This window comes from Thermobia domestica, chromosome 1 (assembly GCF_964235325.1).
Source record: "Thermobia domestica chromosome 1, izTheDome1.hap1.1, whole genome shotgun sequence".
Lineage (NCBI taxonomy): Eukaryota > Metazoa > Arthropoda > Insecta > Zygentoma > Lepismatidae > Thermobia > Thermobia domestica.
Genome location: NC_137454.1, coordinates 226,190,073 through 226,334,251, shown reverse-complemented (window position 1 = coordinate 226,334,251; position 144,179 = coordinate 226,190,073). Strand labels below are relative to the sequence as shown.

General features: G+C 37.3%; 1 protein-coding gene across 1 annotated transcript; it reads left to right on the top strand.

The window, feature by feature from the left end:
- The first annotated feature begins 49,534 nt into the window (after positions 1-49,534).
- On the top strand, positions 49,535-110,563 carry LOC145667107 (phospholipase B1, membrane-associated-like). The gene is made up of 7 exons (XM_081734851.1): positions 49,535-49,746; positions 83,433-83,640; positions 91,953-92,176; positions 100,812-100,974; positions 102,088-102,245; positions 106,098-106,254; positions 110,281-110,563. Exons 1-7 carry the CDS (start codon positions 49,552-49,554, stop codon positions 110,481-110,483), a joined length of 1,308 nt encoding a protein of 435 aa, XP_081590977.1. The 5' UTR covers positions 49,535-49,551; the 3' UTR covers positions 110,484-110,563.
- The last annotated feature ends 33,616 nt before the right edge of the window (positions 110,564-144,179 follow it).

Sequence of the window (144,179 nt, the reverse complement as noted above, 5' to 3'; positions counted from 1 at the left end):
TAGTTTATTATCTTCTTTTAATGGTGCAACTGCAATTTTTTTTTTTTTTTTTTTTTTTTTTTTTTTTTTTTTTTTTACCAAACCCGAATACGTACGAAGATACAATCTTTATCAGACTTGTATCCACTACACGAAGTCTCTGGGAATGTCCGGAGCAAGAATTGTGTCCCTGTGTGTATTCGTCTTTGCTCCGTCGTAGCAGTCAGCACTAACTGGCTGATAGAGACAGGTCTGGTGTGCAGCTGGTTGTCTCTGAGTTTATCGGAGTCCATTGGTGTGGATAAAGAATCAAGGTACTTTTTTTCTTTCTTTGAAACTAATTGAACAGCAGAGTAAATGGAAGTTATATGAATAATGACATAATTATTTAGGGATATGCCTTAATTGATTTGAGAAAGTGTTGTCATTACTCACGCAAATGGCATTTACTCTAGTGAGTAATCTTAAATATTACGTAGCGGTTAAATAAAATATTACGAAGAAAAGTATTCTCATCGCCAAAAGTGCCTTTACTTCACCGTGACGGATATGTGACCGAACAATACTCCAAGAAAAGAATGGTCGCACAAGAATTTGTGATTTATTTTGAAGAGTTTTATTTTGACTAGGGAAATAACGTAGGTATAGGGACTAAAGGCTCAGATTTGAAGCATCTCAGTTTTTTAATTTATTGTCTTATATGTTGAGTTAAACACAATAACATCAATTACTGATATCATAGATCGTCTTGCCTTTTAAAATAGCTTCTGTAACTTATTTGTCAAAACATTAATCTCCAGACTTGATGTAGAGAGACGAGAAAAAAAGAGACACAACATCTGTAAGATTTATGTGATACACTAAGAGACAATAAAGACCGACTGAGCTAATAACTGCTACTAGCGCTTTTCACTCTTCAGGAATTTACTTCTAAATGTGTGCGTGAATTATTTCATTCGCCTCACTGTCTTTATTTGAGAATAGAAACTGATTACGCTGAACGTGAATATGTTTCGCTGTCGTAAAGCAAGGGTTGTAATAAATGTAAATAATGTTATTATTATGTAAAATACAGAAGTATTTATTCCGTATATACCACGATGCAATACAGTAACTAAGAAACATGAAAATCACTAACGCCACAGGATTATTTCCAAAGGGGGGGGGGCGGAGACCGATATAGAGTTTTTCGATTTATTACTCTATGTCCATTAAGTTAAAAGTCATAACATTTATCATTGATAGCGTCTATCGTCTTACTTTTTAAAGAGAGAAGTGAAAGAAAGATATATGACCAGTGGCGTAACTAATTTTACTGCGTCCTGGACTGATCGATCATAGATTTACTCTTACATGCCCCCTGCCCCACGCATTTCAGCCGCTAGGTTATATACATACATATACTGTAGTATATATATATATATATATATATTTGTGTGTGTGTGTGTGTGTCGTTCAAGGTCAGAAGTGCCCCGCTACGAAACAGCCCGAATCAAAACGGTCCTACATCAAAAGAGCAAGGTCTAAAGGGGCCCCGGGGCAAATGGGCCCGAGTCATACTGGACCCGCGTCAAGAGAGCCCAAGTAAAAAGGACCCCACCTCATAGTGGCTCGGGTCAAAACGCACGAGTTCACAGGGCCTCGTGACAAAAAAGCCCGAGTCAAAAGAGCTCCTCGTCAAAAAGGCCCAAGTAGTGCTTTCAACGGGTCGGGTCAGGTTGAAGACCGACTCGATTAATCCGACGCGACAACCCGTCCTTAATAACCCGACCCGACCTCACCCGATTGACCCGACCCGCCAACACGAGCCGAGCTGACTCGAGTGATCAGACCTGACATTCCGATCCGAGGAGACCTGACCCAGGCTGACCCGAGTGACCTGACCTGACAATCTAACCCGTTTGAGAGAACTAGAACGTTACAAAGCTGCCACCAGAAAAAAATACTGGTCAATTCGTATGCATAAACCATTGTGTCCGCTTTTTTATTTATAGTATAATTATCCTCCTCATCCTTCTCAATGTTCTGCCATTAATGACAGGCCAGTTTCCGTGAACTAGGTAAGAAGCTTCCATTTTTGCGATTTCCCGCTAATATCTTCCTCGCAACCCAATATAATGTGTTACTCTCCTTATTACAATCTATCAATTGCAACCTTCTTACACACTCTCGCTGTCCTGATATCACCCCCGTTATTACATCTCTCAGAATGCAATCCCTTAGCAAGATCGAAACTTGTGACCCGTCCATTTTTTCGCTTCCTTATATCGTAAAATATTGCTGTCGTCTTTTCCATTTTTCCAGCAATTCCTAATTCGTTTTATTCTCTACAATGCTAACTTTCTCTATTTCCCTCCACATCCAAATTTCCAAGGTTAAAATTGAGGCAATTATCTTCGTAAGTCAAAATAAAATTTGAAGTGCTGAAGACATGATTTTTTTAGTAAGGAATGTATTTAAAATTTTTAAAATAATTTTTGCTGTGTAATAAAGATAGAATCATAAGAAATTAATTGCACTGAAATGTGATATTTTATAGGGAATTACTGTTTATTTTTTTCTTGATTACTTTATCTAGAAGATATTTCCAACGTTATATAAAATCAGCGAGTAATTTAGTGCCGAGAAAGTCAAAACACTACCGCCGTAATAATAATAATAATAATAATAATAATAATAATAATAATAATAATAATAATAATAATAATAATAATAATAATAATATGAAGGTGACCAAGAAAGTTCTGTCTCTTCTTGTGGAGGTCCGTGTTCAATTTGCCCTCACACCACGAGTTGAATGCGAATGGAGATAAGGCAAAGGTAAGTTGTTGCACGAGACGAGACGGGACAGAGCACTTTCAATAGAAACATATGTGCTTTTCGATACGAGACTAGCTTCACGACACATTTACAAGACGAGACAACCTTCACGACACATTTTCAAGACGAGAATGCCTCAAACCCGGTCTCGTGTGCAACACTAGTGGGTATATCCAACGTACTGGTTGTGGCTGTTCAGTTACACCGTGAAAGTGCGTAAGGACAGAGTGTAAGAAAATTTATTTTCTTTTCTATATTTATATGTGTAAGTGTATGTTCGTGTCTACTGTTGTTCTCAGATGTTCGCTTTCTCGAGACCAAGGTGCGTTTGAGCATATCACCAGTTTAACCAGCTACAAGTCTATGTGGCCATCACAGAAGAATAGCTCGCAACCAGGGATGCACTCACTCGCTCCATAGTCATGGGAGAAAGAACCGGAACTCAGAAGACCTACCCTACAAGTGTATTATCTAAATGAAGTTTTGCGCAACGAAAAAAAAATATAAATAAAGAAACTCGAAAATTTTGGAAAAGTAAATTTAAAAAATCTCAGGATTCGTGAAATTCACTGATGGGTTCCCCGTAACGTTTCTCTCATATCATTTTCCCTTCGATGATTCGTTTATCAGATTGGTAGGAAGACGCACTATTTTGATCTTGACCAAATCATGTTTTACTATTCAAAATATTTCTACTCTACTGTATCCTTTCTATATGAAATAAAACATAATTGTCAACCAGAAGCTTTTACTTGTTTTACCGAAGCTCTTCGTTGTACAAACTGTTTACATTCAGTTTAGGGGGCACAACGATACATCGCATTATGTTTTAAAGAATTATTTTACCGTGCATGTCACAATTCGTGACCAGACATTTTAAAATATTACACGCACACAAACTCTCATAACATTCAATTTATTAAATATTCCCAATATTTAATAATTTTTTATTAATATTCACTTATTCTCAACTATATCAAGGAACGTGCCTCTTTTTCTGGCATTCATATCTTTCATTAAAAAAAAAAACATCATAAATCCTATGTTTGGCTGTTCACAGCAGCTACTATTACCAGACACCCTTTTCACATATTTATTTATTTCTTGCCTACACATACTATTAAAAATACACATGAAATTACTAAATCCTTAACCTACACTAACCTAAAACACATTCACACTACACACTCACACCAACAAATTTGTTTATATACCGTAAAAACGTTTTGGTAGGCAGTCCAGGCCAAGTTTCTTTTAATGGGAATCGAATTTGTTACTTTTAAAAAATGAATATTCGCACGGTGTAGGAAAACCAATTGCCCCTATCGAAAAACTTGTGACAAAACGACCTATCGTGCTTCTTTTATCAAAGTACAGCTTCGGTTTATTTTCTAATACTTTACGGATACGTTATAGGTTTTTTTAAAAAAAAACTTTAATATATATATTGTATATATGTTCTATACCGGAGAACGTCATTCCTACCTTATTTGTCTAGCTTGGTTACAATAGACAGCCAAACGATGCATAGCCAAATAAAAAAAATAACAATAATAAAGAATACTGCTATAACCTTACACAAGATTTAGGCTTTCTTTGAATTACAGGAATTTAGATGGTCACTCTAAACGAAAATTTTACACTCGCATGTATATATTCCGTCAGTAGTTCGTTCTACCTTTTATTTCCCCCCTTTCTAGATAAGCTTAAGCCGTCACATATTGTCTCAATAATTGTATAGATCCTACGGGAAAGGAATTTACGAAGACATGCTTATATTATTAGAATTCACTGAATACCATATTTGCAACTATATAACTTGGTGAATTTCGAGGTCAAAAAAAAAGTATGTCCAAATCCAGGTTAGTTTGGATGATTTTATATGCAAGAAGAATCCAATGGTTGTCCTTACGAGTACCAGTTCATATTGACGAAAAATGGAGCTTTCTTGAATATTTCAGTTTCCAGAAGAACTAAACATCACACACACACACACACACACCTCTTATATTATTAACTTGACATGGAACCGGTTAATATTCATTAACATCACGGTTCTTCAAAAAATTCAGAGTTCTACTTATGTCGTAATCAGCTTTCGTCCATGGTTCATACAGACGACAATTCACAACATTGGGCTGCTTCGCTTCACTAATTCTCCTCGCTACTCGCTACGTTCCGTCCAAACAAATAACACAAAAATATCGCAAATTTTGCAATTGAACGCTTTTAGATCTTTTAGTAGAAAAATCCGTTCTGGAGTGGCTTTCTTTACCACTTTATTCTGATAAAATCTGACGGGCAGTAACTGCGGACTGCTCTCTTGAGGCTGACGCCATTACAGTACAACAACAATGTGACGTAATTGTACGAGGAATGAAGATGAGCTAATTATCAGAGACTTCAAAGGAAAGCGACCAATTATAGATAATTCTGTAAATCTGTGCTACTGACGTCACACAAGACAAGATTGAAGATGATGCACCAAAACCGAGTGAATTTTGATGATTTTCTATCAAGATGGCTGAAAATCTAAAGAATTTTATGAAGGATAAATTTTGAATAAAATTTTAAAGAAATTTCTGGGAGAGTTTTCAGAATGTTTGGAGATAGGAAAAGCGTTCTACAGATAAAAAATAAAGAAATAAGCAGAATTTTTTAAAGAAATATAGGAAATTAAGATAGAAATGAACAAAACATAGACATTAAACACGAAATAAAATCCTAAACCTATTTTAATGCACTTCCTAGCTTAATCCTACCTTCTAATATTACAAGAAAATTAAATGACAACCTTACATCCTTACATATCCTACATTATATATTATTCCACACTATTATACAGGGCGTTCGAAAATTTTCAACATGATAACTCCATGTTGGGAGGTATCATCTTCCGGGGTCCTTGGAAGAAAAAATATTTTTTCTCTTACATCATAAATACACTAACATCATTTATCTACACTAAAAGAAAAATAAACAACATTTATACTCATCTAAATCCCTTAACCTAATCAAAATCCTAAAATGTTTTATATACGTCTTTGATCTTTCATGGATTCTCTGCCTCGCCAAGAAGTTGTCGTCGTTTCAGATCTGAACATCGAAAAAGTTTTAGATTGTCGTAGCTTTTCACTCCAATATTCTCTCCTGATAATGTTTGAAGTTGAGCTGAATTCCTGGATAGTTTGGTCACCAAATATGGTCCCAGATATGTGAGCATGAATTTTGAGAATACCTTCTTTGGTACCGATGATAAGTAATGGGTTTTTAACATGACCAGAGAACCTTCTTTTCTTCTTCTTCTTCGTCTTCTTCTTCTTGAGTCAGGAAATCCATCTCGCAGTTCGCAATCTTCCCTACTGACAAGTAAATCTTACGTTTGGGTGAATCGAGTGGCTGACTGAGACACATATGAGAAAGTAGTACTAAATGTGGTCAGTATTTCAGTGAAGTTGTAGGTGCGAAGCTCCAGGGATTTAGGAGATACAGCTACCAGAACATCACATGGAAGTACAGAATAGTCTTCATACAGTTGGAGGTAAAAGCCCTGTAAGACCTCTTGTAACGACAAAAGGTGAATAACAAGCATATGGGTACATATTAGTACTAGGGGGAAGTCATATAGTAAGGGTATACCTGACGGCGGCCATCTTAAAATCCGCCATTTTGAATTAAGGTTAAGTTTTTAAAATTGGAATAGAGTCATGTGATATATGATCTAAGGCACAAATTTAATCAGAAGAACAATGGTGACATTAATTTTGACTTACGCGCAATCGGTAAAAAGTTACAGGGAAATTAAATATTGTTGCAGCATATGTATTAATCCTTTACCCCACCTTGTAAATTTTGTGTTAATGATAATAATTAAATAAAAAGCAGGTGGATAAATATTAGGTCTATGGTAAGAGTTGCCTTGATGACGGTCATGTTCAAATCCGCCATTTTGAATCAGACAAAAGTTTTAAACAAAACGCATAACATTGACACCTTATTAATAGCAAATTTTACCATAAATCCAACGGTATAACCATTTTTGCTTTATCATCAACCAGCATTTGTTATCGCATAAACAAGTTGCTAATTTAAGGAAAAATGACCAAAGTGGAATTGAGTCATAATTGAACTTGGGTCTTTCTTCCAGAAAAGTCCTCAATTAGTACAATCAATATGTAGTTCAGAAAAGAGTGCATAAGGGGTAAAGGACTAATACATATGCTGCAACAATATTTAATTTCCCTGTAACTTTTTACCAATTGCGCGTAAATCAAAATTAACGTCACCATTGTTCTTCTGATTAAATTTGTGCCTTAGATCATGTATCACATGACCCTATTCCAACTTTAAAAAATTAACCTTAATTCAAAATGGCTTATTTCAAGATGGCCGCCGTCAGGTATACCCTTACTATATGACTTCCCCCTAGTCCTAATATGTACCCATATGCTTGTTATTCACCTTTTGTCGTTACAAGAGGTCTTACAGGGCTTTTACCTCCAACTGTATGAAGACTATTCTGTACTTCCATGTGATGTTCTGGTAGCTGTATCTCCTAAATCCCTGGAGCTTCGCACCTACAACTTCACTGAAATACTGACCACATTTAGTACTACTTTCTCATGTGTGTCTCAGTCAGCAACTCGATTCACCCAAACGTAAGGTTTACTTGTGAGAACTGTGATATGCATTTCCCGTCCAGTTTTCATTCGTTTGACTTCCGACTGACGTTGATGCGAACGTCGGGTAAGATGGGCACGATCCCGCCACAGTCATTATGTTCAACCCTGGGGAAGGCGTTGTATGGGGTACACTACCCCCTCCAGGTCGTGGTACACCCCGATGCATATGGCGCACCCTCACCCATCCCACCAGAAGTTCCATTTCCATTTGGAAAAACCTGGGATCCACTTGGGTAATTCCCGTATTCTCCACTATTTCAATAGCCATAGGCTACTCCTGGGCCCCCTCTGTATGGGTCATACCGCGGTCTTCCCTGGCCACGACTTCTCATATTTCTGTTGTAGGAATTTCCGTTCCTCCATCGATTCCTGCAAGGATATCATGATTTCCACTCTTCCGTACTGGAGGAATCTCGTGAATCACTCATCGGAGGTTTTTCCTTAGTCTCTTCCGTTTGTGAGGACGACTCCTTGGTTTGTTTCCCTCCTTTTTCAAACTTCTTTTGGACCTTTACTTGTCGTACAAAAGGTTTTCTCCATTTTTTCTCAGTCACAGCTCCAGTGTGTTCTGGATAACCCTCTAATTCGGTTAATTTTAAAATTAACTGTTGGGTGGACTTGGGTTCCACAGCTCTTAATAGCTTAGACTCATTCGGAGGCAAACAGTCAAGCAGAATTTCGATCAGTTCCCCTTCATCCGGATGATGCACGACCGCATAATACTCCGCTATCACCTTCCAGGCGAAGTCTCTCAAACGAGGGTATTTCGACCGGTCATATCGCATGTTTTGTACGAATTTCTTCTGTAGGCGCTCCATCCGTAATGAGAGAAAACTGTCCCTGAATAATCGAACAAAATCATCGTAGGTTCGTATGTGTTCTTCGACCGTTTTATACCAAGCTCTAGCCCCCTCTGCCAAGCAACGTGGCAATAATAATAATTTTTCTCGGTCAGAAGTCTCTAGTAATTGGAAAGTCTGTTCCAAGTTTTCGAGGAATAAACTAGCTTGTCCGAATTCCCAGTAAACATGGGTAAGTTCCGAATTTCTGACAATCGGATACTGATATGTTTGTTGCAGTTTGCTGTGCCCGCACGTCCAATGGTGTTCTGAGGAGTGCCACACTCTAATACGGGGCCCCTTTCCGTCGGTGAATTTTGTCCAAAAGTTACAATATTATTTAAATTTTGACCTAATGAAGGTTTCTCGGAGCTGGTAGTACGATTGTGCCCCTCCTCCAGAACTCCAACGCTCGTACGCACCCCACTAGGAATAACCTGAGCTGACATTAGTGGAACATGCGTGAGTTGGCAACACTGATGTGGGAAACAGGTCATACTTGTCAAAGGAACGCGACTAATTACCCCTTCATTTCTCTTTCCATCAATTCTTTCATCCATCCGTCTCACCACCTCATTTGGCATATGCATGTGACTGGAATGTTGGATGACATTTCCACAAATTGCATCCCTGGCCGTTGACAGGCACCCAGACACCGTCACTGTAGTGATGGTTCCAGTTTCCCCAACCGAAGATACTGGAACCTCTACTAAAGCATCAGAATCCGAGCCGTCTGAATCAACTGATCCAGTATACAAACGTTTCCTACTTCCCTTAGGTACTCTATTCATGACGCTGGTTCGTGAGTGTCTGTACTTTGATCTCAAGTTGCCGATTGTCGTATTTTTGTTATGACTCGAGACGTGAAATTTCGTTAGCTAGAGAGTCACATCTACGATTCACGGTGCCTTCCGACAGACGCAACTCCTTTTCCACAGCCGTTACGCGCTCATCCATTGTTTCGCGGTAATTTGTGAAAGTGGACTGAAGGTCCTGGACGTCTTGACTTACCTCCTCCACGTCTTTACTCACACGTTCAAACTTCTCTGTGATAATGGTATTTGTCTCTAGCTTAAATTGTTCAAACCGATTATTGAGATCCTGAATACTATCAGTCACTTTAAAAAATCTGTCATTTATCTGCCCTAACGCACAGTTTACATGTTCAAATCTAGTATTCACATTAGCATTAACCTGCTCTAACTGATTATTCATATTAGCATTAACTTGTTCTAACTGATTACTAACATGAGCATTCATATTAGTATTCACCTGTTCTAATTCTGTATTGACATTGGCAAACTTTTGATCAAAATTTTGACTTAATGTTTGTGCAAATTGCTGTAAAAGTTCAGCTAGGTTAGACGTGGACTGTGACTTTACCAATTACTGCACTACAATATCATTTCCTGCCTCGGTCACCTGCGGAAGAACTACAAGTGAACCCCTCTCCGTGTCATTTTCTCCATTGGAGCCGGCAAGTCTACCTGTGCCGCGCGTTTTACAGTGCAGTATTTACAATACCACGGTTCCGTACTTTGTTGCAGTTCGGTGACTTCCATTTCCGATAATCCCTGGCATTGGGAATGAATCCAAAATTGACAATCGTCACAAAACACGCTTATTCCTTCTATTAGTTCGTCACAACAACTATACTTGTCCACAGACTAATTGGTCTCACTTAATTTTTACACGACATATTTTCTCGTCCCTTTTTACAAACTTTCATAAAATTCCCCCGGATCTACCAATTACTCAGACAATATGCAACTATTCCCGCTCATCTAGAAAGATTTACCACTTTCTTCAACTCGCTTTTTTTTGTGACCATCCTTCCTTGAGAATGATATAATCGAAACATTACAAGTTCCATCACCGAATATCATCCTGGCTGGCGTAGCCAAATTTGTAAGAAAATTTATTTTCTTTTCTATATTTATATGTGTAAGTGTATGTTCGTGTCTACTGTTGTTCTCAGATGTTCGCTTTCTGGGGACCAAGGTGCGTTTGAGTATATCACCAGTTTAACCAGCTACAAGTCTATGTGGCCATCATAGAAGAATAGCTCACAACCAGGGATGCACTAACTCGCTCCATAGTCATGGGAGAAAGAATCGGAACTCAGAAGACCTACCCTACAAGTGTATTATCTAAATGAAATTTTGCGCAACGAAAAAAAAATATATAAATAAAGAAACTCGAAAATTTTGGAAAAGTAAATAAAAAAAATCTCAGGATTCGTGACATTCACTGATGGGTTCCCCGTAACGTTTCTCTCATATCATTTTCCCTTCGATGATTCGTTTATCAGATTGGTAGGAAGACGCACTATTTTGATCTTGACCAAATCATGTTTTACTATCCAAAATATTTCTACTCTACTGTATCCTTTCTATATGAAATAAAACATAATTGTCAACCAGAAGCTTTTACTTGTTTTACCGAAGCTCTTCGTTATACAAACTGTTTACATTCAGTTTAGGGGGCACAACGATACATCGCATTATGCTTTAAAGAACTATTTTACCGTGCATGTCACAATTCGTGACCAGACATTTTAAAATATTACACGCACACAAACTCTCATAACATTCAATTTATTACATATTCCCAATATTCAATATTTTTTATTAATATTCAGTTATTCTCAACTATATCAAGGAACGTGCCTCTTATTCTGGCATTCATATCTTTCATTAAAAAAACATCATAAATCCTATGTTTGGCTGTTCACAGCAGCTACTATTACCAGACACCCTTTTCACATATTTATTTATTTCTTGCCTACACATACTATTAAAAATACACATGAAATTACTAAATCCTTAACCTACACTAACCTAAAACACATTCACACTACACACTCACACCAACAAATTTGTTTATATACCGTAAAAACGTTTTGGTTGGCAGTCCAGGCATCATCACTTCCCAGGGCTCTGCTTAGCATTGCTCTGAAGCGCCACTAGATCTTAGTAACGATTTTTGTTATATCCTATCCTCACTCCTGGTCACTGAAGCTTGATTCCTGTGTGTATCGGTTGAGAGACTTATCTAGCCCAACTCATCAGATACCTACGCAGGTTGATGGCCTCTTTGGCCCACCTAGACCATTATCCAAACGGGTGGTCTTCTTCAAACCTGTAACCTTGTAGACGACCTCCGCTATGGCTTCTGGACAACTCTCCGGTCATACTGGTCTACCTTCTGTTGTTGCTCAGGGTCCATCTCTGACGGCGGCAAAGATCGACAAACGGAAAGCCCGCCAAGAGTCAGAACCGAATAGTCCAACGGCTCACTCTACAACTGTTGCTAATTTTGCTGCTGCGCTTCAGATGACACCACCAACCAAACGTCATCATACCTTAAGTGAGTCCTCAGCAACATCTAGTAACATGGAGACCGAGACCGCTGATAAAGTACCACCATCTAAGCCAGTTGTTCACTCTTTTCTACTTACCAATTAGGACGCGAAGTACCATGATCTAAAGCAAATCTACCTACGTCTGCTTAAGTATGTTCCACGCTCAGACGTTAAACAGCTAATACCTACCAAGAATGGTATTATTATTCGCTCGACCGATCCAAACATGGCTTCTACACTTCGAAACACTTACTCTTTCGAGATCTTCGGCGCCTCTGCTAACATTCAGAAGCTTACATCAAATCAGGCAAAGCAGCCACCACCTCCTCGCAAGTCTCCAACTCTGTCTGTCGTCATCCGAGGAGTCGATCCACAATATACAGATGCCGAGATAGCTGACGAACTAAAACTTGATGGCCATTCAATCATTAAATGCATTCGCATTAAGAACACATCGGGATCAACTTACATGGTCCGTGTTCTCACTAATAGTCAAGAGACGGTAGATGACCTTCTTCATAATGGTGCATTCATTTTCTTAAAACGACATCGAGTAGAACCTTCTCGCTCACCTCCCCCCTTCCTGTCCGTTGTGAGCGCTTCCAGGCCTATAATTCGCACCATACTAATGATTGCAGGAACCCCTTCAAATGCGGATATTGTGCTGGCCCCCATTCGACTAAGTCTTGCACTAATCTACAGAATGCACCTCAATGTTCAACCTGCCCAGATCAGCATCCCACATACAGTTACAAATGTAAGGCTAAACCTGCGGCAGACTTACTCAAACCTGAACTCACTGTTCCAATCCGGATACATAATACTGATTCTACCACACCGCCTCCCAGCTCGGCCCAGCAACCGATTACCATCCATCAATGTCTTTCATTTCTTACAGTCACCTTACAGAATATTCATCCTTTCCTCCGTCAGCACATTCTCCAACAAGTACAACTCGCCGCTAAAACCATTCTGCATGTTAATTTCACTGGCACCTATTCCAACAACTATGCTCACTTTTGTCCTACTATTCATGAATCTGCAGTATAATCTCTTTCACCATCTACCTTCATTTCTGTTCACTATAGCCGTTCACTTTTTATTTCTGAACATTCGCTCCCTCCATAAACACAAGCCTCTGTTCGAACAGCTGCTCCTTGAGGAACATATCCATTGTTTTCTGCTTAATGAGACATTCCTCACGCCGAAACTCTCCTGTAAAGTTCTATCCTATCATCTTCTTCGCCATGATAGTGCCGTCCCAGCTCGCCGTGCCAATGGCGGTGTAGCTATTGGTTTCCCTCCATCTATTTCTCATCGCTTACATACTACTGGTGACCGAACGCAGCCTGAACATCTCATTTCCACTTTATATTTCAACCAATGCTACATCACTGTTGCTACCATCTATATCCGACCCGGCCAACCTATTCCTTTAAGTTTTTTTCAATATATATCAGACCACTTTCGCAGTTACATTATCATGGCCGACATTAACTACCACAGCCGTTCCGATCACCAAAAGCTCACTTTTCTCCATTATATTCAGACCCACACGACAGGATTTTCACACTCTCCCTAAGCCGACACGACCATTCTCCAATACAACCCCAGATATAGTCATAACTTCTCCCAATCTTCTTACTAAGCTTACCCTGACTGTACTTGATCCTTTGGGGGGCGATCATGTCCCTGTCAAACTTACTCTTCAACTTCAACGACCTCCTCAATTACCTCAACCAGCTCCTCCCCGCTCAGTAGCACGTTTCGATCGTGCAAATTGGCCACAATATAGAGAATTTCTTTCCAATAGGCTTGAATCTGTACCAGCTCCTACCACAGAAACAGAAATCTATCATACCCTGCATACCATCACCGACAGTATACACCAGGCATCCTCTAAATTTATTCCTCAGACGCCAATTACTTCCTACAGACCTAAGCTGCCTCCACAATATCTCCCTTTAATACGCCGCTCCCGCCAGTTCTACCGAGATTTCACTCACATAGGAAACCTGGAATCGCTTCGGCAACATCGCCAATACCAACGGGCAGTCCATAATTACATCATTGCATAAAAGACCAGAAACTGGATAAAAGCTTGCAATAATCTATCTGATACAGCACACCCCACACAATACTGGAAAAGATTTCATCAGCTCACCGGAAAAACACCCGCACATCTTACCCACTAATTGTTAACGATACACCCTTACTCACTGACGAAGAAAAAGCCAATGTCTTCACGCCCCTTGGACCTACTCTCTCACTCCGTCCTCATCCTACAGCTCGACTAAATCTTGACTCGCCCTCACTTCAACCAAATGTTCAACATGTTCTGCCAGACGATTTGCCGTTGACAGTTCCTATCACCGTCACAGAAATTGCCACTATCGTTGCCCGTAAACGTAATACAGCTCCCGGACTGGACTCAATCACATATCGTCATATCAAAGAGGAACCGTACATTCTCCACTATCTTTTATCTCTCATTTTCACATTCATTCTTCGCACTGGGTTTATCCCTAACGATTGGAAAACATCCAAAACTTTAATGTTCCTGAAACCGAACAAACCAGCTCCATCTGTGTCCTCCTATCGACCTATTCAACTAACCCTTGTTTTCAGTACGATGCTTGAACGAATTCTAGTCTCACGCCTCCACACACATCTCGCCGATCACAACCTCATTCCCATACATCAAGCAGGATCCCGACCGAATTATAGCATTAATGATCAACTCCCACGTCTTACCACATTCATCACTGCTCAGTTTAACCAATCCAAGCCTTCCTGTCTCGTCCTTTTCGATTTAGAAAAGGCTTTTGATAAAGTCTGGCATCTAGGCCTTCTATACAAACTATTTTCCTTCAGACTTCCATTCTGCTATATTCGCTTCGTGTACCATTTTCTCTCTAGCCGTCTCACTTATGTTTCCATTAATGATACTCTCTCTCACCCTGTGTTTATCCACTCTGGTGTTCCCCAAGGCTCTGCACTCTCGCCGCGGCTTTACTTACTGTATGTTGCAGACTTTCCTGCCCTTCCTCCACATGTCAGTATATTTCAGTATGCAGACGATACGGCTTTCTTAGCGATAGGTAATACTATTCAACATATTAACCGCATACTTCAAGCAGCCATAAATGATTTCCTTCAGTGGTGTGAAACGTGGCGTCTCAAACTTAATGCAAGCAAGACCCAAGCAATAGTCTTTCTGCCACCAGGCAAACGCAGTCGTGTACATCGAAATCCATCCAACCTCCAAGTCACAATTGACGGTACACCCCTTGCCGCTAGTCCCACGGTGACGTATCTTGGTATTACCTTTGACTCTCATCTCAAATGGTCTGCACATCTCAAAGGTATCATTCTCAAAGCTACTAACCGCCTGAACCTCCTCCGCTGCCTCACTGGGACAACCTGGGGTTTGAAATCTCACATTCTTCTAAATACGTACAAAACTTTTCTCAGACCCGTTTTTTAACTTATGGTTTTACAGCTTGGCTCTCCGCACCTGAGTCATATTACCGCCGACTCCAGATTCTTGAGCGTCACGCCCTACTCCTTGCGTTTCGCATTAAATTACTAAGCCCCATCAGAGACTTATACGAGAGAACGCCTTTTCACCACATACTTTATCATCTCGAAGATCTCCGGCACAGGTACGTTGCGAAGCGATTCCAGAACCACCATTCACTACTCTTTGATGCAATGCACCACGAAGCCACTCTTCGTAAGCCCTCTGTTACTCTCCGACATTCTCCACTCTCCCTGCTCTTTACTTTGTATCATCATGTTTTTCCGCCCAATAGTCCCGATCTTCTACTTCTAGAAGATTTTCTCGTTCCTACTGCACCCCCATACATCACTCCATCATATGTTGCGCTGTCTTCATTGCGTCCAGAGTAGCCCCTGGACAGAAGATAACCTACATTCGTCTCTCTAATCCTGTTTATGTTGTGTTGTGTTGTCTAGTGCACCTCATGGATTCATCCTGCATCACTGCTTTGCTATCACAATGAATTAAAAGACAGTATTCCTAACCTTTCCTGATGATTATGGTTAACGGCCATAAAGACCTGTACTTAAATGCACTTAATAGTAATAAAGATTATATAGAACCTCCTTGCCCCTCGAAAATACCCCCAAATCAAAATGAATAGTAACTTCACATCCCAAATAAAGGGCGTAACGCTTTGGGTGGGTGCTAGGTACGGCTAGCAAAAAAAAACAGTTCAGGCCAAATTTCTTTTAATGGGAATCGAATTTGTTACTTTTAAAAAATGAATATTCCCACGGTGTAGGAAAACCAATTGCCCCTATCGAAAAACTTGTGACAAAACGACCTATCGTGCTACTTTTATCAAAGTACAGCTTCGGTTTATTTTCTAATACTTTACGGATACGTTATAGTTTTTTTTAAATTAAAATATATATTGTATATATGTTCTATACCGGAGAACGTCATTCCTATCTTATTTGTCTAGCTTGGTTACAATAGACAGCCAAACGATGCATAGCCAAATAAAAAAAATAACAATAATAAAGAATACTGCTATAACCTTACACAAGATTTAGGCTTTCTTTGAATTACAGGAATTTAGATGGTCACTCTAAACGAAAATTTTACACTCGCATGTATATATTCCGTCAGTAGTTCGTTCTACCTTTTATTCCCCCCCCCCTTTCTAGATAAGCTTAAGCCGTCACATATTGTCTCAATAATTGTATAGATCCTACGGGAAAGGAATTTACGAAGACATGGTTATATTATTAGAATTCACTGAATACCATATTTGCAACTATATAACTTGGTGAATTTCGAGGTCAAAAAAAGTATGTCCAAATCCAGGTTACCAAGTTATTTCGATTGAAACCACTTCAGAAATAAAGTAAACATTACTTACAGTTTGGATGATTTTATATGCAAGAAGAATCCAATGGTTGTCCTTACGAGTACCAGTTCATATTGACGAAAAATGGAGCTTTCTTGAATATTTCAGTTTCCAGAAGAACTAAACATCACACACACACACACCTCTTATAATATTAACTTGACATGGAACCGGTTAATATTCATTAACCATCACGGTTCTTCAAAAAATTCAGAGTTCTACTTATGTCGTAATCAGCTTTTGTCCATAGTTCATACAGACGACAATTCACAACATTGGGCTGCTTCTTCACTAATTCTCCTCGCTACTCGCTACGTTCCGTCCAAACAAATAACACAAAAATATCGCAAATTTTGCAATTGAACGCTTTTAGATCTTTTAGTAGAAAAATCCGTTCTGGAGCGGCTTTCTTTACCACTTTATTCTGATAATATCTGACGGGCAGTAACTGGGGACTGCTCTCTTGAGGCTGACGCCATTACAGTACAACAACAATGTGACGTAATTGTACGAGGAATGAAGATGAGCTAATTATCAGAGACTTCAAAGGAAAGCGACCAATTATAGATAATTCTGTAAATCTGTGCTACTGACGTCACACAAGACAAGATTGAAGATGATGCACCAAAACCGAGTGAATTTTGACGATTTTCTATCAAGATGGCTGAAAATCTAAAGAATTTTATGAAGAATAAATTTTGAATAAAATTTTAAAGAAATTTCTGAGAGAGTTTTCAGAATGTTTGGAGATAGGAAAAGCGTTCTACAGATGAAAAATAAAGAAATAAGCTGAATTTTTTAAAAGAAATATAGGAAATTAAGATAGAAATGAACAAAACATAGACATTAAATACGAAATAAAATCCTAAACCTATTTTAATGCACTTCCTAGCTTAATCCTACCTTCTAATATTACAAGAAAATTAAATGACAACCTTACATTCTTACATATCCTACATTATATATTATTCCACACTATTATACAGGGCGTTCGAAAATTTTCAACATGATAACTCCATGTTGGGAGGTATCAAGAGTGAACATGGGATCTCCACAGAGCGTCATAAGAGCTGGTTTGCTATACTAGTTCACACTGGGGTAAAACGCTGCTCTGCAGGGCAGTAGATATGCCAGGTCTTTGATGAGGGTGTCGTGACTACGTGGACAGCAGCGGTGGTTTAACAAGTTTAAGGACGGTGACGAAACACTCGAAGACGCACCACGTGCTGGAACACAAACAGATCTTGAAAATAAAGATCTTCATGCAGCAATTGAGGCGAAGACAGACATGTGAGGAACTGGTACTACAATTCAGTGTGAGTGAGGAAACCATTCGGCACCACCACCATCAACTTGGGAAGCACTGCAAGTTGGGTTGATTGGTCCTACATGATTTGACTTGGGGCCAGAAAGCAACGCAAGACACCTGTGTTTCTTTGGTGTCTCGTCTGAGGAAGGAACCCTTTCTGGACAGGGTGTTGACATGTGATGAGAAGTTGGTCCTGTACGAAACTCCCCGGCGCCGTCATCGTTGGTTAGCATCCCATGAATCGGTTCAAAAACAGCCGAATGGAGCACTACATGAGAATAAGGTTCTCCTGTTCATTTTGTGGACTCCTCGCGGCATCGTCCATTGGGAACTGCTACCATCTGGTCAGAGCGTCAATACAACTGTGTACTGCATACAATACAACTGCCAGCAGTTGAGCAGTGTTCAAGACAAACTCGCAAAGGGGTCCACCTGTTACAGGACAATCCTAAGCCCCACGTGCCTAAGATGGCCCAGGACACCATTCTACGCCTTGGATGGGAAACACTATTCATCCGCCATACTCCACGGACATTGCACCGTCCGATTATCACCTGTTCTATTCCTTGGACAATCACCTTAGAGAACGCCAGTTCAAATCGCTAGTAGAAGTGCAATATACACTTGATATCTTCTTCGCTTCACGTCCCACCAAGTTCTACCGCGATGGAATCCATATCCTTTCAGAACGTTGGTAGAAGATTGATACTATTTTTGATATTCCAAGTACGTCTTAGGTTACATATCAATGTTCGAAGGTGGTGGGTGAAAAAGCGATAGAACTTCCTTGGCAACTCTTAAAATAATAATAATAATAATAATAATAATAATAATAATAATAATAATAATAATAATAATAATAATAATAATAATAATGTGTCCTGCCCAAAGGCAGATGTTTGGCCCGAAGGCCTATGGGTATTGATTCCAACTCGTACCAAGTAAGTTTTCTGGTGGACAAACTCCGTGTGTATGGGTTGTCTCGGTGTTCTCCCATTTCCTCCCACCTTTTTCATTCAACCGCTTCAATTATTTCTCATCATCACTGTGTCTTTTAGCGTTGTCTCATAACGTGGGACATTGACATAAAAACGCAGAAAGGAAAAGAAATCAATTGTAATATTAATTACAATTACCGTGACAATTAGTTAATTTCGTCTTCAATTAAAATTTTATTACTATTTCAGGTACAATTAGTCACAATTATCATTCATTCACCAACTTCGAATGAATTCTACAACAAAGCTCCTTGTAGTATTTCAAAATAAGTGAAGAATGTGATGACTTGACCCGACAACCCGACGCGAGCTGATCCGACTGACCAGACCCGACAACCCGATCCGAGTCACCTGACCCGACAATCCGAACCGAGCTGACCCGACAACCCGACCCGACCCGTTTGAGAGCACTAGGCACAAGTTAAAAAGGCCTCGCGTAATAAGAAGGAATCAGCGACCAAAATGCCCAAGTCAAAAGTGCCCGAGTCAAAAAGACGCTGTGAAAAGAGCACTGCGTCAAAAGGGTCGCGCATCAAAAAGGCCCCGAGTCTAAAAGGACCCACGTCAAAAGGACTCGGCTTGAAAGTGTCCAGGTCAATAGGGCGCTATGTCAAATGGGTCCTGCGCCGAAAGGGTCTGAGTCAAAAGGGCCCCGAGTCTTAAAGACCCCGCGTCAAAAGGTCCGTTAAATACAGTTCCACTTCTAAAAACCTGATATCAAAGCGGGATTAAAAATCAGGAGAAAGAAAGAGATATGACCAGTGGCGTAACTAATTTTACTGCGCCCTGGATCGATCGATCATAGATTTACGCATACTCTTCCTCTGCCCCACGCATTTCAACTCCTGCGTTATAAATATACATGGTTCCATGTCAGAAGGGCCGAGACAAAAGGGCGGGGACAGAAATGCCCGAGTCAAAACGGCCCCGGTCAAAAGGGCTCGGCGACCAAAGAGCCCGAGTCGAAAGGGCGCTGTGTCACAAGATCCCAGTGACGAAAAGGTCCGAGTCAAAAGGGACCGCATCAAAAGAGTTCGTGTCGAAATTCAAGCGCTTCAAATGGGTCCCGCGTCACAAACGCCCGAGTCAAAAGCGCCCCGCGTCAAAAAGGCCCGGTAAATTTAGTTCCAAGGGTAAAAAGGCTCAGTTCAAAGCAAGCGTGGAAATCAGGCATGCAGAAGAGGATAGAATTCTCTTATTAACTTGAAGTGTTTCTGCACAACAAGGAAAAATATCAGTTGTTATAGTAACAAATAAGAAATTTGAATGGTGATACTAATTTTGCTTGTTTGTTGACTGTTCTGCAATAATCACTATGGCTTAAGTCGGTTCTCCATGAAAGTTTTCTTGCACTCCCCCTTTCTGAATTTTATTCTTGTGACATAGGCCAATCAAACTTTATGTATTATTGATTTTGCCCTTAGTTCTAAAATTCCATTTCTACCCCAGGATGAAAGTATAGTACGAAAAATATTCCTTGGTGAATATTAGTTTAATTTTGATGTGAGAAGATATATATGTGGATTTGTATACAGGGTTAGTCGAAAGTATTGGGCACAATAATGGCGATATGCGTGGACAGAGGAAAAATGAATATTACAATAGATATTATTGCAAAAACTGCATTGATTTGGAGTGTGGTCACCATTTAAGCTATCTTGAATCCCGCCATATTTCATATCACACAATATTGCTTTAAATTGAAAAAGTTATGATTTTACACATTAACTTACGCTTGAATATTCCCACAAGTGAGAATATGAACTCATTTTTGATATCACCTGTTTGAGACATGGTGTGCTATATTTGACATATGTATCTAATAGGGAAAGCATTATGAGAGAGCAGCAACAAAGAGACGCATGGATCGAGGAAAAGCAAATGTTACAATTTGTCATTGTGTAGAAACTGTGTTAAATGATTTAGTGTACATCATGGCAGCCATCTTGAACTTCGCATATTGTATACCACACAATAATTTTAAATAGAAACATGTATGTTTTGTCACATAAATGGATGCTAGAGTCTTCCTACAAACGGTAATCTGAATTGATTTTTGACAGGCCATCATGCGTTTGCGAGATAGCGTATGCTAAATTTGACATTTTTTGTAGAAAAATGTATCGGGACAGGCAAGCAATAAAGGGAGCATTCGTCGTGTTCTTTACGTTTCTGCTCGTATGCATGCATTTGTAAAATATTGTTGACTGAGTTTTCACATATTAATAGAAAGTGTGGGGGCGCGATGGTTCAGTGGTAAAGCGTTCACCCCCGGTGTTTGGGGTCCCTGGTTCGATTCTAGCTCGCGCCGTTTGGACTTAGTTTGGGATACACAGTGCTCGTGGGTTTTCTCGAGGTTGTCCCGTTTCGTCCCGCTTTCTTCATTTTTTCATAATCACCGTCTCTTTTAGCCTAATCGGCATAGCCATGGGATGTAAAACGGAAAAATTTCATTTTAATAGTAAGTGTAATACACTTTAACATTTTAAATACTAACTATATTTGTTGTTCATTGTTACTTTAATAATATAAAGCAATAGAATGGTCTTAATTTGCAAAGTTTCGAATATTCAGTAGAGCTCAACGACTTCCTTCAAATAGTAGCAGGTGATAGTAATGTTTTAACTTGTCGGCGTATTGTGCTGTGTGGGGTAATATTCTAAGGATATAAATTAAACTAACATGGTTATGATGGTAGAGTAATAGTTTTTCGGCAAATAAGTACAGAGCTAATGTCAAGAACTTAGGCCTACTGTAAACTATGGAGGTGGAAGTGTAATAGCTTGGGTTATTTAAGTTCATCACATGTTGGAAAGTTGTTTTGTGTTGACGATATACAGATGGTGATCAGAAAAATGGAAACACGTGTAGTTGGCAACACGTCAGATGTATGGGTTGGCAGCGGAACAGTGGTCGGAAGAAAATCATGAGTGACAGGTCACGCCGGGTATTAAAGCGCATTGTCACGCAGAACTGTCGTGCCACTGCGGGGCAAGTGACCGAGGAACTCAATCAGCACCTCCCCCACCCTGTTTCGACATTCACAGTCCGCCGCGAATTACATGACATGAACTTGCGGGGTCGTGTTGCACAGGCCAAACCGCTCATCAGGGACCATAACGCTTTCCCACGCCGCAAATGGTGCCGCGATCATGCAACTTGGACCGTTGAGGACTAGAAACGTGTGATATGGTCGGATGAGTCATCCTTCACCCTATTCCCAACCACGGGCAGTGTTTATGTGTGGAGAACACCCAAAGAAGCTTATGATCTGCAGTGTCTCCGCCCAACTGTGAAACATGGCATTGGCTCGGTGATGCTGGGGGCCGCCATATCATGGTTTTCATTGGGTCCTGTGGTCACACTTAGCGGACGAATCACTGCCAACGATTATGTCGCAATTTTAGGAGACCACTTGCATCCTATGGTCCGAATGTTGTTCCCGGACAATGACGCCATCTTCCAGGATGATAATGCATCCATTCACACAGCTGGCGTTGTTGCAGCGTGGTTTGAAGAACATCGGGATGAAGTTCAACACCTCCCCTGGCCCGCCGAATCCCCAGATCTCAACATAATTGAACATCTGTGGTCCGTCTTGGAAACACGACTCCTCCGACGATTTCCACCTCCATCCTCTCTCACAGAACTGGCCGATGCCCTGCACGAGGAATGGTGTAAAATTCCACTGGCTACCATTCACGACCTCTATGCCTCCATCTCACGTCGCATCAAGGCTGTTCTGAAGGCGAAAGTTGGCCCGACACCATATTAATCTAGTAAGTTGCAATTTCGTTCAGGTGTTTCCATTTTTCTGATCACCATCTGTATATATATATATATTAGTGTGCAGCAAACCCCCACAATTTTGAAAAATTAACCTGGAATTCTTGTCCCTAGATCAGTTTTGTTCCATTTCGTGAGTTAATACTTCGTGCAAAATTTTAGCAAAATTTACGAACGTTTAGAAGTCCACCAGCAGCTCAAACATATAATAGGAGTGTCAAAAAGTATTTAAATAATTGAAATGCGAGTTTGATAAATAAAAACTATTTTTGCAAAGATTACACAAATTCTGTCATTTGCCAAGAATATATTAAAATAAAGTAGTTACAATATAATGTATATTACAAGTGTCAGTCTCAAAGTGTGTTAAAAAACTGAAATGCAAATTTGATAATTAAAAGCACTTACTGAAAGGACTACAAAAATTTCTCATTTTAACATTATAGTTTAAATATTGTATCTCATTTACCGTACCGTAGTATAAACTGTCTCACAAAGATATTTCATAACTAACACGCAACATCTAGTCTCTTCGTTGTCGTTTCCGCAAACTTGGGCTTTCTTTCCTATTCTGTTCAACCACTTGCAGAATGTTTTTAAATGTTCCTCTTGTTTTGCTGAAGAAAGAAAATCCGCAGTCAGCTTGATTCCACGTTCTGCACAGTCGTTGATACCATTCACAGCATTGATATTGAGAAGTAAGTTTTGAAATAAAGGAACTTCTGGCCAGCCTGCAATTGCGTCACCGAGGAAGTCATCTTCGAGTTTCAGGGTTTGAAATGTAAACCGAGAGTCTGGTCCAACCAAATCGGTTAGAAATGTAGTATTGGTAATTCGTTCAGGAAACCGAGGTTTCCCAAATCCTGTTCCATAACGTTCATTTGGATTTCGTAGGGGAGTAGCAGATTTCGCAGCGGAGAGTCTACTTGCAAGAGAATATTTCTGTTCGAAGGGCAGCGCGCTGCTGAAAAAGACTCAGAGGAACCATTTCTGATGTTGAATATCAAAAGGTCCGTTGAAATGCACGTATCACACTCTTAGAAATTAATGGATTTATGTTCTCGTACAACAGTAGATTTTGGTAGAGCTTCAAATCGTTCCATGGATCATATACTGCAGAATTGAATGTCATCCACCACACATTGTACACATGGGTAACAAATACGACACAGTCTCTAAGCTTTGTAGACTGTCGTTGAGAAATGATGGTATAATGAGCTAATGTCTGAATATGTTTATCCAATAAACACATTTTAATGGCATAGATCAATTTAGCCATCCATCTTGCTCTGCGAACAGCACCCGGTTGTTTGAATTTAACTGGAGTCCCAGATATTTCTCCGTCGAGGAATGTGGTGCAGAGTTCACTGAACTCGAGGTAGTCAGTTCTCAGAAATGTGTCTTGCACTGAACTATTTTCATTTTGTTTTAAATTATATTGGGAGTTTAAAAGAAATCATTTTGTAAATTTTAAGTGCACTTTGTTCATTTTTGTTAAATGTAGTTGGTATCAGGGTATGAGCTAATTCGTCATAGTACTCATGAAATTTTGTAAAAAAAGGAAATATCAGGTGACTTAGTGATTTCAATATTCAAGCCTTTAACACTTGTCCAACCATAATTTCATCTATATGATGGCAACATGGTGACCACAGAAGAGCTCGATTCAGCTATTCCTGTAACATCACGCAAGCAGCAGAAACATGGCCGGTATTTGATGCCGTAGTGTCAAATGTCATGTTTACTATATTGTCTTTACAGTGCCATAACCTCAATAGATCCACTGTAAGTTCGGCAATAATGACCCCAGTATTCATACCAACCACAGTTTTGTAAACAGGTTTGCCCAGTAGCTTTAGTTCATTCTTGTTCCCTACGCTTATTTAAGACGTTCTTCTTTAATGTACTTATTGGGCAAAGATGATGTTAAATTTCAATCCCAGTAAACGGTGGCAAGCCCTGAAAGAGTCCAGTTTTCCATTAAAAATCCTGATGTCTATTGATTAAACTTTCGTCGGGGCTATCTGTACTGGAGTATGACGTAGTGAATTTTGATGTATCTCCACTTGTTCCTTTATCAACGTTTTAGTATAAATAGTCTGTTGTGCAGGTGTCACTTGCAAGCGAGTTGCTAAAGCTACTATGTTTGGTAGTTGGATAATATAATGTGAGGGAAAACACTGTTTTTAAAGCTAGCCAACAGCTAGAACCCTGTTAGAGGGTTACGTCCTCTTTTAGGTAAGGGAAAGCGGAACAGTTATTGGATCAAGGATAATGGTTGGTCTAAGGGATGTTATGAAGTAGAAAATCTTTATTTATTTAAACATATCAACAAAAACAGAGGACTTAAGGCCATTAGCGACCTTAACATATTGGACGGAACAGGAAACGAAAACAAATAAAATAAATACAATATGTAATGTAATAGATACACAGAATCAGGAAATTACACGATATACATATGGAGAAAGAATCAAAGTATTATTCATATTATTAAGCAAGGGTGATCGATGAAAGGAAAGAAATGATGATGTGAAAATGATGCTAGCGGCATATGTTTATATATAAGATAAAGGCTTTGATATAGGAATAAGTCTTGTGATTATGGAGATGAGGTGCAAATCACGCCACGACACGCAGGTTATGTAAGAACACAAATGAAACCATCTTCTTGCCTAGGGGCTACTCTAGGCTATAATGGAGACAGAGGGAAGCCCATGTTAGTTAAAATTGAATGTCACTGTGCACTATACGATGGGAAGATGAGAGGGTGATGAAGGTGAGTATGAAAATCGTCAAGTAGAGGAATATCAGCATGATTCGGTGGAAGTGTGTAACAGTACAGTGTGTATAATAATGACAGGGATGTGTGCATAAAGCGAGAAGGTGCGGGGTGTACTGCTAAATAATGCATCGTATCCAACAAAAGAGGATGATGCTCTTGGTAACGTCGAGTGATATAATTTACCCTGAGTTTCTCGATGTGTTACTGTAAAGTAGGAAATGTAATGACACTGTATAGGTATTGTGTAGGACTGGGTAATTTAATCCGGTAAGCAATTCGGAAGACATGTCTTTCAAGTATGAGTAGTTTCTGGTAAAAACTGTCTGGAGCAGATACCCAAGCTGTATGGCCATGTGTAAGGGTCGCACGCAAGAAGGCTTTGTAAGTATTGAGCACAGTGGCAGGTAAAAAAACCCTTTTTTATTTTTTATTTTTTTACATGCTAGCCAGAAGGGCTAGCCACCTTTAAGAGGGTTATGGCCTCTATTAGGAATGAGGTGCAATGACAGTATAGGCTCCGGTTAGTGTTGTTGGGCTAAGTGTTTCATTAAATATTTATTAACTTCAAATTGTCAAAAACAAGATAAAGAAACGTGGTGACCTAAGGAACTTTGATCCTTAACATTTGGTGAGGTGAAAAGACAAGTTAAATATACAGAAAACATAATGATTACAAAGACATGAAATCGTGCATTGAAAAATGTGCGTGAAATATAAGAACAGAAATAATAATATAAACATTTCAAAATATTTCAATAAGCATGAATGTGAAATGCGATACACAATACAACCCTTTAGGTAATGTTAGTGAGACGAATGAGCTTATTCTTCAGCCTAGGGGCTGCTCTAGGCACTGATGAGAACATAGGGAGCCCAAGTTAATAGCAAAGGTTATCACTGTGCGGGAAATGATGGATGGATGGGAGGAAGATGATCGTGAACAACATATTCTGATATGAATCGCAAAGTTGAGTCTGGTGGTTGAAGCGTGTAGTGATATAATGTAAACAGTAGAGAGAGTGGTGGATAATAGTAGGTGTAAGGTGTGGGATGAACTGCTAAATAATGCATTGTATCTTGAAGTAAGGTGGTGGCAAGTTTGAAAGCGTTTAGAGATATATGTTAGACGTAGTTTTTCAAGGTGCAATTTCAGAGTTGGAAAAGTATATGGCGGTAAAGTTCCTGCGTAGGGCTAGGGAGCTGAATGCGGTAAGCTGTACGGAAAGCGTGGCGTTCTAAGATGAAAAGTTTATGATAGTACTGAGGTCGAGCGGCTATCCAGGCAGTGAAACCATATGTCAGAACAGGTCGGAGGAAAACTTTGGAGGTGTTGAGGATTGTGTGTGGCTTGAGACCCCATGTAGTACCCGTAAGGCATTTCAAAAGATTGATGCGATTATAAGCTTTAGTAGTGACTGTTTTCAGAATGTTGCGACGAAGTAAGATAGCGATCGAAGGTAATTCCCAGATATTTTACTGTATTTGTGTCCTGAAGAGGCACTTGATCCACATGTAGAAATAAGCAACGTGGGATTTGCGAACTCTGGAAGTGCGTCGTGGAGGTAATAAGACCATGGCCTGTGTTTTTGTAAGTCTCCAGTGATTACATCAAGTACTGAATCGATCGATAGCAAGCTGGAGAATGGTATTTATCTGTTGGATAGAGTTTCCGAGTGCAAGGAAGGCCGTGTCATCAACATATTGAAAAAGATGAACCTTATCAGGTAGTCTGGGCTGGACATGTCAGCGACGTATAAGAGATAAAGTAGAGGAGATAATGCAGACCATTGTGCCACTCCAGTAAGTAGAAAGATCGGATGTGATAAAAAGTCATGAATGGAGATGTAAGCGAGACGGTTTCTAATGAAATTGTAAATTAGGCGGATGTAGCACATGGGGAGTGGAAACTGAAGAAGTTTGTATATTAGTCCGTTGTGCCAGACTTTATAAAACGCCTTTTCTAAGTCAAATAGGACCAGACAGGATGGTTTTGCAGAATTGTAGTGTTGAGTACTTAAAAGTTGATCGTTAATAGAATATGAGGGTCTGAAGCCAGCTTATGTGATAGGAATTAACCTGCGATCGTTTAGGTAGATATGGAGTCGTTTTACCAGGATGCCCTCCAGGATCTTACTGAAAGTCGAAATTAGCTGAATAGGTCGTTATGATGAAACGTTCTGAGGTGGTTTAGTTGGTTTTAGAAACATGAGTGTCTTAGAGATTTTCCATGTTAAAGGAAAGAAACCTGTGCGCAAGATGAAGGTATAAATATTAGCGAGAAGAAGTAATAACAAAGCAGGACATTCTTTGATTTGGCAGTATGTTATACAATCTAGACCGGGTGCAGTATTGCGTTTATTGTGGAGAACTTTGAGATCTCGTGAACACTAATGCGTTGAGATATGGCTGTGTTTGGCTGTAAGAGATGGACAGTGTTTGGTCGAAGTTACGGTGTGGACGTGTCAAGCCTATCTGCAGCGACTGGAGCATTGCCGGATGATGGCGTGAAAATCTCTTGTAAGTGATCTGCAAAAGCATTTCCATCACTACCGGTGGAAACAGGCGTGTCGCCTTGAAGAAGCGGGTATTGTGTGCTAGTAAATTTGCCACATAATGCATTGAAACGGTTTCAAAATTTGGTTGGATGAGAAGTCTCGGATATATTATTGCATGTGTTTACACATTTACGAAGTTTATACGCTTTAATGTAATTGTGAACTGTGCGTTGTAGTTGGTGGTGATGACGGAGTGCTTCAGGGTTGCGGATGCGAAGATAATCTCTATAAAATTGGTGTGAGCGTTGGGTCAGTGTGAGATATTGCGGCGGACGTTTAGGCTGATATGGACGAGATTTGGTAGTTGGAATATATAAATGACTGGCCTCTTGAAGTAATATTATCAACGACAGCGGTTGTCTTCACCTGTATTTGGTTCAGTAAGATGATCGGTGAGTTGAGAGATATGTGTGCGATATTTATCCCTGTTAGCCTTATCGTAACGGACGCTTAAGCGGAGGAGTGGAGATGAAATATGCCTGGTGGTGGCATTTGGCTGATACGTGAGTTTAATTGGAGCATGGTCACTACCCAGATCCAGAATATCTAGCGAAAGAAAAACACTTTTTTTGTCCAGCTAGCGCACGCTAGCTACTACCCGAAGAGGGTTACGCCCTCTGTAGGGGAAGGGATGCAAGAAAATGTAGTACGATGTGCAGGAATCAGTGGTGGGGATATGGGTAGGTCCAAAACTTTATTGCACATACTGTAACGTTCTTTATGGAATTTAACCATAAACATGAGGTAAGGTAGGTACATACTTCAGTGAAGGAAGTAATAACTGGTAATGATATTATGTGAGATGATGAAATGAAGTGCGAAAAACATCACAACACACAGGTTCTGTTAGTGGAACAAATGCAGGTTATCTTCTCGCCTAGGGGCGACGCTAGGCATTAATGAAGACACAGGAGCCCTGTTAGTACAGAAGGTGTTACTGTGCGTATGATTGCCATATGTGAGGTAGATGAGCGGCGGTAGCGTATGGCTCGTAGTAGACGGAGTCAGGGTGGTCTGGAGGCAGAGTGTAACGGTACAAAGTGAATAGTAATGAGAGCGGAGGGTACAGAGCTGCAACGGAGGAGGCACTTCGAGCGTGGTCAGCAAAAGTTTGCTGAAGGAGTGGATGATTGTTGTGCAAGCGCTGGGTGATATATTTAGTACGTAGAGTTTCTAGATGATATAAGATGTGCGGAAATGTAAGTCTATGGTAGAGATCTTGAGTGGGACTAGGCAATTTGATACGAAAAGCGATTCGCAAGGCATGACGTTCCAGGATGAGTAATTTCTCGTAGTGTGAGGTCGGAGCAGATATCCAAGCTGTAAATCCGTACGTGAGAATAGGGCGGAGAAAAACTTTGTATGTGTTCAGAATTGTATGAGTATGGAGTCCCCAGGTAGTTCCAGCAAGACTTTTCAGAAGATTGAGGCGAGAGTACGCCTTCTTGTAGATATCTTTCAGATGTGCTGTCCAGGTTAGATGGTGATCGAAGGTTACTCCTAGATATTTGACACTGCGAGTAGGTTTTAAAGGTACATCTTGTACAGTGAGGTTCAAGAGTGTTGGGTTGCGATGTACACGGGAGCGACGCTTCGGAGCAAGAAATACAATAGATTGAGTTTTTGCTGGGTTTATTTTCAGTCTCCAGTGGGAGCACCAATCAACAAAGGCATTGATAGCATCCTGGAGAGCCAAATTGAGCTGATGAAATGTTTTTCCAGTGGCAAAAAGTGCAGTGTCATCGGCATACTGAAAGAGCTTAACAGAATCTGGGATTGCTGGGAAATCAGAAACGAATAAAATATATAGTAAGGGCGACAAAGCCGATCCTGGGGAACTCCAGAATGAAGAAAAATAGGAAATGAAAAGCTAGTGTTGATACAGACGTAAGCCAGTCGACAGCTAAGAAAATTAAAGATGAATCGAAGAAAACCAATAGGCAGGCGAAGCTGTTTGAGTTTATAGATGAGAGCGGGATGCCAGACCTTGTCGAATGCCTTCTCGAGATCAAACAGGACCAAGCAGGATGGATTGCCTGTGTTAAAATGATTAGATATGGAATTTGAGAGGCTAAGCAATTGGTCATTAATACTAAAAGAAGGTCTGAAACCAGCTTGTTCGAGTGGAATGACGTCATGATATGCCAAGTATGAATGAAGACGTTTGACAATGATCCGTTCCAATATTTTACTGAAGGTCGATGTTAGTTGAATAGGACGGTATGAGCTAACAGAAGCAACAGTTTTATGTGGTTTGAGAAACATAAGAGTTTTCGAAGTTTTCCAGTCAGCAGTTACAAAGCCAGTGCGAAGAATAAAGGTAAAGATGTGACAAAGCAGATATAAGACTACGTACGGACTTTCTTTAATGTGTCTATATGTAATAGAATCCATGCCAGGGGCTGTGTTACGTCTGTGAGCTACAACTGAAGTGACGTCAGAGATAGAGATTGGTGCAGTAAGTGGATTGTTGTCGGGGAGAGTGTGATTAACATTAGGCTGGAGATGAGGAGAATCCAGATTGAGTTTGTCGATTGGATGCGAACGATGGGGATAGTCAGGTGCAAGAGGTGTAAAGATGTCCTGGAGATACCTTGCAAACGCATTTGCCTTATCTGTATCGGTATGCAGCGGAGTATTGTTGTCGATAAGAGGATATGTTGTGCGAGTATTGCGACCTGTAAGTTGCCGGAATCGTTTCCAGTATTGAGTGGGGGTGAAAGTGAACCGAGATTGTTGCAAGCTTTGACCCAGCATCGCAATTTGTAAGCTTTAAGGTAGTTATGCAACGTTCGTTGCAACTGCCGGTAATGATGAAGAGAGTCAAGGTTGCCAGTGGCAGCATAATCTCTATAAAACTGTCGGGACCGTTTGATCAGTGGTAAGTAGTGAGGCGGTAAAGAGGGGCGAAAAGTCGAAACTGTTCACTTAGGAATGTATTTGTCTGTGGCGTTATGCATAGTATTGACCAGAGCATCCAGAGTTTCAGAAAGTTCTGATTCTGCAGTTGGTGGAGGTAAATGATGAAGATGATCCTGAAGATACGATCTGTAGGCAGTCCAATTTGCTTTATCGTAACGATAGATAGTACGGTGAGGAGAAGGCTGAGAAGTGGTAGTTACACGGGTCTGAATGTCTAGTTTGATTGGAGAATGATCGCTACCAATAAGATCAAGAACGTTAACACAGCTACGATGTGATATGTTGCTCGAAACAATAGCTATATCTGGAGTAGTCTGACTCGTGGGACGAGTCGGTTTTGGAAGTGGCAGAGTCACTCCAGTAGTATGACTGGTGATGTAATTGAGGAAACGGTCCCGTTGCGTTGCGTAGATTCACATCTGCCATAATTATGTAGGTCCGGAAGGTATTGGAGATATACTGAAAGAAGCTGAACGGAATATCGTGCCCAGGACGGATGTATATGGTTGCTACAGTCACATACAATTCCTTGTAGTATAATGATGTGATAAGGTATTCAGGAAGATTGTGCAGAGCCGGAGAATGACTCCGAAATGGAATAGAAGGTGAAAACCCAATCGCTACTCCCCCATTGGCTCGCATAGCAGGTAAAGTGCTATCTTGACGTAACAATTGGAAGCGAGGTATGCGGCATGACAATCGGGATGTGAGATGTGTCTCATTAAGGATAAAGGCATGGATTTGTTCTTCGAGTAAAAGTGCTTCGAAGAGCGGCTTATGCTTTGGTAAAGAACGGATATTTAAGAACAAGAAAGAAAGCGCCATAATGCAGTGAATGATAATACGGATGGCTAGAGGATAGCACTTAAACATCGGTTTCGAGTGCATTTGAGTGATAATAGACATTATTGCCGGAATATGTTAGGCAGATATTGGCGTGGAAAATTGCTTTAGCCGCGGTTTGAATTTGTTGGGCGATGTGATCTCGAAGGAATGGATGGATATTCTGTAGCGAGAAAGTAAGGAAGGTGAGAAGCTGATGGACAGTTACAGGTTGTTGTAAGACTGGATTGGCGGGTGGTTGGATTTGTTCCGGTATGCGTAATGGTGCCACAGTTTCTGGTTTTGTTGGTTCCGGAGCTGGTTTAGATCGGCATTTGTAACTGTATGTCGGGTGAGAATGATCCTGACACGTGGAGCAGGTTGGAGGTGATTGTAAATTTGTACAGCTTCTTGTAGGATGTGGGCCGGAACAGTAACCACATTTGAACGGATTTCTACATTGGGAAGTAGAGTGTTGACCATATACCTGACACCGTTCACAGCGAAGGGGTAAAGGAGCGGAGGTGCGTGACGGTTCAACACGATGGCGTTGTTTATAGATATAGGCGCCACGGGTGAGTAACTCATCGATAGTCTGTTGAGAGTTTGTGAGAACCCGCACCATGTATGTCAACCCATGATCGTTTTTGATTCGGATACATTTTATGATACTGTGCCCTTCCAGTTTAAGTTCTTCAAAGACCTCCTCGTCACTATAGCTCGGATCTATCCCTCGTATAACGACAATGTTGGTGATTTCCTCGGAGGTGGTGGCTGTTTCGGACGTTTGTCGCTAAGCTTTGTCATGGTTGATTTGGAGCCAAAAATCTCAAAGCTGCACTTGTTCCGTGTCGTACGGAGAAATTCCGGGTCAGGCGTCTTAATAATCATGCCATTCCTAGTCTTGACGATTTGAGTGATGTTCGCCCGAGGCAAGTATTTTGTGATCTGTACTAAAAGTAGCTTTGGATTTGAAAATTTTGGATCAAAGTTCTGAAGCAGGAAAGAATGGATGGTTGGTCGACTAGGAGTAGGCAGGTTTGGAAACTGACGGTCATCCTGAATGTCAATGATCATGGATGCCTCAGAGCTGGCATCGCTTAGCTTGTGTTGACGTTTAGCGGGTGGTAGTTTTGTGGATGCAACTGGAGAACGTTGACGAGCTGATGAACCCTGACTGCTAGAAATCCTTTCTAGAGAATGGCAACGTCGTCTAAGCGGTTTCCCGGATGAGCAAGAAGGTTCCGGTGCTATAGGTGGTAAGCCAGAATGTTGTCCAATGACAAGTTGAGACGCCATATGTCACGGTGTAGATAATGAGTGAAACAGTGTGACGAAATGAAAAGATGAAATGAATGAATGATGAAGCTAAGCTTCCAAAAATATGTACACTAATGTGTACGGTAACGCAGTCTCCACTCGAGTGAAACTCCACTCCACTCCACAGTCTCCACTCCATCTCTCCCACTCTCTCGCCCGTTGCTGAGACTTGCCGTACTTGCGTCCACAAATACGTAATAATCACAGCCTGGACTTGACACTGAGAAAACAATGCCTCCAATGGGAAAGCTGGAAACCTGCGAAGTGATGAAAAAACACTTTTTTTAATGCTAGCCCTGGGGCTAGCTACCCTGTAGAGGGCTACACCCTCTTTTAGGAAAGGGATGGAACGGAATGAAGGAATTGAAGGTTATAATCGTTGGGCTAAGAGATATTTCTTTATTTATTACTTTATATTTTGGGTCATTATAGTCTTTGCGACTATAATCATTTTATAGGTGAGGTAATTAAGAACAAAAAATTTATATTGTTACAAGTACAATACATATGATTATAATAATACAAAACAGGCTTGTGATAATAATTCAAAACTGTATAAATGAATATGAGGTATGAAATGAGGTGCAATGCACGCCACAACACATAGGGATTGTTAATCAAGACAAATGCTGGTTATCTTCTGCCTAGGGGCGACGCTAGGCCAATGTAGACAGAGGAGGCCCTGTTAGATGACAGAGGCGTTACTGTGCTTGATGTGACGGGTAGATATGCGGTAAATGGACATGAAGGCGGTGATCCTGCACAAGTGCGAAGTCTGGATGATTAGGTGGTAAGGTATAGCAATAGAGTGTGAAGAGTAAATTAAGAGGGAGATGGTAATATCGTGGCCGAACAGATGATAGAGCGAGGTAATGCATGGTTTCGAAAAGCAATGGTTGTTCTTGCTGGAAGCGAATGGTGATGAAGTTTCGGCGGAGAGATTCAATGTGATAAAGCAATGTAGGAAAGGCTATGAGCGAATACAAGTAGCGAGTCGGACTAGGAAGAGAAATATAATGAGCGATACGAAAGGCATGGCGCTCGAAGGTTGCCAGTTTGAAGTAGAATGAAGATGGAGCTGATATCCAGGCAGTGAATCCATAGGTAAGTACAGGACGAAGAAAAACCTTATATGTGTTGAGAACGATGTGTGATGTTAGTCCCCATGTTGTGCCAGTCAGACGTTTTAGAAGATTGAGGCGGTTATAGACTTTAGTTTTAATGTAGTTTAGATGAGGAGTCCAAGTAAGGTGTTGATCAAATATAATGCCGAGATAAGTCACTGTTTTGCTCAGACGAATTGGCGAATTCTGAATGGAGAGAGAGAGAAGTGATGGATTTCTGTGAAATCTGGAACGTTTGCGTGGTGGAAGAAATACGATATCCTGTGTTTTTGAAGCATTTATAGTGAGCTTCCATTTTCGACACAACTGAGAAAAACGATCGATTGATTCTCGTAATATTAAGTTGATGTGTCTGATGGTACGGCCGAGAGCGAGGAAAGCAGTATCATCGGCATATTGAAAGATATGTACGTTTGCGGGCAGAGTCGGAAAGTCGGAAACGAATAGCAAGTACAGCAAGGGGGACAGAGCTAATCCTTGAGGGACGCCAGAATGTAAAAATATTGGATGAGATAAATGATTGTTAATATGAACATAGGTAATGCGGCAAACCAAAAAGTGATAGATAAAACGGATATATGGAGATGGCAATTTAAGTTTGACGAGTTTGAAGATGAGATCGAGATGCCAGACTTTGTCAAATGCTTTTTCTAGGTCAAAAAGCACAAGACAGGACGGTCGCACAGAATTATAATGATTTGTGATAAGGGTGCTTAGTCGTTGGAGCTGATCGTTGATGGAGTATGACGGGCGGAAACCGGCTTGGAAAGATGGGATGAGATTGCGTGCATGAAGATAAGGATGAAGCCTATTGACTAGAATGCGTTCCAGTACTTTGCTAAATGCCGAAGTGAGTTGTATAGGGCGGTAGGAAGATACGGCGCCGGGTGGCTTATTCGGTTTTGGGAACATAAGCGTTTTAGACATCTTCCATTCGGCAGGAAAAAAGCCTGTGCGAAGGATGAAAGTGAAGATAGAGGCTAATAGAAGGAGGAGTGAGGGTGGACTTTCCTTGATATGGCGATATGTAATTGAATCAAAACCTGGAGCAGAGTTTCGTTTAGTCTGGACAATGGAAGTGATATCGGCAACAGTGATGGGAGAAGTGAGTTCATTAGGCGGCAATGTATGACTGGCACTAGGTTGGAAGAGAGGGCTCGCTGGGTTGCCTTTATCGATTGGATGAGAAAAAATATGATCAGAAGGTTGAGGAGTGAAGATATCCTGGAGGTAGTCGGCAAAAGCATTGGCCTTGTCTTGATCAGAAGCAGCTGGACTATTATCGATGATGAGTGTTTAAGGGGTTTTACTGAATTTGCCACAAAGCGCATTGAAACGTTTCCAGTAACGTGATGGATGTGCTGTGTCGGCGAGAGTGTTACAAGTTTTAATCCATTGGCGCTTTTTATATGCTTCAAGATAGTTTTTTACGGAACGTTGTAGCTGATTGTGAAGGCGTAGAGCTTCAGGATTCCGTGTCCGAACGTACTCACGATATGCTTGGCGGGAGCGTTTGATCTGAGCGAGGTAGTGCGGAGGCAAGTTAGGTTGGTATGGAGTGGAACTGGTAGTTTGAATGTATAATTCAGATGCACGGGTGATCTCAGAAGTGATTGTAGTGACGTGTGCATAGAGTTCGTCAGATGTTGTAGGGGGGTGGAGATCTGCAACAGCAGTTGTAAGATAGGTACGATATTTATCCCAATTGGCTTTATCAAAGCGAGGCGTTCGGAGTGGTGGAGGTGCATTTTGCGGACGAAGAGTACCAAGATGATATGAAAGTTTGATCGGTGCATGGTCACTACCAAGGAGGTCAAGGACTGTAATGGTGCTGTTAGTGGTAAGAGTAGTTGAGGTGATAGCGATGTCAGGTGTGGTATTTGACACGGGCCTGGTAGCAGATGGAGGAATATGCATTATGCCTGTGGTATGAGTTGTAATGTGGTCTGTAAAGCGTGTGCGTTCATTTGGTGTGCGACTATGAAAATTGATATCGGCAAGAATTATGTAATGTTTATAGGTATGTGAAATGTGACTGAAAAAATCAATTGGGATGGGATGGCCTGGACGAACATAAATAGTAGCAAAAGTAATTATGATGGACTTGAAGTATAGGGTAATAATGATATGCTCAGGAAGATGTGGAACAGGACAGATGTGATGGCGATGTGGTATGTGATTGCGAAAGCCAATTGCTACTCCGCCGTTTGTACGTAGGGCGGGAACTGTATTGTCATGACGAATGAGTGTGTAACGAGGAATTTTACAGATAATGGATTTTGTGAGATAGGTCTCATTTAGTAAAAAGACAGATGCGTGCTCTTCGAGTAACAGTGCTTCGAATAGAAGTTTGTTGGTAGGTAATGAGCGAATATTCATGAAAAGGATGACTAAATCCATGATGATGTGTAAGTTAAACAGTTGTTTCTTGACGTGAGGTATGAAAATGAACATAATTGTTGGTGTAGGTGGCGTAGAAATTGACATTGAAGACAGATTTAGCTGCTTTAGTAATTTGTTGTAGAATATGATTGCGTTGAAATGGATGAATGTTTTGTAGGGCGAGCGTGAGAAATTGAAGAAGCTGCTGTATTGTAACTGGATCTGTGGCGTGGAGATTGGTTGGAGGTGAAACGTCTGGCATCCGGAGCGGAACGACTAAATCAGGATGTTGTTGGTCAGGTTGAGGTTTATTTTTGCATTTATAACTATAGGAAGGATGTTGGTCGTGGCAAGTGGGACATTCAGGTGGCTGCTGAAGATTAGTGCAAAGGCGCGTATGATGTGGTCCTGTGCAATGTCCACAGACTGGCGGATTTTTGCAATTAGCAGTGTTGTGGTCATTGTATATTTGACAGTTTTCACATCGCACAGGAAGAGGAGCTGGAGTACGTGAAGGTTCAACCCTGTGACGACGTTTGTAAATGTATGCGCCAGTAGTGAGCAATGTGTCGATCGTATCTTGTGAAGCTGTAAGAACGCGCACCATGTATGTTGCTCCTTGATTGTTCCGTATGCGGATGACTTTGTGAATGTTATGTCCCTCATGTTGAAGTTCTTCATGAATTTCGGTGTCGGAATATGTTGGGACAACTCCCCGGATGACAACAGACAGAAATAGTGGGCGTTTTGGTGGTGGTGCTTGTTTCTGTCGTGCAGAGGAGAGAGATGTAAGAGTGGCGTTCTTCCCAAATATCTCAAATGAGGCCTTGTTTCTGACGGTGATAGCGAACTGCGGGTCTGTGGACTTTAAGATGTAACCGTTGCGAGTCTTGATGACTTCTGCTAGTGGAATGCTTGGTAGATACTTCCGGAGTTGTAATGTGATGAACTTCTCATTACTGTACTTAGTGTCATAATTTTGAAGCAGGAATGAATGAAGAATGTGGCGATTATGAGGCTGATTATTGGTGAGAGATGTTTGAGAGGTTAGAATAGTTGTATTGCTATTCTCATCGGCTGCATCCATATCAGAAGTTGCTGAAATATCGTCTCTGTGCTGTTTCTTCGACTGATGACGAGGCTGCTTGATAGTATCAGCATATAATTGTGAGTTTGGTGGGGACCAAGAACGGGTGGAGACATTTGAAGCTGATGAAGCTGTAGAGCTACCGGATATGGTTCGCTGCCGGCTGCCAGTGTCCTTCCGCTTGACCACCTTCGTGCTCGAAGCGGTTGGAGTGACAAATACCGGAGGAAGACCACCGTGCCGTCCATCCACCTTTGGTCCAGAAGCAGCTGGATCTGCCATAGCAGAGACCGATAGATTTCTAGAGAGCCGCGAGACCCGAAGATGATGTGTAGAGAGTTATGAATATGATGAAGGTAGGACAACCCGTTTGGATAGTTGCCCAGGAGGAGCGGCTCCTCTGGCTCGATCCGTAGATCCGGACGCCCTTGGCTTGATAAGTCTGACGGACGGATCTCTAGAAAGAAACAGAGAAAGAGGCTCAGGATATGGAAAAGGAAGGATAATTAAAAAATCGTCACCATATGAGAGGTAACGCTTCAGAGCAAGCTCTGGGTAAGTATGTATGAAAAAAACACTTTTTTTTTCATGCTAGCCCGCAGGCTAGCTACCCTGTAGAGGGCTACACCCTCTTGGAGGGAAGTGGTGCAAAGGAAACTATTTTGGATGCGGTAGGACTGGCGTTGGGCTATGGGATGTTCTTTTATTAATATTTTTATTATGTTCTATTATTTATTTATTTATTTATTTATTTATTAATAAAAAAAACACTTTTTTTGTTCGTCGTCCCGTTTAAAGGGTTGTGCCCTTTCTTCGGGTAAGTGTTGTACTGTAGATCAAGTGTCTCTATGGAAATGTAGGTGGTCTAAGGGTTGCCAGGTTTATTATTTCTTTATTCATCACATTAATATGAAACATACATGGATTGAAATGGTTCCAGGAGAAAAAAAAATATATATATATAACACAAACACTAATAGGTTAATGGTTAGAAGAGAATATTGGCAGTTATTATTACATAAACACAAAATATGAGAAGAAAAGAAATTTCAGGGCTGCAGTAATAAAATGAACAACTGTAATGAATGGATGAAATGCAGTGCTTTGGACGTCACATCACAAGGTTATGTTAGTTCAGACGAATGAAGTTATCTTCTGTTCCTGGGGCGATTCAGGAACTGATGAAGACGAAGGAGGCCCTTGTTAATAGGTATTACTGTGCATATGATGGATAGATATGAGATGAAAGTTCATGCGGTCGGTAGATTGTATAGATTTCGGGGTCCAATATGTCATCATCTAACTGTAAATGATATAATGTCATGAAGTGTTGGAGAGGGGTGTCAATGAATGTTGGTGGTGCATCGTTGTCACGGTCGTAGCGGAGTATATCAAGTATCATAGGATGGGGCTGTGATATACGTTTGCTGATGTAACGTATACGTAGTTGTTCGAGGTGCGTTAATAATGGCGGAAGATCGATCATCTCATAAAGTAAACGTGTTGGATGAGGTAGGCTTATACGGTATGCTAGGCGTATAGCATGGCGTTCTAGTATAGCAAGTTTTTGATAGAATTTTAGGGGCGCAGATGCCCAGGCTGTATGTCCATAGGTTAATGTACTCCGCATGAAGGTTTTATATGTATTGAGAACGGTATGTGCCCTTAATCCCCAGGTTGTGCCCACTAATCGTTTGAGAAGATTAAATCGATTTTGCGCTTGACCTATGAGTTTGGTGAGATGTGGAGTCCAGGTAAGATGAGTGTCAAAAATGACACCGAGATACGTAATACTACTTGAAACTGGAATAGGCGTAAGATCAACCTGAAGGCGAAGTAGATTCGGGTTTCGATGTACTCGTGAACGGCGTCGACGTGGTAAGAAAACTATGGTTTGTGTTTTGGAAGAGTTAATATTTAACCTCCAAACATGACACCATCGCACAAATGCATCAATGGCTACTTGCATGGTTTTATTGAGAGATTGTACGGTGCGGCCAGTTGTGAAAAAAGCAGTGTCATCAGCAAACTGAAATATTGTGGTGTTATTAGGAATGACAAAATCAGCGACGTACAGTAAGTATAATAAAGGAGACAATGATGAGCCTTGTGGTACACCAGATTGCAGCAAGATAGGATGAGAGAGCGTTCCATTAATTGAGATATAAGCTAATCGTCCTATTAAGAAGGAGTGTATGAAGCGGATGTACGAAGTTGGCAGAAGATAGTTACGAAGTTTATATAGTAAGCCAGGGTGCCAAACTTTGTCAAAAGCCTTTTCCAAATCAAAAGTAACAAGGCAAGAAGGAAAACCTGTATTATATTGATTGTAAATAGCTGTGGTGAGACGGAATAATTGATCTTGAGTACTAAAATTTGGCCGGAATCCAGCTTGGTGTATTGGAAGAAGGTTATGTGAGTGAAGATGGTCGTGCATGCGACGGACAAGGATTCTTTCCAAGATTTTGCATAGGCAACTAGTGAGGTGAATAGGACGATATGATGTGACTTCTGATGGAGGTTTCTTTGGTTTAGGAAAAAGAAGCACTTTTGAGTATTTCCAGTCGAGTGGAATATATCCAGTTCGCAGAATAAAGGTATAAATAGTGCTAAGAAAGAGTAGAAAAGAGTGAGGCGCCTGTCTGATGAGTACATATGTAACAGAGTCAAATCCTGGTGCAGTATTCCGTTTACCTTTAAGTGTATTACTAATAGTTTCGGGTTGAATCGGCATGGTTAGAGGATTATTTGGTTCTAAATCGTGATCAGCAGACGGACGAAAGAAAGGAGAAGCTGCATCGGTATGTCGGTTTATAGTTGATTGCAGGCGACCTGGTGTATGCCAACCGGGTAGAGGTGTAAAGATATTTTGAAAATAGGAAGCAAAAATATTAGCCTTTTCTGCATCCGTAAGGACTGCTTGATGATTATAAACAATGGGGTAAGGCGTACGAGAGACTCTACCTGTTAATTGATGGAACTTGCGCCAATATTTTGTAGGATGTGTTTCATTAGCTAGTGTGTTGCAAGTTTGAATCCAGTGGCGTCTCTTGAACGCAACGATATAATTATGAGTGATCCGTAGGTACTGGCGATGAAGCCGAAGCGCTTCAAGGTTACCCGTAGCGAGATATTCACGGAAAGCTCTCCGGGATGCTGAAATAAATGGTAAAAATTGCGGAGGTAACTTAGGTTTGTGTAGCTGAACTTCGATTGTTGGAATAGAACGTTGTGCTGCGTCTTGAAGGGCTGTAGTGAGTCCAGTGATTGTTCGATCGAGTTCGTATTGCGTACTAGGCATTGTGAGCGTAGTTACAGCAGTATCTAAATCGGTGCGATATTGTTCCCAATTTGCCCTTCGGTAGCAGTAGACCTTCTGAGGAGGAGGCTTCGGCTGAGTGTTGGGAGAACAATGAAGTTCGACTTTGATGGGGATATGGTCGCTACCTATGGAGTCAAGTACAGATATGTGAATAGACTGAGATAGTGAAGATGAAGTTATGACTACGTCAGGAGTAGTGCGACTGATAGGACGTGTAGGTTTTGGTAAAGTATGAAATTCAGCTCGAGTTTCATTCCGAACAAAATCGAGAAAGTTGTCTTTGTCACGTTGGGAACGGCTATGAAAATTGAGGTCGGCCATGATAATGTAATGCCGGAAGTTGGTATCAATATAGAGGAAGAAATCATAGCTGAAAGCTCTGCCTGGACGATAGTAAATAGTAATAAAGGTAATGGTTTTGCCTCTAAAATAAATTGTCGTCATGTTATGTTCAGGAAGGTGAAGAGCAGGTGGAACAGTAACTGTACGATAAGGAAGATTTTGCCGAATACCAATAGCTGTGCCTCCGTAGAGACGTGGTCCAGTTGGTGCGTCATGTCGAAGTAAGTGATACTTCGGTATATAGCATGTTAAATATGGTGCAAGGTAAGTTTCATTAAGAGCAAATGCAGCAATTTGTTCTTCCTGTAGGAGCTATGTAAAGAGCAGTTGGTGCGTCAACAGTGATCGTATGTTAAGGAATAATAAATTGTAACTCATAATGAAAGTGAATATAAGTCCGTAGGTAGAGTTGTCCATATCAAACATAAACTTCAAGTGGTTGGATTTGAAAATGCACTGTTGGTCCGGAATACGTTGCATGTAGTTGTAGATTAAATAACAGTTTGGCTGCGTGCATGATTTGAGTTAGAATATGGTTGCGAAGAAATGGGTGGATGTTCTGTAGTGAAATAGTGAGAAAACGAAGTAGATCTTCGACAGTAACTGGATGGCGCAATGAATTTGCTGGTGGAGTTGGTGCATCGACTGAACGTATGGGGACAACGAGTTCAGGCTTAGCTGGATCAGGCTGAGGCTTAGCTTTACATTTATAGCTGTACGTTGGGTGACGTTCAGAGCAGCGATCACAACGTGGTGGTTCTTCAAGGTTTGGACAGTTTTTTGTAGAATGTTCGCGGGAACAATAGCCACATTTGGTGTTGTTTGTGCATTCAGCTGTTGGGTGTGAATTATACTGTTGACATTTCTCGCAGCGAACAGGCAGAGGTGCTGGCGTGCGAGAGGGTTCAACCTTATATTTGCGTCTATAGATATATGCGCCCTTGGATAGAAGTTGATCAATCAGCTGTTGTTGATCAGTTAGCACTCGTACGAGATAAGTTGGTCCCTGATTGTTCTTGATCCTGATACAACGCTTTATAGGTAGCCCTTCCTGATGGAGTTCAGCAAGAATTTCGTCATCAGTAAGATCAGGTTCTACACCACGAATAACTACAGATAGCATAGGAGGTCGCCGTGGTGGAGGAGGAGTTTTGCGTGTACTCGGTTGTAAAGTAGAAATCTTTGCTTTCGTCCCAAAAATTTCATAAGTTGCCTTGTTGCGAACATGCGTGGCGGAATTTGGGTTAGTGGATTTCAAAATGATGCCACGGCGTGTCTTAACAATTTCACGGATTTCAGGCCGAGGGACGTACTTGACTAATTGCTGGAAGACAGCACGAACAGTGTCATATTTCTGATCGTAGTCTGTTAGCAAAAAGTTATACACGGGGTCTGGCTGGTATTGCTGATGATGATTATCGGCAGAAGTGGATGCCCAATCCATACAATGGCTGTCAGTTGTAGTCTGATTAACACTGGGAGTAATTCGTTGCTTCTTTGAATCTAGCGCTTGTTCGCCATCAGAGAAAGATCGAGAACGAATTCTGTGTCCTTTGGTGATGCAGTCAGCATAGGAAGGAATAGAGTTACGGTCTGAACGAGGTGTTCCCGTAACAATCCTTGGCTGCGCCTTTTGGCGACCGTTAGGCCCGATGTTAAGCGGTGGAGGTTGTAATCCTACATCTTGACCGAGATTCGTAGATCCGTTAACCTTGCCAGTGTCCGTCATCGTGATAGAGGAGCCGAGGGCCAAAGCCCAGATGAAGATAAAAAAAATGAAAAGGATGTTAGATGAGGTTCAAAAAACAAGAAACCCTCCGAAAGTGAAAACTTTCGTCAGACCCCTAAGTGCTGTAATTGTGCTATGCTCGCAAGTACGTATGCTATACTTTTTTTTTTTTTTAACAAGAGTTTCATTCCCATCCAATGGATGGGCGGGCCGTAGAAGGCAACACCTTCTCTGTGGCCAGAATATGCTATACTTGGTTTTTTTTTTTGTCCGTCGTCCCGTTTAAAGGGTTTTGCCCTTTCTTCGGGTAAGTGCTGCATATATAGAAGAGTTGATTGCACTTTAATGTGGATGGTCTAAGAGGTGTACATATTTAATATTTATTCATTTATTGAGTACACATACACGCAGAGAGGTTATTGAAAGGTGAAAAATAACATATAATGAGGATCAAACATAATATGATGGGAGGCCAAGGGTGCCACAATAATATTTAAAAAAAAAATACAGTATTAGCATGCCGTGATGAATGATGGTGAATGCGAAACTGAATAATTGTAGTGCAGGATGCAGTGGGCAGAGAAGTAGATGAAGATGGAATGCAGTGCTCTGGACGCCACATCACAGGGTTTTGTTAGTACTGACGAATGCAAGTTATCTTCTGTTCCTGGGGCGATGCTATACTTGGTCCAGTACGCACTAAACGATGATTACTGGGGCGAGCTCATGGTGAATTGGTAACAGGCGGATTAGTAGATACTACCGTGTAGTCTGGCTAACTCTTGGTTGGTTCCTCTTATTAATGTTAATTTTAAAATCTTAATAGTGCAAATGCTAAGAGAAGAATATCTTACCCTTATGTTGTCTTTATTCAAAATTCACGATACAAGCTACATGGCGCCATCTGTTAAGCAACTTTTCAGATAACTATCCTCTTTCATCTAAGTTATGCCTCTGGTGGACTCCCTAAACATGCTTTGATTTTTACAAAAAAAAAGTTGGTAGGCTGGATTGTACCTCAAGTGGAATATATATATATATATATATATATATATATATATATATATATATATATATATATATATATATATATATATATATATATATATATATATATATAAACAGACACTATAAAGCAAGTGGGCTGATAGTATACGATAGTGTCGGGGATGGTGACACCTTTACATCGAACTTTGCTTGTCGTGTAAACATTATTTGACATTAGTGTCTTCATCTTAGACGTACTTATGAGCAATTTACTGTATATTCATGTACTGAAACTGGTGAAACAAATTTCAATGTTTCAGAATGTAAAAAAAAAAAAAAAAAAAAAAAAAAAAAAGTAGAAGAAGAAGAAGAAGCCATGGTCGAGAAGCCTCTTACAACTAACAGCAGAGATATATTATCTGTAAACTATTTGTCATTGCCTTGTGAGCTTATTTGAATTTATTTTTAAGACCTTTAGGCAACTTTGGCCGAATGGATGATGATGGGAAAATTAGTGAAATGAAGAAAGTGGTAGGATACTAGACAACTTCGAGAAAACACACACATTCGAAAAATGAAATGAAATGAAATGAAATCTTTGAGTTTTACGTCCCACGGTTATGCCAGTTAGGCTAAAGTAGACAGTGATGATGAGTAATGAATGAAATGGTGGAATGAGGAAAGTGGGAGGAAACGGGAGAACCCCAAGAAAACCCACGCACACGGTGTTTGTCCACCATAAAGTTCACTTGGAGGGGCTGGGATCGAACCCGAGACCTCAAGCACCAGAGGTGAACGCTCTACCACTGAGTCACCGCGGTCCCCACATACATTCAATGTTTGTCCACCACAAAGCTTACATGGCACTAACCGAGATCGAACCGACTACCACATACACCAGAGGTGAAGGCTTCACGGTGTAGCTACCGTGACATTTCTTGTCTTGTGTGTTCTGGGTAATACTTGTAACTTAGTTGTATCTTGAATAGCATGGTGCAGCCTGCCACATTTTACTTTCGTTTCCATGGTATGCTGCTATATTTTTACGAGACAAAACGAGACAAACGAGACGAGAAGAGACGAGATGGGACAGAACCTCTCGAGTCGAGACACGAGACGGGACGAGCACATTCTTTCGAGACGAGACACGAGACGAGACATGCTTTGCACGAGGCGAGACGAGACAGCCTGAAGTCTCGTCTCGTAGCAACAGTAGTTACAATTTTCCTACTATAGTGTGGGGAAATATTCTTTTCGTAATGCTTTTTACAAACCATTTTTATCCTTAGCTCGTACATACTTAAGATAATTTTAACATTTTGCAACGACCAGAAAAGCTTCAGTGGTAGAGTGCTTACACCTGGCATCTGGATTCGAACCCAGCTCGTGGAAAGTAAAATTTGTAGTGGACAAATATCGTGTGTGTGAGTTTGCTGGCGACTCGCAAGTTTCGTCGCACTTTCCTCATTTCACCATTATCAGCTACCTCATCATTGCCTCCCTTGGCCTCGGTGCACAATCGTAGGACGTTAAATTAAACAAAAGCTGGTCTGGAAACTAAAGTTCATGAAAAGCATTTTAAGACACTATTTCTTCAGTATTAAGCATCTTTTGAGTATTATTGATATTATATTTGGTTTCGTTATATTACTACAACTAATTAATTATTATTATTATTAACTTGTTATCAACGTCAATGGTAGGAAAGCCGTCAAACCAATTGAAATTTGTTTTTTACAGTATGTTGGCTTTTATTTACTTATGTAGTTTTATTTATTTATTTTACTTTTTTAACAATCACCAAATACAGCTCAGAGCCCATTTTATACTGGATATCTAACAACAACAATGGAAAGGATTTGGGAAGGTATCGACCAGGGTTTGTTTAGAAGGTACCACACAAGCATCTTCCTGGTAGGACTGAGGAAATCCCTGGAAAACCGCAGTCAGGATAGTCTGCAGCGGGAATCGAACCCCGACCTCCTAAATGCGAAGCCAACGCTCTACCAGTTGAGCTATTACGATGTGTAATGCTATAGACGATTTATTTTCTTCGTATACTTTCGGCTAATAATAACTAGGTCTTTTAAAATATATGTTTATCTTTCCATTCCAAATCCGCTGATTATAAATTTGAAAATAATTGCCTTTTAAGAAAGGGCCATTCTGATACACAGTTGAAGTGACCAGGAGAAGAGCCTACTGAGTGCCACTTTTTAAATTTTGAAAGACATATTCAATAAAGCATATTAATTAGTACAGCATGAATATGCTGTCTACAAATACCCAAGAGATAGTTGGCTATTTGCTTGTATGTTTAGCTTTGTTGCTAGGTTTCTGAAATCAAAATATATTATAGACAACATCACGCAAACGAAAGGGAAAGGTATTTTCCTCGTGGAACCTTGAGTTGTCAAATATGAACTATCATAAATGTGTTAAATGAACGGAAATTATGACATCTCATACCTAGTTCGATCCCATGATTGAGAAGTAGTGATGAACATCATCGTGTCCATGGGTTTTCTCGGAGTTTTTCCGCTCCTACATTCTTATTCTTTCCTCCAATTATTTCACAGTTATTATTTTCATTAACAATGTCTCCTTTAGCCTCAACAGCATAAACCTTGAACATTAAATTAAATATTTTATTTTATAATATCTTATTCTTAATAACGCTTTGATGAAAGTAGATGGTAATAGATACAAATCACTATAAAGAATGACATAAAACTCCAAGAAGTCCATTTATTTGATTGTCATCTGAGATTACACTAAAAACGTACTATTCTACTCGTGTAATGCTACGATACACTCAAGTACGCAACATATTCAAGTATTTAAGTAGCAACATTTTTTTCTTCCAAATAATTGTCTGAACAAATTGTTAGAACGTGTATTCGAATAATTAACATGTGTTGTAGTAATTATTATTGGAATACACGAAATTTTGGGATAGTTTTAGCAGCGATAATAGCCTCTATAAGGATAGAAATTCTAAACTATTATGCTGCATAACACGAGCTCCATCGCTAGTGAGCCTTTCATATCTGCCTGGTTACAACTTTATAATTATACGAGAAGTTCAGAGTCACAATAATTAAACATAAGCTTGACATTTTGGTAATTAGTGGTACCGTGCAGTGCAGTTGTAACCAAATTTTAGGTCTTTCTGGAGAAATAAGTTCCTTTACTCTTGATCAATTTAAACCTCAAACAATAAGGGGTAATGTTAAAGTATTAATGGACATCAACATTTTAATTATTTTTTTCTTTTACATATACCTACACTTTTCAGAAATATCTTCACTTGTATTTCTCATGTATCTGCATTAGTATTGTCTACAAGATGAGAAGTCCTTTTTAAATTTCGTGACTAAACGAAATATTTCACGAACTTTGTGGATGACATTAGTTTACCCAAATATTATTTTTCAAACACAATTTTATTCTTACATAATTTGTAGTATTAAACTATAAAATTGATAAAGAGATTGTGCAAACATAATGAAGATTATTTATTAAAGTTTAGAGATACGCAAGTCATTACATAATTACTCCAATAACAAACATAGTTTAAATGTTTTTATATCACACTCTTTATAGACCCCTCGTGCCGCAAAGGACTTTTCATAACTTCTAGATGATATTAAGAAAAATACTGACCATAAAGTTTGTATAATGATTGATATAACGAAGCAATACGAGAGAGGATTTTTCGAAAATCGAGACAAGACGAAACTTCTTCAGAATGTACAACACAAGGTGAGATTACAAAACTTTATTTTTTGTCTCTAATACTAATGAAAACCTGACCCATAAAACACTGACCCACGATCCACTGGACCCACCACCGACTATATCCCACTCTGATCCACCATGACCAACTCTGACACCCGTCCACCTATACTCATCATCATGAAGTCTGACATGATCTACGCCCTCCTCTCCAATGAATAAAGAATTTACACTTCTAATAAAACACGGCTGTGAAATTTTCACTATCGGAGTTTGATTTTCTACGGTCAATCGCTCAAGACCCGCTCTGTTACAATACCATATAATATTATGATGGCTATATACCATGCTACATGGGTTATATTATAATAAATTTCAATTTATTTATCATATATAATTATATCCTTGTTAAATTATACATACTTTTCAGTGGAAAATAGGGTGGAATTTCAAAGGCTCACATCAAAAAAAGCCAACGTAAAGAAAAAATATTCAACTGTCTCTCGAAAGGTAAGAAGTAAGTGCTATTGGTATTATTATAATCACGAGTATTAGTATCCAAAAGTATCTGAAGTTCTTTTTTCACTTTGATATAGATATTTCAGGTTAATAAATAGAAATAAATGAAAACGATGCAACGACATTGCACAAATGTTTCTAAGGATTAGATGGTTGATAATCTCTGTAATCTATGACTTATTAACGAGGAGCAGGAAGTGTTGAAATTGCGCAAATTTTCACCTCGACGTTGCTAACAACAGAATTCAGGAAATTATGTGTAATTTTGAAGTAAAATGTATTAACGCCATTCTTTAGTAAGATATACTTATCATAAATATTAAAATAGGGCCTAGACACACATTTTAACAAAGTATAGGTTCAACTGACTGACATAGATACTATATATAACCTTACATTACTTAACAAAGTATATAAGCAACTGAATAACATATATATTAATAGAGCCTTACATCTTTAAACAAAGTATACATCCTGTTGACTAACATAAATACTAATATAGACTTACATTACTTACTAAAATATATTTCAAGCTGACTAGTAAAAATACTTATGTAGATTTTGTATCACTTAACTAGGTATAGGCCTACATACACACAAAAATTATGTGCTACAGTAAATTACCACAAATTTGAACCTTTTTTTCTTTCTTAGCGAAAGAAACGATACTTAAATTAATATCCCATTAATACACAAGGTACACCCTTTTCTGTTTTTGTCAGTATAAACTCCACCCTGAAAGTTTCACTAATGTTACTCGAGTTTAGTGTCTCCTATTATACGTAAGACGCCCATGCACAGACATAAAACGATAACTGAAAATGATATTGTCATCCATTACTATGTATCTTTTTTCATAAAATGACTCGCATTTTAGTGACTTTTTTATTAGTCGAAATGCTGGTGGTAATGATAGCAACGTTGCACAACATTTTTTGCGCAATTTCCAATTTTGTTCCTTGTTCATTAAGCCTTTATCTGTGTCAACAGATAAGGTAGTGAATGTATGCGCAATTTTAGTGCACCCAAGGAAAAGGGGGGGGGAAATTCACCAGTGCTCAGAAGATGCTGTCTATAGTACACAAAGCAGAGTGGGCTAGAGTGTGTCACGTTCTGTTGACCCACGACCCACTAATCCACTCGCAAATCTTGGCCCAGATCATGTCTGCTACCAACCAGTACTGTTGAATCTTTAACTTATATATTTCTCTTTTCTTTCAGGAATCGTATTCAATAATTACAATGCACACCAGTTCTTACTCCATGATGTATGTACTAATTGCATATATTTCAATATTATGTGGAAATAGTAATGGGGAGTCCTTTATGAATCGTATCCGTCATCTTATAACTAGAAGTCACAGTTTTCCTGAGTTTTCATACAACGTTTTATACGCTTTAACTGGAAGAACAGGAGATATTCTTGATGTCGAAAGGGTACGTAAATCTAATTGCGTTAGTTTCATTCATATGTTTACTAACAAGGTAGATTCGCCAAGTGTTCCCTCAGAATTCGTATAAAATTGATCCAAATGCAAAATTCTAATGTGTATTGTACCAATTGTAACGACCTATACCGGTAATTTGCATATTTATGGACCTTCATATATATCCGGAATTCAATCATACACTACGATAACGCTCGAATACAAAATTGCTTTTAGTTTCTTTAGATATAACAGGATATCAATGTATGCATGTGAAAAACAAATTTGATTAAGTACTGCTTCTTTGACACATTCTATCCACACCGGCCGCCATCATGAACCTACTATATTAATTCAACTTTCGGTTTTTCAAGTAGGAATATGTGCAAGTGATATATCAACTTCATGTAATATTTTCATGGAAATTCACTTTTGTTGTTAATTTTACCATAGTTTATACCTTTTGGAAGGTATTGCATAATAAATACCTCCAAGCACTTTACGAATAGACATTGCAGAGTAATATTAGTTATGCTTACGTTTTTGATGTTGGAAAATCTAAACAATTCCTAGCTGGAAAAGTACTTTAGTATAAATAAACTCTTAAAGACACTGGTGTCATAATGTTATTACATATATGTGAGTGATTGTTATTACTTTCATATTATACTATAACAAGGAAGTATTGTATTACGGTCAAAGTGCCTAATGTAAATCCAAATACGACAAGATTTGGGTGAAGACTTACCATTTTTGTATTGACTTCTGTATGTGTGTGTGTCCATGTATGTACCGTATGTTCAGAGAATATTTCGCCAACGGTAAATCACGTAAATATTACATAAACAAACGGGGCCCTGCGCAAATTTCTATTTGGTTCAATATTCGTGAAGTGCCCGACATTTAACATGCAGTACTTTGCAAATGGTACAAGGTACAGTGAAAGTCACTACACGAATTAATTTCCGAAAAAAAAAATGTAGATGAATATTATGTATAACTTGCATCTATTCTAATTTCAAAAACCGAAAGTTGAATCCAAAATGGTGGACCCAAGATGGCGGCCAGGTGGGTAACATGTGTCAGAGGAGGAGTACTTCATCCAATATTTGTTATCATATGCCTACATTCATGTCAAACAACATCTAAAGAAACTAAAAGCAATTTTGTATCCAAGCGTTACAGTAGTGTATTATTGAATTCCGGAAATATATGAAGGCCCATAAATATGAAAATTACTGATATGCGGCGCTAAAAAAATAGTACAATACACATTGGGTCGGGGAGAATTTTCCGTTTGTATCAATTTCAACGAATCTCGAGAGTACGCTTTACGAATATATCTTGTCGGGCAACCATGACCAAAAATATTTGAGAGAAATACTTAAAAAAATCTCTCAGGTAATCTGATGTATCTCCTCTATTTTGTTATTTTTATTGTTGAATTTTGTATAGTCTAGGTATTCAATCTATTACTGTGCAACTTGGAATTCAAATTTTAGACGTTATTAGAAATATTTGTACAATTTAAGGAGTGTATGGCATTTAAACATTCTGACATTAGATTTTATCAAAAATAAAAGACAATTAACTGATCACACTCTAAGGGAAAGAACAAATTTTGATAGTATTCAGATTGAATTGTCGACGGAATTTACCTATTTACTTTTCTGAGCCACCTCCTTTATAAATCTAGAATTGCAATGCAATTTTCAGCTATTTAATAATGTCAGCTTCACTAAAATGATGGTTTGTACTTACAAGATATTCCCTTTCATAACATTGTACAGTTCGAAGCATAGAAAATGGTACAAAACGTTTAAGTCCAACTTAGGAACAAGCTCTTGCGCCGTGTGCTTATGCATTCCGAAATACACTTGTCATCAATTAGTACTTCCGGTATTCAACCCAACTTACTCTCTCCACCTCTCCTTGTCTAAAGCGGTGTGTGATGTAATGTACTCTTTCCATTCAGCAAAAAAAAAAAAAAAAAAAAAAACAGAAACCAGTTTACAAGGTTTATCGCTCTAAAACCGTATCTTTCATTCGTTTGTTCTGAAATGCCTTTCTAGAGCCTGAATAAAACGAAAAGTCATAAAATGTTCCCATGGCTTCATAAACACCCTTATTTACATTCTATCCCTTCTCCAAAGCTGCATATCATATCAACCTAGGAAGATGCTCCTTGTGAATTTTATGGAAATCGTTAATCACAGCAGTAGGTTTTGTGCTTCCAAAAGTGTGTAATGCGGGCGCAGAGTTCTAAGAACTAATGACAGAAATGAGTGTTATTCATCTCTTGTCAGTATTTTCAAGCAAATATTCCAGATGGTGTCATTTCGGCAGGACAGAAGGGTGTAATTGCCCCTCTCTTTTGCTTTAGGAATGCATATTGTTTGACCAAATCTGTAGTAATATAATAAAAAAGTTTGATTCTAGCTAGCGCCAAGTAAACTTTGTGGTGGACAAACACCGTGAGTGTGGATTCTCCCGTTTCCTCCCACTTTTTCATTCCACCATTCCCTTCATTGCTTATCGTCACCGTCTCCTTTATCCTCCTTACATAATTGTGGGACGGAAAACTTAAAGATTTCATTTCATCTTTTTACTAATGAAAAAGTGAAACTATTATGTCAGCGGAGAATCTCCGCCTCTCCCCCCTGGACCCGGACAAGATCTAAAATGACACTGCTTCTAACAACAAACATATATAGTTATGATAACACATTGCTAGAGAGCTTACATTTGATTTCAAGAGTCGAAAGTTTGATCCCAAGCCATAACAGTTCATGGGCGACATTGAGAGAGAGACAGAGAGATTCAGATACGGAGACAGAAAGTAATGATTTACATATACAAGTTTAGAATTGGAGAAAAAATGATCGAACAGCATCCGTATTATAAAAATTGTGATTTTGTGAAACAGAAGAAGGAATGGTTCCGAACTGCGAGGATCATATTAGGCAGTTGTAGAATTAAGATGGAGAATTCTTTTTAGAGCATCAAATGATTACGAAGGGAGAGAAAGATCTTAAGATATGGAGAATTAAGAATTTAAAAATTTTTAGCTTCCGAGCCTGGTTTCGAATCACGAATCTTTTGTTATCGATCCATGACTTTATCCACTCAGCCACGGAGAACTCTACGTAGTTTGCCACATACTTTTCCTTTACCTCCCATATGTTAGATCAAGGTATAAACCCTCATACTCGGCTTGTCCTTCCTTAGCAGACGATGCGCTACTTCTTTCCGTGACGCACTGTTTCCATCATCATATTTTCTCACCAATTGACTTGATTACGTACAGTATAGTAGGAATGTCTAGATTTGTCAACAACAATAGCTTTTATTGCCCTCTTAATTGCTTTTATGACTGTATACTTTTGATGTCAATATGGCCGTGCTGGCCTTGGGGATGCTGCCCTGTCCTTGGGGGAGGTTTTTGGGGGAAGTGGTTTTATTAGTTGTGCAATAGAGGTTGTTTGGAAAAGTGGAATGACCTCCTTTCTTGTTGAAACACGCTCCTATGCGATTCTTGAATCGAAATTTTAAAAATTATAATTAAATTAAAATTAAAACCATGATTTAGATAATTAGAACATTGATATACGTCATTGAACGCGATCCAACACGATTTTTGATTGAGGATACGGCTTTGAACACGGTTTCTAGCTTTAAACATGAACCTATACGTTTATTGAATCGAAATTTTAAAAATTATAATCAAATTAGAATTAAAACTACGATTTAGATAACTAGAGCATTGGTATACGGCATTGAACGCGATCCAGCAAGATTTTTGATTGAGGATACGGGTTTGAACGCTGTTCCTAGCTTTAAACATGAACCTATACATTTCTTGAATCGAAATTATAATCAAATTAGAATTAAAACTATAATTTAGATAATTAGAATTTCAGTATATGGCTTAAAACGCGGTCCCTAGTTCCCACAAGCTTTTTCACCATTAATTTAATTATGATCTGACTTGTAAAGCTCGTAACTAATTGAACACTCTTATTTGAACTAGAAAATTATGAATAATGAATATGATTACACCCTTTAAGCTCCAATGTTTAGCAATGATTTTTAATGGTGCTTTGTTTTACGGAGTATAGTATTAAGATGGGAAAAAGGGAAGGAAAGGAAGAAATATTTATTTATTTTCATTTATTTTTTTGTTGCGAACTGCACTTCTTTCGTTTAGCTTGCTTGACTCTTAACTTTGCTATTTTTCAGCGTTGCTCAGTACAGAGCTGAAGATACGCAAGCTCCTGTGTTTTCTCCAACTTCCATTGCATGACTGAATGGTGGAAGAATGAAACTTAGCTATCTTGAACCCTATGCAAACAACCTTGCGATATGATTGGCCAGGAAAGACCAGTTTGTCCCGCCTCCAATGTTTAACCAAAGCGAGATAGTTACCTGCCAATCATTACCTCTAGTTTTGAGTGAACGGAAGATCCCACCCTCCCCGCCTCATCAATGTCTTGTGTGAACAGGTTTCTACCCTCTCCCCATCCCGCGACAACTGACATACATTTTTTGTCACAAAGGATGTTTACTTCAAACCACTTCTGGTGGTTGGTTCTGAAAACAACCTTCCCCCCGCCCATTCAGACAAACAAACAAGTTGATGGTTGCCAGACTTGGCCTTGGACTCAATGGCGATAACCTCATATTGAGTTTGCAAAACAACACACAAAAAAACCTGTAGAATGGTTTCTGTGTATTGCCACATAAAATAATTGTGCTGTTCTTTTCGGCAAAATACAAGTTATTGAAACAGATGTTGAAAATGATAGCTATATAGTTTACTGAATAAACCCGAAATTTGAGCTTCATTTTAACGAATTTTATTTCTTTATTGCTTGGTAAACAACTATTTGCCGTGAAAAAATATGACAATTTGGCGTCTTTGAGGTACGAATTCAGACATACTGGCGATGTTTTTCAAACTTTAGGCATTGTGTGAAAATTCCCTGGTATTACTTTACGATATGTATTATCCATTTACCTCTATAGAAAAAGAAAGAAAGAAATATTTCCTTCGATTCGGGAAGATACCGACAAACGAAATACCCCAATTCTTTTCTTCTTCTTTGTAGAGTGATGCAATGCTGTATTACAAGACAAATTCATTTACTTTATTCTTTCTCCCCCTATTCCATTCCTCTTATGTTAATAAATAAATAATAAATATATTATATAAGTGCAGTACACATTTCCTGTATTGACAATCTTGCTTGCGAGGACCTTTGCGTTTGCTTCTTTAGTGTTTTTTCTGGATTTTTTTCTGTGTCTTGTTCAAAGAAGAAGATATCATATTCAAGTAAGTTTTATATCATTATAATTGATTAGATATATTTGCATAAGTATCGAATGGTGGGACTCTGCTAGAAAATTAACACATATTGTTTTTTCTTATGAAAATAATTAACACAGTGTAGAAACGAACTAAGAGTTTGCCAACATGTTTCAACTTGTGAGGGAGCATAGCACCCCCAAACAGGGGAACCGCGTCTGACTTATAACGCCTTCCGTGTTTGCCAAAACCGGGGGAACCATGCATGGGGCATAGCGCCCACAGTGTTTGCCAAAATTGGGGAACCGCGTTTGACTTATAACGCCTTCCGTGTTTGCCAAAACCGGGGGAACCATGCATGGGGCATAGCGCCCACAGTGTTTGCCAAAATTGGGAAACCGCGTTTGACTTATATCGCCTTCCGTGTTTGCCAAAATCGGGGGAACCATGCATGGACATAGCCCCCACAGTGTTTGCCAAAATTGGGGAACCGCGTTTGACTTATATCACCTTCCGTGTTTACTGAAAATCGGGGGATCCATACAGGGGGCATAACGCCCAACCGTGTTTTGCCAACACCGGGAAAAGCTACCTTCCTGAACGGTCCCCCACGAAGGAACGAAATATTTGCTTTTTTTAAAAAAGAGATTAGTTGACGGTGTTAGCGCCCCATGAATTGTTTTAGGAATAATTAAACTTTTGTTTGAAGACTATGTTTGAGTTTTGATTCCGTTTCGGTTGCATTTCTTGGACAAGTTAACCACAGGAAAGACTGAAGAATGGAACTAGCATTATTATTATTATAGTTAAGAATATGTGGGGAACTTTACACGAGAAAATATCTTGGCAGTGTTAATCTTTTTTAGAGAAAAGTGTGTGGTGACATCCCTTAAGAATCGCCAATGACGGATGGACTTATAGTTTACTACAGAATTTTTTGGCGTTTTTAGAAATGCGTGGTGACATCCCTTAAGAACCGTCAATGACGGATGGACTTATAGTTTACTGCAGATTTTTTGGAGGTTTTAGAAATGCGTGGTGACGTCCCTTAAGAACCGCCAATAAGATACTTTATAGTTTTAGAAACGTTTGGTAATGTGCCTTAAGACCCGCCACTGATGGACTTTACGGCAAAATCAAGTGTGCAATTTCTTTGAATCTTTATAACTGAAATTGTGATTAAACAGAATTGCGTACTGTCAAATATTTTTTGATTGTAGATTTTATATAAATACATTGTGTCTGAATGATTTGTCGTGAATATGTATTCATATTGGGAAGTCTTTTCGGAAAATAAGCAATTTACACATAAGGAACACTTTTAGAACAGATACATATTCAATATTTACTACAAATAATGTTCAAAATATATTGTTTAGTGTAAAATAATTAAGTTCAACAGAAAAGATAGACATTTGTCTTGCTTGTATCCTTAATATTTTAGAAAATAACTCAGTATTAACTGTTTTATATAAAGAGTTCTTAGTTGTAGTGGATGCAATTTTCCAAGATACATGCGAATATTGCCATTTTTACGTAAATGTGTAGACTTTCTTTCCCACAGTTAGACTCGAAAGAAAAGAACTACGTTCATTGATTCATTTTGGATCATAACGGTGGACTTCCCCCTTTGCATTCGTGTTAGAATAGCTTGTCTATCACGAAACGTAGTGAATACTTAAATGTTTCTTTTTCCAAGACATGACGAATAAACGAATGTAATTAAGTGAGAGAAATTTAAGGTAGATGTTCTTTATTTCTGAATAAGTGTTGGGAATATATTTGAAAAATGTAAGAAATATGAACTTGCGTATTTTTAACATGTGTTGCAGTATTCAGAATCTTAATCATATGGTAGTCACATGCTTTTTGTACATACTAACTATATATTAAGCAAGGTAAAGAGTGAGAAAAATAAATATTGGCTTTGTAAAATGAAATGAAATACGAAATATTTTGTTAGGGGTGCAGAAAGAGAATCCAATGCAGTGTGAACGCGCTCTTTTTGCGTGGGGAAGAGGGGGACTATACCCATGTTTAAGAGTAATGCCTCCCATTACTAAACGTTACTTGTTTTATACATGGATTTCGCAGTGAGAGAGAGAGATGGTGGTTTTACTCCGTCTTTTTGGCACTAGGATTTCAATGTAAACGTATGCAGCAATACTAGTAGAGGGGTCATCCCCCTGAAATGAGGGGGAGGTAGTGCTTCCTCACTGAAAGACTGGACTTCATACCCCAGAAATGATGCGGTACGGCACCACTTAAGTAAATACTCGTTCTGTCACTGAAAGACTTGGGTTTATATTCCTTATTTAACCCAATAGTTTTACTTATACTCGTTTGATTTTCAATACTTTTATAGAATATTAAGACCAACAGAATATACAAGCATGTGTATTTGAATGAAGTGAATATGTGCTATGGTTTATTACACACTGAAAACATATATACTATACTCACCTGAGAAATATACGGAACTCCATTACACACGCGTCAGCACTGCTGAACTTTGAACGCACAACTAATCTTTAATTATGACTTTTACCACTAGGTGTAACTACTAGTTCTATTAAAATAGTATTAAATTACTATTGCTAATGTATGGTTCTAAATTTTTTCTTGGAAACATATTGGTAGTATTAGTATAAAAAGTATAAGGAATCCGCAGACATAGTGTTTGTTCAGTTGGTATGACCTAGGATTGAACTACAGACCCCCTAAACATATGAAGTGAACACCTTACCACTTTTTAAATAAATAAATAATTTTGTATGAATTCCGTTTTATAACATCAAAATTTTGCTTGTTATGTTGTTGGAGTGGAGTCATATAAGTTTTTTATCGGGATTGAGATATAGGATTTTACAAGTGCAAGAGTTTTTGCGGGTGAATTAGATTTATCTTTTATACGTTGGTGAAAGATTGATTTGATTTTATATTTCCGATTTCTAAACATTTTAATCTGTGAGACCAGACAACTCCCAGTGAGCACACTATTCGGGAAAAGAGGGAAATTAGGTATCACGCAAGACATTTGTTTGGTGTAAATGAGAAAAAACATTATTATTATTTTTGACTAAATGCCCAGAACCGTTGTGAATATATTCGCCCCTTCGGACCGGATTTCGCAGGTCCTTTCGGGTACGTCCGCGTCGCGACACCTTTATACCGGGAATCGGGTCCGGGACCGCTTACATTGAACGCAAAAGCGAAAGCGAGTATGCTACACGGAACCACCCGCATTAAAGCCAAAACGCGTTAGCGACTACGCTGTGAGGGAACACTAGTTCCCCTACCGGGAATTGAACCCGGGGGTGCTCGCACTGAATGCAAGAGCGTTAGCAATTATATTGTGAGGGAACACTAGATTTGATCGTAAGTTACCGGTACGTTTAGCTTTGGGTCTTACACAACACAGATAGTTTGCTTGTACAGATTTATTGAGAATTCGAAAATGTATAAAGTACTCTGCCAGAATCCTACATAGCTCTTGCAAACTAAAGATAGTTTTTATAGGTTTTGTACGCTAAAAGAAACTGATTTTCGTACGTGAATAGAATAACAGAATTTTTATTTCTATTAAGTATTAAGTATGTATTGTGCACATTAAAAACATTAGTTATAATTTGCACTATTTTGATGAAATTATGTTGTACTAATAACATTTTTTATTTTTTATTATTTTCCAGAAGAAATGGAACCACAACACCAACCAACAAGATCAAATAGAGTATTTGTTGACGAGGAATGGTTTACAAAATTTGATGAACTGATAATTCCCATTGAAAAAAAGAATAACGTTGCTAAAGAAAAGAAGAGAGCACGAAGAAATTATGATGTGAGGGAGGAGATGAAGAAAAAGAAAAATCAAAGGTATTTTCCAGTAGTTAAACAAGTATCATCAAAAGAAGAAGAACCGATGGATGTTCAATTGTCATCACCTGGGGAAGAAGTAGCATTGGATGTTCGACCATCAACATCATCAACAGCAGACGGAGAAGTACCAGTGATTGTTAAAGTGGACATAGTGGGGGAGCGGGGTAATAGCGAGGCAGCGAATGAAGCTGATATATATTTGAACGATGGGGAAGATTGGGCTATAGTGAAGGCAGGGGAAAAGTGGGAGAGATTAGAGAAGGCGAGAAAATTAAAAGAAAAATTTTTGAAAATAAAATAAGTTGTGTATATATATTTTGTAAATAAATCGTGTGTTGTTGCTGGATGGGTGCTGGGAAATTTGTGTTTTCTTTCCTCTGAATTTTTAAAACCTTTCTAACTTTTAACAGTACTGAGGTATTTTGATAATAGTCTCAATAACTAATGTGTAATGAAAATTCATTTTGTGCAAAACATATAAGGTTTCTTCTTCTTTTATATATATACTTGAAATTAATGCAGATTCTATTTTGATGAATGGTTGAATTTTGAGTTTTTCTTCAGCAAGAAGTCTCTATTTTTCAGCAAGAAGTCTATTTTTCTAAATTCTTAGAACATTCCTTGTAAGAATTAATCTGTTGTCACATGACCTATCTTCGGGAATCGAATCCTCGACGAGTGATATTAGAAAATGTTTTCGTACAAATAAAAATATTAAATGTCCAACGCTGATGTACTATTCAGTTAGCCATGACGATCATACTAACCACTTGGCCATGAAACAATTTTAGTTGGTACTTACATGATTTTTTTTCAGTAGAAAAGAAACTGTACACGAAACTATACTGTACAAACCTTGAAGATTTCAAAACAATTGAAAAGAGAGAAAGAGAATTGAAGTAGTATTTTCTTATTGGTAATTGCTTATTTGATTTTTCACCAGTAATATTTCTCTTTGTCTTGTGGTAAACTAATCAAAGTTTAAACTTGGTTAGGCTAAAGGAGGCAGTATTTATGAGAAATGAATGATTTAATGTTGTTTCGTCTTGAAAAAAACTCCAAGAAAGTTCACTACAAGTCTAACTGGTGGTACTACCACTGACCCACGGCTGTCTTATATTGAAATTTGAAATCAGATTCTTTACTAGTTAAATAAATAATTAGTGGTCTCTCTTCGCTATGTATTGAAATGATTTCCTCTTGACTGTGGATTAAAATGAAATGTGACACCTCACAATTATTTTGTCTAGGGTAAAGCAATTGGTAAAATGAAGAAACTCTGAGGGGAACGCTTGGAAATGCTCAAGAAAAAAGTTACAGACACAATATGTTCAGCCATAATTTTAATTGGTCAACCCGGGATCTCAACCATCTAAGGTGAAGTTTGGTTCAACAATTAGTTTGAAAATATGTATTCGTGAGGATAGAACAGTAAGCAAGTTGTATATCAAGTCTCATTGTAACATTTAATTGGTGTAAACCTCCCTTGGTTTTGAATTTGTGAGCGTAATGTGAAAACAATCTTATTTTATTTGACATCACATTTGCGTTGCAGGATTAAGGAAAACTTCACGTAAGATAGTCATGATATGTATGAATTTGTTTGGAGTTCGCCATCATCAAAGCTATTTTCTTTGTAGTCCTTAGACAGTAAACTGATAGACTTTGAAGTTCTTTTAAACATTCTACTTGGGAATCGAATCCTCTTATTACTTATTTCTTCTTCTTTTGAGTATTTCTTTTATTGGATTATCTGCTTTGCGGTATGTATTTGACTTACCAATTACAATTTTTAACGAATCGCTTGTTCAAGCTATGAACAAATTTATTTGTGAGCCAATAAAAAAATCCTTCGAAACACTAAAGTCTATGAACATATTAAGAACTACTTGTGAAATAAATGGAAAATGATATTAGAAAAAATATAAGTACGAATAAAGTTTAGATGTCAAAGACATGTACGCTATCCGCTTAACCATACAAACTTTTGTTTCATCTCGTCTCATCTCATAGGCAAGCTAGAACAAAGAGAAAAAACTATTCTTATTACTTTTATTAGTGAGGTTATATGAGACGTGAAATCGATACATCGATCATTTAGTGTAATCTCCTTTCCTTATGCTCTGTAAGCTAAGAGAAATGAATAATGCTGACAATCAAAACAAAACAAAATGTACATTTAGAGGAAGAGAGAGATGTACAGAGAGAGGGATAAAGAGAGGGAGAGAGAGGTCCAGAGATGGAGAGAAAGGTACAGATAGGGAGATAGGGAGAGAGAGGAGTTCAGAGGGAGGTCCAGAGACGGAGAGAGAGAGAGAGGAAGAGAAAGAGGATGTACACTACAAAAAAGTTTGTATTCAATAATCTTAATGGTTTTGCGAAATATGTTCCTATCTTTCTTTACAACGATTTGATAGTCCACATCATTTTATTTCTTCCCAACATTACGATCTTCATATTCAATTGAATTCCTCATAAGCAATACGGAACTAAAACTAACCTAATGATGGATTTGTCAACAATTTCATAGTTCTCACTGTAATTTCTCGTATTATTATTTTAGAGTGCATATGCGTAGCAGTCTCCTTGTTAAAATTGTTTGAACACTAAATAATGATAAGTAAACACTTCAAAGTTAGACCTGATATATAGCTGAAGCTATTAAATACCAACAAGGTGAATGGGCTCAAGTCAGAAAATATACTTGAACTGAAATCTTTATTTCTACTGGGTATGAAGAACACCTCTTAAGACACGTGGGTGAATAAATGAAGGAAAACATGAGTGCTGGGAATCGAATCACAAACTAGCACATCGGAGACGCGTACCCTATTACATATAAAGCTATTTGAATGTACAACAGATAAGTAGGTGATATACCACACTTTATCCGTAAAAATAAATTCCAATTTCATGAAACGTAAGAACGAAAGGTGGCAAAGGCTGATGTTGGAAACTTTTATAATTTGCTCAGTTTACTATAAATATTATTAGGAATTAGATTTTTTCTTTCTTTGTTTGAGCTTATCAGTCTTTAAGGACATGTTAGCTATGAAGGTCTCAATATCTATTTATCTATAAAAAAGTGTACTGCACTGTGAACAATATCAGCATTCGGAGATTTATCAACTGAATATGAGAATTTGTAGAAGTTTGTAGCAGAATAGCTGATTTGGACAGCGAGTACAACTGCAACATATATTCGCAACCTACACTAACCAATGCTGACAAACATTCTCGTTCTCCTTAAACAATAAAATAAATGAAATCTTTGAGTATTACGTACCACATTTATGTTGGTTAGGCTAAAGGAAATGACGAAATGAATAAAACTATGAGGGAAAACGGGGAAAATTCTCAAGAAAAGTTACGAACACAATATTGTCCGGCACAAAGTTCACCTCTCAGATCCTTAAACAATTTATTAGTCCCATTTAATCTTGCCTATGACCAGTATTATTTTAGGTAATGTTTTGTTGTAGAACAACTAACCCCATCCCGGTGTCAACTCTGTTGAATTTTACGCGGGAACCAAATCAAAAGCAATACCAAAAGCAAATAGAAAGGGGAGTAAACCGCTAAGGCTTCAATGGGTAGTAGGATAGGACGAGTGTTGACAAAGTAGGAAACTCAGCATGAGAGAGAGACTTAAGAATGGTCAAAAGTAAGAAAATGATAATTAGGTACAGCTTAAGATAATCATTATTGGAAAATAACAAGAGCAAAGGACTACTTAAGAATCGGAAAATCTAGTAAATATTGTTAAAATCTTCCCTTTAACTTTTAAAGGGATTATTTATCGATCAAGTCAAACTGTCACATTGCGTTGGAATCCAATAGTCTAATTAAAACAAACACATGCAAAGGATCTATTGGTTTTCAGGTATCGTGATTTCTAATTATTAATCTAAATGTCAGTATATAGAAATTCAAGCAAGCGCGGGTAAACGGGATGGGAGACTTTGTCTGTTGTAAAAACTTTTGTAAAAATGAAAATATTTTATTGCAAAGATGTGATATTCAAGCAAGCGCGGGTAAGTGGCATGGGTGACTTTGTCTGTTGTAAAAAAACTGTTGCAAAGATGAAATATTCAAGTTAATTTGAATATAAGAATCACTTCATAATCATAAAAGAATACCAGCTAAAACTAATGGAGGTGGAAACTATGAGTTTCAGGTCTACCTTAAACTTGTTCAAACCTGTTTTCATTGGTTAATCCAAATAATACAATACATCCCACGGTGAAACGTATAAATACCCGAGTTAACAAGGTACATATAAATAATCTTGTGCTGTTGTAGTCGATGAAAAAAGATTTCTTCTTCTTCGTATGGTGGGCAGTGAAAATATTTGTGCCTAGTGTTTTAGAAAAATACATAAAAACAACAATATTTTCAAAACTGTTGAAAATCCGAGCTGAAAAATGTCTAATGCTGAAAACGTATGGCTTTGTTTCTGCGATAACATTCGCATAACCACTCAGTGCTTAATAAATGCGTTTCAACTGTGGGAATCTAAAAGAAGAAGTATGCTTCTTTGCAGTGGATGTGCACGTGGATTAAAAGACGCAATAAACCATGACTGTATTCTGTTAGATAAAAATATATTGAAAACAAAAGTACTAAGTGTTGTTATGGACATTGATATACAGGATGAAATTTGGTATGAGTTTCAAAAGATGCACGGCAATACTTTTAATAAATTAGAACAGTTTTTTCATATATATGATGATGCCATTCATAATGATACATTTCTTAATCAACTGATAGAAATATTCTTGCAGAAAGATTTTAAGAAATTCTTAATTTGGAATAAAAACCATAGTGATAGTGATAGTGTTTGTGATTGAAAAATATGAGGAAATAATAGACGTATGGATAAAATGTTACTCCTCTCAAGGCGTATTACACATACAAAGTGTAAAAAAAAGGATTTGGTATGACTTGATTTCTTCTGTGAGCGTAATTCTCTAAGTAACTTGACAATAGTTACTGCATAGTTCGGTATAGTGCGAAAATTTTAAACATGTTTTGATAATGATGAAAAGAAAGTAGTAAATGCTGCAAAGAACTGATTAACACCAATACAAAATGAAAACTATGTACAACCCAATTTAAAATATTGAAAGATACGCTTCTGCTAGAATTATTTGGGAAATAAGTGATAGTAAGATATTCACTATAATACATTTAAGATCCTAGAAACAATAACCACAAAAACATTGGGTTCCAAATGTTTATGTATGTTAGTTATCAATTGGTTCTCATACAAGGTGTAAATTTTGTTGCCATCTTTAATTCACGGATATATTATACTGTTAACTCATTTGTTCTTCTCATAAATGATCATCTGGTATTCAGAGGTTAGTTTGTTTTCGAACTTCTTCGCATCTGCAATAGTACAACCATGTTGATGGTCAATACTAACATTGGGATCAATGCACAAATCCTTAGCCTGTTTTAATACTAGCTCAGGATGATTCTTTAATTTGTACACGTAGTTACGACATTGATCAGTCTTACCCATTCCGAGGATGACAATACACAATGTTTCTCCATTGGGATGGAACACTTTTCCAAAGCGCTGCATAATCTTCATATTTGGCTGATCCATGGGTTCGACCCTTTCCCTTGCATGGATTCACAATGTGGATCTCCCTTCTTTCCAAATGTTCATTACTATTTAAAACATTTTCAACTATATGGAACAATATATCGGGGTTCAATTCCTTTTTTTAGGATGTCATGTCATGTACATCGTTTGTTTAATTTTGACGCGAACTTTCAATAGTAATACCGATATACATATCATCATCGACGTCATTTAGCGTATATTCTTGTACAAATTCGAATAATGAGCGAACATATGTTTGCGGGTCTTCGATACCACTAGTGTGCATACATTCAATGGTAACTTCCTTTCCACGCAGACCAAAATAAGGATAGTGCCTAGTTCTACTATTAACAATGCGAAAGTAATCCCGAGTGCCTGTACCATACAATGTAGAACATATACTATGTTCTGGTGCAAAACTTGTACTAACCTCCGAAAAACACCCATTAACTCGTCGAAATCATAAGCAGTTAATCCCGTAGTCTTCCCTGCAGACACAAATTCACTAATTTTTTTTCACACGTAGCTTTCAGCATATTGTCTTCACGAAAGAAGCCCATAAAGTACAGATCAACAATATTTCTTGCGGACTTGCAACTTTTCAACACAATAGTCGGTACACAGCCAAAATGCAGGAATACTGCATGCAGTAAGTTTACATATGATAGCGTGTTTACCCTCACACCCGTAGCATGGCATTGCGTTAACACCAAGTAAAACAAAATCTTTTGTTTTGCAGCAAGTGTGATCGTTATGTCCATTTTCCGTACATGGACGTGTAGATTGTTTCATGCACGGGTTCGTCCTAATGTTATCTTCCATTAATTCTATTCCTTTATATACATGATACTCTTTCATGTATTTTTCTTTGTCTCCTTTGGTTTGACATGAGGTAGAAATCTTAAAGATTCCTGTTTCATTTGAAGAAAAATATTTAAATGACTAAGCTCAGAACCATCAGTTCAAATTCCCATACTTCAATAATTTGCAGAATTTTATATCCAGTCTTTAACGCTTCATGAATTTCTGGGGTGCAATATGTGTCTGTTAAGACATGCTGGGCGTCACAATGTGCGCATTCAATGATACCTTCTTCCTTACATGTGCAACATAAGCCAAACATAAGTCAACCGTTACACGTATATGTCTACTGTTACATGCACATTTCTTTACTTTGTGTATATGTGCTGTATCATGAAACATTACAAATGGATATAGTAGTGTAACATCCAAATCCTGAATTGTCATTCAATTAAATCTGTATGAATAAAATCATGCTTTCTCACACTATATTTTCATAAGATCATGTATATAATTAATGTGATTCATAAGTTATTATTATATTCAATCAAAATAAAAGTGCAGTTAGTCTGACGTATCAAATTAAATATTTTAGATATTTAAAATACACAGAATCTAATTCAATACGTAAACAAATATTGCAATAGGGAAAAACTTTTAAAATATTCATACTTATTCTCTGCGCATTTGTTTCGCGCATCCCCTAACTTTGCACTATAAATCCTGCGCATGCGTGTACTTGTACTAACACAAATAAAGTGGGTGATACGTTGTTAAGATGTACAGTCAAAAGGTAGATGTTTCAGCAGTTGCAAAGCGAAAAATAAATAAAGACCTGCATAATGTTAAACAATTAAGAACATATTCTTCTTTTCATAATAAGAAAAGAAAAGGTGAAATTGAAACCAATCTTTCCTATCGCAAAGTAAACATGTAAAGTACATTTCACCACGTGAAAAACGTTTTGAACTTGAAAAACAAAAGAAAATTATTCTTGTACATCCAAATGATCCTGACATTCCTGAAGAAGTCGCTGAAAGATATAGGATTATTTATCCAACACAAGAAGTTAACATAGACGATACTGTGTATAGACGAAATTTCAGATACCCGAATGAAATACCCTTTGAAGAGGAAGTAGTAGTGGTAAATCAAAATACAATTTCTAATGACATTCTGATATTCAATGATGTGAAGTGTGGTTGTACTCCTAATGAAGTAAATGAAGTTTGTGTAAAAGAGTTACTAGAAAAATATAAACTTTCTGAACCATTACTTTGTGAAAGTTGTGCAATTCGTAGTGAGAAAAAAACTGAGCATAAATATGTAACTGAAAGTGATGAAGAATTAAATACTACTGTGTGGAATTTCCTAATTAAGAAATCAACACGCGAAGAAATATTAAAACAATATCTAAAAATTCATGTGAAATATATAGACGTAAACATTATTCCCCATCTTATAAACAAATTTAACTATACATATCAGGAGATTACATTTAATGATTATCATATTTCTGATTTAAGAGAAGCTTATCTTGAACACGATAAAAATGTGTATCAACAATCCATACTGTGAGTACCAATGTCGTTTCCTAAATACATACAATTATTGCGAATATCTGTGTTCTTCTTTTCCTATAGATGAACAATGTGTGTTATTATGTATTGACCGTTGGAAACCACAACGAGAAATTTTGTGTTACGGGTGTTTTCAAAATCGCGCTAATTTAAATGAACATGAGTGTATTACTTTAGACTATGATACGTTATGCTATAATGCATGGCGTAGAATGGTGAGCACACATACTTTTGATGACGTATATGAAGATTTTGCAACAGTGCATTGTGATACTGAAATTGATGATTGGACATTTACATACACATTATATAACATTTTATTAAACAAAGATAACATTCAGTTAATTACAGAGTTATTCTTACAAAAAGATTTACATTATAATATGCACAAAAAATAGTAATAATGGAAAATAAAAACTCTTCTGCTAATCAATTACAAAACAATAAAAACAATGTGTATAACTTAACAAAAACAAGTGATAAAAAACTTTCAGCAATAAACTGGCCAATATGTAATTGTGCATATACTAATATAAATATAGATTGTATTAAACAATATATCAAGGAATGTTAAAATCACAAATGTATCTGTATGTAAACTATATATATATATATCTTATTGTAATTTGTAAATAAAGTTTTATCACTGTATATTACTTGTTTTCATTTTTATTATTTCCTTAGATGTATGATTTTAAAACTTTCTTTTGTGTAAATGCGTTTTACATTATCGTACTTAAAATATTCTGTGAAAATTATTTCATGCAACTAAAAAACTTTATCGTGTGCATATGAAACTTTAACATGTGCATATAACAAAAATCCGTATGTTATGATCCGCGTGCCTAAAATTTGTTTGTACACTTTTGTATTGCATGCACGTGAAAAACTTCACTTTTTTTAGTTCACGGTTCTGCATTTTGTTTTTAAAATTTGTATTTTCATTTTGACAAGTTGCATTTTAGTTTTGACAACTTGCATTTTCATTTTGACAACTTGCATTTTCATTTTGACAACTTGCATTTTTAGTTTTGAAAGTTACATTTTAGTTTTGACAATTGCATTTTCATTTTTCACAAGTTGCATTTTTAATTTTACAAGTTGCATTTTAGTTTTGACAACTTGCATTTTTAATTTTGAAAGTTACAATTTCATTTTGACAACTTGCATTTTTAATTTCATTTTCGTAAGTTGTATTTTTAGTTTTCGTTTCTGTATTTTTTTTTGAAAACACTTTTCGACATTTATAGCACATGTATGTGAAAAACTTTCTGGATGTTATGATGCTTGTATGTAAAACATTTTCTGTATGTTATGATGCTTGTATGCAAAACATTTTCTGCATGTTATGATGCTTGTATGCAAAACATTTTCTGCATGTTATGATGCTTGTATGTAAAACATTTTCTGCATGTTATGATGGTTGTATGTAAAACATTTTTCTCCATGTTATGATTCGCGTTTGTAAAAACATTTTCTACATGTTATGATGCTTGTATGTAAAACATTTTCTGCATGTTATGATTCGCGTTTGTAAAAACACTTTCTACATGTTATGATTCGCGTTTGTAAAAACAGTTTTCTGCATGTTATGATGCTTGTATGTAAAACACTTTCTGCATTTTATATTGCATGCCTGTGGAAAAAAAACTTTCTGCGTGTCATGATTCGCATTTGTAAAAACAGTTTTCTGCATGTTATGATGCTTGTATGTAAAACACTTTCTGCATGTTATATTGCATGCCTGTGGAAAAAAAACTTTCTGCGTGTCATGATTCGCACTTGTAAAATCAGTCTCTGCATTTTATATTACATGTATGTGAAAACTTTCTGCGTGTTATGATGCTTGTATGGAAAACACTTTCTACGTGTTATATTACATGTATGTGAAAACTTTCTGCATGTTGTGATTCACGGTTGTAAAAACAATTTCTGCATGTTATGATGTTTGTATATAAAACACCTTCTGCATGTTATGATTCGCGTTTGTAAAATTAGTTTCTGCATTTTATATTATATGTATGTGAAAACTTTCTTCTTCTTCATGTTATGATTCGCATTTGTAAAATCAGTTTCTGCATTTTATATTACATGTATGTGAAAACTTGTTGGATGTTGTAAGTATATAAATCATACTCTAATATTACTGAGTCTTTTTAAATTCATTATTAGATCAGTTTCTGTTTTTATATATATTCTCCTTTCCCATTGCAAAGTTGGTGTTAATTTTTTTATTGTAAATATATTAAAAAGTTTCTGTGGAACTTTGAACAATTTATGATTGTGAATATAATAAAAATTATTGCAGAAACTCTGCTTACTTTTCTTAACACAATACTCATAGAGTGTAATTCATCAAATAATTGCTGCACAAATTCTTTTCTTATTTATTTATGTGGATCTTTCGTTACATAAACTCTTCTTATTCAATGTATGTTTGTTACACAAACTTTGAGGAACTATGTTTCGAAAATTGCAAACTTGTAAAATACTCATCAAATTTTTAAATACTTCAAGTATTAGTAAAAAATCAAGAAAAATATAAAACACTCATCAAATACCAATTTTAAACGATAGAAACCGTAAATGAGTTTCAACTTGTAAAATGCCAATGATACCTTTTATTTAGGAAAGTTTCTTTTATTAAATAAAAATCAAGAAATGAAATTCGTATATATTTATTTGGATATAAAGATATATACAAACAAACAAGTATAGAAAATAATATATATATGTACAAACACACACACACACACACAGCCATAGAAAATAATGTATACAGATTATATATATGTACAAAAAAGAAATCATTTTGCAGCGTTTCTATCTTTTTCTAATAAAATGTTCACTAGTCCTTCAATATAATTTGGATTCTTTAATAAGTTGTCATAATTTTCGTGAAATAAATGTTCATTACTTTTGTTAGCAGAATGCGATTTCACATAATTTTCATACACATTGTCTCTCACATTTTTGCTTGCCATAATTTTCCATGCTTCTGCTTCGAGAGTTAATATATTCACAAGAAGGCACCTGTGCCCGAACTGATTGAAAAAATTTAGGTTACAACCAGGGCAAAGTAAAACTGTATTCGGTTCCCACTTTAAAATACTATCTTTAACACATGTTTCACTTACAAAGTCACTATTACACTTGCACTGGCACTGTTTCGTTTGCACACGCAAATCCAATGGAACCTTTTGGGGTGAAGATGGAAAGTCCAACGGTGAAACACTTGGTGATGGCGTACTGGGTTTGCACTGTTCTATCTCACTGAATAACTTATAAATTTCTTCCTCCTCTTCCTCATTAAATAAATCAGGAGATGTTGATCTTTCTTCTTGTTCTTCTTCTGCAAGTGTCCACTTTATCGCTGGAACTTGAAACTTTTGCTCCGGTGTTCCTGCTACTGGTACTGGTGAAGTTGTTCTTGATCCAACGGGCGAAGTTGGAATTAGTATTGGCTCTTCTCTTAAAACAATGATTTCTTCCTCTATAATAACATCTGGAGAAGCCGGTGAGCAAGTTTCTTCCTCTATAATAACATCTGGAGAAGCCGGTGAGCAAGTTTCTTCCTCTATAATAACATCTGGAGAACTCGGTGAACAAGTTTCTTCCTCTATAATAACATCTGGAGAAGCCGGTGAAAAATAGCAAGTTTCTTCATCAATAAACAAGTCCGGAGATTCTCTATTCAATTTAAACTTTTTGTTGGGAGATTCAACATAATCAAATGAAGAATCCCAATCTACTTCGTTGCAAAGTTGAATTTCTCGTTGTACTATACTGGCAGACGAATTCATGATGATACTATACCAGTCTTCTCATCATACCCAGTATATAAGGAAAACTTATGTCGACGTCATATCACGTGGTACTTTAAAACACGCCCCTTACATCATTTAAAATATTTTCAGATGTACTTTCCCAATTCTCTATACAACTTTCAATAGGTATAAGGTACGGAGAAAACATATACTTACATTTCATTTATGTACTCATGTATCATTTATTGATCAAACATTCTTTTGAAACAACATCGTCAATATTATTTACATTGTGCCACGTTCATTCACATCTTACAACGGTATTCCCTCAATAATGTTATTCATATCCTGTACTAATCACTTAAATGTTATCTACGTACAAAGAAAAGTGTCAACACAGTTCATACTGCAAAACTTCTTTTGTATTTTCATTCGGTATCATATCAATGTGACAGTCTTCTATTGTATTCAGTGCCGCATCATGTTTCAACAGTATCAACAGTTCTTTTGTATTTCCGTTCGGTGTCGCGTCATGTACCACCATTCGTGGTGGCAAACTTCTTTTGTATTCCTCGTCGACAATGTTTTATTTTCATTTCCTATACCATTAAAGTTGTTTTTATTACTTTCTCGGTATTCTGTGATGTTTATCTACCACAACCTTAATCTTCTTTGTATTCACCATTGACAATGGGTTGTGTTCACCTAACGCGGTGCCAAACTTCTTTTGTATTCCTCCTCGACAATGTTTTATTTTCATTTACCATGTTATTAAACTTGTTTTTTATTACTCTGTCGGTATTCTGTGATGTTTATCTACCGCAACCTTAATCTTGTTTGTATTCACCATCGACATTGTTTTGTGTTCACCTAACGCGGTACCAAACTTCTTTTCTATTACCAATTAGCATACAGGTATAATTCAACATGTTTACCTGCCACAACCTCAATCTTCTTTGTATTCGCCGTCAACAATATCTTGTGTTCAACTACCCTGACGCCAAACTTGTTTTTATTACCAATTAGCATAGGGGCATGATTCAACATGTTTACGTGCCACAACCTCAATCCTCTTTGTATTCCTCGCCGACAATGTCTTGTGTTCACCTACCCTGGCGCCAAACTTGTTTTTATTACTCTGTCGGCACTCTGTGATGTGTACTAAACGCGTCGTCGGTTCTCCTTTGTATTTGTCTTCATGTTTTAACACGCACCTGTTACCCAACAACGCCATCTTTCCCTCTTGCCCAACGAGTTTCCAAAAGCGCGCAAAAAGTTCAGTTCATGTCTTAAGTTCAGCAGCGAAAGACGTACAAAAACCACGCTCTGTATATGTACCAGCATTACATATCGTACCGAAGTATACATACATATTTTATACACGACGTCTTTCAGACGGAGAATCCACAATGTGTCCCGCATGAATAAAGTTTATTCCCTCCAATTTATTAGGAAAATACAAATAAGAAAGAGCTTCTAATGAAGCGAAAGAATGAAAAACGATTCATCAAAATACAAGTTGCTATGCAAATGGTCAAATTAATTAATATAATCACAATCAGAGGTTGTTCTATGGAGTATGCTTTAGCATACGATCCAATAAATAAGGAGCTTGCTTAGCAAGCAATCTAATAGAAAATGTTCCGACTAATTTATTAAGAGAATGCAAATAAGAATGAGCTTCTAATGAGGCGTAAGAATGAAAAAACGATCCAATAAATAAGGAACTTGTTTAGCAAGCGATCCAATAAATAAAAAGTTTGCAGGGCAAGCAATCCAATACAAATGGTTCCGATTAATTTATTAAGAGAATGAGCTTCTAATGAAGCGTAAGAATGAAAAACGATCCAATAAATAAGGAGCTTGCTTAGCAAGCGAACCAATACAATTGTTCCGACTAATTTATTAGGAGAATACAAATAAGAATGAGCTTCCTATAAAATAAAAGAATAATTAATTTGATCATAACATAGCTGTTAGAAACAACCCTATCACAATCACGTGATACATGTCCTTCAACCTCTTTTCTAGAAACTACTCCATCCCTCCTAACACTCAACCTTTTCCAGGAACCCATCTAACCACCTAACAAACAGGGTAATAAAACCACTTCCCCCAAAAACCTCCCCTAGGCCGACACGGCCATATTGACATCAAAAGTATACAGTCATAAAAGCAATTAAGAGGGCAATAAAAGCTATTGTTGTTGACAAATCTAGACATATCTACTCAGTATAACTATTAATACCGCTTATTCCTATAGGCTTTTGTCTGCATAAAATAAAATTTATGCATGATCTTCATTTTATTCAAATTAAAGGTATTATTGGAATCAAGATATTTTTAAATATCCAGGTGTTTCAAAGAGTCATGCATGTTAACGCTTCAGAAGTTTGGATAATGAACTTGGTGTTATCTATGCGTACTACTTTCATTAGCTGCGCGTAACTGGAATTTTTAAATTCTGAACCTTCCTAATTTTAATTTACTCTTTCATTCTAAGTTCAGAAACAGAATAATAGGGATGTAAAGCAAAAAGTATAGTTTCTGTAAGAGAGTCTCATGAGCAGCAGCGCTATCAGGTTAAGAGCTCGAGACCTTCCGACCCTAACAAATATTTAAAAATTCGTATTTATTAATCAATATTTTGGTAGATTACAAAGGAAATTTTCTTGTCAACTGTTTATCCTCCGAAGATAGCTCTTTATTCCACTGTCCTTGAGTATACAGTTTAATTCTGTTTCAGTTTTTTAAAATCATTTTAACCAACAGATAAGACCCGACTTTCCAATATTGTTTCCTTAAGTAGAAGATCGGACAAATCAGACTGTATGAGTGTGGTATTCATCTGTTGTTTTCATTTTGAGAGCTTTGAAAAAGTAAACTGTGTGCTAAGCAATTGCAAAACAAGTAATGATTTATTTTCATGAATTAATGAATATTTATTTAAACACTTGGCCTAATTTAACATATGCCTGTTTCACTTTTTAGAAAAATACTTGTAAAATGTCAGATGAATTTCGAAACTGTAAATAAAACCAACTTTGTCCTTGGAAAAAATATTTGCAAGAAAAAGAAGTAATAGCGCCTTATATGAAATAAAATTGTTCTGAAGACTCATGCCTTAATTTGACAGAATTATATATTATTTTCCTTTACTTAAATGACGCCAATATTAAGACGAACATAACAATCTGTCTTCTAGTTTATAATGAATCTCTAACTTATGTTCGTTAATGAACACCGGCAATGCTTAAAAGATTCATTATCTATGCGTACATTACATTCAGGAAGAAAGCCTGATAAATACCTTAGGAACCATGTTTGAGAAGAGAGCCCGAAAAGAATACCACCCTTACATCTACTAAAATTTAGTTTAATAATCACAATTTTTTTTTATTTCTATCTTTTTTCTCTGTGTGTGAAATTATAGAAGAATCATCCCTTTCAAACAGAAAAGGAAACTTCGGGACTAAAGTAGCTAAATTTTCATTTCATATCGTTTCTTCCTTAATACGTAATGGTATAAATTAAATTCTGTTCTATAATGATAAAGGTCGTGTAACTGGACATAGACCGGAGAAATGTACGAACAGAAAATGCTGCCCGCAATACAATAAAATGTAACTATAATCAAAATACAACAAAATACATTTTGTGTAGTATTTTTTTAAATTACATAGTCCAATTGCTTTGAGTTGCATAACGATTAGCATGATATTGACATTTTTGTCATTTTAACATGGGTTAATATTAAGCGACACAAGTGAAACAGACTCCAGGATGTTTACTCTGAGAAGTCTCACGTTTGAATGCGCGGGAGAGAGATCCGACAACGCCGCCAGGAGAGTGAAGTTCCTAGTAAGAAGAGAAACAATGACGAATCTTGTCGATTGCCTGGTTTTATACGTTGCAACTTACTTTAGAAACGGATATTCCAAACGGTGACTTGGTGAATGCGTTGTTCAGATAGAACGCAGACATCTTGTAGCTTAGTTATAGGGTGTACGTATAATGAACTTCCCCTTGTTCAGGAACACTTAAGTCAGTAAAATTTATTGTTATTTTGTTCAGTAAGTTATATTTGATAGAACTATATGATAAAATGTGCCAAATACTTTGCGTCGTTGTCTGTTACATGAATGTTTAATGTAAGGGATTCCTACTTGGATGGTCTTAGGTTCAAATCCCGACCATTTTTTGACCTTTTCTTCTAGCCACGCTCATACTGTGCAATCGAGAAACTCAATTTTAAAATAACTGTAGTCACAGCTAGTTTAAGACGAAATTATATTCAAATATCATATTAGAAGCTATTCTTTAACTTACGATGTTTCTATGTTGACATTAAATCCAACTGCCTTTATGTAATTCATTTTCCTACGTCATATCATGCTGAATGTTTGCATAACGACGACAATCGGACGGTAATATAAGAATCCCATTTTTGCTGTAATATATGTGTCTTTGAAATCTATAACTTAGAAATGGCTATGTTGACGTCGTGGCTTTTCAGATGAGGATTTAGTGAACGGTATTACTTCCCTGGTGGTCCTAGGTTCGAATTTCGCCAATTCTTGTTCCTTTTTTTCTTTTAGTTACACTTAATTTATGCATTCAGATCTTCAAGCTTTAATCAAATATAGTATCAGCCAGTGAATTAATTGTAGCTGATATTATTTTCAAATATGACACATTAATACATGCTTTTCATTAGCTTACAATATACAACTTTGAAAATAATACTACATTTGTAGTTACATTTAATTCACTAGCTATTATTGTATTTGCTTCACGCTTGAAGATCTGGAATGCATAAACTAAGTGTAGCTAAAAGAAAAAAGTAACAAAAATAGACTAGACTTGAACTCAAGAACACCAGCGTAGAAATCCAGTTCACTAACCCCTCATCTAATAAGCCATGACGTAATCATGACTATTTGTAAATTATAAATACTCATCCAAATGACACCATTATGAGAAAATGTAATAACTTTAAGTCAATTTGATTCATTTTCCATTAGAACTTCGAAAAAGATTATTTGTGTTTGAGTATATTGTCTTCTTTATCAGACATTTCTACCCAATATAAGTCAATTCACACAACTGTAAGGCCCGTTACACAGTCAACCGGAGCTCCGCGCTCCGTCTTCCGCCCTCCGCACTACGCGTGTGTGATTACACAGTCATCCGTAGCTACGCGCTACGCGTCACGTGATTATATACAGGATTCTTCTCAATCAGTGTTGCGAGTCAACATGAAAATTCGAAACGACAATAGTGGCATCTTAATATTTCTGTAAGAAGAGAAAACGAAGAACACAGAAAAATAAATGTCTCAAGATTCATCCCTTAGTTTCTCAAAGAAGTCTGACGGGAGCTTTTGTGTTTGTGTATATAGATTTGCGAGAAGACGAGAAGTACTTCAATAATTTCCGTACGTCAATCCAGTCGTTCGATGACCTAATTGAAAAAATTCCATCGAAATTATAAAAATGTAGTTTCAATAGGATCCATATACATAGGCTCTTAAAATACAGCACTTCCCTTTAAAAAATGTCATGATACAGTTTTTTAACAAATGAAAACAAGGAATATTTGTACATTTGCTTAGAACTTCACATCCAATCACTTTTCATCCAATCAACTATTTAATAATAGAGATACATTATTTGCCTCAATTTTTTTTTCATTGTCCATACCTTCATTTTTACAAAAAAAAATCTTTTACATATCTTGTTCCATGCCTGTTCATGAATGTCACGCTTTTTGTTTTCCTCACAAGAGGGATCCCATTAACATGGTGTTAATTTAACCTCCGTGATAATTGAAACTGAAACTGAAATTTGAAATTTGTTGAAAGAAAGTCGAAAAATTACAATAGTCACGTACTGTTAACAGTGGTACATTAGAGACACCACATGTACTGTTCCAATTAAGCAAAGACATTAATTGGAAGTTCCAATTAAACGAAGACATTATAGCTAAATTAAAAATAACACTTAAAAAATATGAAAATAGTATTATAGAACAATATAAAATATTATTTAGCAACTCACTACCAAAAATAAGAAAAGAAATCTGGATTAATTTTCATTTTGCTTTTGCTACCATGCACGTTTCTTTTTAAATTTTAAAGAGAAGTGGCTGCTCCGCGCGCGGAGTTCCGCTTGACTATGCAAGCACCCATTTGTTCAATGGCTTAATCTGCCTCGCGGAGCGCGGAGCGCGGATAGGGCCACGCGGAGGCCTCCGCGTGACTATGTATGCACCCATAAGAATCAATAGAACAATCTTGCCACGCGGGACTCCGCGTGACTGTGTAACGGGCCTAAATAAAGCTCTTAGGCCCGTTACAAAGTCAAGCGGAGCTCCGCGCTCTGCGCTCCGTCTTCCGCCTTCCGCATTACGCGTGTGTGCTTACACAGTCATCCGTAGCTACGCGCTACGCGTCACGTGATTATATACATGATTCTTCTTAGTCAGTGTTGCGAGTCAACATAAAAAGTTCGAAACGACAATAATGGCATCTTAATATTTCTGTAAGAAGAGAAAACGAAGAACACAGAAAAATAAATGTCTCAAGATTCATCCCTTAGTTTCTCAAAGAAGTCTGAAGGGAGCTTTACGTCTGTGTATATAGATTTGCGAGAAGACGAAAAGTACTTCAATAATTTCCGTACGTCAATTCAGTCGTTCGATGACCTAATTGAAAAAAATCCATCGAAATTATAAAAATGCAGTTTAAATAAAATTCATATGCACGCCCTTAAAATAAAGCACTTAACAGATACTGTCTTTTAACAAATGAAAATAACCTATGTTTGTACATTTGGTTAGAACCTAACATCCAATCAACTATGTAATAGTAGAGATAAATTATTTGCCTCAATTTATCTTTTTTCATTGTCGATACCTTCATTTTTACAAAAGAATCTTTTACATATCTCGTTCCATGTCTGTTCACGAATGTCACGCTTTTTGTGTTCCTCACAAGAGGGATCCCATTAACATGGTGTTAATTTAACCTCCGTAATAATTGAAACTGAAACTGAAATTTGTTGAAAGAAAGTCCAAAAATTACAATAGTCACGTACTGTTAACAGTGGTATATTAGAGGCACCACATGTACAGTTCCAATTAAGTCAAGACATTAATTGAAAGTTCCAATTAAACAAAAACAATATAGCTAAATTAAAAATAACACTAAAAGATATGAAAATAGTATTATAGAACGGTATAAAATATTATTTAGCAACTCATTATCAAAAATAAGGAAAGAAATCTGGATCAATTTGCATTTTGCTTTTGCTACCATGCACGTTTCTTTTTAAATTTTAAAGAGAAGTGGCCGCTCCGCGCGCGGAGTTCCGCTTGACTATGTAAGCACCCATTTGCTCAATGGCCTTATCTGCCTCGCGGAGCGCGGATAGGGCCACGCGGAGGCCTCCGCATGACTATGTATGCATCCATAAGAATCTACAGAAAAATCTTGCCGCGCGGAGCTCCGCGTGACTGTGTAACGGGCCTTACTGCCTTAGAAAATATTCCTAAAAAGGAAAACTGCATCATGCACCCTGAACGGTGGCGTAACGAACTGGAGCGCGGTGCGGGAGGCTCACGGCAGAAGGGGACCCATTTAAGTTTCGTAATTCCTCTTTGTAGGTTTTTATATAATTTTGCACTTTTTCTTCAATGTCTAAAATAGACACTACTTCATTCTTACAAGAAAAGGAAGTTGTAAAGGAACTATAGACTGTAAAATTTCCTTAAAACATTTATCACCTCTTTGCTACAACAACTTTAACGGACAATAAAAAAGGAAAAGATTGCGTGAAATTTCAACTTAGAATGAATTAGTTAAAGTTTTATTCTTAGATAACTGTCATTGCTAATAATGTTCGTATTTGTTTAGGCCCCTACCCATTTATGACTCTGTCACTTTTCCTGTTACGAGAACAGCACCTAAGCGAGCATTCAGTGAACTAAACGCTATTAAAACCTATATTCATAGCACAATGGTGCAGATAACGTTGAGGTCTTTGGCAATCTTCAACATGGAAAACAAAAAAAAAAAAAAAAAAAAAAAACTACATTGGTATTGAAAAAATAGTCAAGGAATTCCTCTTCGAAAAAGATCACATGCACAGTTGTTTTTCAGATGGTATTTTATAGGTATACTTAAGTTGGTTGAAATTCCTGAATAGTTAGGGGCTAGACACTGAAACCATCCCCAATAAGGGAGGAAGGTGACATGTAAAAGTAGTGAAATACGAACGATATTAATGTCGAATTCATAGTTTTCGGGGTTATAAAGATGAATAGTGACAGTGTTGATTATGCTTAAGTACGAGTTAAGCCTTGGTTGGCATGGAGGTCAGAGTGGGAGGGTGACAGGCAAAAAGAATCGAAAACGTTCTACTTGTGTGGAATGCATAGTTTCCGGGATCACTGATATAAATAGTGCCGAGGGCCGCGGTGGCTCAGTGGTAGAGCGTTCACCTCTGGTGCATGGGGTCCCGGGTTCTACCCCAGCCTCCGCCAAGTGAACTTTGTGGTGGACAAACACCGTATGCGTGGATTTCCTCGGGGTTCTCCCTTTTCCTCCAACTTTCTTCATTCCACCATTTCATTCATCACTCATCATCACCGCCTCCTTTAGCCTAACCGGCATAACCTTGGGATGTAAACCTCAAAGATAAATAGTGTAATTCCAGATGTAGTATATGTTCAAGGACGGACCCATTGGCATGAGGGTCAGAAGGGAGTAGCAATCAAGATTTCCGAACAGTCCTTTGGCATGAGTTTCAATACACTGGGAGTGAAAAGTGGCAATGCACAAATACTGGGTCACATCCGGACCTATCAGAAATATGATTTCTTGGTAATTGTCGTTGTATTACTCTCTGATCACTAGCTAAAATCGTCACCGCTTTGCAGGGGCAAAGGCAGAAATTTATTTCAGGAATAGAAAGCTTTTTGAGGGATCCAAATTCAATATGAGGACATACTGTACTAAAATGTCTAACATCATCTCTAAAGTAGGTAAATTTTACAGATAAGTAGTGATTTCTCGATGCAGGGGGTTCTGGACCGCCAGGGTCCACATTATGTGTATGTCCCTGCTGCACTGAGCCGTCATAAGCTTCTCTTCAAACGTATAAGACACACCATGTATATAAGAAATGTAGAACATAATAAAATATAAATACTAATTATATGTAATTATAACTGAGAAAATAATTACAAACTAAAGTTGAAGAACAAGTTTTTCAAACAATCACACTTGAAAGGAAAAATATATTTATAAAGCCATGTTCCACTTATGCAGGGTTATAAACAAGTAAGGAGCGCTCATCTAGAGTTCCACTATTCATCTTTTCGAACAAGAAAACTATGAATTCGTCACCAATATCTTTCGTATTCTATTACTTTTTCACATGTCACCTTTTCCCCTCCTAGGAATGGTTTCTGTGTCTTAGAGCCCACAATAAAGTGTTCAGATTGCAATTTACACATATACTAAATTAATTTCAATTTCCTTCCGGAATCCATGTTACGTCGTACGGCTTACTGTACTTTTTTTCTGAGTCAAACTCCCTATATATATATATATAGTGGAGGATCCAGGATATGATCAAAGGAGGGGCTAAACCATAGTTTGCCGCTTTATCCAGTGTAAAGCAGGATTGAAGCCCATTGTATCTAGTGTATACCTGAGCTTCAAGGGGGTATAGCCCATATAGCCCCCCTTGGATCCGCCACTGTATATATATATATATATATATATATATATATATATATATATATATATATATATATATATATATATATATTACAGTAACAATGTGTTTTTTTATTACCGCCCGACTGTCGTCGTTGGGCAAATATTCAGCATGACATGACGTAGGGAAATGAATTATATAAGGGTAGTAGGATTTAATATCAACATTGAAACATCGTAAGTTTAAGAAAAGCATGTAATACCAAATATCATATTTGAATATAATTTCGCCTTAAACTAGCTTTGACTACTAGCTTTGACTTATTTCAAAATTGAGTTTTTCGATTGCACAGTATGAGTGTGGCTAGAACAAAAAGTCAATAAGAATGGTCGGTATTCGAACCTATTACCATCCAAGTAGGAATCCCTTACATTAAACATTCATGTAACAAACAACGACGCAAAGTATTTGGCACTATTTTATCAAATAGTTCTATCAAATATAACTTAATGAACACAATAAGAATAAATTTTACTGAGTTAAAAAGTGTTCCTGAACAAGGGGAAGTTCTTTATACGTACACCCTATTCGCACTACAGACTTTGAGAAACACAAAACGTACTGGCGTAATTAACAATTTCCATAAAATTCACAAGGAGCATCTTCCTAGGTTGATGTGATATGCAGCATTTGAAGAAGGGAAAGAATGCAAATAAGGGTGTTTATGAAGCTATGGGAACATTTTGTGACGTTCCGTTTTATTCAGGCTCTAGAAAGGCATTTCATAACAAAGGAATGAAACATAGAGCGATAAGCCTTGTAAACTGGTTCCTGTTCTTTTTTTTTTCTTTTTTTTTTTTTTTGTTTGAATGGAAAGAGTATCTTACGTCACGCCCCGCTTTAGACAAGGAAAGGTGGAGGAGAGGGATGACTTGGTTTGGATACCGGAAGTAATTAGTTGATGCGAAGTGTATTTCGGAATGCATAAACATACGGCACAAGAGTTTGTTCCTAAGTTGGACTTAAACATTTTGTAACATTTTCTATGCTTCGAACTGTAATTGTATATGTATAAATTAATATTAAAAATACAATAGAAATTGCACTACAACAATAATAAATTGTGGTTTTAAATTAACATAGAAGTTGGTCGTAAATAAACGATATCGTTATTATAGTATGTTTAACTGTGTTCCTATTTTGTCAGTAAGAACGTTCATAGCTTTGTTTTAAAAGTTACTGTGATTTCGAAACTTTAATTACTCGTAAAATGGTTAGTGGTTTTCAAGATTATTTTGTCTTTCTGCTTTACTGAATTCACTCTGTTTATTTTTTATTTTTATTTATTTATTTATTTATTTTGATCTGATTCTTCCATCATAGCTACTTGGATGGTTGAAGTAAGTGAAGTTATCTAAATTATGTTCTCAAGACGATTAAGATAATGTATGTCTTTGTTCTTGATGGAAGTAATCTGCGCCTTTATTTTGTAAGTTTACCTATACTATGCGTAGATGGATAGTTAATTAGTTTTTCAACCATGTATAAACTTCCCACCACACCAATGATCTTTCCTGGTTGAAAGAAGCTAATGTTGTTATAGGCAACATCACTAAACAGTTGGCAAGCCCTCTTAGCTTCGTGGAGGATCTTACGATATGCTTTCGAAAAGCGGCCATACTTTAAAAACCACCATTAACATTTTAGTTCAAAATTGTAATGAAATATGAATTACGCCTTGTTCAAGCATGTAACTGCACTGCCTCGTAAGAAAAAAAAAGCCACACTTCTCTTTTTGAAAAACCTCATACTCTGACCCACATTTGGAAGATCAAACAAATCTTAATTTTCTTAGATCATTGAGATCATTATTCACAAACTATTAGAATTGCCTACGTATTGCTAAATTGTGGTGATTTAACATAATGTTGGTGGCATTTTTTTAAACAAGACTATACAGGGAAAAAGGGCTATTAAAGTTGTTATTTATGAAATAAAACTTAATTTTTTCTTTCTCCAGTTTCGTGTATCTTTTTGAGCAACCATGGTTCTTTGGTTTACCGTCCAAAAAAATGGGAATATCAAAATCAAAGAATTTCAGCATTTATGCCGAATGGAGCGCCTGAATACATTATTCTTGTTTTTATTTTTAATGTTTCGAAGTGTGCTTCCATGCAAAATATAAATGTTTGAAATTTATAGTTTTCTAAGTAAATGAAAGATACAACTTCTTCTAGCATTAAACAATCTGCTCACTCCTTTTGTATGATGCTACATTTGTTAAAGAAGATATAATTTATTTCCTTAAAATTTTCTGGCGAACAGCTGTTTCTCTTCAATTGCCTCCAATAGTAGAGAGTTGCAAGACGATGTATTTTCTTACTTATATTTGTTAACTATTTCCTATTATACGAAAGGTAAAGGAAAATTATTTTTTTACGAGTCTACTTGTAAGTACTAAATGTAAAGTTTCTTTTTTAAAAACAAAAAGAGCTCATAATATTTTGTACCGTTTGTCGACAACCTATGTGATAACATTGAAATACTTTTGCTTCTTCTAGAGATACACAAAGACCAGCGGTGCTTCGTTTAAATGACAAGTTGTAGTAAGCAATCACAAACACCAGTGTCAATTCTTCGTATTTTGGAATACTTTATGACGGCAATGACTAATTTATGTATACGTTGCGAGGTGTGTGTATGTTTTAGCTTTATTTGTTACACAATCTACAGCTTTTTGGTGCTATTAGTGTGGAATTCAACCACGGGATTAGTGTTAATTAAGAGCTGATTTTTACCTTTATTTGGAAGGACATAATCATCTGATGTTGCATCTTTCCCAAGCTCTTGATGTTGTCGGTGGAAATAGAGAAAATCCAAAGTATAGGCTACTAATGAAGAAAAATAATCTTTAATTAATCTGCCATTCGAACAAAATTATATGTAAACAAAATTTCAAAGATTGAATGCAGAAATCCTGATAAATTCTTATTTTATGATTGCCGTATTTTGTGTCCAATTTCAGGGAACCCAAACTGTAAGAGGCATAAATTTTCCGTGCGATGTACTAAACAGACGGTCCTCAACTATTCCTGACAGTGTCCATCAATTAAGACCAGGCGATATCGACGTAGTAGCTACTATAGGTGATAGTTTGTTGGCTGGAATGGGTAGTGCTGCCAAAAACATATTACAATTGATGGTGGAAAATAGAGGAATTGCTTATACCTCAGGTGCGTCTTAGATGTTTAGATATTGTTTTACTGATTCTGTCTACACATACCTAACCTTTTTATCATTTGATTATTAAACGAGATACAAGTAAATGTGTCTTTTCAGTGCATTGTACCATATTTTAATCATGTAAATCTCTAGGTTAAGCGAGTTTACACATCCAGACTCCTAGTTATGAAAACATTTACGATTAGTCCTACCCAATTATTTCAAGGATGCAACAAGTTTTATATAAATTATTAGCATTAAAATGGAATGTGATTTACTCGGAAAATACTTATATACATCTCAAGAGCTGTAAATATTGCTTTGTATACATCCAAATATTCGCCGCAAACTCATAGTCGTACTGAAATAAAAGAAAGCGAGTGTGGAGCAGAAAACCACCTTACATAGATGTCAGAAGAAGACCTCCGAAGGCATAGAAAGCAGTCAAGCGGTTTGGGTCAATAGCCCATTAATCAGATGTTATTTGTTCAAATTCACCAGGATGTTATTTTTTTCCAAAGTGTCTTGCTATTTTCATCCAGAAACTTAGAACATTTCTTTGAATAACTTTCTGGCAACTCCTTTTCATTCAAATTCGATTAGAACGTAAATTGCAAGTATAAAAACCATAGATAAAAACAAGATATTAAGTATATAACTATTTCATTATTATCTTCTGATTTGAAACAAAAATATATATATATATATATATATATATATATATTTATAAACAGTGCTGAATTCAGAAGTCTCCCTGGAAGGATCATCAATATACGGGGGAAGGAGTACTGTTAAAATACTGGCATTGCAGATTGAACGAATTCGAAAATATGGTTCGAAAGAGGAAAATTTCTTAGCTCGAGAGCGGGACCAAATTCACCCAAAGATCACGCCCTGAGATCATCACTGTTTAAAAGATTCTCTTAACAAATAAAATATTACATTTATTTTTCGTTCTACATTTTGAAATGGCAAATTTATAGCTTATAGAGAATTGTAATAAAAGCGTCAAGAATTATAATACTAATTACATAAATATTATAACTTATCGATTTCTGGTCGGATTAAAACTCGAATATTTTTTTCAATTGCACTTGAAATAAATCCTCTCTATACAACCCTAACTGAAAAGTTATGTGAAAATTTCACTATTTAATCAATATGTTTATATTATATTATAATACATTTTATTATTCACTGTTGCATACACTTCATTTCCAAAATTAAAATTTCGCAAATGTATATTGGACGAGTGCAGATTCGCAAATAACTTATTATTTAGTGCACATAAGTGCTGGGTTGCTCTGTTTGGAAGTTCGTACTTTAACAAATACTACTACAACTATTATTATTACTATTATTATTATTATTATTATTATTATTATTATTATTATTACCACTACTATTACTACTACTACTACTACTACTACTACTACTACTACTACTACTACTACTAATAATAATAATAATAATAATAATAATAATAATAATAATAATAATAATAATAATAATAACAAAATCATAGTCGTATCTACTGTATATTACAAAATTTAAAGGGTAGACAATAGATGAGTTGAATGAAATCAAATCTTACGTATGCTTTCTATACGTACATATACTCTTTTTGGTCTCAATTTGAAATTCTATTTAACCGAATTCAACAGAAACACAAACAGAAAAGGCGAGAACAGATAAAAGAAGTGATACTATTTTCAGATTCGAACTAACCTTGATTGTTGCCTTATATTCTACAACCGAGTGCCTTAGACTACTCGGTTCGGTGACAGCTTGTGATTGTAGTAAAGATGTTTTGAGTAGAACCTCTTGCTACTGCGTGATTTTTTTTTGTATGAAATTTTAACCTAATTTGCCCTGATGTAATATGTCCATTGATTTTTTATATTTATGATATTCATTACTTTGTCGTATGATATGTGTTATTAATATAGTTTCTATTACATATTCGTTTTTTAATATTATATACATTATCAGAATTATTTATGATCTTTCATGGCAAGTTTCTACTGATGCGCAGTAGAAATAAGGAAATCCATTTTACTGACGTTTCTGATACGAGTCAGGATGAACATTTCTAACAGACTCAAAATGTCTGTTCAAAAGGCAATGGAGAACCGTTTGTTGCTCTGCGAGGGGAAATCATAGGCCGAGCTACAATGGGGCAAACTCTCCGTCAGATTGCTCTGGATCTATTCTGTAACAACAGTTAAGAAACGGATTCAGCGACCTGAGGAAACTGGTGAATAGTTCACGTCTTGGTCAAGAAGTGGGAATCATAAAGTAAAAACTGAAACTCAGGATCAAGCGTTAGCTACGGAAGTAATCAATACGCCTGTATGCCACACGCCGATCCTTTGGGCAAAGTCAGAGAACATAATTGCGCTCAGAAAACAATAAGGAAAATATTATAGAATGCTTGTCTACACTGTTCATGACCCGCTACGAAGTTTTTCCTCACTGAAACTCAGAATGGGCAGACAAATAGAATGGGCAACTCAACCTCAGTCATATTGGGACTCAGTCATCTGGATTGACGAGAAGCTTTCCAAGTCTAACCAGAAAGGCAGAGTTATATTGTGTAGATCACGCGAAACCAGGTATGCTGCATAAAATATTATCAGAACTTCTTGTTCAGGAAAAATATCACCACACTCTGCAGATATATGACGGCTGCTTGTCCTCGAGATTTTGTTTCAGCTTCCGGAAGAACGAAAAACAGTATTTACTTTAATATTCGCGAAAATACATTATTGCCATCCTTAGAAAAAACAGAAAGAGTACATATGCATAACAGTGCTGTTCATACTTCTAGCCAAACACGAGAGTGGCTAAGTGAACATTCAGAGCTAATGTGTATAGAGTGGGCCCCTCTATCCTCAGATTTGAAAATCTGTGGGCCTATATGGTGCAAGAATGGTAAGAGAGACGTCAAGACAGACCAGTTTCTATAAAATTATGTTATAGAACTGTGACTACGCGAAGTACTAGTGTGTTACTTTTGTGTAAACGTTTATTGAAGTTCCATTTATTTGTAATATTTTCTCAAGAGTGAGATATTTGTTCATCATTTTTTTTTTTTTTGATTGTTTACTTATTAGTTCGTTAAGACGTAAGGTAAGACTAGCATATGTTCAAAAAGTATTTTCGAATTTACCTTGAACGTTTTAGAAAACATATTTATTTATTTTTCTTATTCGTATGATATTCCCAATAATACTTTCATTTCAGTTCAATAATGACTTTCTTTCACATTGCTTTACTTCTCGATGTTTTTTTTTTTTTGTTTAACTTCTCTTAAGTATAACTTCAATTCGTATGAATAAAACACATTTTGTTTATTATCATTTATTTAGCTGAGTTCGAATTCGAGAAAAATGTGATATAATTTTATTCCTTCATTCTTTATATAGTGTACTAATAAAATAACATTAATGACGTTTTACTTCTCATGAGTCCAGTCAATAGGTGAAAACTTAGATCCTACCGCGCATTAACCTGGTGATTCTTTACGCAATGACAAGCGTAAAACATATTATAGCTGCTCTTCATTCTCAATAATAATGAGTCAATATTTTGTACTGGTTAAAGAATAAAGCAGCCACGAGTTTGCTAAGAACACTATTATTGTGTTCTTCAACCTTAATTGGGAAGAAAGAGATACATGAAAATGAAAAGATTCACAATAAATCATTTAATATTTACTGTCACTATAATTGTTTATATTTCTGGAAAAGTACAAATGAATCAAGAATATTTTTAGTAGGTAACATGTTTCTGTTTTTTCGATTGGAACGTGAAAATTACAGCTTAGGCAGTGACATATCGAAGATTGAAGAGGTCGATTAGAGTTGACACCCCTCCCATGGAGTCTTCTATATAATACTATTAAAATGAAAAGTATTTCAGTTTTCTTAAATCGTAGATAAGCAACGATCTGTGTGTAGAGAACGATTAATTTATACTACGATTTATCACTTCCAAAAGGGTAGAAGATGAGAAAGGGTATAGTATACATTCATCAAGAAAGAGCAAAGAAACGAAGGGACTTCGTAAACCTTGCAACTTCACGTCCCTTCTTTCCCACCCGTTGGTCGACCTTGCAGTTTTGTCTTTCCCCCTTTCTTGTGATTTTAAATGCGGTGAATTCTCAAATTTTTAATAATAATAATAATAATAATAATAATAATAATAATAATAATAATAATAATAATAATAATAATAATAATAATAATAATTTCCACGCATCCCTAGGGGAATACTACGCTTTCTGCAGGTGGGAACTATTGTTTCCGAGCGAGGCATCATGACTGTCTGTTACAAATTCCCGTACTGACTTTATGAGAAACGTCAGTAAAATGAATCTTTCTGATTCTACTCTGCATGCACCAGTGAATTTCATGAAATATCAGAAATAATCCTGATAATTGCTATAGTGTTTATGCACGAATATACAGTAGAACCTATATCAACAACTTACATCATTCGTCAAAATAACAAAGTCCGAACTTAAAAACAATTTCAATAAATATATCACGTCAGGGCAAAATAAGCTTAAATTTCAGACCATACAAAACACATTTTATATTGTAGCAAGAGGTGATACTCGAAAAAAGATTGCTGCAATTGCAAGCTTTGCCATAGGCGATCGGCTATAGAACATTCAAGGTTATTTCGAGTCTCACCAGAGTACATTTTTTTTTTTTTACCTATTCACGACGTTTTTGTTTTTGTTTCTGTCGGATTCGATTAAATAGAATTTCAAATATGGGGCCAAAATGGTATATACACCAGACATTTTGTGATAAACATAAGACTACAATCTTATTATTATCATTAATATTATTATTATTATTATTATTATTATTATTATTAGTAGTAGTAGTAGTAGTAGTAGTAGTAGTAGTAGTAGTAGTAGTAGTAGTATTTGTTAAATTAAGAAATTCAAAGCGAAGCAATCCAGCATTTATGTAAACTAAATGATAAGTTATTTGCGAATCTGCGTTCGTCCAATATACATTTACGAAATTTAAATTTTCGAAAAGGAGTGCATCCAACAGTGAATGGTAAATTATTACAATAAAATATATTAATAAGCATATTGATTAATTAATTGAATTTAAACGTTGCTTTTCAGTCAGGACTGTATAGAAAGAACTTCTTTATAATGCAATTGAAAAAAAATATTCGAGTTTTAATCCGACAAGAAATCGGTAAATTACAACATAATATTTACGTAATTGGTATCATAATTCTTTACGGTTTTATTACAATTCTCTATAAGCTATAAATTTGCTATTTCAAAATGTAGAACGAGAAATAAATGTAATATTCTGTTTGTTAAGAAAATGTTTTAAACAGTGATTATCAAAGGGGTGACCTGAGGAAAATTTTACAGCGCCCCATCAAGCTAAGAAATTTCATACCTTCAATCGTGGTCAATGTGACTACCAGTGTCTTTGACAGTACTCCCTCCACCGTATACTGACAATGCTCCCAGGGAGAATCTTCTGAAATCACGAACGCATATAAAGAGTTCTTTTTATATATATAAATCAGAGGATAATAATGAAATAGTGAACATACTTAATATTTTGTATCCGGGTATAGATTGTAGATTTGCAATTCTTATAATGTTCCGTTCTAATCGAATTTGAAAGAAAAGGAGTTGCAAAGAGTTATTCAAAAAATATTCTGAGCCTGAGGATGAAAATAGGGACACACTTTGAAAAATGAAATGATTTCCTACTGACTTTGAACACATTAACATCTGATTGATTGAGTATGTACTCAAACCGCTCGACTATTTCCTATGCCTTCGCAGATCTTCTGACTTTTGTGTAATTTTTTTTTTGCACACTCGCTTTTGTTTACTTTGGTACGATTATGAGTTGGCAGTGAGTGTTTGAATATTACAGCTCTCGCGATGTATAAAAGTATTTCTATAATAAATCACATTATATTTTTATATGTTATATTTTCGGAACCAATAGCATATAATTGTTTGTCCTATCTTGGAAGTAGCTTGTACATTTTTTTTGTACTTTCTATTATTGTGTTTTTATTCTTAGCAAAAAAGAAAAGAAAAGAAAGAAAGAAAGAAAAGAAAAGAAAAAATGAATCCAAGGACAGACTTTATCCGTTAAATCTCTATGAAAATTCTACGTAAATGTTTCACAAAATGTGAACCACACTCCAATAATTTCTATTTTATTTAAAAATTATTATAACATTTAAAAGAAAATCATGTTAGGCTCGATTGATTAGAAGCATTAGGACTTCAGTGGCAGGCAATAGGAGCAATAGGAATTAGCAGTGAATATTAATTTATATTTTTTCTAGATGCATGTAAGATTATGTTGTAAAGTTATTTGACTTAAGATCCAAATACAAACTCTCGAATATCCGGCTTGCGTCTATCCAGTCTAGTTAAAATAAATCTTCGTTATAGGACAAGGAATTTTTTTGAATAATCTACCCGAATTTTAACATCTTTATAAGTACACGAATTTGAAAGTAATTTTATCAAGACTTTTTAAAGAAAAGAATATCTGTAAATTTGACCTCGCCTTATCTTATATTTACATTCACATTTGTGTAATTTATTAGTAAGCAGTCCAATAACTTCATGCTGTATTAACGTATAGATTTTAATGCATAAACACTAAAACAAGTTCAAACTCTTTTAATAAAATAGGTGAAACTTTTTTTCTATGAATTAGGTCTACACTTAGTCTAATCTTTTCTTTATTTGAAAATTTTATGTACGTCGTATTTAGAACTGTATAGAATACATTGTTTTCTGTTTTCTGCAGTTAAGTTAGATATTATAAAATTTATCTTAAAATATGTACAATATTTTTATCCTTGGAATTAATTTCATGTAATAAGTTTTTACAACGTACGATACAATATATAACGAAGATTCATGAAGTATCGGCACCTACTAAGAGATCAGAAAATATAAATAACAGAGAGTTTTAGTATAAGAAAATGTGTTTTAAATGGTATAGTGAGGCAGGAAGTGACTAATTACAAGACTACGTCAATCCGATCTTTTTGCTGCTGCCTTGCCTTTCTTACCGCTACATTAGACCGGTTAATCCTCCGCTTACTGTAAAGTTAAAAATTCTTTCATATTACAATATTGAAGCTGTTGTAACGACTTCATATAGGTTTGGGTACAAAACCTCGCGGCGACAACCTCGCGGACCAAAACCTCGCCTCCCAAAACCTCGCGGCCCAAAACCTCGCCGGGCCAAAACCTCGCCGGGCCAAAACCTCGCTGGCCAAAATCTCGCGGGGCCAAAACCTCGCCTGGCCAACACCTCGCGCCCCAAAATATCGCCATATCCAAAATCTCGCCTGACCAAAATGTAAATGTTCCAACAGATGATAAGGATGACGGTATAAAAGACGCTGTTTCAGAAAAAGTATCACAGGTATTTGACCAAGTCCCGCGATACCATATGAAAATTCTATTTCTGTATTAGAGGATTTCAATGTGAAGGTAGGGCGACAGGATGCTTTCAAACTGGTTACAAGGAACGAAAGTCTGCATAAGGAAAGTAATGACAACTAACGGGGTTAGTTTCGTGAACTTTGGAACATCAAAAAACTGAAAATTTCAACAAAAATCTAATAATATTTATGAAAGTATGAAATATTATATGAGTTTTTACGACGTCTCTTGATTATGTCCTGTAGGTTAAAGGAGACGTAGATGACCAGGATGAAGGAAATGATCGAATAAAGAAAGTGGGAATAACCCGAGAAAGCCCACGCACACGATGTTTTGTATCTTCTTCTTTTTCTTCTTTTTCTTCTTCTTCTTCTTATTATTATTAATATTATTATTTGTAATGTGGAATTGCATATTAAGAAACTCATTGGGTAAATTTTAAAGAAAAGTTTCATTCGCGGCGAGGTTTTGGCCACGCGATGTTTTGGGTGGCGAGGTTTTGGCCCGGCGAGATTTTGTCCCGCGAGGTTTTGAGCGGCGAGGTTTTGGCCCGGCGAGATTTTGTCCCGCGAGGTTTTGGCAACGCGAAGTTTTGGCCCGGCGAGATTTTGTCCCGCGAGGTTTTGGCCGGCGAGATTTTGGGCGGCGATGTTTCGGCCGCGAGATTTTGTCCGTATCCCCTTCATATATTACAGTAATACAGATACTAGTAATACAATATGGTACTACTTAAGTACTCAATATTGTTAATTTTACAAACAATATTTAACTATAGATTGAATAATATTTTCACGATAATTATACACGCTCTTTCTTATAAAGTTTAAGTTATTTACTCATCTTTAGGTGGTCATGGAACATGGAATCAATATCCAACAATACCAAATATTTTAAAAGAATTCAACCCTTCTCTGGAAGGTTATTCCATTGGAGATTCATCGTTCTACCATAAAGATTCAGGACTCAATGTGGCATATCCTGCAGCCACGGACAATGATCTTCTCTTTCAAGCACATGAACTCCTAAAAAGACTACAGAATAATGTACCAGATTATAAGAATCGGTGGAAGGTAATATCTAAATTGCAGTTGCTTATTCTGTATTTGCGTAAGAATCAGGTAACTGTCTCATTAGGTCTGTCTTTCTCTTATACCGAGGTATGATCTAGAAAATCCTTTCAAATCATTATATTATTATTTGGTAAAGGAAAACCGTGAAGAAACGTTACCTTAATTAACTATAGATTACTATGTTCTGGGATATCGTCTAAAAGGAATCTTAAAATCACTGATGTTTAATCTGAGAAGTCAACCAATAAAATGTTATTAATAGGGGTGGGTAATTATAACTTGTATTTTTAGTATTGTTGAATTTCATAGTAGGAAGCATACAAGGAGATGATTGGAATACGGTCCAAGGAACTACACACTGCTGTTTATCGAATACTACATAAGGTTTACATATTCCCTATCAGAAAATGATTTTCTATTCCTAGGAAATTGCAACATTGGGAATGTTTTATTTCCTTCTTTCCCTTAGTCATGACATATCTTTGTAACATCATACAGTGAGATTGTTTTAAAGGATTAGAAGAAGGAATTAGAAGGAATTAAAAGGATTGATATTGAATAATCTTTATGAGAACTATTCTGAAACAGATAGACTGAGACACAATTGGTTGAGTCAAAGGGTGGAAACCTTACAACGGTAACGGGCTAGAAGTGCTTAAAATCAGCACTAGCCCAAAAATAATAAAGAAAAGAAGTCATAATTATAATTATGTATAAACACTTCGTTGTTATAAGATCTGTAAATGTACAAATATAAAACTAAGCAGAAAGAATATCTAATAAAAAGGTTTTAAACAAAGGAATCTCACAAGTATCTGATTTCACGAACCAGGTACTGTAACAAATAGTTATCGTTTTAATTGATGCCTTACAAACCGAGATTTTGTGATAACCTTGAAGCAGGAGTAAAGGTCTCCAAAACCATTTCTGAATTTGCGAGATTCCTTTGTTTGAAACCTTTTTATTACATACTCTTTCTGCTTAATTTTATATTTGTACATTTAGAGATCTTATAACAACGACGTGTTTATATATATAATTATAATGATGATATAATAATTATAATTATGATTGAAATCCGTATAACCAACAAAAATAAATATAATATAAAGAGAAGAAAAAGAAATGCAAACTGGTAAACAATTAAAAACTGTGAAGGAATTTTTTTCAAATACACAAAATAATGATGTTAATAAGTTCGAAGTTGTGAGGAAGAAGATCTATTTACTATAATGAGAAAAAAGAAGCTACATTGATATAAATAGTCTTTTCACTGCCATACTTCTCAATCACCTGATAGAATGTTTCGTCTAAGAAATTCTTCTTAATGCAATCTAAAATTTATTAGAAATTATAAAATATATCACTGCTATGAAATGTCACCAGCATGTATACGTATTTCAAAAATAAAATTACAACTCTTTATAATGAAAACTTGGTCAGAAAATAATATAGAAAGATTAGCTGAAGTTTATGATCTTCGCACGGAAAAACATATTTTTATAAATTATTTCAAATGTATAATTCAAACCTTTTTCTCCCTCTTAGGATTCTTATTTAAATTGAGTTTTGCTTAAGTTGGAGGTGTGTTTCCGAAATACTAGTGTCAATTTTTCTTCGGCATGTTATTATACAACTCGGCATATATATATATATATATATATATATATATATATATATATATATATATATATATATATATATAAACTCAGCGAGGATAATTGCCTACTTGCTTTCGAGAAAAGACTTCCATGCTTGCGCTAATTCTAAAGAATTAGTTTCTATAATGAGACATTTTGACTGGCGTTTATCGCTCCTTTCAACGTCGAAGTTATATAAAGCATGAGCATATTATTTTACGTGACACCTCAACCACATGAGCTCCCCTGGCAACCGAATATGGATCTTTCACGCCGGAGTAAACCTTAGAAACAGGATGACAATGAGTTGTAAATTTATTTTAAATATTTATCTTCTAATATACTATCTTACTTAGCTCTTGCATTCAAATATGAATGCTTTTTTTCAATAGGATGCAGATTCTTTATTTATAAATAAAAATAAAGGTTGCCTAGCCACGCTTCGAACCCATGTAGAAACAAACATTAGCAAGCGAAATCATTATTGTATCCAATAGACAAAGAGCGCACGATAATTAGCCTTTTTGTTTCTTTCTGTTACTGTTCTGTTGACGGTGTACTTTCTACAGACATTTATCTAATATCATGCAGTATCCAGTTTTTACTTTTATCTTTTTCATGCCATATTTTATAACAATTATCTACAAGCCACTTGAACACTTTACTTGGAGGCAATGTCCAGATGATCTTTTACTATTAGAGAATACAGAACGGAGGGAAAGTAAATTTCTCTTGGAAGGAGATTCGAGAGACGCAGAGTCGTAGCTAGAGATTTCAGCGCCCAGAGCGAAGTAGAATCGGCGTCCTCTATACTCACCATTACCAACCTTTTCCTTCTTCTTCTTCCTTTTTTGTTTTGTATACATACAAGAGAAGTAGCTTTTGTTGTTATGCTATGCTGATTTTTTTTATATATATAAAACTGGTTGGACAGACCAATTGCAACATCCAAAACGATCATTATGTATTCTTTTACAAATAAGAGTTCTTTTTAAGAGGCATTTTTCTACTTTTGGTTAAACTTCACAAAACTACTTTTATGAACTACTTCACAAAACTACAAATCCGCTTGAAAAACAGTTATGAAAATTTACAGCCATTTACAATGTTTCATACTATCGATAAGAAATGAAATTTCTGTAGATTACTATATTCTTTTAAAATATTCGAAATAGGTCACAGCATTAATTTCTAGTAATAATTGTAAACTTCTGTAATTTTATTCTGTGTATGACCACACAAATAGCATTTTAATTTCGATTCGTTTAATACTAGGAATTAAACGGGTTGAATTGTTAATGATAGACTTTCTTTTATTAGTCTAGAGGTGTCATATTGTTGCTGGTGTGATATTGTTTTATATGTGCATGTCCCAACAGAAGATAAGGATGACAATATAAAACACAGTGTTTACGAAGTAGTAAAACGGGTATTTGACCAACTCCCGGTATACCGTGTGAAAATTCTATTAGGGGATTTCAATGCGAAGGTAACACGATACGACATTTTCAAACCGATTATAATAAATGAAAGTCTGCATAACAAAAGTATTGACAACGGCGTTAGACTCGTGAACTTTGCAATATTCAAAATCCTTATCATGAAGTGTACAAAATTCCTACATCGCGGTGTTCATAAATACACATAGACCTTACGAGATGGAAGAACACGCAATCAAGTTGATTACGTTTTAGAAGACAGAAGACAGTTTAGCATAATTGATGTTTCGTCGTTCAGAGGATCTGACTATAACACGGATCACTATTTGATAGCAGCGATAATAAGAGAGATAGAGTTTGACGTTGAATAAAGGAAACATTCAACATCTAAAAACGAAGTTTAGTTAAAGAAATTAGCCTAAAGGCGAACCAGGCTATAGGGAAATACCACATTAAAGTGTCGAATATATTCTCGGTTTCAGAAGGTTTTTAGGATACTTGCTTTAGGAAACTAGTGTTTAGGATACTCGGATTGAAATTGGGGATTGCATTAAAATTTCAGCAAGAGAAAAATTAGGGCACACGAAAATATCATGGTAGGAACATACAACGAGATACTTTGTATCGTTTAATAATTACCTGTACCTTGGGCAGAAAGTGCTCATACACAAGCACTATACCTGATATAGTGTTAATTTAAAAAATAACAAAAGAAGAATGTTTTTTAATATATGTAAGAAATATACATTATTGTATAATTCGTTGCTATGTAGTTGTTGATAGTTACCTAACAAACATGTACGATTGGAAAGCAGTCTATGTGCATATTCGTTCATAAAGAATCAACGAATAAAACTGTTTAATACGTATCACCGTTTTGTAATTTCAGTATAAAAGGTGAGAATACAAGTAAATGTACTCACAGAAGATATTTTGAGGTGTGAATAATTACTACCACAAAAACTTGTCTTAAATTATTAGCCGAACCAGGTTAACGATTACCTTTGGTAAGATCGTTATAAACAAACCATGGTTCGACCAGGATTGCACCAAATAGCGGAAAAGGGAAAACAGGCGAAACTGCATTGGCTACAAAATCCGGATGATATAACTGAACAAAGTTTCGTTGACATCAGATAGGAAAGTTCCATAATCTATAGAACAAAGAAATGCGATTTTTTGAAAGCTAAAGTTAATGAACCTGAAGATAATAGTAAAAAAAAAAATTAGACAGGCATGAACGTATAAAGGCATCAACGAATTTAAGAAAGGGTATCAACCTTGCGCGTATAGTCTAAAGAGAGATGACAGAACATTTCTCACTGATACAGATGGCATCATTGATAGATCCAAAGATTTCTTTGACGATTTGCTTAACACACAGCCAAAAAACAATGATCGTGGAGGAAGGGAAATGCACACAGCAGAACTAAATATTCCACAGCATAGCCGAATAGAAGTAGAAATTGCTATAAATATATTAAAGAAACACAAATCTCCTGGTATAGACGAAATTCTGGCTGGATTATTTTTAGCTGGAGGGGAAAAGTTTGGATCAAGATACCCAAACTCATTCTCTTTATTGGGAACACGGAGGAATTACCAGAAGAGTGGAAAGAATGAACCACTGTTCAAATTCACAAGAAAGTCGACAAAGCATATTGTAATAATTATCGAGGCTCTTTTGTCAACATCCTATAAAATCCTTTCAAACATTTTATTAGCAAGACTGGCTGATCCCATACTAAGCAGATGTAATTATTGGAGATTATTTGTGTGGATTTAAAAGAAATCAATCAACTATCGACCAGATATCTAACATTTGACAAATACTCGAAAGAAAATTGGTATACAATACCCCAGTACATCAATTATGCATTGATTTTAGAAAGGCTTACGATTCGATTAGGAAAGAAACATTGTACAACATTTTTGCAGAATCTGGAATGCCGAAAAGCTAGTTAGAGTAATTAAGACATATTTAAATAAATCCCAAAGTAAAATTCTGGTTGGAAAATTCTTGTCCACGAGCTTCCAAATAGAGAATGGCCTGAAACAAGTAGATTGGTTGTCGACAATATTATTCAACTTTATTCTGGAGTATGTTATGAGGAAAATCAAAGATAGCAAACAGGGCACAGAGCTAAATGGTATTCACCAGGTTATGACGTATGTAGATTATGTAAATCTGATTTTAGATAAATCTGATTCTGGAGATAATAATTCCAAAAAATCAAGTATATAGTTCTCACATCTGAAACTTGTTTGGAATGTTGTTTACTATCTAGTCTCTATGTAGACAAAGAATTGAAGGTGAGTCTTATTTATTTCGTTTCAAAATGTACATTCCAAAATAGCCATTTCTAGCTTTCCAACCTCACGTTCTAAAGTACGTCTCAATTGGAACAGAATACAGAATGTTGTCAATTTCATTATCTTCCTTATGGTTTTGGTTTGAACTCTTTATCTTTAAAACCTAAAACGTTACAGCTTTTAACGGAATCCTCTGAAAAGTGCAAAATATGCTCAGGCGCCTATACAAAATGACCGCCACAAACAAACCTGCGCTGCTAAACATAAATGAACACCCATTTTCAACTCCCTAAATGTGGTACAATCTTAGGTTAAAAATTCAAAAGTAAATAAATTTTGTCAGCAACCTTTGACCTGGCAATTGGTCTATTTAATTTGGATTGACTCGTATGCACAGAAAAAGTACCCTGGTGATACAAGTAGTGACAGAGAATTGATCCCAATAAATTCCTTTAAATTGGAAGTATTCAATATGTCGCTGGAATAAAGAAAAATCACTCATAGTGATCAGTCTTTGAAAAAGACGAAATTCGTTGGGTTAAGTTCTGACCCCTTAAGCCCCTATCCTACAAGTTCGAAAATGTTATTACTTCACTTTTTACGTTCATTTTAAATATTCTCGCGCAAACAGCAGCTTGCGTGTGTCTCTTCACTCCTCTCATTTTCATACCCTCATCCTCACCATCGTGATTAATCTGATTGGGTAGAAAAGCATGATTATCTAAGCACTCATCACCATCAGAACGCCGAACACGTATTTCAGACTTTGAACATTTCCGATTTTGCAAACGCTTCTGCATACACTATAAGTTATTACTCTGCACCTTGTATTTCACATTGTGGTTAACAAATCAAAACAATAACCTACGTAAAAACTTGTTGTGACTTTTATTGAATTGCGATCATAGCGAGCGGGAATTTTTAAAGAAATTCATTTCTTTGCAAAGCGACAATATTAATTTTAAAAGGCGCCAATTGTTATACGGGGCGCCGCGTCGTTTGCTCTTTTCCAACATTTTTTACTTCTTCTTGCTCGTTCGGCGCCCATTTGCTACCTGCGCCCGGGTCGACCACCCCGCTCGCCCCCCTCTAGCTACGGCTCTAGAGAGACTCCATCGCAGGCATTCTTGCTATTGGAAGAGAGAAGAAAAAGCTATGCAACTTCTAGTCCAATTTTTTTTTTGTGATTACAAATGTTTGAAAATTGTTTTTTATTCCTATATTGGCTCCTACTTTCCTCCGGAAAGTAAATAATAACAGTGCAAAGACTTGGTACTATTCCTACTTTGACTATAGTTAATTCAATTATAATAATGAGTTTCGTGTTTACAATGCTCTTTCTATTTTTTTTTACTTACTTTAATACTTTGTTTTATTTTTATTTGTGATTGGTTATTAACTTAAGTTACTTTTTTTTTTGAAAATTAACTTTTTACTTAAATGTTATGTGCTTATTGTAAAATACAAATACCTGCCAGTCTACAAATGGGACTCTGTTGAAAGGCATAAGAGGAAACTTCAAGAGATTTTTAATTTTCTAGAAAAAAATAGCAGAGAACATTCGTTAAACTGCTCCCAGTTCCAGGTAAAGAAATAAAATAGTTGTTGTAAATTATTCAACATTAAAATAGAAATAACAAATTAAAAGAACATGTTCAATGGCTTAAGTTGGTAAAGTATTTAGTTCAGAAACAAACGATTGAGAGTACCAGAAGCACGTGTTTTTCATGCAATATGTTGAAAACTTGCACCTTGATTCACAGTGAAACATCAAAGTTGAAATTATGACTAGAGTTTTCTCTTATATTATTGCATTCTTTGTTAAAGAAAGCAACAACAAAAGAACTTTTATTCGTTGTTCCACTAGATATATATCATACTTCGAATTACAAAAATTACAAAACTTCGAATTGCAAAAAATCATAGAAAATATGGGAAGAACTTACCAGTGTTGTTACTCTAGCTACAGTAAGTATAGTACCCATTTGGATCAGGTAATTATAATTACAAAGTCAACTTTTGTTATTTCAACGCTCCATTACAAACGTGAGCTCAAAAATTCCATTACCAAATATGTTCGCCTATTTAGGTTCAATTAAAGCTAAGACACAAAATTAAAGAAGATAAAGTGCAGAAGAAAACTGTGTTTGCTACAACGTTTTGAACAGTCTAGTCCTGGCGCATGGAAGATTACGCTAACATTTGCAATATCACTAATTTTCACACGCTGGTCAAATAACTGTCCGCCAATCACAAACTGATTGAGATTACAATTTCTAAACTCATTGCTCATTCACCTTATTTTCCAGATTTGGCCGTATCAGACTTTTATTTGTTCTAGAACAGCTTTTCCCAACCGGTGTGCCGTAAATGGGCCGCTGGTATGCCGCGAGTAATCGAAACAAAATTATTAATTTTACAGCAATCAAATTGAAAAACGTAGGGAAAATTTTATATTTATATTTCACATTACTATGAACCTCTACTATGAATCTACAATTTTAAGTTTCATACCGGGTACTATTCTATACATTTCTAATGTTGTAAAAAGTATTTGTTATCATTGTTATGACCATTAGTGCTTCTTTATTGTTGCAGACTATTTCGTAACTTAAAAATTTAAAATACATTCAATTCTTTCGACAAATTACTTACATTTGTGTTTTAAAAGTAGCTATAAGAGATATGTTTGTTCGTTCGTTATTTAATGATCTAAGATTGGATTCGGTTTTTAAAAAGAAAGCGCATTGTTAAAATCTGAGTCCAATATTTCATTGCAATTGTTTTCTATTTTTAAATTAGAATGAAAAATAAACATAATGATTTACCACGGGGGAAAACCAGTGATCTATAAATAATCACAGAAAAAATACCACTGTGTTTTATATTTACCAATAATAATATCTATGTGTGCCGCGAGAATCCAAGTAACACCCGCAGTGTGCCGCAAGTTGAAAAAGGTTGGGAAACGCTGAACTAGAATAAAAGAGGCTCAAACCTTTTGAGTTATTCCTCATACACCCTTTCCCAAGAACTTTTTCCATAACAAGGGTAGTATGTGGGCATAGAAAACACACTGAAGGGAGAATTTTTATTTCACTTTAGTTTGACTTCATGTCAACAAATACAGATAAGTATATTACGTAAAAATTTCAAACTTCCAGGAAAATGCAAATGACATAAAATATTGACAATACTAAACACTTATTGCATCATATACTAATAAACTGCTTTCAACTGAAGCTTCTTACAGTACAATCCGGAAGCATAGAACTTTGTACAAATATGTGCCAGTCATACTACACATGGGACCCTGTTGAAAGACATAAGAGGAAACTTCAAGAGCTTTTTAATTTTCTACGAAAAAATTTACAGAGAATGTTCGTTAATCTGCTCCCATCTCCAGGTAAAGAAATAAAATACTCGTAGTAAGTAATCGTTGAACTGTCTTGAATTGTCATTGACATTGCCATTGACATTGACATTGACATTGGCATTGCCATTGACATTGCCATTGACATTGCCATTGACATTGGCATTGCCATTGACATTGCCATTGACATTGTCATTGACATTGGCATTGACATTGCCATTGAATTGTCTTATTGGGATATGGAAACAAACAATGGCATATTTGAAATATTCAATATGTTAGAATTTTGATAGTGATTTGCAAACAGATAAAAATATTTTCTCGTTTATACAATAGTAGTATAGACCAATTATAGTATTTTTATAACCTATAGTAACGTGTGTGTGTAAATTTATTTTTTCTTAGCGATAAGCAATAGACATGTACACCCTTGTCCTTTTCGTTTCCTTTCTTTTTCTTAATTCCTATATTAACATTAGAAATTACTTTAGATCAGAGGACTGCAAGCAATAAATATGTAACCGTGTGGAAGGATTCGAGGTTATTTTGTGGATGTATGTGCTATCGACCAGTGTGAAGTCAGCGTTGTCAACTGACAGAGCAATTTGCTAGTAACTGTTCAGTTTCACTTGACAAAAAGTTTTCGTTAGGGAAATTCATGCACTATATATACGCGTGTTAACATCAACATCTATGCAAATACAAATCAAGGTGAATGCAGAATAGGGAAAAGATAGAAAGAAATTCGATCTATCTTACAATGGGAGTATAAGTACACTGTATTTTCATTATTTTGTATCTATGTTTGCTAATATTATTCTGTATACCATGTTCTATACATCTATCACATACATAAGACTATATCTAATTATAAAAGCAGACAATGTTCACCATAGATAATATTTCTGCGGAAATTACTAGATTTGATTAATTTATTAATTTATGAGTTAATGATAATACCTAAGTATTGTATCCCAGAATTGTCAAACAAGAATTTACTACTTCACAAAGTGAACCATTTCTGATTTTGGAGAGAATAACATGCATGTAACTAGTGTAAGATGTTGCCTAATTTATTATATTCAAAGAAGTTGTAGTTTCATATACTGTTAATTCACCAGTGTCTTATTTTTAATGTTCTTATAGATATAGGAATAACACGAGAATTCCAGAGAAAGTCATTCCCATGTATGTATTTCCACACTGTTCATTGTCCTTGTGTGAATGGATTGTCAGTTACAGAAAGAAGATATCAGAAAAGTAAAATTACTATTCAAGAATTTCATAAAGTGGAACAGGAAATAGTAAGTTCTTATTTTCGTAATGTGCTATATTATTGATCTGTATTGTACGATTTTACTTTTATAAACTAAAAAAAAAAAAAAAAAAAAAAAAAAAAACTTAAAGTTCAGATGCAGATGGTTACCAAAATAATAAAAACACCTGGAAAATTTCAACATACCTGATTGATATGTTATTGGACCACCTTTTGCCATCAGAATTGACCTGATACAGTGTAGAAAGGAGTGAGAGAGGTCATAAACGGTACCAAATGGAATATTACACTATATTCCGTGTGCAATATATGACTCAGTTACGTGAGAGAAGTGGGAGGGGGAAATCTGGGACGGACCATGTCTCAGAATTGACCACAAATGTTCAATTGTGTTCATGTCCATGGACTGGTCGCGCCGGGAACGGTGTTTACCTTAATCTTGATCTTCCTCAATTCATACCGCCACAGTTCTTGCTGTATGAATAATCACACTATCATCCTCGAATATGGTGTCATCAACCTAAAACAACACAGTACCACATAATTGATACGGACCCCTAAAAGGACAACATAGTCACAAACAATGATACGACCGGAAAGCGTCAGCGCAGGACCAATGAAAACCAAGATATTTCAGTCCACATATAGCAGATGCATCGCCATTTTCACGTTTGGGTGGCTACAATGTGGATCACACGCTTCTTTAGGCGCGCTCTACACATTAATGCGACCCTAGGTTTGAAATAAGATAAACATGGATACATCCAATCATATCACACGTTTCCAATCACACTGATCCTTTTTGTACGTTAGCGGCACAATTGCATCGTGCTAAAGGTTAGTTTCCATATCAGCGTCTTCATCCGTTCAACCAGGCCCTGTTTATCGACGTCATGTTACTTACGGCCAAACGTGATCATCGACATAACCTGTGGGAGGTCCCGTTTGAGTTCCTCTGTTATTTACATCGCAGTTTCTGAATGATAATTCACTTTAATGCATAGCGTGCTCTGTCACTGAGAGTTTTCTTCCCACCCCGTTGCTCCTCACTGATATGTTTTGCACATGTGGTTAGTAGCCATCATCATACTTTTTACGATATAACTGAGCGCTACAATTTTCTGACTTTGGAAAATCAGAGAGGTCACCCAACTTGCACTATCGTTATCTGCTCAATTTACTACTCACTCCCGTTCTACTTCTCCTCACATAGTGTGAATTTTCCCTAATACTCCACCAGCGACATCCCGACGTTATCATTGCAACTCGATCATTGTCAACACAGGCATTTTGTTTGTTTTCAACTCCAGGTATTTCTCATATTTTGATAGCAATCTGTATATTGTTTGATCTGTATCTGTAGTGTCCCATTCAACGGCGGGGCCCTATGGTTTAACATATTATCCATACCAAATGCGATCTCGTTGGGAGCCCAACATAAATCTCTCGCGCCACAGATGCTGACCACATGATCACGTGGGAGGTAACTTCCGTATATTCTATTTTAGATTTGGAATAATTGTTTATATTTAATTATAGTTTTGTAAGTAGTTTTATAAAATACTGCTAGACATTAAGAATTCAATACCAAGAAAGATTCATGAGATTTGCCTCACATTTCAGAATCCGTACACAGTAAAAAATGGTTGTATTAATTCAACTCAACTTTAACACAGGGCAGTGGTTCCAGCGTGACTACCACTATGCGATGTTAGTTAAACACATACCCCGCTGTGTTGGCGTTTAACACAGGGGGTGTGTTACGTCTTTAAAACACAATCGGTGTTGAGCGGTGTTAAATTCGGATCTGTGTTAGTATTTTCGGTATTGATTCGACACCATGTCAGGGTCGGTAGTGTTGAGAAAAGTGTTGAGTGTTACTTATGGCGGTGTTGCACCAACACGAAGAAAGTAACACAGTGTGTAGTGTGTTAATTATTTTGTGTCAATATAACACCATGTCAAGTACCAATATAAGACAGTCTCTGTGATACTTCAACACCATTTTCTTATTATTTGAACACACAATCTGTGTCATCATTCAAGGTCAAAGCCGTGTTAGTAACACCGTTTTCGTGTTAATTCAACACTCTTTGTGTTAAAATTCAAGGTCAGACCACCAGATTAACACCATTTTTGGTGTTAGTTCGACTTTATTTCTGTATTACTACGACACCTATTTCAGTGTCGAAATAACTCCGTGTGTGGTGCTGATGTAACCATTTTTCTGAGTTGGAAAACCATGTGGTGTGCATGTTTACACTTACCGAAGATTCTAATTTTAAAATAAGAATAATAAATATCAGAGCACTCCATATAGAAAATCTGCATAAAAATTTTTGTCTTCCTCCCGAACATTTAGTCTGAAGTATTCTTCGATGATGCGAAACACAACCTTCACCAACATCTTGTTCAAGAATGATAGGAAACTCTTAGCTATATCCTTATAGTGTGTTTGTCTCTTAATCGTGAGACTACACAGTAAAAAATGGTTGTGTTAATTCAACTCAATTTTAACACAAGGCAGTGGTTCCAGCATGACTACCACTACGCGGTGTTAGTTCAACACATACCCCGCGGTGTTGGCGTTTAACACAGGGGGTGTGTTACGTCTTTAACACATATCCGGTGTTGAGCCGTGCCGTAAGCGTTAATGAACCACATAATTACTCCCTCAAAATATGTTAAATCGCTTATAAGCGTAATGTGTTTACATTATGCTGAGTCTAAAAAAACACTTTTAACAAGTAAAAAAGAATTATTCCAGTGGCAGGAGAAAGGCACGAACAACCAACCTTTCGATTACTAGGCGCGTGCTCTTCCGACTTGACCACGGAGGCGATGAATAAAACGTCGCTTGTAGAGGGATAAATAATTGAGGTCTTTTGAATTTGGCTAATCAGAGTGTTCCTTTAAGCCGCGTATATTCGACGATAACTGTTCGGGATAAGATAAAATCTGCTCGCAATGTAATTTTATAACAAACTGACGACTGTGTATTTACTTTATTTTATAGTTCTTTCGTATTCACTTTCAAATGATCGACGACAGTTGCCATCTAATAAAGTTGATGCGTTTGTTGCTTCTAGTACACAATCGCTTAGAAAAAGAACCAATAAATGCATCAAATGTGGGAGGTGAAATTTTGCGTATACCTGGATTTGTGTAAGTATTTCTTTCTACTGTGTTCCCGGTCTTGACTGGTAAGCTCTAGTGCATTGTAGAAGTGACACAGTAATACGATGTCGTTTCTCACTGTTGACATATTTCTTCAGAAACATTATGTAAAAGCATTGAAAATTCATCGCGCGGTTTATATGTTGAAATTTTGCGTATACCTGGATTTGTTTAGATAAGTATTTCTTTCTACTGTGTTTGTCTGTAGCTTCAATTCATAAACCTTTATAATTAGATGCCCAACATATTTGGCAATCACGCAGAAAAGAACACCAAAGTTTTTACGCTTGTGTTAATATAACACACAGGCTGTGTGTCATTTCAACTACCGGCATTTGACACATAACTCCGTATATTGTTTGAAGAACTTGAAGGTACTCTGTTCCATCTAGTCTGTCCTATACATTCCAGAAATTTATCAGGTCTAATATCTGTGGGTCTATTATGAGAAGCGAAAGAATCGCGGAAACAAACATTCCCGTAACCTACTATAATTACATATCTATTAACGAGGGAGTGGTCTACATTGAGAACGAATACCACCAGCACCCCGTAAAGTCCTCTCGAATAGAATAAATATCAGATGCGGAGCTACTCGGCATTATGTAGGTTCTATGAAGGGGACTAATTGTTTTTATCCAGTGTGTTTATAGTAAAAGGCTCTTGTACTATCATTTTAATGTTCTTTCTACTGTTTCCTTAGGCTGCCAATTATAGCACCAACAACGATTTCACTGTGGTCTATCAACCATTTTTTGCCAATGTAATTGCAGATCTTAAGACTATACCAAAGAATGCAACAATAAATAGTTATTTTTCTATCGACTGTTTACATCTTAATCCACGAGGACATGCTCTCGGTAAGTTATTAATTTATTAATTATTCTCTCCATATTCAAAATTGGCGATTCAGTTCAAGTTATAGATACTTGTTGTGATCCTTGTTAAGTGTTATTTCACTAGGCACTTATTTTTATGACGATGATTTAACATATCACTAAACACATTAAAAATACTAGGAATGCAATGGATATACTCGATTGCAATGAAATGAGCTGAGCGAGCTTAAGCAACGTAATCAGTTTATTGTGACTTTTTAAAACAATCAGTATTTTTCATAACAATCGCACAATTCTTCGTCTTGACCTTTTGTTCCGGCTAAAAAAAAGTTTAAAAAATCGTTAATTTGTTTTTAAATTGTGATTAAAATTGTAAATTTTTATGCTAAAAAAATAAAAGGGCTTCGCCGGAATTTTTGAAAATCACGCGCAGATTTTAATTGTTGACAAAAAAATCACGTGAAAACTTTTTCCCCATGTTAAGTCTATGGAAGCGTTTTTCGATGATTATTCCTCGATGGTACATCGGATTTTTGATTTCGACCTATGTTCTCACTCAGTACGACATACTCTATCAGCGTGCTAAGTTTGGTTGAGATCGGCCAAACGGTCTAGGAGGAAGCGTTTTTCGGTCATTATTCCTCGATGGTACATCGGATTTTTGATTTCGACCTATGTTGTCACTCAGCACGACATACTCTATCAGCGTGCTAAGTTTGGTTGAGATCGGCCAAACGGTCTAGGAGGAAGCGTTTTTCGGTCATTATTCCTCGATGGTACATCGGATTTTTGATTTCGACCTATGTTGTCACTCAGCACGACATACTCTATCAGCGTGCTAAGTTTGGTTGAGATCGACCAAACGGTCTAGGAGGAGTTTGCGGACAACCAAACGGCTAACCCGAGTATAAGAGCTTCGCTCGCTTCGCTCGCTCAGCTCAATTATTTTCTGCTTCTGGTGATTGAAAGTCAGTTATATCTTATAATCATTTGTAGGGATAAGATCTACGTAACAGTATGCTACAGTTGGTCTTGCTTTCTAGGTTTAAAAGTATTCCGTTAAAATATTTCATACGAAACTAAAAGAATTTTTTTCTAGCATTTGTATGCTGATTCGTTCAAGAAAATGGCGTCACTCAAGTTACAGCAAATTTAAAACAACAACCGTGGAGCTTGCTGTTCTTAACATTTGCAACTTCTCGCCAAAGCATTCCGTGTCCACTGTTGTTTAGGCTCACCTTCTGTCTACTTTGAATCCATCTTGAAATTCGAGGACATTTGAAAATTCTGTTTAGAGCGTGTCTGGGAATTATACCTTGTAGGGAGTCCCTTGTGCATTGATGTAATATGAATTTTTGATTGTATATGTATGACATTCCTTACACTGATATGGACAGCAACTCCGAGGTGTCTCAAATTCTAAATAGCGTGGATTGAAATTTAGCTTTCTCGCTATTTTGGACAGCCCTAGCTTTGAAAGTATGCTATTATAAATACACAAGGTGTTAATGAACTATACCGACAAATTGTAAGAGGTGATTCCTCAGCTCAAAATGAGAAGAAGCATACAAAAGATCTCCATAAGGCTTTATCATGGTTTCTATTACAAATTATGGCAAGTCGTCTACACTTATGTAGTTGAAGCGGCCACTATATGTACCCGTCGGAGACTTCAATCTCACTGCATTCTTGACTTTTAACCTTTTCTTTACCTGTCTGTAAAATCTTTTATTGTTTACCTTCTCTGTTTTTTCTTACCCAGAAGTTTCAACATCAGAGAAGGAACTCTGACAAAGCAAAAGGTTCTGTGCTCTTACGTATCCTGAAGGTAAATTCTTCTATTTGCTCTCCCCTTTTTATTGTCTTCTCACTTGTAATACTTATGTCTTATTTGTGCATCCCTATGCGTAACTAAAAAAAAAAATAATTAAATTTCCTTGCAAGGGACATTTGTCAGCCTCTCATTCCTCATTCATTCTCTTTATTTAGAGACTACTTCTTCAGCTACAACAGGTGACATTCCCCTCCCCGACCACAATAGTTTATCTTTCGCTATGTGGACTTGGTTAAGACTCTTAGCCTCAAAACAGCAAATTCTTTCGATTTATTTTTCTGCAACTTTCCACTTTTCCCTATTTTAAGCTAAACTTTTCATTTCCATATACTTTTCTTGATTATATCTTGTACCACTTGTTCCGTATATTTCTATCGCATCCTTCATCTATGTACTTCCTTTCTGCCATTCCCACCATAGCTGCTAACGTGAGTTCTGTATGTTTTCCAATGTGTTCAAACCTCCTATCTCTCAATTCGTAATTTTCTTCAGTAAACTTTCATTTTCTTCGACCATTTCCAATACTCTTTCATTTCACAGTTTATCCCTCTCATCTAATTTTAAACTTCTTTCTATATAACACCATATTTTCAAGTTTTTCATTCTGTTTTTCCTCTTTTCGTAGTTTCTGTTTCATATTCATACAATGCTATAATCCACACACGTGGTTTCGTCAATCTTTTCGTCTGTTTTATGTCCATGCTTCTGGTTAGAAGCTTCTGTTTTTCTAATGACTTCATCACCTGAATTTTTTTTAAATTCTACTTCTTCTTTACACCTATAATCGCTGTTATTTTACTCCTTAAATAACTGAATTCCTGCAATTCTATTACCTGTTGGTCAGTGACGGTTATCTCATATAAATAAGGTAAACTCACAAATAACATTATTATTTTTTCCTTCATTTTTTCCGATCGATTTCCAAAATCACTCTTTTCCTTCCCTTCCTTGACATTGGAATTGAATAGTTGTTACGAGTTCCTCATACTGTCACTACTAAGCAGCATAACTGATATGTCTGTCCTTTAGCGTCCTTCTTTCGTACTAGGAGTGTCTAATGGCAGCAGGATTCCGAATCTCTACATTGGGGAATCTAAGTCCTGTACGCTTCTTATCATGGATTATAAGGAAGCCACTCTTACAATATGTAGTATTTGCAGCTTACCTCTCTACTTGGTATTATATTGCAGACTAGCAGCGTTCACCCCGCTTTGCTGCGGTCACCCCGGAACGCAATAAACTTTGTTACTTAGATAATTTTTACTTTTTCGCTTTCAAGTGATATGATAAAAACCATAGAAGATTGCAGTAAATCTTAACATTATATCGCCTGTCATTTATGTTAACCCGCCCCGCTTCGCTGCGGTCATCCCGGAAGTTTTCGCTTTCAAGTGATATGATAAAAACCATAGTAGATTGCAGTAAATGTTAACATTATATCGCCTGTCATTTATGTTAACCCGCCGAGTGACACGGTCATGCGGGTTGCATATAAATACGTTTATTTTTACCTATGATGAACTAACAAAGGATTTGTACGTTATGGACACTTGAATGGTCAATTATCTCAAGACACTGGTAATTAAAAATTAAAGTGATATGATAAAAACCATCTAGGGTCCAAATCCTAATAACCCCCCAAAAATAAAAGAAATTGGTTCAGCCGTATTAGCGTGATGAGGGAACAAAGGATTTGTGCGTTCTCTTTTATATAATAGATTTTACGTTTGAATATAACAAGTTCTGTAGTGCTAGGCAATCAATTAATGAGTTATTCTTCCGATATGATGTAATCCATTTTTGTACTTTTATGCTGAACTATTATCTACTATTTAAGCTTTTATTACCTGAATTTAATTTTGGTTATCACAACTTTTAATATACTTTGAAAAACGCTGTCATGTTTATTGAGTTTCTTTGTCATTCTTAATATTACTGTGCATTTAAACTAAAGAATGAACTCATAAGAATTGAGCCCAAGAGTTTATGCAATACATCACTTGATCATGAAATGAAGTGAGTACAAAGTTTCAAGCTCCATGAGGTAGTAAGAAAAACGAGAGTTGTAGTAACCTCACTATTAGCTTGTTCAATAGTGAACAATTTTGGGATGAAGATCTTGGTATCGGCTAAAATACCCAATTCCTGCAATATTTAACTTTTGTAAATTAACTTATTCGAGATCATATTTCTTTTTTCTTTGTCTTTTCCAGCTGCATTATCCTTGTGGACCAACATGCTTGAACCAGTAGGAAATAAAACAAAACATTTCTTTACATTGTGGCCCAAAAGATTGAAATGTCCGACTGAGAAAGCTCCTTTCCTTTTTACGGCAGAGAATTCCAAATACTTTGTTGAGAATGGAATGCAATTTGCTAAGAATAAATTAACATTCTCTACCTTAAAGCTAATATAGTTGTTTGTAATGGTTAATATTTTCACAATGTAAAACAAAGATTTTAAAATATAAAAGAAAATAAACTATATGAAAAAGTGCATTGTTGTTTACAAGTCTTAAAATTATTTATTATTGAAGACCCCATTCCGTATGCGTCGGTGGGTCATTGATGGGCAACTAGCGACATCTCGGCAAAAGTTTTCGGCCCCGCAGCGACGACCTGGGGTGATCCCACTTCTGTTTTGAAAATTATACCACCAATGTCAGAGACGCGACGAAACACCAATGAACTACAAAATGACTCCCTCAAAATACGTATATTAAATCGTCTATATGTGTGATTTTTTACATTAAGGTGAGTCTAAAGAAAACACTGTAAAACAGTACCCGTGGTGGGTGCGAATCATCAACCTGATGATTAGTAGGCGCGCGTTCTTCTGACATCGCCTCGGAGTCAATGAAGACAACCTTCCTTGTAGAGGAACAAATAGTTGAGATCTTCTTAACTTGGCCAATCTGAGTACTCCTTTAACTGTGTATTTACGTGATTCCGTGGCGATAACAGTTTGGAATCAGATAAAATGCGTTCACTATTAAATTTTATAACAAAATGACGGCTTTCTAATGATCAGCGATTGTTGCCATCTAAATTCATACAATAATGCGCACTCATCTCAAGTTTTTTTTTTTTTTAATCCGTGATGTAGAGCCAGAGGTTATTCTTGACTTCCGGAGCTCACTTTAAGAACAATTAGTCAGGGAAAAATAATATACAATAATAACCTCATGAACAGGTGGCGATAGCTTGTGTTTGTCACTACGCGATTCTCTGCAACGAATAGAAGTAGGCGGACCAAAATGAAGACCTCGCTCCAACGCGCTGGAAACTTCAACACCCTGATGCTAGATATCTGTTTCGACACGACGAAACCCTGCTGCCAGTGGCACATTGGCGGCAATTCGTCGACGCATCGCTATATCGATGATCGACGTTTACCGGCAAGTGGGCCATTAGGTGATGGCAACGTTTACGGAATGTAAAAATTATTTCAGTTGAAGAAAAAGACTATGCTAAAGATAAATTTGCTCATCTTAAAAAAATTATTTTAAAATCATCGTCTTTTCTGAAAGATGCATTATGTGTTTTCTTTGAGGTTTCCGAACGGGTCTATTGCTTCAGGTTGAAATTAGTTAAGGACAAAGAACGGAAGTCACATCAACTATGGGTGAGTCCCAGAGTGGCTTACATATATATATATATATATATATATATATATATATATATATATATATATATATATATATATATATATATGAAGCAGGCACCTTCTTCTATTATGCGGTTAACTAAAGCTGGCATCTGGGATATAGCTGTACATGTTGCCAACAAAATAACTTACTTTTGCCTATCGCTGCGGTAAATTTAGGCTCGGTTTTTAGGTTACCAAAGTCACTCCCTGGGCTGATATCGGTAGCTAAATGTTGAATCTTTTCTCAAAATTTTCAGTCACTCTTCTTTTTCTTATTTGGATACCTTACGTTATAAAACATTCTCATATTTTTACGATTAAAGAAGCATGACTTTACACAGCGTTCTTCTAAGTTTAGCTTGGCGGCTGCTATTGTAGCCCTTCTGGCAACAATCCCTTCAACGTAACACATATTCTGTCCAACTATAAAAAATCAACTTTTCTTAATCCCTGATAATTACTCCTACTGATTGGTGTTGAGGATGCTCTATTGTAAGAATAAAAAACCTCCAACTTGATTTTTTTTCGCCCTCTTATACACTACACAGCATAAACTTCTTACTTAAATGACTAGATCTTTTGCCCATATTTTACTGACCAATCTTATTCACTTCACAATTACTGAGGAATAAATCTATATTTCTTCATAAAATATATGTCTCCAGCAATCAAACTAGGAGTTCTTTTTTTTTTTTTTTTTTTTTTTTTTTTTTTTTACAAAGAACTATAGGGAAGCCAGCAAGAGAAGGTCTCTGACAGTTCACAGTAACGTTGCCATTACTCATGTGTAAAGGCTTTTTTCGGTGCATCTATAGTGGCAATTTAATTAATGGTGTAAGACAAAGTGACTGTCGTTGATAACATCAGTACCAAAGTGGCTGCATTATTCCTCCTTATGTGGTAAGAAACTTCAGAGACCATCTCTCCTTAGCCCTGCTATAACAGTGATGCTACTGGTAAAAGGGGCCCAGGATTGGATAAATTTCTAATAGCTCTTTTTCGACTAATTTGGAAGACGAAAAACGCGTGAGTGGGAAAAGGAGTCGCTATTAAATGATAATAGTAAAATTGAATTAACTCTTAAACTTCTTGTTTCGTATCTTGAATTAACTAATTCCTATTGGACTTCTGAAAATAAAAATCAAAGCAATTTTTTATGACCGTGTTTGCAGCGACACCTCCCAGTCACGACCCCATTTTCAATTTTATTAGAAATAGGGAAAAAGAGTGAGAAGGAGAAAAAGAAGGTAGGAGAGAAGAAGAAGAATAGAGGAAAAGAAGAAAGGTAGAGGAAAATAAAGGAAAAAGGAATAATGGGTACTTCTGGGAAATATGGTGAAGTACACAAATGGTTATTAAAAGGTAAATTATTTTCAGATGCTATTGAATGAGGATCAATTGTGAAGTGATCCGGAAGAGACACGTTCCGTCATACAACCCTGACCCGGATCCAGGCAACTACTCAAGTGGGATTTGCCCAGACCCAGCCCGGGGAGATCTTTACACGCAACATGCACGTCCTGCAGCTTCCTGACAACACAACATCGCCAGGGCGCACTAATTCGAACATGTACATCATATCACAGTTTCAATCATTTTAATCGCAATGCAGAATATCACTAGCTTCGGCTTATTTCAGAAAGTGACTTCATGGTGGCCAAACGATCAATGATTGGTAGTTACGTCCATTAAGAATTTTTCTCATTATCACAATATCTACAACATATCGCGATTTCAGTAATTTTTACCGAAATCCAGAATGTCGTTATTTTGGGCTCTTCTCAAAAAAATGGCCCTGCAGTGTAGAGTTTGGTTGAAATTTAAAATGCTCGTTTTATTTGCTTTTCTGGGGACTTTTTTCAGGATTACAATATCTACAACATATCAGTTTCAAGCAATTCCACTGAAATCCAGAATAATGTTAACTTCTGCTGTTTTTGAAAATCTGACCCTGTAGTGGCCAAATGGTCAGTGATTTGTGGCTGTGCCCGTTGAGATTTTTCCTTAGGAACACCATACCTACAAGATATCACATTTTCAAGTAATTCCACCGAAATCTAATTTCCATAAGGATTCTGCGGGGGTCCTTCGTCATTTCGAGGGGGACATTGCCCTGCAACAGCTTTCTCACAAAAAGAGAACACCCGTATTTCGTACTTTGAAATCATCTTTGCATCGGCAGAGTTTCGTTTCTTTAAAGTGGCCCTTTTAATAAAGATAACCTGTTTTTGAAAAGATGCTCTTTGCTCCCCTTAACCTATTTTCCGGAAAAGACAAAAAATACGAGTCGATTTATTTCTGATCTAGTATATATGTGCCAAGTTTGAAGAAAATCGGTTGACGAGAAACCCTTGTGAAGCTATCTCCTTTACACTTTCACTTTTGGGACTTGACGGGTTTTTGCCCCAACGTATTCAACTGCCAAAATTCTAGGTATACATCATACTATACTTTTGTAGAATAATGCAGGAGCAAGGAGAGCATGGTATGTCTTCTGAATGAGAACGGTGTGGCAGAAAATGAAAGCAGCCGCGAGATTGGATCGAGAGGTTTTTCGCTTTGGTGTTCCAGACAGAGCTTCCAGGGCTATGAAATGCAGCAATTATTTATTCTGATGGATGTTACAACATAAGCTGGATGACTGTTGTCAGACGATTTAATGAAAAAGGGTTACATAACAAATTCGTAAGGAAGAACCCACTTTTAACTAATAAATATGTAAACGCTAGAGGAGAGTTCGTGAGTAGACACGGTGCATGGAGTGATGAACAGTGGTGGCACGTAATTTTCTTGGACGAGGGGATGTTTATGATTGTTGGAAATGACAGTGGAATGAAATTTTGAATAAGAAAAGGAGAAAATGTGATAAAAAGTATGTTTCCAAAAGAGGGAAATTTGATGAAAGTGTCATGATGTGCGGACGCTTTACTTCAAATGGAGTGTGATGAATTAAAATCTGGAATAAACAAGTTCATTCGGCACATTACATTGACATTCTGAACCGAAAGTTCCTACAACTACCTGTTGACTATTTCTCATATCCTAATTCAAGTTTATTTATTTTCCAAGACGACAATGCGCCGTGTCACAGAGCACAGAGTGTGGCGGACTGGTTTCAAAGTATGAATTTCGAAAGATTATGGTGGCCACCAAATTCTTCGGATATGAATCCTACATAGATTCTGTGGCATATTATGTTACAAAAAGGACATGGGAAGATATATCAGTCTAAGAGACAAATCTCTGAGAAACTGGTTCCTATGTGGCACCTCGAACAGGATATTATAGTAAGTGAAACATTTATGAACATCATATCGAGTTGGTTTGCAGCATTAAGAGCTGCCCGTGGCGTTGTAACAAAAGACTGAAGTATCATAAAGATTGTGGTGTAAACAATTTTCTTTTATCATTTACTTTCAATGATTTCCTACCGCTTAGCTCTAAACTTTGCACAAAGAGTGTGATAATAAAAAAATATACATTAAATTTAGTTTCTGTATTATAAGGTCCCTTGATGTATAAAACTCAGTATTTCAAGTAATGTTCATATATGTACTGTAGTAACACAACATAAACACTGGAGAACTATTAAAAGATCAGAACAGTGTGTGACCAACGAGGTGTATAAAATAGATTTTGAACTAACAATATAACAGTTTTTCAAAAGTATTGGTATTTTTTGTGACAGACTGCACACACACACACACACACACACACACACACACACATATATATATATATATATATATATATATATATATATATATATATACATCGTCCTTTCCGTATGTATATTCGTCCTTCCCCTTCCCTAAGTTGCACCACGAAAATAAAATAATAAAAATCATCGCAGGCCCATCTCATTTATGCTGAAAATTTGACCGAGATCGGTCGGGTGGTTGAAGAGTCTTATATATATATATATATATATATATATATATATATATATATATATCCCTCTTCCCTTCCCTTAAGTTCTATCGTCAAAGTAAAATGATAAAAATTATCCCAGGACCAAACATCATCTATGTTCTAAATTCGAGATCTGTTGGGTGTTTCAAGAGTTATTAAGTTTTATTGAGCTATATATATTCTCCTTCACCTCTCCCACACCCTACATTTTACAGTCAAAGAGAAAATATAAGAAACTTTCCAGTCCTAAATCTCATCCCTGTTGAAAATTTGATCAAGATTGGCGCGTCCTAGGTTTTATCTTCAAGGTAAAATTATAAAAACAAACTTCTTATTCAAGTTACAAGTTTTCACAAACTTCACAAACTTCAGTCACAAAGAAAATTCTAGTAACAAACTTCATCTATATTGAAAATTTGATTAAGATTGGTCGTTTGTTTCAAGAGTTCTTAAGTCAAAAACCTAAGCACTTTTATTTTTTTTTATTTATATTGATTTTTATATATATCTCCTCCTCTCCCTCCCGGACGTTGTTCTGTCAAAGTGAAATTATGAAATCCATCCCAGTCTCAAACCGCACCTATGATGAAAACTTGATCGAGATCGGTCTGATGGATCAAGAGTTATTAAGTTTTATTTATTTATTTCTATCTTCCTCAACCTTCAGTTTCCCTGATTTCTACCGTCAAAGTGAATAGATAAAAGCACTCCCAGGCCAGAACCTCATCTACTTCAAAATTTTATCGAGCGGTTCAAGAGATTAAGAGCCACAAATATAATGACTTTCATTTTATAATACAGATTTCAAATTAGGCTACCAACATTGTAATACACATTGTTGTATCTTGGCACCTTTACCTACCTTTTTGCATATCATTTTTCTTTCATTTTGTTCGTTTTTCATTTTCTCTCCCCACGGATTAGTGTCCTGTACATTTCATGTAAATAAGTCTACTAATGTCAATAACTTTCATGACAGAAGCATTGGAGAATGTAATAAACTCATTAACTGATAATGAAATATCGCATCATGGAGTAACAAACGGATTATGGAGAAGCAACACTAGATGTATGTATGGTTAATATTATTGGCCGATGCATGTGAAGACATTGTAAAGTACTGTATTCAGAGATAAGACTTGCAATGTTGTTAAATTTCTTTGTTAAAAGTTATTGTAGAAACATGGTAATGACATGTATTATAATCATGTGATGTACGAACACTAGACTCTCACATGAGGAACCACCTTCGTGACTTCTCTTTGCCCAGATTTTCGGCTCGTCAACTCGTATTTTCACTTCATTAGAAAAGGTCCGGTCTGTCACCTACGTTTGTGTCTATTAATAGTTGGACTCTGTCAAACGTATATCATTCACGTATACCTCTCAGTGAGAGTCTGCGTTCAATCAGCCTGTGTTTTTTTTTCTGTGAATCTTTACCTTCTGAACTGAACATCTTCTTCAACCAATAAATTTCCGCCTTATATCAAGTTTATATTTACGTTCCACTTCTCTGAAACATTGTTGTACTCCATCCAAGAGTCGAACTAGTGATCACCAGCCGACGCCAGAAGAAGATACGCTGCCTAACTGCTCGGGGCGCTACAATATTTTATTCACAGAAATACGAAATTACACGCATTTGTTTCAAAATATTGCTAACTTGTAAGAGTAACTCATATTATTTAGTATGATGATTGGCGTCGCTATTTTTTACTATGGTTTCTATATTAGGAACTATTTCCATTATCCTTAACCGGAGACATTGTTCTAGGTTGTTGTCCGTTAATTTATCGTTATTTGGGATTTTATGTTCTTCATTCGTGAAATGAGTTGTTCACATAAGTAGGTGTTTCCAAAGAGGCAGAACACTTGTACAACTTTCTCTCTCAATTTCAAAAAATCATAATTCACTGCATAGGACCGAAATGATGGAACCTCTCTTGGAAATTAAGAGTACAGTAGTTTAGTTACAACAAGGTAACGAGTCTTCAGCCTGTGCTTTCGTCTTGGTTTCAAAATAGAAGATTGCACTCTTGCAATTGGCTCTTTAGAAGGTTCAGTTTAATTCGAATTCCAAAATGTTTCCTTCAGGATTTTAGGATTTTAGATTTCTGGGCTTTTGGCATCAATGGTCATTTAGCCCGTCACGTTTGAGGGATGAGTCACTCGGCGATCACACTATCCGAGGAAAGGGAAGGAAGAAAGGATTGCGGAAGAGAAAAGAAGGGACCTGGAACCTATAAGTTAGATACTATCCCGGCATTTGTCTGGTAAAGGAGAAAAAATCAGGAAATCCACAATCAGGGTTTCTAGCATGAAAAAGCGTTTGGCACTTCTTCGATCGAGTGTCCCCATCGGGAATTGAGGCAAGGGCCGCTCGCAACGAAGGAGAGAGCATTACCTACTATGCTAGGCAAGGCCACTAATGTTTCCTTCAGATAATTAATACGAATAAGAAAAATAATGAAACATTCAATTTTAAGCATATTATTACTCAACAAAGCAATAGTAAATGTCATCGTACAATGACATAATTACTGCATAAACTAACTTTGCGTAATAATAGCACGTGATGAGTTCTTAGGAATAGAGAATTATAATTCCTTACATTGTACGGGAACACCTTCAGCAATGACTTCACTTTTCTATTCTTTAAATCGAATGGTTTCTGAAATAAGTTCACAAACTCAGGATCTCTGACAACAACTATACGTCCTTGACAAAAACTCATGAAATCTGAGTATTTCTTATTGGTAAGTTCACCGGAGACTGCGAATTGTGATACTTATGATTCTTAGTTAATGCTATTTTAGCTTTGCATAATGCAGTGTAACACTTCTATAAGGTTCTAAATGATAATCTTTGAAGTAAATTTTGTCTAGTTGTTACTTAATGGCCATCGTTTCCCGTATTACAGTCCAATCAATTCTTCAGTTTTGTGCTTCTCCGACAATCGTGGTTAGAAGCAAATGACAATGGAACAACACATAAGGGAGTTTGGTCTGTATGACTGTGATATTTTCTTATTTAAGTCAGTACAGATTTAAGCTCATTTCCTTAACTACTGCGTAATGAAACGTTTCATATTATATATTTTATATATATTGCACTATATGTTTCAGCTATAACACAAGATACTGATTCATATGATTATGTATTCTGATAACGATAAAGGTAACGTTAAAGGTGATAACGAATCGTTTTACAATGTGCACACTAGATGGCACTTACTGTTACATCTTAATAGACCTGTTCTCGGTTTTGTGAAATGTTATTTGTATGTGTAAAGTACTTTAAAGTTACGATCGCATTATGAAATAGATATATTGCTTCACTGTTTTTCGTGTTATGTTTCACATTCTATTTAAATATTATTTTTTATTTAAGGAAATATATTTTGAGAAGAAACTTGCGCAGAGCGCCATAATGTTTCGTTACCAAATTTGTACATTTATTTTGGCGGTCACAGTAAGGAAATTCCTTGTTTATAGGGTTGTAGTTCAAGAAGCAGAGCCTAACTGTGAATAGTGATAATGGTGGAATGCTAATTTCACGTAGTGAAAGGTTGTTCTGTTTATAATGTATTTACCATAGCACAGAAACAGGAGGTAGACAAAAAAATCTAAAAGCACTTCATATAGGCCACGTAAGTTTGGCCCTCCACTGTACAACACGTGTTGCGGTTGCCGATCTTTTTTTTTTTTCAATGTGTCATGTAGACCTTCCTCTTCCATCAGCAGTAACCAGTTCACCTGTGAGTGTCGTGGTGTGAAAGTGGTGCTGTAAAATAGGCGATCTGACAGACTTCCAAAGAGGCATGATCGTTGGTGCCCGTCTGGTTGGAGCTTCAGTGGCAACAATGGCGAATATTGTGGGGGTATGAAAAGGCACTGTGTCCAATGTCACGAGGGCATACACAATTCATGGGCAAATGACGTCTGCAAAGCACAACAGTGGTCGAAAGATAATCCTGTCAGATTGGAACCGGAGGGTATTAAAACGGGTTGTAGCAGCTGAAAAGAAGACCACTGCAATGAAAATTACGTCTGAACTCAATACCCGCTTACAGAACCCGATTTCATCGAAAACAGTACGACAGGAACTTCATAAAATGAAAGTTCTTGGCAGGGCCGCTATCGCCAAACCCTGGTCACACCAGTAAATGCGAAGAGGCGTATCCAGTGGTGAAACGATCACAAGGCGTGGACTCATGAGCAGTGGAAACACGTAATGTGGTCCGATAAATCGACCTTGACCTTGTTTCCAACAACCGGTCGTGTTTATGTTTGGAGAACGCCGTTGCAGACCTATGATACGGACTGTCTGCTCCCAACTGTAAAGCACGGATGTGGTTCTGTTACAGTATGGGCAGTGATATCATGGTTTTCTGCAGGTTCCATCATATCTCTGCATGGAATTATGAATGCTAAGGCATATAAGACTATTTTGGGGGACCAGGTTCTACCCATGTCCCAAATATTGTTCCCTGATGTTGATGACATCTACCAAGGTGATTTGGCACCCTGTCACGCTGAAAAACGGTGAAATCATGGTTTGAGGAGCATGACCAGGAGCTATCACACCTTCCTTCCGTCCCACAATCACCAGATCTGAACATCATTGAGCAATTGTGGTCTGAGTTGGAAAGGCGTGTTCAGTCTCATTATGCTCCACCAGCATCCCTTAAGGAACTGGAGCATGTTTTGGAAGAATAATGATACAAAATTCCACACACCACGATTCAGGAGCTGTATATGTCCATTCCACGTCGGATCCAAGATGTTTTGAACGCAAAAGGATGCCCCACACCATACTAGGTATGATTTTCACACTTTTGCAAATGTTTTAGATTTTTTTTATCCAACCCCTGTATTTCATAATTACGTTGGACAATAGACAGAATACGACCACGTACCTTGAATTCAATTTATTTATTGCCTACCGTAATATATACACATATACTGTATATATACTTTGTTTTTAAGAAGTTTGGATTACCAAAACTCTTTATATATTTATCCTGTCAGTTCGGGAGACAAAAAAGTGATCAATAATCACTAAATTGGATCAAAGTGTACAGGGTCAAGAGTTAAGGACCTGAATTCGTTTTCGTTGGTCGATATCGAGAATAGTAGAAACCCATTAGAACTTCTGGTTTCAATATTGATTTACGTACAGTAAAAACAAGATAGAAAAAAAAACTGTTTTTTGGTAGTTGTGGGGAATCGATTGAACATTCTGCGAGGAAGTATCATCTACCCCGGAAGAGACAGAAATTAATCACTTCCAGATTTAACGTTGATTACCATAGTATAAAAACCCTACTAGATAGCGAGAAGCTGTTTTCTGTAATCAATTCAGCGTCCCAAGAATGAATACTATCTTCACTGTAATATCTCTACTGAAAGATTAAGTAGCAGACATCAAGCACTTCCGGTTTTAACGTTGATCGTCATAGAATTGCAACCGTAATAAATACCGAGAAGCGGTATTCTGTAATCAGTTAAGCGTCTGAAGGATATATATTTCATTTCCACTCTTAAGTCTCTACTAAAAACAGAAATGGTTGATATCCACTAGTTCTTCCCGTTTCGATATTCATCTACATAGAACAAAAACGCTAAATGACAGCGAAAAGTGGTCTTTATCTAACAGATTTAGAGTGCTAAGAATAAATATTATATTCTCCCTTAATTTCCTATTCAAAGAGGAAGTGGTAGAAATTAACATCTTCCGCTTTTAAAGTAGGTTTTTATAGAGCAAAAATAGTAACAGGTAGCGAGAAGAAGTTTTCAATAGTCAATTAAGTATCCTAAGGGTACACACAATCTCTACTCCAATATCTCTATGAAAACTGAAAATGGTATAAATCTATTAATATTTACTGTTTGAATGATAACGCTACACAAACCAACCACCTTCTGCAAACTACAAATGACACTGCTACTTGTTGAAATGTGTATTTCAACCGTCTTGCCCTGTGAGTTATTCTTGTAAAGTTTGTGATAGTATCAGTCGACATTAGAGAAAATATTTAAGTTTTATTTTTCCCTCAAGATTTCCAAACTATCCTAACCGAAAGTTCCATAAAAGGGCTATGTCTGTCAGCCTAAATGTGTAGCTCTAAGTATCAGAGCTAAACTGCTAAAGATATGTCGATAATTTATTTCCTCGAGATTAGATGCAGTGTTTGAATTGACTCTCCCTCATTCGTTAACTCTTTATTGAAACTGAAAATAGTACAAATTAATCATTTCTCGTTTCAACGTTGATTACTTTAGAACAACATCAGTATCAGCTAGATGCGGTTTTGTGGAATGGATCAAGGTCTTAAGAAAAGATACATCTTCACCCACATCTCTTTACACAAACCGGAAGCGACAGACAGTAACATTATTTCCTGTTTCAATATTGATCTCCATCAAAAGTCGTTAGAGATAGCGAGAAGGGGTTTCTAATCGATTAACAACCCCAAACAATATAGGACTATATTATCTCCTCTTTTGCCCATCTATATTCAACCGAAAGTGATTCAAATTATCCATTTCCAGTTTGAACATTGATCGCCGTAGAACAAAATTATTAATTATATAGGTAACATAAAACGTTGTGTTGATGTTTCACCCACCATCTTGGAACATCTATATGTCAAACAAGACGTACCTGGAAGAACAAAAATAGACCTCATCAGCATATACAACCTCCTGCCAACGTCCTGGAGGGCCATCGATTACATTGCGATAGAACTTGATGGGCTGTGAAACGAAGGTATTAGTGCATTTTGCACTTCTACTAGGGATTTGAACTGGTTCTCTAAGGTGATTGTCGAAGGAATCTAACAGGGAATAATCGGAAGGTAAAATGTCCGGGGAGTATGGAGTAAGCAATAGTGTTTACCATTCAAGGCGTAGAATGGTGTCCCGGGTCATCCTAGCCACGTGGGGCTTAGTGTTGCCCTGTAACAGGAGGGCACCTTTGCTACTCCAGAGTTTTGCGTTTTTCTTGAACATGGCTCAACTGCTGACAGTACACAGCTCCATTGATTCTCTGATCAGCTGGTAGCAATTCACGATGCACGATGCCGCGAGTAGTCCACCAAACACATAGGAGCACCTTCTTCTGATGCAGTGCTGGCTTTGGCTGTCTTGAACCCCGTTGATGGGATGCTAATCAATGGTGACTGGCAGTGTAGCTTCTTACAAGACTCGCTTCTCATCACATGTTAACACCCTGTCCAGCAATGGCTCCTTCCTCAGACGTGACAGCAAAGAAACACAAGTATCTGCTCGCGTTGCCTTCTGGCCCAGAGTCAAATATGTGGAACCCATAGACCCAACTTATGGTGCTTCCCAAGTTGATGGAGGTGCCGCCGAATGGTTTTTCCACTCACGCTCAATTGTAGTTCTAGATGTCTGGCCACTGTTCGATTCAATTACTGCTTGAAGATCTTCACTTTGTACATGTGGTGGTCTTCCGGCACGTGGTGCGTCTTCTAGTGTTTCGTCACCGTCCTTAAACTTGTTAAGCCACCGCTGCACTGTCCGCGTAGTCACGACACCCTCACTAAAGGCCTGGTGCATTTTTCGCCCCACTGCAGCAGCGTTTGGCCGCAGTTTGAACTCGTAGAGCATACACGCCCTTATGACCCTCTGTGGAGGTCCACGTTCACTCTGTCCTTACGCAAGTTCACGGTGTAACTGAACTGCCACAACCAGGTAGTATGTTGGATACACCCACACCAACAACTGGCCTTCGTCTTATCTCCATTTGCGTTCATCCTACGGTGTGAGGGCTAATGGAACACAGACCTCCACAAAAAGCAACAGAACTTTCTTGGGTAGCATTATTTATTGCGATAAACATTTATTTTAGAATCGATCCAGCGTTTCAAGAAACGATAGCATGTCAATATGAACGTCTGTATTAAAACCGGAACTTGCTTTCTTTCAGTTATAGGCTCCCGAAAACATGAAAAAATTAAATTTAAAAGTTCATAGGTCCGAAACTATGGGACCTACATAGTCCGATCAAGACTCTGTTTTGGAACTAGTATGTGCTCTATCAAAATATCGAAATTTCAGAATCTTGCGGTACTTCCGTAACAATTAAAAAAAAAAAAAAAAAAAAGTGGTTTGTGAGTACTTCAAATTATAACACTGTAGACAAACCTACTCTCCAAAAATTGTTGTGTGAGTACCCTAGTATTCTGTAGCATGTGTTTTCTTTAGATAGCCCATATATTAGTTCCTAAGTGAAGTCTTCAGTCCTGACCCGACTACGATAGGTTCTAGTTTCGGAGCTATGGGCCCTTAAATTTTATTGTTTCATGTTTTCGGCACCCTATAACTTCGAAAGGTAGCATCATTTGTGCACCCAGGTTGGTCTATACTTTTCGTCTTATCTTGGTGTGAGGAATCAAATCCCAAACATTGTCGGTGTTGTTTTGAAACATATATATATATATATATATATATATATATATATATATATATATCTTAACAGAGCAAATACAGTAAAAGATAGTGAGAAATGGCTTTTGACGTGGATTGAATGTTCCAAGAATTACTTTCATCGCGACACTTCTTCCTCTGTGCAAACCGGAAATGGTATCCTCGTCGCCAAAAGTGCCTTTACATCGCCGTGACGGGTATGTGAACGCGCAATACTCTAAGGAAGGGATGGTTGCATAAGAATTTGTGATTAATTTTGAAGAGTTTTTATTTTGACTAGGGAAATAACGTAGGTATAGAGAGCAAAGGCACAGATTTCAAGCATCAGTGCACTGTTATCTCTGTTTTTCAATTTATTGCCTTATATGTTAAGTTAAACACCACAACATCTGTCACTGATAGAGTAGATCATCTTACTTTTTAAAATTGCCACTTAGCTTATTTGTCCAAGCATTAATCTCCAAACATGATGTAGAGAGAAGAGAAAGAAAGAAATACAACATCTGTAAGATTTATGTAATTCACTAAGGAACTACAGGGACCGACTGAGCTAATTACTGCTACTAGCGCTTTTCACTCTTCAGGAATTTACTACGACATGTTTCCTAAGTCCTAAATCTGTGCATGAATTATATCATTCGCCTCACTGTAATTATTTGGGAATGGAAACTGATTACGCTTAACGTGAATATGTTCCGCTGTCGTAAAGCAAGGACAGTAATAAATGTAAATAAGGTTCTCATTATTATATAAAACACAGAAGTATTTATTCCGTGTATAGAACAATATAATACAGTAAGTAAGCAACATCATAATCACTAACGCCCGCAGGATTTTTTCCAACGGGGGGGGGGGCGAAACACCGATATAGAAAATCTTTAAGTTTTACGTCCCACGATTATGCCGGTTAGGCTAAGGGAGAGGGTGATGATGAGTAATGAATGAAATGGTGGAATGAAGAAAGTGGGAGGAAACGGGAGAACTCCGAGAAAACCCACACACACGGTGTTTGTCTAACACAAAGTTTAATTGGCGTGGGCTGGGATCGAACCCGGGACCCCAAGCAGCAGAGGTGAACGCTCTACCACTGAGCAGTCAAACGGCCCAGCGTGAAAAGGGCCCGGGTCAAAAGGTCTCCGCAACAAAAGGATGCTAGTCAAAAGTCCCGAATCAAAACGCAACTCATCAAAAGAGCCCGAATCGAAAGGAGCCGAATCAAAACGCCACTCATAACAAGAGCCCGGGTCAAAAGGGTCCCACGACAAAATGTTCCAAGTCAAAAGGTCTTGTGTCAAATGGACCCGTGTGGGTAAGGTGTCCGTTCCAAAGGGCCTGAGTCAAACGGCCCTGTATCAAAAGTTTCCGGGTTGAAAGGGCCCGAGTCGATAGGGGACGAATCAAAACGCCTCTCATTAAAAGAGCCCGGGTCAAACGGGTCCCACGACAAAATGACCCAAGTCAAAAGGCCCTGCGTCAAACGAGCCCGGGTAAAAACCCATGCAACGGTGTTTGTCCACCACAAAGTTCAATTGGCGTGGGCTGGAATCGAACCCGGGATCCCAAGCAGCAGAGGTGAACGCTCTACCACTGAGCCACCGCGGCCTCTCAGTCAAACGGCCCCGCGTCAAAGAGCCCGGGTCAAATGGTCTCCGCAACAAAAGGGCGCGAGTAAAGTACCGAATCAAAACGCCCCTCATCAAATGGGCCCTGGTCAAAAGGGGCCGAATCAAAACGCCCTTCATAAGAGCCCGGGTTAAAGGGTCCCTCGACAAAATGACCTAAGTCAAAAGGCTCTGCGTCAAACGGGCCCTGGGGAAAAAGGGTCCCGCTGCAAAAGGGCCCGAGTAAAACGGCCCCGGGTTCAAAGGGCCCGAATCGAAAGGAGCCGAATCAAAATGCCCCTTATAAATAGAGCCCGGTCAAACGGGTCCCACGACAAAATGACCCAATTCAAAAGGCCCTGCATCAAACGGGCCCGCTGCCAAAGGGCCCGAGTCAAACGGCCTCGGGTTAAAAGGGCCCGAATTGAAAGGAGCCGAATCAAAACGCCCGTCATAAATGTAGCCCGGTCAAACGGGTCCCACGACAATATGACCCAAGTCAAAAAGACCTGCGTCAAACGGGCCATTGTCAAAAATTGGCCCGCTATAAAATCGCCTAAGTCAAACGGCCTCGCGTCGAGAGGGCCCGGGTCAAAATGTATCCACAACAAAAGGGCCCGAGTCAAAACGCCCTAATCAAAACGCCCCTCATCAAAAGGGCTCCGGTCAAAAGAACTCTGCAACGAAAGGGCCCGAGAATAGTTTGTTAACGCAGAAATTTGGGGTTTAGGTAGCGATAATAAACATAACAATTATAATGACTGTCTGCATTTTTGCATTACGTTACTATACTCAGAATTTTTGCGAAGAGTGTTAAGGAATGACAACCAATGTCACTAACAGAGACGACTTTTGATGGAAGTTACAATTTTAAAAATTTACATTTTACGAATGTAATCCACGAGAACTGCTCAAATATATGGTGGAATTTCATTTACGATGGAAAACAATAATGGTCTCAAAACAAACGTTAAAAAAAACAACCACTTTTTGTTCATTGTTATGCAAATTTTATTATTATTATTATTATTATTATTATTATTATTATTACTTTTTCTATTATTATCATTAATAATAATAAAAATATACAAGGTTAGTGGTAGCCCATGCTTTCAAACCAGTATACGCCACTGCTCGAAACTATTAACTATATATTATCCGTGTATAAAACAATATAATACAGTAACTAAGCAACATCTTAATCACTAACGCCCGCAGGATTTTTTCCAACGGGGGGGGGGGGCAAAAGACCGATATAGAAAAATATTTAAGTTTTACGTCACACGTTTATGCCGGTTAGGCTAAGGGAGAGGGTGATGATGAGTAATGAATGAAATGGTGGAATGAAGAAAGTGGGAGGAAACGGGAGAACTCCGAGAAAACCCACGCACAGGGTGTTTGTCTAACTCAAAGTTCAATTGGCGTGGGCTGGGATCGAACCCGGGATCCCAAGCAGTAGATGTTAACGCTCTACCACTGAGCCACGGTGGCCCCTAAGTCAAACGGCCCCGCGTCAAAGAGCCCGGGTTAAATGGTCTCCGCAACAAAAGGGCGCGAGTGAAGTCCCGAATCAGAACGCCTCTCATCAAACGAGCCCTGGTCAAAAGGGGCCGAATCAAAATGCCCCTCATAAAAAGTGCCCGGGTTAAAGGGTCCCTCGACAAAATGACCCAAGTCAAGAGGTCCTGCGTCAAACGGGCCCAGGTAAAAAAGGGACCCGTTGCAAAATGGGCCGAGTCAAACGGACCCGTTTAAAAGGGCCCGAATCGAAAGGAGCCGAATCAAAACGCCCCTCATAAATAGAGGCCGGTCAAACGGGTCCCACGACAAAATGACCCAAGTCAAATGGACCTGCGTCAAACGGGCCATTCTCAAAAATGGTCCCGCTATAAAAGGGCCCAACTTAAACGGCCCCGCCTGAAGTGGGCCCGAGTCAAAATGTATCCACAACAAAAAAGCCCGAGTCAAAAGGCCCGAATCAAAACGCTCCTCATCGAAAGGGCCCCGGTCAAAAGAACTCCGCAACACAATTGCCCGAGAATAGTTTGTTAACGCAAAAATTTGGGATTTAGGTAGCGATAATAAACATAACAATTATAATGACTATCTGCATTTTTGCATTACGTTACTATACTCAGAATTTTTGCGAAGACTGTTAAGGAATGACAACCAACGTCAGTAACAGAGGCGACTTTTGATGGAAGTTACAATTTTAAAAATTTACATTTTACGAATGTAATCCACGAGAACTGCGCAAATGTATGGTGGAATTTCATTTACGGTGGAAAACATTAATGGTCTCAAAACAAACGTTCAAAAAAAAAAAGAAAAAAAACAACCACTTTTTGTTCATTGTTATGCAAATTTTGTTATTATTATTATTATTATTAATATTATTATTACTTTTTCTATTATTATCATTATAATAATAATAATAATAATAATAATAATAATAATAATAATAATAATATACAAGGTCAGTGTTAGCCCATGCTTTCAAACCAGTATACGCCACTGCTCGAAACTATTAACTCTATATTAACATCGGTCGTTTTATGTTACTTCGTCTCACTGTCCCAAGGTTTGCAAGGATGCCTTCTTAATCCTTGCCCCAAGGCAAGAAAAGCAAACAATATTTTTGCAAACACAGCCAGGCTGTGACTCAGAACGCACACAGCTCTCTGTATAGCTGCAAGAGACCCATGGGTAACTAGTTGCCCTCTTGTTACAAGGCGTTTAGTGAGTACTTATAAAGGTCAGTTCCGTTAGTTGAACATTGAGTTGACTGTTAGAATACAACAGCAGCAACAACTAGTCCCTTCTGTTTACTTTTCACGAATATTTTTCACCTTCATGCGTATTGCGTCGATTTAAATGACATGACATCCCAAAAAGACATAAATCCTCAAAAGGCAAAAACATGTAGCTATTTTTGTTTTCCCTTTTCTCTTAGCCAATGGAAGTGTGTATGGTTGTTTCACATCCTTCTTGTAGTTTGCATACTATTCCTTCTTTTTAGTTGAGCTTTTGGCTATGAATACCACCGCGACAAGTCGTGGTTCTTATGATAGTGGCGTATTTTCGCCCCGAGAAATTACGGAAATAATAAATAATGTAGACTACGATGCTTTTGAAACGGACGATGAACGTGGTTTGTAGGAAGATTCTAGCATCAATTTGTGACTTACATGCCTTTTTTCATATAGCCTCGCTGCTGAACAGAACGTTAAACCAGTGGCGGAGTAGACACACACATTATATATACAGGGTGGCCCATTTTAATCTTTCCACGGAAATACCTTGAAAACGTTTGAGCATAAATAAACTGAGCAAAAACTCAAATAGGAAATACCATGGGGCAATCGAACGGCACTGTCGCGATGCCCCAGGGCCGCTCTTCAAGGGGGCCCGGGGCTAAATTAAAAATATTAAATGCAAACATGAGGCGAGTGAGACTTCTTTCGATAGATCTTTAAAAACTAAAAAGCGATGTGGCAAAAGGTTTTTCATATCGGTCACCGTGTTTGAAATGGCCGCCAAAATATGTTACCTGCATCACATAAACGTCCAGTAGCACTAATATGGAAACGGTTGAACAAAAACTCAAATAGGAAAGTTGTGGGGTAAATCGAATAATGTTGTCGCGGTGCCCCCAGGGCCGCCTTTCATCTTAGTCCAGGCCCAACTTAGAAATTTTATATGAAAATATGGGTCACGTGATACCTCGTTCGATAGGTCTTCATACACTAAACAGCGTTGTAAGAAAAGATTGTTCATATGGGCCACCGTTTTCAAAATGGAAGCCAAGACATCTTGCCTATATCAGATAAAACGGCCAGTACCACTAATATGAAAACTGTTGAAGATAATAACGGATGAACAGAATAGAATTCCTACAGGAAATCACAGAGGGTATTTATCATTCCATGGCTCGAAAATGTTGCAACGGAGGAGAAGATGATTAGAGTAAAGGTGCCATAATGCAAAGGAGGAAATCTAATTCCTAGAAAACGGTCCAAGGATAAGTGGGTGAAGAGGACGGGAAGGAACGGTGAAATTCCAAACGAGAACCTTAGTTTTTGCAAATTGTATCTACACAACAAAATTATCTGATACATGTTTTTTATGAGATATACAGATGGTAATCAGAAAAATGGAAACACCTGTAGTTGGCAACACGTCAGATGTATGGGTTGGCAGTGGTGTCATGGAGCCCGCAAAGCCGGACCGCTGGTGGTGGTGTGTTAGGTCGGTCTCCATACTACGTCAGGCGCAGTGGAACAGCAGTGTCCAGTGGCTACAGCAGACGGAGATAGTGTAAAATGGGAGACTTCTCAGATTTTCAAAGAGGGCAAATTGTTGGTGTGCGGTCATGTGGAGTGAGTGTGACGGCAGTGGCTACTGTGTTAGGTGTGTCGCGTGGGACAGTGTCGAAGGTGATGACGGCCTACACAACACATGGGAAAACCACATCGGGGAAGCGGAACAGTGGGTGGAAGAAAATCATGAGTGACAGGTCACACCGGGTATTAAAGCGCATTGTCACGCAGAACCGTCGTGCCACTGCGGAGCAAGTGACAGAGGATCTCAATCAGCACCTCCCCCACCATGTTTCGACAATCACAGTCCGCCGCGAATTACATGACAAGAACTTACGGAGTCGTGTTGCACGGGCCAAACCGCTCATCAGGGACCATAACGCTTTCGCACGCCGCAAATGGTGCCGCGACCATGCAACTTGGACCGTTGAGGACTGGAAACGTGTGATATGGTCGGATGAGTTGTTCTTCACCCTATTCCCAACCACGGGCCGTGTTTATGTGTGGAGAACGCCCAAAGAAGCTTATGATCTGCAGTGTCTCCACCCAACTGTGAAACATGGCGGCGGCTCGGTGATGCTGTGGGCCGCAATATCATGGTTTTCATTGGGTGCTGTGGTCACACTTAGCGGACGAATCACTGCCAACGATTATGTCGCAATTTTAGGAGACCACTTGCATCCTAAGGTCCGGATGTTGTTCCCGGACAATGACGCCATCTTCCAGGATGATAATGCACCCATTCACACAGCTGGCGTTGTTGCAGCGTGGTTTGAGGAACATCTGGATGAAGTTCAACACCTCCCCTGGTCCGCCCAATCCCCAGATCTCAACATAATTGAACATCTGTGGTCCGTCTTGGAAACACGACTCCGGCGATGATTTCCACCTCCATCCTCTCCCACAAAACTGGCCGATGCCCTACACGAGGAATGTTGTAAAATTCTACTTGCTACCATTCCCGACCTCTATGCTTCCATCCCACGTCGCATCAAGGCTGTTCTGAAGGCGAAAGGTGGCCCGACAGCATATTAATCTGGTAAGTTGCAATTTCGTTCAGGTGTTTCCATTTTTCTGATCACCATCTGTATGTCTGTAATGGAAAAAAGTAGGTAAAATTCTTGTTAAGCGGTACCTTCCATTTTGATTGCAGGAAATAATTTGTGCAAAATGAATCAACTGAAATGCGAAACCAATTTGTCGAACAATGCAATTTTAGAACAATGTGTGGAAACGTTGGTTTTCTCAAAAGTCGTCTGCAGAATATTGGTTCATTATAGTACCAGTCACTTGTACACCCCAAGCGTTTCAGGAGCTCCTCCATGACAAAGCGATTAGCGCACGCGCCTTTGGCGTGGGAGACCCGGGTTCGATTCCCGGCGGGAGCACATGTAGTTCGGATTGCACGTTAATCAGTAGGTCCACGTCTCATATGGCCTCGCTGCTGAACGCGACGTTAAACCCAAAATCAATTCAACTCAACCAAGTGTTTCAGTCAAACCATACCTGTTGCAAGTAAATGTGGGGTTCTTATTTGAAATTTTACCATTCGTTTCTGCATCACCCCTTACGGAAGGAGATCGGAAAGATAATTTTCTTAGAATTAGATTTCCTCTTTAGCATTATCACTTATACTTTAACAATCTTTTTCTCCATTGGCTCATTCTCGAGGCGTGGAATGAATAATACCCTCTGTGATTTCCTATAGGAGTTCTATTCTGTTCATCCGCTATTATTTTCAACCGTTTTCATATTAGCGATACTGGACGTTTTATCTGATACAGGCAAGATGTCTTGGCGGCCATTTTGAAAACGGTGACCCATATGAACAATCTTTTGCCACAACGCTGTTTAGTGTATGAAGATGTATCGAACGATGTATCACGTGACCCATATTTTCGTTTAAAAATTCTAAGTTGGGCCTGGGCCCCCATGGAAGGCGGCCCTGCGCGCAACGCGACAACATTATTCGATTTACCCCATGACTTTCCCATTTGAGTTTTGGTTTGGTTCATTTATGTTCAACCGTTTTCATATTAGTGCTACTGGACGTTAATCTGATATAGGTAACATTTTGGCGGCCATTTTTAATACGGTGACCTATATGAAAAACCGTTTGCCATATCGCTTTTTAGTTTTTAAATATCTATCGAATGAAGTGTCACTCGCCCCATGTTTCCATTTAAAATTTTTAAGTTGGCCTCGGGTCCACTTGAAGAACGGCCCTGGGGGCACCCCGATATCATCATTCGATTTGCCCCATGGTATTTCTTATTTGAGTTTTTGTTCAGTTCATTTATGTTCAACTATTCTTGATATATTTCCGTGGAAAGATTAAAATGGGCCACAATGTATGTTTATATATATATAAACCTGTCAACTTGGCCACCTGTCTATCTTGGAAGTTGGTCACATTGAAACAGTTTACCCTATGATGATAATGATAAATTTACCTGCATATCCTGGCCACGCAAAGTACCATTTTGTTGTTTTTTCTTAACTCTTTCGTATTCCCATACGCGAGGCAGATGTTCTGTATTTGTAAGTGGAGACAAAGAAGCATAGATTCCCAAGGTTTGTTCTTGGAGGTCAAAGGCCAGAACACTACCCTGATAAAGGGTTGGGGAAGGAAGACATGAATAAGATAAAGCACGTACAGGAATTCCGAAAATAATTGCACGTATTTGTTTACCCTATCTGTTTTGGTAGAATCATTAGCTATAGCCTATCAGCTCCGTTCATCAGTGGGGAGCTTTAGTAATTCCGGAAAATTCTCAAGGCTAAAGCTAACAATCTCAATTCTCAACTATTCGCCCATCACTTCTTGTCAAAAGGTAGTGGAGGTTTTGAAATATGAATTCTCTTAACATTTCTCAAAACATCTTTTGCTCAGAGGGAAACACTTGTAGCTCATTAACAAAAACTAGTTAAATGATTAATCTATATACATTATTTTAAAGTAGCTGTCGTGCCATTGCTTATTAACAACCAAGTAATACTAGAAATTCTATTCTAAAAATACACGAATCATGCTTATTTTCTGTAAGTTGGCCACTTTTCAATGGAACCAATGTTGGCCAGCATAGACAGGTTTCACGGTATATATATATATATATATATATATATATATATATATATATATATATATATATATAGTATTTGTAAGGGATATGTTTAATATCTTCCTTTAAGTGTAAACTTTTATAATTAGTGAAATTTGGTGAATAGTATTTTTTTTCGAAGCATAGATTTCTGAATGGTACCTCATTTGCAAGAAATGGGGGCATTACTTCCTTATACCCTTCTTAGGGATAGTCATTTCTAAATACATTAGAAATGAACTGTGAAGTAAACAAAAAAACGATAGAAGTAAAAAACCAAACACCTAACTTAATACCTAATACCAAATACCTTATCTAATTAATACCTTACAGTCTTGCAAATGAGCTCCATACCTTATTCTTCATTTCGGCGAAAATATTAATAGCTCTTTCTTTGAATTCAAATATCCTACAAAGCTTCCGTACCAAGTTCTTTATTGTAAGTGTCCGTAATTCAGAAAGTTTGTCATGCTGTTCGTTAAGTAAGTTACACTCTTTTCAGGGCATTCATTGAATGTTTACAAAAAACTGGAGTTGACGGAATGCTCAATACCATATTTAGCAGCTTTGTTGTTTCCTGATATATGCTTTGAGGGTCATTACTGACAATATATTTCAAGTATTCGGGAAGAGAAATGTGTTTGTTCTATCGGAACATATGTTCATAAGTTCATTCTTAAGCTGATCTGACAAAAGGTATTAGGAAAGGTGGATATCAAGTCATTCAGTTTGCCGTATGGAATAATTTGTTGATGCATACAAAATATTCAATAATTTATTAGTTCTACAATGACCAGATTTTTGTATTTTTCAAATCTTTCATCTGCACAATTATTGAGCGAAGAATCTAATATAAATAAAGTAGAGTTTGTTTGTATGTCTATCTATCTATCTTTGTGTCTGTGTGCGCCAGCGGACCAGACGAGTGGACCGAGTTACCAAAATTTAGTCACGGGTACCTTGATCCAGGCCCCAGACCAAAACAAAAAGGTTTCTCTTTTTGAAAATTCGAACCGGGGGGGGGGGGATTTACCGGGACATGTAAAAGTACTTGTCACTCTCGAAAACATAAAAGTGATAGAATTGCCAATACATCTAAACTTTTCGTTAGGGAGTCTTCTTTTTTTTTATTCTGATGTTGGAGACATATATATGTTCTTCAAGGGTACGTTACAACAATTTAACATTTTATAGAGGGAGCTCGAAAGATGGTTTAAAATGAAAACAAGAAGAAATAGCAGTCTGTTTGTGTCACTTACAAATCCGGCTTAAAATGAAGATAGGTAGCCCTGTTAACGTAGTCAGAACAGCAACTGTCTTTTCGCAAGTACTACAGTGAAACCTCTACCAACTGACCCCTCCCGTAACGGGCATATTTTGTAATCCCCAAACACTGTAATAGGAAAAAACATATTGATAAACCTCTCTAAAGCGGACACTCTCTAGTACGGACACGGACAGTCTTTTCTGTCTTTTATAGGTATTATTTACCTCCGTATTACGGACACTTTCTCTAGAAACAAGTTGAAAAGTGCAGTAAAAATACATTTTTAGTAATTCATACATGTGTCATCAAAGAAGCATTGTGACATTTTGCCTCCTTAATTGGCTGCTCAGCAACCCAGACAGAGTCTCTATTTAACAACACTCGCATGTCCTTTGCTTGCATCCACTCCCACCCATCCCAAACTGTTTTAGACAGAAAAGTGTTTGACAGTTACCCACAATTTGGGATGACACGTTATGGCACTGTTCCGCTAGAATCTGTAAGCAAGCAGAAGACAAGTTTTTGGCCGGCGGGTACACATATTGTCTGAAAAAAGACACTACTGGACTGCAATTAACTCACAAATTAAAACAACATACCTAAAATGTAGTAAGTAGTAGCAAGTGTAAAGAGCAGAGAACTATATCATCTTATTTCCATGTTGTGCCTCGAACATAGAGTATTAGGTGGCGGTGGATAATTCAGGCATTTTTGTAATATTCGTAAATACATGATTCATGCAAAAATATTTGTTTTCTAATTGCGTATTACCTTGTTTACTAATTTATGTCATAAAAATATTGAAACCTCTCTAAGGCAGACACCTCTCTATAGCGGAAAATTTGTGATTCCCCATGGCTGTCCGCTTTAGAGAGGTTTCACTGTACTACATAGCACGATTCCTTGGGCTTTAATTTCTCACGTGGCTGTTTATTTCTCCTACGCTTCTATAGGAATAATGTTCAAGGTTTCGCAAGACTCATTGCTTTCTGGCTTTCATAAGGAAGCATTAAAAAAAAGCTCAGAATAACTTATAGGAAATTTTAAGTTCAGAATCTAAACTGCAAAATTTTAAGTTAGTAATTTAGGCTTAATGTCTTAATACATATAACATTCTAAAGGATAGACGCTGTCTACCCTATCTTCCCTCAGGCCTTGCCACTGCGTTAAACTCAAAATCAAAACTCAACACACTCTTTTTATTTAAAAATATTGTGTGGTGTACAATATGCGGAAATCAAGATGGCTACTATGATGCATACTAAATCATTTAATGCAGTTTCTACACCAATGCCAAATTGTAACACTTGCTTTTCCTCCGTCTATGCATCTCTTTGTTACTGCCCTATCATGATACATTTTTTCTATTAGATACATATGTCAAACATAGCACACTCTGTCTCAAACATATGATGTGTAATAAATGAGTTCACATTCTCATTTGTGGGCATATTCAGACTAAGTTGAAGTGTAAAATCATAACCTTTTACATTTAAAACAACATTGTGTGATATGCAATATGGCGGAATTCAAGATGTCTTCCATGTTAACCACACACTAAATCAATGCAGGTTTGGAATAATACCATTTGTAACATTTATTTTTCCTCCGTCCGCACATGTCGTTATTATTGTTCTGTTCCAATACTTTTCACTAACCCTGTATACAGATCCACATATGTATTCTCACAGTAAAATTAAACTAATCTTTTCCACAGAATATTTTTCTTACTATACTTTGATCCAGGAGTACAAATGGAATTTTACAAGTAAGGGGAAAATCGGCAATAGATAAAGTTTGATTGGGCTATCACACGAGAATACAAACTCAGAAAGACGGGAGTCAGGGGCAGACTGGCAAGAGCCGTTAGGCCGCAATCGCAGCCTATTCCCTCTCAGAAAAAAATATGAAACAATAAAGAAAGAAAGAGAAAGAGAGTAAAGCTAAAACAGAAGAAAGCTAAATAATTCGGTAGATCACTGTTATTATGCTGCCAACACACACTCCTCTTCCATCCTTCCATCAGTCAGTAAGTTATCTTTTTCAATAACTGGATTTTGGCTAGGTCCATCTTTCACTATGGTCTTTTATTATCAGAAACTGTGATTTAGTTTGTACCTGGGGCCTTGGACCCTTCTTTCAATATATTGGACAGTTGGGGCCTTGTTTCATTACATTGAGCAGTTGTGGCCCTGAGTCCTTTATTCATTATATTGGGCAGTTGAGGACCTTCTTTCATTTCATTGAGCAGTTGGGCTCCTAAGCACTTTCTTCATCATGTTGAGCCGTTGGGACCTGGAACTTTTTAAATTATGTTGGGCAGTTGGAGCCCTTTCATCGTTGAAGACTGAGGTCTGGTTTGTAGCTGGGTCCATATTTAACCACAGGCTGATTGGTCCTTTATGGATGTTAATACATCTTGTAGGTCTATATTTGATAACTGAAAAATGGAAAAACAGCGTATTTTTTTAAAAAAAAACTATTTACTATCAAAAACGTTTGCAAAATTGCAGGAGAAAACAGTGAAAGACGGCAAGAAAGCGGGCATTTTCAGCATAATGGTTGATTCTATTTAAGATGTTTCAGTGCTGAATCAGCTTACTATAGTAATTCTCTGCGTTATAAGCGGTCAACTAATTGAGCGGCTGTTAGCAGTTGTCGTAAAGAGTGACACTATAAGACAAGTAACTTAAAATGAAAACAAAAGAGTACTTTGTGCCAACAATGTTTTGATGTCTGATATTGATGGAGCTGCTAATTTGGATGCTATAAATGAGTTAAAGCATTACTGGAGAAGGATAATCCTGAAATAATTTACACCCAATGCATGGCTCATGCTCTTAATTTGGTTATGACAAATTTGACTGGGTAGATCCCTGAAGCTGCAAATTTATTTGGTGTGGTTGAAACCAGTGCCGTGTTCTGTCTGAATACTACTAAAGAAAGAATGTTTGGAAGAAAATGATTGATGCAAGCCACGAGGGACATGACAAACTACGAAAAGTTCAACAAGTTGGTGCAACACGATTGTGGAGCAAAAACAAGGCACTGAATGCGGTAGTCGACAGTAACGAGTTTCGCTACGAAACATGAAGCCAAGACGAGACGACTGTCTATCATCATCAAGATTTCTTTCATTTTTATTGTTCCTCAATGATGATGTACAGGACAGGAGTTTTAATGCGAAATCAACATTTCAAGCTAAACTTTACTGAATAAATTGACAGAATTTAACACTGTAATGATGTGCTCTGTGTTTCAGGACCTTTTTACAGAAACGAAGCATGTTTCAAAATACCTGCAGTCTCACGGATTGGACTATCTTACAACCTGGAGACTTCTAGACAATTTGCTGCAGCAGCTTCAGAAGAAAATAGAGGCAAAAGATGTCTGTTAAAGCTTTACGAAAATACAAGAATATTTTGTGTGAAAAAACAACAGCTTGTGCAATCTGGTGTAGAGATAGCAATGGAAAAAGACTTTCCGCCCAGAAGAATCTTAAAGAAGAAAATGTCAGGAGAGCTTGCAGCAGTTGAACTGGAAAAGAACTTAAATATAAGTGAAAATGATTTATTCAGAATAAAAAACTTCACGAAAATTCTGAATACAGCTGTTACATGAGTCAGTGATAGATTTCAGCAGCCAAATGAACTCTAAATGCTGGATCCCAAGCACTTTTCGGAAATCGGGAAGAATGATGTGTCTGCAGGAGCTTTCAGAGTTCTTGCGAAAAAAACTAAATATAAAATAATAGGAAATATACAAAGAGCTCCAGCAGTTCTTTGTCGTGTATTCTGTCACAAATCGTTCTGGTTTTTGATGGTCATGAACAGAATGGTGCTCCTGAATCCGTAGAAGAAGATGATGATGATTATGCATCTGAGCATGCTATGGGAGATAGAACATTTTGGACGGGATTCACGGCAAGAGTGATAATGATGCTAGAAACACATTGTGTAAAAAATTTTTGTCTTATGCAGGGAAAATTTTGTACCAATTTCTGTCAGTCTAATTGTTTTAATAATTTATACATTGCATACAAACATGCGTTGTCTCTACCATGCACACAAGTGACATGTGAAAGGTGCTTCTCAAAGTTAAAGTTAGAGAGTAAACAAATTTCAGAGCTAATTTGTGTTAATACATTTTGGACACACTTTTACTAATGAAAATGGAAAGAGATATGTTAAATTTAGTGTCTGTGAACGAAGTTATTCAGGAACTCTGCCACTCATAATCTGAACTGAAAAGAATCTTAACGTTGTAAAATTATTAGTTGTTTAGTTGTTCAGCAGTGTTTTTCATTTTCAGTAAAACGTCGTGTTCATTCCAGAGTCAAAAGTTATTATTAGTTGTTTGTTACAATTTTCAGTAAGCTGTTCTGTTCTTTCCATAGTAAAAAACTATTAGCTATTATTTGTTTAGTGTTACAGCTACTATACAGAATGTTTCGAAATTCCCATGACGTACGGTAACTCTCTTATTATCAGAGTTACAACAAAATGTAGGAGGGGAAACCGTCTCCAAATATAAGGTTTTCAATCTAAAGTGCAAGAATTTTTCAAATCGGACAAGCCGTTCGGGCTGTACGCTCTATATGCACATAATGTTACATGAAAATGCAACGTTACCATTTACCTGGACCCAGAACATAAATGAATGAAGTTACTATTAAAAACTTTATTTGAAGACGGTATTTCCTCTTACATTTTGTTGTAACTCTGATAATAACAGAGTTATCCTAAGTCAGGGGACTTTTTAGACACCCCGTGTGGCAATACAATAATAATTATAAAATATTCTCTTGAAACTTTGTTTCTGGAAATCCTGAGCTTGCTATGACATCAAATTTCCAATGACCAATAAAAAATCATAGCTTGCAAAAACTATCATGTAACAACGAATTTACCACTACTTAACGCGATGGATCATCGCATATGTTCATTGTACGCACTGGCGCAACCAAGAATTTATTTCAGGAGGGGACAAGAATATCCAATACAATAGTCCGCAAACGACGTGCTGCACCATTTGATATGGACAAAATTGAAAGTTTGAATTCTCCTCATTACAAGCAATTTAGTTATCCATATTATTAACTTGCTAAAAAACCTTAAAATCAAAATTTCAATTCACAAATTCCCTATTATTAACGGTTAGAAGTTTTAAAATTTGCACTATAATTATTATTTTGTACATCTTTGTTTTTGCATAAAATGACGCACTCTTTACTAACATTTATTACTCTAAGAAATTAATCTAGGGGTTTTCTCTATGTATTTCTCTTTCGACAGTGCTTTGACTTAATTCAATATTCATTTATGCATTGATCTATTTTGAAATTTCACCGAAATTTGTCTGCAGCGCTGCTGTGTAAGATAGACCAGGTTTGATTCGGGGAGGCATGAGCCCTCGAGCTGATAGCTGGCTGCTTCACTGATTGTACGATATTTTAGAAATTGGTGTTATAGTCTGAGGGCCCTCCAAGGTAACCGCGGCCTAGGCCCTAATACACCCAGTCCGCCTATGACGGGACTGCAAGCAAACATTCATTGAGAACGACTTAAGCGAAAGCGATTGTTGCAAACCAATCAACAAGCAAACAAAACTAATATCATCATTCAAATTTTCTATTTGTTACTAATAACTATTCCTCCTTTCGCACAAACACTTCAATTTACTAACAGGAGACAAAACCCTTATGCATGCTTGATCTCCAATCTACAAAAGATCAAGCATGTTTTTTTACCCGTGAAACCGTATTTACCGGGCCCTTTTGACGCGGGACCTTCCTGACTTATGCCACTTTGACGCGAGGCCCTTTTGACTCAGGCCCAGCTGACGCCTGGCCGTTTTATCCGTGCCCGTTTGACCAGGGCCCGTTTGACGTAGTTCCCTGTTGACTGGGGCCATTTTGTTGCAGAACCCATTCGACCCAGGCTCTTTTGATGCAGCGCCCTTACGACTCGGGCCCTTTTTTCGCCGAGACTTTTACCTGCGCCCTTTCGACGTGGAGTTGTTTTGACTCGGACAATTTGTAGCGGGACCACTTTTGACCCGGGTCCGTTTGACGAGGTTCGTTTTGATTCGGCCCCTTTTGACTCGGATCCTTTTGTTGCGTAGACTTTTGGTCCAGGCCCTTTAAACACGGGCCCGTTTGACTTGGGCTTTTTGTAGTTTAGCCGAATTTCATCCGGGCCCGTTTTACGATGAGCCCTTGCGATTCGAGACTTTCTGTCGTGGGACTCTTTTGACCCGGGCTCTTTTGATGAGGGGCGTTTTGATTCCGGCCTTTTGACTCCGGCCCTTTTGTTGCGAAAACATTTAACCCGGCCCATTTGACGCAGGTCCGATGGACTCTTACCCTTTTGTAGCGGGGCCCCTTTTTGACACGGGCCTGTTTGACGCAGGGCCTTTTGACTCGGGTCCTTTTGTCGTGGGACCATTTTAACCCGACCTCTTTTTATGAAGGGCGTTTTGATTCGGGCCCTTTTGTCTCAGGCCCTTTCGTCGCCGAGATATTTTAACCCGGGACCTTTTGACGCGGGGCAGGTATGACTCGGGACCTTTTGTAGCGGGACCCCTTTTGACCCGGGCTCGTTTGAGGAAGGTCCCTTTTGACTCGGGCTCTTTTGTCGTGAAACCCTTTTGAGCCGGCTGTTTTGATGAGGGTCGTTTTGCTTCAGGCACTTTTGACTCCTGCCCTTTTGTTGCTGAGATATTTGACCCGAGCCCTTTTGACTCCCGCCCTTTTGTTGCTGAGAGGTTTGACCCGAGCCCTTTGGTCGCGGGTTCGTTTTGACTCGTGCCCTTTTTAGCGGGGCCACTTTTGACTTGTGACCTTTTGTTGCGGAGACCTTTTGACTCAGACCTTTTTGACGTGGGGCTGTTTTGACTCAGGTCTTTTGTAGCGGGGCAATTTTGACCACGGACTGTTTGACGCAGGGCCCATTTATCGCGGGACCCTTTTGACCCAGGTCCTTTTAATGAAAGGTGATATGACTCGGGTCCTCTTTTGCGGAGACATTTTGAACCGGGCCTCTTTGATGCGGGGCCGTTTGACTGAGTCGTTTTATAGCGACGCCCATTTTTGAACCGGACCGTTTGACACAGGACAATTGACACGGATCCTTTTGTTGTGGGACCCTTTTGGCCATTGCCCTTTTTATAAGGGGCGTTTTGATTCGTGTCCGTTTGACTCAGGCCCTTTTGTTGTGGAGACATTTTCACCCGGCCCATTTGACGCAGGTCCGATTGACTCTTACCCTTTTGTAGCGGGCCACTTTATGACACGGGCCTGTTTGACGCAGGGCTTTTGACTCGGGTCCTTTTGTCGTGGGACCATTTTAACCCGACCTCTTTTCATGAAGGGCGTTTTGATTCGGGCTCTTTTGACTCAGGCCTTTTCGTTGCCGAGGTCTTTTGAACCGGGACCTTTTGACTGGGGCAGTTTTGACTGGGGCCCTTTTGTAGCGTGGCCCCCTTTGACCCGGGCTTGTTTGAAGCAGTTCCCTTTTTACTAGGACTATTTTGTCTTGGGACCCCTTTGACCCGGCCCTTTTGATATGGGTCGTTTTGATTCGACCTCTTTTGACTCGGGCCATTTTTTGCGGAGACCTTTTAACTCGGTCTCTTTTGATGCATAGCTGACTTGGGCCCTTTTGTAGCGGGGCCCCTTTTTGTTACGGGCCCTTTTGACGCACAGCTTTTTGACTCAGGTTCTTTTTTGTGTGATCCTTTTGGCCAAGGATCTTTTTATTAGGTGCGTTTTGATTCGGGCCCTTTTGACTCAGGCCATTTTGTTGTAGAGACCTTTCAACCCGGGCACTTTTGACTCGGGGCCTTTTTGGTCTGGCCCTTTTGTAGCGGGTCCCTTATGTCGCGGGCCGTGTTGACTCGGGCTTTTCTGTGTTTGCCCTTTTGTCTGCCCTTCTGGCATGGAACCCTATATATAAGGCAGCAACTGAAATACCTGGGACAGGGGGGCCTGATGGAGTATGAGTAAATCAAAATCGATCGATCCAGGGCGCAGTAAAATTAATTACGCCACTGTTCATATCTTTTCTTTCTATTCTCTCGACATCATGTCTGGAGATGAATGTTCTGACTAATGGGCTACAGCGGCGAAAGACGATATACGCTATTAATATTAATGTTATGGATTTTAACTTAACATATATAGGGCAATAAAATGAAAAACTCTCTATCGGTATTTTGCTCTCCCCCCCCCCCCGTTGGAAAAAATTATGCGGGCGTAAGTGATTATTATGTTTCTTAGTTACTGTATTATATTGTCCTATATACGGAATAAATACTTCTGTGTTTTGTATAATAATAAGAACCTTATCTACATTTATTACGGTCCTTGCTTTACGACAGCGAAACATATTCATGTTCAGCGTAATCAGTTTCCATTCTCAAATAATTACAGTGAGAAAAATGAAATAATTTACGCACACATTTAGGACTTAGAAAAGTGCCCTGCTAACATGTATTAAAGTCCTGAAGAGTGAAAAGCGCTAGTAGCAGTTGTTAACAGTTATTAACTTAACATATAAGACAGTAAATTGAAAAACTGAGAATACGAATCTTTTTCAGAGAGGACAGTGCGCTGATGCTTCTAATCTATGCCTTTACTCCCTATACCTACGTTATTTCCCTAGTCAAAATAAAAACTCTTCAAAATTAATCACAATTTCTTATGCAACCATCTCTTCCTTAGAGTACTGCGCGTTCACATAACCGTCACGGCGATGTAAAGGCACTTTTGGCGACGAGGATACAAATGTACGGTTTCCATAGTGAAAAATGGTAATGGATAGAGAGAAGTAGTTTTTTTAAAAAAATATAAGGATTTCAGTATCATAGAAATAAGTTCAATTTTCGACTTCATTCCTCTATTGCAGACAAAAGTGGTAGAAATAAGCTACTACTTCCGGAGTTATTATTGATTTCCGTAGTGAAACGAGCATTGGGGCGAGAAACGTTTTATGATATGGTTTCCAAATTTTAAGAAGTGATTTAATCTCAGCTTCATTCTTCTATTAAAGTAAGAACTAGTACAACCTTCGGTTTCAGTATTGATTCCTATATATTTATAGTTGTTTGTCATAGGAGAAGTTGTTTTTAATAATGATTCAGCTTCCAGAGATTAAGTTGCATCTCTCACATTATTACTCTATTACCGCCGGAAGTTGTAGATCTATTTCCAGTTTCAATATTGAATCCGCATTATTTAAACAATGTTCGAAGTGGAAAAGAAGCAGCGGCGGTATGTTTTATTTGTATTTTGACTCGACATACTGGCTATCTAAATGCTGAAATAAAACGAAGGTATGTTTCCTAAAAGATTACATTTCTATTTGCATAATCACTCAAAACCATTGAAGAGTTTCTTTGTAGTTATGGGGGGTGGGGTGGACTGGACATAGAGAGACCTTGATCTCCCGCCAACATCTTTCTGATTTTTTAAAAAATAAAGTGCCTTTAAAATATTATGCACAATTATGCTCGAAAATCATCAAAAGCCGAGTTTCTATATTAATAATTTCCTGTGGGAGAAGTCCCGGATCCGCTATTCAACTAACGGGTATTCCGAACCCCGTTAAGATCCACCACCACGGCAGACAACCCCTGAATTTGCCCACGCTCAAAAGACGTCATTTATATCAATTAATTCAAGAAGACACACACATACATAAGAAATAAAACAAATCAATGTGACACATTAAAGTACAAAGTATACAAACTTCTTTGAAGACACATCATTTTCAAACCAAAACAAATAGGAAAAATATATAAAAAATGTCAG

Excerpts from the sequence above, each read along its gene's own strand:
- LOC145667107 (XM_081734851.1), top strand. The coding sequence starts at position 49,552 with ATGCACACCAGTTCTTACTCCATGATGTATGTACTAATTGCATATATT. Across the intron at positions 100,975-102,087 it reads TAATCTGCTCCCATCTCCAG|ATATAGGAATAACACGAGAA; the intron begins GTAAAGAAATAA and ends ATGTTCTTATAG. Across the intron at positions 102,246-106,097 it reads ATAAAGTGGAACAGGAAATA|GCTGCCAATTATAGCACCAA; the intron begins GTAAGTTCTTAT and ends CTGTTTCCTTAG.